Consider the following 144,179-nt stretch of genomic DNA (forward strand, 5'->3'; position numbering starts at 1 on the left):
CTTTTTAAAGGAAGAAGAATTAGTTCCCTTGGCACGTTGAATAAATAGTTTGGTTGCTGATTTACAGAGGCCAGCCAATACTGAAGGTCACACAGGTAGATGTGAGAGAATCGTTGCCCTTTATTCTACGTGAACTGTAACTTCTCCAGGAGATGTAATACTTCAAATAAAAGTAGTTTTATAATTGTACTCTTTTTTTTTAAAAAAACAGTGTTACAAATTATAAAAGGTTTTGTTTCTGTTTCATGGTGGCACAATAAAAAATCCATTACTCAAATTGCTTAACAAGTGATGGTTGTTTGAGAGCAGATTTTGCTGATACTCTGAAAGGAGCAATGTCCATATTTGAATCTTATTTCCTTACTGCACCCTGCATAGAGTTATAGCTTGCCTGGTTGCCGTCACATGACTTGCTCAGTGACAAAGAAATAGCAATTGCGGTATGTGTGGATGTTTTGTTGGCGGTGAACCTGATCCGAGAGAATTTCCTTTTGGGAACATATCTGGGAAACCACACCCAAAGTTACACCCCCCCCCCCCCCCCCCCCACACACTGTGCACCCGTATATTGATGTTTATTTACACCCTAACATCCTGCAATTTTCATTAGTGTATGTCAGAATGTGCAAATAGCTGGGGCCTGAGGAAGGTGCTGAACTCGCTCCCAGTAATCTTTTAAGCGTAAAGATTAAAGTTTCAAACCATTTATTGGCTGCGATTCTCTGGCCTTGTTAGGCTCTCCGTAACAAGATCCGCATCAGGCGATGCAACCGGCCCACTTCCGTGGATCCAATGTGGATCTCACCGCCGTAGCGTGGCGGGAAACCAATTATCACCGCTTAAGCCCCATTTCCATACAATTAACGAAAGCAACCTATATCCAACGGCCTCCTTTCATTCAGTAGCCTCTCCAGCAAGTGCTCACGCTGGCGCCGATTAGTACTCCTTTTGAAAAGCGAGAACCTGGTGCAATAGCTTCTGTGAGGAGGTGAGTAGCCATTATTGCTCACAGGCAACGAGCCCGGAGGTGTTGGGATTGCCACCCCAGTGCTCAGTGGGAGGTGAGGAACCCTCCGCAGGGATGTGACACCTTGGGAGGGTAGTGGGGGAGGCACTGGGGGGGCAACTGCTCGTGGCACCACCATGCCACCCCTGGATCGTTTACCCATTCTGGGGGCAAACCTTGTCCCTGCCTGTCTGCCCCAATGACCATCCGTAATCCCCACCAACTGTTGATGCCTCTGGCTGCGTAGCTGAAGGCTATTGCTAATAGGGAATTGCCAGTCGTGGTTAAGTGAGCACTTCACAGATGTCAAGTGGATTCCATGTAGCATGTGGGAGTCATTGCCTAGCATCCCAATCACACCCTGATGCCTGGACACTGTGCTTGAACAGTGCAGGAGACAACACCGCCCAGGCAACATTGGAAAAACCCAGGGGTTGGGACACAGCTCCGGTGACATATCCACAGCCGGAGGGTGGGTGAGCGCCACGGGGGGGAATGTCTGGAGAGATGGGCAAAAGGGTCCAGAGGTCAGCCCAAATTGTGGAAGGAAGTGACGGAGGCATCATAATAGTTGTGCAAAAAGATGTTTAATGTGCTGTACAATACCCCACTCCCAATGGTGCCCACCCCCAACCTACACCCCCTCACCCCTTTCTCCGTGCCTCAGTGATCCTTAACGTGCTTGGCCCTCCTAAATCTACCACTACGTATAGGTGTTTCCCCAGGATGCACATTTGAGGTGACGCTGCCAGCTGCCCATCTCATTCCATGGCCTTGGATGCCCTTGGTAGGCGTCCTCTGCTGGCCCGACCTGTCTCGTGTGCTGACCTCGAAATGCAGCCTCATCAGAGGGGTGGAACTCGGGAGTGCTAATGACCACCGTCACCACTCCATGGGACAGGTCCAGATTGGCATTCAGCGCCCCCTCCACCCGGTCAGTGCCCATAGGGCCCTGCGTTTCACCTTGGGATGGAGGGGCAGCTGGTTTGAGGCCCGGCTGCCCCTACATCATCTGGCTCTGCCAGCCCTGGCTCTTCCCCATGGTCCGCCCCATTGTTTCAAAGTCCTCAGCGATGCTCCTCAGTGACTGGGCCATGCTCTGTAGCGCCTCAGCCATGCTACCTGCGACTGGGATAAGCTCCTCAGCACCTCGGTCATGACCATCTGAGAGTGGGGCTTGTCCTGCAGAACCACATCAAGGTCAGCCTGGTACGGGGTGACATCCCCCAGTGAGTCGGACATTCTGCCGACATTCTCAGCCACAGCCATCGACGACTGCACGATGCCTTGGACACCTTCACTTATGCCGTAGAGACCTCGGACGTCCCGTCATTTTCACAACTGCACCCGTCTTGAACCCGAACCATCCCAGTACTTCCCACAGATATTCCCATTCTACCCAATCAAAGGCCTTCTCCGCGCCCATAGCGACCCCAACTCCACCTCCAATTCCTCCAGGGGCATTATTACCACATTCAAAAGGCGCCTAATGTTAGTTGACAAATGCCTCCCCTTTACAAACCCCTTCTGGTCTTCCCCTATCACCCACGGCACACAGTCCTCAATCTGCGAGGCCAAGATCTTTGCCAACAACTTGGCATCCGCATTTAGCAGTGCTATCGGGCAGTGAGACCCGCATTGTTCTGGGTCCCTGTCCTTCCTCAAAACTAAGGACATCGAAGCCTGCGACAATGTAGGGGAAGCTCCTCCTTCTCCCTCGCCTCACCGTGTGCCCTTACCAGCAGGGGCCCCAGATCCCCCAAAAACTTTTTAGAAAATTCTACCAGGAGCCCATCTGGGCCTGGGGCCTTCCCTGCCTGCATTGACTCCATACCCTCCATCATCTCCATCAGTCCAATGGGTGCCCCCAGCCGCTCTACCAGGCACTCCTCCACTTTGGAGAACTCCAACCCGTCCAGAAATCAGCACATTCACTCTTCCCGGCCGAGGGCTCTGATTCATAAAGCCTCTTCCAGAATCCCACAAATGCCCCATTCATCCCCACCAGGTCCAGGACCACTCTTCCCCTCTCTCTTTTTAAAATAATTTTTATTGAGATTTTCACAAAATATCAAAAACAGAAAATATCAACAAGAAAACAGTATTAACGACAAAAAGAAAAAAACCAAAAAAGAAAAACCCCCAAAACCCAAACCCACCATCCCCCCCCGTAATTACAAAAAGAAGAATTAGGTTAGCACCTGGCATATTCAAACACACGTACACATTCGTCCCCTCCACCGATCCACGATCGGGATAGGGTGGGTGTCTTGGCTTGGGTAGGGTGCTCTTTCCAAGAGCTGGTGCAGACTTGATGGGCCGAATGGCCTCCTTCTGCGCTGTAAATTCTATGAAGTTTCTATGAAAGGCTGCCATCGTCCAAAAAACCCTGTACTGATCCCCTCAGGCCAAATTTCACCCTCTCCAATTTAATGAACCCCGCCATATCATTGATCCAAGCCTCCATGCTTGGGGGCCTCGCATCCTTCCACTGAAGCAAAATCCTCCGCCGGGCTACTAGGGACGCAAAGGCCAGAACACCGGCCTCTTTCGCCTCCTGCACTCCCGACTCCACTGCTGCCCCAAATATCGCGAGCCCTCAGCCTGGCTCGACCCTGGATCCTACCACCCTCGACACCGTGCTTGCTACCCCCTTCCAAAATCACCCCAGCGCTGGGCATCCTCAGAACATATGGGCGTGGTTCGCTGGGCTCCCCGAGCACCTAGCACACCTGTCTTCGCCCCCGAAGAACCTGCTCATCCTCATCCCGGTCATCTGAGCCCTATGTGGCACCTTAAACTGTATGAGGCTAAGCCTCGCACAAGAAGAGGAGGAATTCACCCTTTCCAGGGCATCCGCCCACATCCCCTCCTCAATCTCCTCACCCAGCTCCTCCTCCCATTTACCCTTCATCTCCTCCACCGAGGCCTCGTCTACCTCCTGCATTACGTGGTACACATCCAAAATCCTCCCTCCTCCAAACCACACGCCCGAGAGCACCCTGTTCCGTACCCCACGTGGGGGCAACAGAGGGAACCCCTCCACCTGCCACCTGGCAAACGCCCTAACCTGCATGTACCTAAACATGTTCCCCGGGGGAAGCCCAAACTTCCCCTCTAACTCACCCAAGCTCGCAAAGCTCCCATCTACAAACAGGTCTCCTAACCTCCTAATACCTACCCTGTGCCAGCTAAGAAACCCACCATCAATGCTCCCTGGAACAAACCGGTGGTTCCCCCTTATCGGGGACTCCGTCGAGCCCCCCATCTCCCCCCTATGCCGTCTCCATTGCTCCCAAATTTTGAGGGTAGCCGCCACCACCGGGCTCGTGGTATACCTCGTTGGAGGGAGCGGCAACGGCGCCGTTACCAGCGTCTCCAGGCTCGTGTCCACACAGGACGCCATCTCCATCCTCTTCCATGCTGCCCCTTCCCCATCCATTACCCACTTACGCACCATCGCTGCTTTGGCAGCCCAATAGTACCCACAGAGGTTGGGCAGCGCCAGCCCCCCCCCCCCCCCCCCCATCCCTGCCCCGCTCCAAAAACACCCTTCTCACCCTCGGAGTCCCATGCGCCCATACAAATCCCGTAATACTCCTGTTGACCTTCCTAAAAAGACCTTTGGGATAAGGATGGGGAGGCACTGGAACAGGAACAAAAACCTCGGGAGCACCGTCATCTTGACTGACTGCACCCTTCCCGCCAGCGACAACGGCAACATGTCCCATCTTTTAAACTCCTCCTCCATTTGCTCCACCTGCCTTGTGAGGTTAAGTTTGTGTAGGGAGGGCAGCACGGTGGCACAGTGGTTAGCATTGCTGCCTACGGCGCTGAGGACCCGGGTTCGAATCCCGACCCTGGGTCACTGTCCGTGTGGAGTTTGCATATTCTCCCCGTGCCTGCGTGGGTTTCGCCCCCACAACCCAAAGATGTGCAGGTTAGGTGAATTGGCCACGCTAAATTGCCCACGCTAAATTGCCCCTTAATTGGAAAAAATAATTGGGTACTCTAAATTATAAAAAAAAGTTTGTGTAGGGCCCCCCAGCTCCTAGCTACCTGGACTCCCAGGTACCTAAAGTTCCTCCCCGCCCTTTTCAGTGGGAGCCTACCAATCCCCTCCTCCCGATCCCCCGGGTGCACGACGAACAACTCACACTTACCCAGGTTGAGCTTGTACCCTGAAAAGCCCCCAAATTCCCTGAGAATCTTCATCACCTCCGGCATTCCCCCCACTGGGTCCGCCACATATAGCAACAAGTCATCTGCGTAAAGTGACACTCGGTGCTCCTCCCCACCCCGCACCAGACCCCTCCAATTCCCCGACTCCCTCAACGCCATGGCCAGGGGCTCAATTGCCAATGCAAAGAGCAAGGGGGACAGGGGACACCCCTGTCTCGTCCCCCGGAGCAACCAAAAGTACTCCGATCTCCTCCTATTCGTGGCTACGCTCGCCATCTGGGTCTCATATAGCAACCTCACCCAACTGACAAACCCCTCCCCGAACCCAAACCTTTCCAGCACCTCCCACAAGTATCCCCACTCAACCCTATCAAAGGCCTTCTCCGTGTCTAATGCCACCACTATCTCCGCCTCCCCTTCTACCGCCGGCATCATTATAACATTCAGAAGCCTACGTATATTGGTGTTCAGCTGCCTTCCCTTCACAAACCTGGTCTGGTCCTCATGAATGACCCCCGGCACACAGTCCTCTATCCTTGTGGCCAAGATCTTCGCCAACAGCTTGGCATCCACATTTAACAGCGAGATCGGCCTATACATTCCACACTGCAGGGGGTCCTTGTCCCGCCTAAGGATCAAGGAAATCAGCACCCGTGACATAGTCGGGGGCGAAGCCCCCCCCTCCCTTGCCTCGTTAAAGGTCCTAACCAGCAGGGGGCCCAGCAGGTCTGCGTACATTTTATAAAATTCGACCAGAAACCCATCCGGCCCCGGCGCCTTCCCCGACTGCATGCTGCCTATCCCAGTGACCAGGTCCTCCAACGCTCTTCCCCTCTCATCCTTCACCTTTCCGATCTCCCTCGCCGGCTCCTGTTTCCTAAGTTTGTGGGCCAGCATCCTGCTTACTTTCTCCCTATATTCATACACTACCCCCTTGGCCCTCCATAACCCCTCTGTCTCCCTGTAAACTGAACAACCCTGACTCTGGGCCCTCCGAGTACCTCCTATTTACCTGCAGGATCTCCTCCATCATCTTTGCTCGCTTCGTCCTATCCCTATGTGCCCGGTTCGATATAAATTCCTCCCTGACCACTGCCTTAAGCACCTCCCATAGCATGGCAGCTGAAACCCGTATCATTCAGCTCCACAAAGCCCCGAATGGCAACCCTCGCCCGCTCTCACATCTCCTCATCTGCTAGCAACCCCATGTCCAATCTCCAATGTGGGCGTTGGGCACCACGCACCCCAGTCCACATGCAAGTGCACATAGAGACCACAATCGCCAAATGTCCCTGCCAGCAGAGTCTTATCCACCACAAAGTAATCGATCCGCGAGTACACACTGTGCACATGGGAGAAGTATGAAAATTCCTTCGCCCTCAGCCTCTCAAACCTCCACGAGGCCACCCCCCATGTGCTCCATGAACCCCTTTAACTCCTTCACCACCGGCCTCCCTGATTGCGGACTCGACTGGTCCAATCTCTGCTCGATAACCATATTATACTTTGCCCTTTCCTCCGTTCCAACATCTTCCCCACATAAGAGGCTGTATCTGCTGCCTCGATGCCCTCGGCATCCCCATTATTCTCAGCTTCTGCCTCCGGGATCGGTTTTCCAGATCCTCCACTTTCTCCTTGAGCTGCTTCTGTGTCTCTGTCCACATCCAATTTCGGCAGCCAACAAGGTAAGCCAGGAGCGGCTTCCCCACCGCCTCCTCCATTTTCTGGATCGCCTGGCTCTGGGTCTCCAGCCTCAGCTCCACTCGGTCGATCCCCGCTTTCAGCTGGTCCACCACCTTCGCCAGGCCCTCCTGAGCCTCCCTCCTCTGTTGGCTGAACTTTTTGTTCAGAAAGTCCACCAACTGCTCCATCGACCATTGGGTAGGTAGGGCCAACCCTTTACCCTCCGCCATCTTTCCCTGTGCCGAATGAAGACTTTCTTGTTCCTGTAGCTCCTTCCTTCTCGACCCACTTCTGGCCCTTGGATACATCCGCCGATCTCACCAGTGGAGTACAGATTTCTTCCACCACCACTGAACCATTTTCCTCCAAAACATCCACCCGGCAACCGGGGAAAAGAACAAAAAGAAATTGCCTCGAGCTGGGAGCTGCCAAATGTGCAACCACTCACACCATGGCTGCCACCGGAAGTATATACCCCACTCTCAATGGTGCTGCCCCACTCCCCCCCCCCCCCACCCGCCTACTCACCCCCCGCCCTCTCCCCATCCCCCAGTGACTTAGTGATCCTCAACGTGCATAACCTTCCTTCCTCTAACGCTACACCTAGATGTGTCCCCAGGATGCACATCTGAGATGGAGGCAGCCAGCTGCTTACCACGTCCTGTGGCCTTCAATACCCCTGGCGGGCGTCCTCTGGAGGGCCCTGGTGCACTTGTCGGCGGCATATGCGCAACCCTGCTACCCTTTCCCGTGTGCTGACTTTGAGATGAGGCCTCATCAGAGGTTTGGAACTCGAGGGAGTTGGTGGCCACCGTCGCCACTCCATGGGGCAGGTCCAGGTTGGCACCCATCGCCTTCTGCTGCCGCTCGGTGTCCGTAGGGCCGTGAGGTTCACCTCGGGATGGAGGGGCTGATTTAGCACAGGGCTAAATCACCGGCTTTGAGAGCTGACCAAGGCAGGCCAGCAGCACGGTTCAATTCCCGTATCAGCCTCCCCGAACAGGCGCCGGAATGTGGCGACTAAGGGCTTTTCACAGTAACTTCATTTGAAGCCTACTTGTGACAATAAGCGATTTTCATTTCATTTTTCATTTCAAGCCCTGGCTGCCCCTGCATCATCTGGCTCTGCCACCCCTGCGGCTCCCCAATGTCCGCACCAAGGTGTCGACGCCCTCGGTGATGCTCCTCAGTGATTGGGCTATGCTCTGCAGTGGCTCGCAATGCCCACCTGCGACTGGACAAGGTCCACAGCACTTCGGACATTCCCATCTGAGAGCAGGACACGTCCCGCAGCACCTCATCAAGGTCAGCCTGGTACTGGGTCACATCACTCAATGAGTTGGAAATCTGCTGAGACCCTCAGCCATGGCCTTCACCGGCTGCACTACACCTTGGACATCTTCACTCATGCTGCCGACATTGGGCACCAGGTTTTCCACTGCAGTCGCCACCCACGCAGTATTGGTCTCGGTGCCATGCATAGCCAGCACAGCTCATGCACCCGGAGCCTCTGAGACTCCTCCAATCAGCTATGCACCTGTTGGAGTGTTGCTGACATCTCCCCCTGAATATCAAGGCATACCCTGACGTCTCCATCAGCTCCAGGTAACCCTGTACCAGAGGCTCTGCATCAGGCTGGGTCCCAGCTGGGGCCTGGGATCCAGTAGACCTCCGAGTGCTGTCTCGCTTGGGCATTCCTGCCTCCACCGGATGTACATCAGCAGCTGTGTGGTGCTCACCAGATTGTGCCCAGAAGCCTGTCCAATAACGTTTCCCACCGAAGTGTGTGTATCAGTGCTGGTGCAAGATGGGGATGACAGCTGTGAAGTGTTGATCATGGCATCCTCAGAGCTCTCCTCGGAGGTGTTCTCCTGGGAGGTAGGAGAGGGGGCCGCCGGGATAGGCCGGTGCCATCGGCTGGAGGACCTGCGGGAGAATGGACATGTGTTCAGTGGGAGGGATGGTTCAGCCAGTATTGCAAGAACAACTCACGTATGACAGGTCCTCTGGGTGGGAGCGGTCCCAGCAAATCGACAGGGAAGCCCTCATTTGTGATGAGAAGCCCGTGGGGCCTCATTAGGTGGACCAATTAACGTTGAATAGCATTGCCGGCCTTGCTGGGCCAAGCGCTGGGAAGCTCACGGCAGTACCCACTCTCTCCCACACTTTCCGGAGAATTGTGCCCATATTTATGCTGACTATAATAACTCATAAAGAAGCTGTAGTTAACAAAGGTGAATTTATTAACATATTTACAATTACATACTTAGCACACCATCTCACTTCCAGTGCAGACCTCACTGGGAGATAGGTCTGACCAGGCCCTGAGTTGGGCCTGCTTTTGTCCCTCTGTCACCTACCCAGGGAGCTCGTAAGTCCCACAAGGAGATCAATGATTGTTTCCCCATAGTCCTCATAGAATCATACAATTTACAGTGCAGAGTACATGGGGGCTATAACACTGACAATGCCCAGCTCTACCTCACTATCACCTCTCGCAGCCCTTTAGTTTCTAAACAGCTTGTCTGCCATTCAGAGCCCGATCAGCAGCTTATTAATATTGGGAAAATCACAACTATTGTCTTCAGCTCCCACCACAAACCCCCTTCCCTAGGTGCAAACCTCATCCCTCTTCCTTGCAAATGTTGTAGGCTGAATCAGAATATTACAACTTTGAATCCAAGATGATCCTTCTGTCACACACCAATGCAATTGTTAAGAAAGCCTATTTTCACTTCCGTAGCATCGCCCACCTCCCTCCAACTCAGCTCACCTGCTGAAATCTTCACTCATGCTTTTATTAGCTCTAGACTTGACTATTCCAACATTTTCCTAGCTGGTCTCCCACATTCTATCCTCCCTAAATTTGAGGTCAGCCAAAAACTCTGCTGCTGTGGATCCTATTCACCCATCACTCCTCTGCTCACTGACTTAGGTTAAACCCTGGATGTTAAAATTCTCATCCTGCTTTTCAAACCCTCCAATGGCCTCACCACTCTGTGTCAGTAATCTATTATAGCCCCACAACCCTCCAAGGCAACACTCCTTCAATTCTGGTCTCTTTGTGCATTCCTGGGGTGAAGTTCTCCCCTACCCGGCGGGGTGGGGGGTCCCGGCGTAGCGGAGTGGCGGCAACCACTCCGGCGTCGGGCCTCCCCGAAAGTGTGGACCACACCTTTAGGGGCCAGGTCCGCGCCGGAGTGGCTCCCGCTCCGCCGACTGGTGCCAAAATTGGCGCCAACGGCCTTTGGCGCTACGCCGATCGGCGTCGGGGCTGGCCAAAAGGCCTTCGCCGGTCGGCGTGAGTCCGCGCATGCACCGGAGCGTCAGCGTTAGCGGCCGCTGATGTCACCACCGGAGCATGCCCGGTTGAGGGGGTCTCTTCTGCCTCCGCCATGGTGGAGGCCATGGCGGCGGCGGAAGAAAAAGAGTGCCCCCACGGCACAGGCCCGCCCGCCGATTGGTGGGCCCCGATCGCGGGCCAGGCCACCGTGGGGGCACCCCCCGGGCTACGATCATCCCGCGCCCCCCCCCCCCCCCAGGACCCCGGGGGCCTGCTCGCACCGCCAACCCAGAGGTGGTTTAAACCACGTCGGCAGGAGAGACCTGACAGCGGCAGGACTTCGGCCCATCGCGGGCCTGAGAATCGCCGCAGGGGGCACGCCGATCGGCGGGGCGCGATTCCCGCTCCCGCTGATTCCCGGGTGGCGGAGAATTCCGGCCACGGCGGGGGCGGGATTTATGCCGGCGCCGGGTGATTCCCCGACCCTGCGGAGGGTCGGAGAATTCCTCCCCTGATTTTAATTGGTGCACCATTGCTGGCTGTGCCTTCAACTACCACAGGCCTAAACTTTCGGGGCAGGATTCTCCGTTATCCAACGCCAAAATCGGGAACGGCGTTTGGATGGAGAATGGCTTTCGACGCCAGAATCAGGGGCAGGTGCCAGTTTGACGCCAGTTTGCTATGCTCCGCCCTCTCCAAATCGTCGTTGCCGCGTCATCAGCCGGCCCACCCACGATGCTCTGCTTCTAACGGGTCGAGTTCCCAACGGCACGGGCCACATGTGGTCCAGGCCGCCGTGAGCCTGGCTTGCTGGCTGCAGACAGTGTCTAGCGCCGCCACACTCGGCCGAGATCCCTGTCGCTGCCCGGGGGTGTTCTGCTTGGGTTGGGGGGAGTGGTGGGGGTAGCCAGGGGGTGGGCTGTGGGGTCAGGGTGGGTGAGTATGCGGTCCAGCACGGCCGGCGCCAAGTTTCCCGGTGCGACCAGTGGGGGTGTAGGCATGAGCGGATGCAGCTTGTCAGCCCTGCGCATGCATGGCCCGGGACCCGGTGATTCTCCGGCTGTTTTCTGCATGATCAATGGGTGCTCCACGTGGCACCAGTGCTAGCCCCTCACCGGTACCAGATTCGGTGAGGGATTTGTGCCGATTTTCCCGTCGTGAAACACAACGGATTCTCCTTTGGTGCCGGCACGTAGCCTCAGAAACGAAGAATACTTGGCAGCAGGGTGGCACCGTGGTTAGCACTGCTGCCTCACAGCGCCGAGGTCCCAGGTTCGATCCCAGTTTGGGGTCACTCTCCGTGTGGTTTGCACATTCTCCCCGTGTCTGCGTGGGTTTCACTCCCACAACCCAAAGATGTGCAGGTTAGGTGGAGTGGCCACGCTAAACTGCCCCTTAATTGGAAAAAATGAATTAAGTATTCTAAATTTATTTAAAAAAAGAAATGGAGAATCCAGCCCTCCGTTTTCATAGAACATAGAACATACAGTGCAGAAGGAGGCCATTCGGCCCATCGAGTCCCACCGCCTGCCCTCACTTCCACCCTATCCCCATAACCCAATATAAGCCTTCCTTTTTTAAAAAATAATTTTATTGAGATTGTCACAAAATATCAAAAACAGAAAATATCAACAAGAAAACAGTATTTTTTAAAAATAATTTTTATTGGAATTTTTTACAGAAAATATAAAAATATAACAACAAGTATAGCAACAAGCAGTAATATGCAACTAACAGCCCCATAACACCCACAATTCCCCCCATACCGTAACATCACATGTATCACACTCCCCCCACCCCCCCCAACAAGAGAACTTAACCATAAATTAAAATTAAATAAATCAAATTTAAATAAAATAAGCAAACATAATCAACGTCCCCCCCCCCCCCCCCCCACCCCCACCCCCCGGGTTGCTGCTGCTACTGTCCCAGTACCCTATCGTTGAGCCAGAAAGTCGAGGAAAGGTTGCCACCGTTTAAAGAACCCTTGCACCGATCCTCTCAGGGCGAATTTAACCTTCTCAAGCTTAATGAAGCCCGCCATGTCATTGATCCAGGTCTCCACGCTTGGGGGCCTCGCGTCCTTCCACTGTAGCAAAATCCTTCGCCGGGCTACTAGAGACGCAAAGGCCAGCACACCGGCCTCTTTCGCCTCCTGCACTCCCGGCTCTACCCCAACCCCAAAGATCGCGAGTCCCCATCCTGGCTTGACCCTGGATCCCACCACCCTTGACACCGTCCTCGCCACCCCCTTCCAGAACTCCTCCAATGCCGGGCATGCCCAGAACATATGGGCATGGTTCGCTGGACTCCCCGAGCACCTGACACACCTATCTTCACCCCCAAAGAACCTACTCATCCTCGTCCCAGTCATGTGGGCCCTATGCAGCACCTTGAATTGGATGAGGCTAAGCCGCGCACACGAGGAGGAAGAATTTACCCTCTCCAGGGCATCAGCCCATGTCCCGTCTTCGATCTGTTCCCCCAGTTCCCCCTCCCACTTCGTTTTCAGCTCCTCTACTGACGCCTCTTCCCCCTTCTGCATAAGCTTGTAGATATCGGATATCTTCCCCTCCCCGACCCAGACCCCCGAGAGCACCCTGTCACTCACCCCCCTCGCGGGGAGCGCAGGGAATCCCTCCACCTGCCGTCTAGCAAATGCCTTTACCTGCAGATATCTAAACATGTTTCCCGGCGGGAGCCCAAATTTCTCCTCCAACTCCCCCAGGCTTGCAAACCTTCCGTCGATAAACAGGTCCCTCAGCTGTCTAATGCCCGCTCTATACCATCCCCGAAATCCCCCATCCATGTTCCCCGGGACGAACCTATGGTTCCCCCTTAACGGAGCCTCCATCGAGCCCCCCACTTCTCCCCTATGTCGTCTCCACTGCCCCCAAATCTTGAGGGTAGCCGCCACCACCGGACTCGTGGTATACCTCGTGGGAGGGATGGGCCACGGCGCTGTTACCAGGGCCCCCAGGCTTGTATCCCCACAGGACGCTCTCTCCATCCGTTTCCATGCTGCCCCATCCCCCTCCATCACCCACTTACGCACCATCGACACATTGGCCGCCCAGTAGTACCCCGAGAGGTTGGGCAACGCCAGCCCCCCCCCCCATCTCTACTCCGCTCCAAGAAGACCCTCTTCACCCTCGGGGTGCCATGCGCCCAAACAAATCCCATGATGCTGCTGGTCACCCTTTTTAAAAAGGCCCTAGGGATAAAGATGGGCAAGCACTGGAAGAGGAACAAGAACCTCGGGAGAACCGTCATTTTAACGGATTGCACTCTGCCTGCCAGCGATAGCGGCACCATGTCCCACCTTTTAAATTCCTCCTCCATCTGTTCCACTAGTCTGGTGAAGTTAAGCTTATGAAGAGCCCCCCAACTCCTGGCCACCTGCACCCCCAGGTACCTGAAACTCTTCACTGCCCTCCTGAAGGGCAGCCTCCCAATTCCCTACTCCTGATCTCCCGGGTGCACTACAAATACCTCGCTCTTTCCTAAGTTCAGTTTATAGCCCGAGAAGCCCCCAAATTCCGCTAACAGCTCCATCACCCCCGGCATTCCCCCCTCTGAGTCCGCCACATATAACAGCAGGTCGTCCGCATACAGCGATACCCAAGAAAACAGTATTAACAACAAAAACAAAAAAGAAAAAAAAAAGAAAAACCCCCAAACCCCCCCGCCCCAGTAAATACAAAAAGAGGAAATAGGTTAGCACCCGGCATATTCAACAAACACGCGTACACATTCCTCCCCTCCACCGAACCAACCCCTCCTCCCTCCCCCCTCTCCCTCCCTCTCTCCCTTCCTCTCTCCCTCTCTCCCTCCTTCCCTCCCTCCCTCTCTCCCTCCCTCCCTCCTCCCTCCCTCTCTCTCCCTCCCTCCCTCTCTCCCTCTCTCTCCCTCTCCCCCTCCCTCCCTCCCCCCTCCCTCCCTCCCTCCCCCCTCCCTCCCTCTCCCCCTCCCTCTCCCCCCTCCCCCTCCCCCCCTTCCCCACTCCCCCTCCCCCTCCCCTCCCCCCTCCCCCCTTCCCCTTTCCCTCCCCCTTCCCCTCCCCCCCTCCCCCCTCTCCCCTCCCCCCTCCCCCCTCCCCCTTCCCCCCCTCCCCCATCCCCCCTTCCCCTCCCCCCTTCCCCTTCCCCTCCCCCCTTCCCCTTCCCCTCCCCCCTCTCCCCTCCCCCCTCCCCCTTCCCCCTCTCCCCTCCCCCTTCCCCCTCTCCCCCTCCCCTCCCCCCCTCCCCTCCCCCCTCCCCTCCCCCCTCCCCTCCCCCCTCTCCCCTCCCCCGTCCCCCGCTCCCCCCCCTCCCCCCCTCCCCCCTCCCCCGTCCCCCGCTCCCCCCCCTCCCCCCCTCCCCCCTCCCCCCTCTCCCCCTCCCCCTTTCCCCCTCCTTCCCCCCTCTCCCCCTCCTTCCCCCTCTCCCCCTCCTTCCCCCCTCTCCCCCTCCCTCCCCCCTCTCCCCCCCCTCCCCCCCCTCCCCCCTCCCCCCTCCCCCCCTCCCCCCCTCTCCCCCTCCCCCCTCCCCCTCCCCCTCCCCCCCCTCCCCCTCTCCCTCCCCCCCTCCCCCTCTCCCTCCCCCTCCCCCTCCCCCTCCCCCTCTCCCCCTCCCCCTCCCTCCCCCCTCCCTCCCCCTCCCACTCCCCCTCCCCCTTCCTCCCTCCCCCTCCCCCTCCCCCTCCCTCCCCCTCCCCCTCCCTCCCTCCCCCTCCCCCTCCCCCTCCCTCTCCCTCCCTCCCCTCCCCTCCCTCCCCCTCCCCCTCCCCCCTCCCCTCCCTCCCTCCCCCTCCCCCTCCCCCTCCCTCCCCTCCCTCCCCCTTCCCCGGGTTGCTACTGCTGCCGGTCGATTTTCCTACCGTTCTGCCAGGAAGTCAAGGAAAGGCTGCCACTGTCTAAAAACCCCTGTACTTATCCCCTCAGGGCAATTTTCACCCTCTCCAATTTAATGAACCCCGCCATATCATTGATCCAAGCCTTCACGCTTGGGAGCCTCGCATCCTTCAACTGAAGAAGAATCCTCCGCCGGGCTACTAGGGACGCAAAGGCCAATACACCAGCCTCTTTCGCCTCCTGCATTCCCGGCTCCACTGCTACCCCAAACATTGCGAGCCCCCAGCCTGGCTCGACATGGATCCTACCACCCTCGACACCGTGTTTGCTACCCCCTTCCAAAATCCCCCCCAGCGCTGGGCATGCCCAGAACATATGGGCATAGTTCGCTGGGCTCCCCGAGCACCTAGCACACCTGTCTTCGCCCCCGAAGAACCTGCTCATCCTCATCCCGGTCATATGAGCCCTATGTAGCACCTTGAACTGTATGAGGCTAAGCCTCGCACAAGAAGAGGAGGAATTCACCCTTTCCAGGGCATCCGCCCACGCCCCCCCCTCAATCTCCTCACAAAGCTCCTCTTCCCATTTACCCTTCAGCTCCTCCACCGAGGCCTCGTCTACCTCCTGCATTACGTGGTACACGTCCGAAATCCTCCCTCCTCCAACCCACACCCCCGAGAGCACCCTGTCCCGTACCCCACGTGGGGGCAACAGAGGGAACCCCTCCACTTGCCACCTGGCAAATGCCCTAACCTGCATGTACCTAAACATGTTCCCCGGGGGTAGCCCAAACTTCCCCTCTAATTCACCCAAGCTCGCGAACCTCCCATCTATAAACAGGTCCCCTAACCTCCTAATACCTGCCATGTGCCAGCTAAGAAACCCGCCATCAATGCTCCCTGGAACAAACCGGTGGTTCCCCCTTATCGGGAACTCCGTCGAGCCCCCCCACCTCCCCCCTATGCCGTCTCCAATAGCCCTTCCTAACCTTTTTGGTAACTAAGGGCAATTTATCATGGCCAATCCACCTAACCTGCACATCTTTGGACTGTGGGAGGAAACCGGAGCACCCAGAGGAAACCCACGCAGACACGGGGAGAACATGCAGACTCCACAGAGACAGTGACCCAGTGGGGAATCGAACCTGGGACCCTGGCACAACACCACCGATCCGTCTGCAAACAGGACCCAGACCCTCCTGTCGCTTACCATTTCAACTCACTGCCCTGCTCTTACGTCCCCATGTCCATCCTTGGCCTGCTGTAATGTTCCAGTGAAGCCCAGCGCAAACTGGAGGAACAGCACCTCGGGGTTCTGGGGCTCTGTCCCCAAGCCGGCGTGGGAACAGTGGCATTTTACAGCACAAACACTGGCGGAAAATGGCCACCAATTCCCCGTTTTGCTGGAGGCTAGCATGACGGCAGTGTGGAGCACCCGGCTCCAGCTGCCGATACGCCCTGGAGAATTGCCGGGTCCGTGGTCGCGCGTGCGTACGGCGGCGGCCGCTCGCGGACCCAGCCCGTGAAATAGTCCCCCCCTTCCGCCGGCTCCCGCACCCAGGACCACCCCCCCCCACAGTGCCCCCAGCCTCGAATAATGTCCCCCCCACCTGCAGAGTAACACTCCCCCGACTATGGCGCCGCTGAATTGCGTCCGCAGCTGCCACGACGCGTTCCCGACGGGTGAGACCATGAGAGACCCACGCCGTCGGGAACTTGACCGGCCGGGGGAGGAGCAGTGGGGGGGGGGGGGGGGGGGTGGCGGCCTCAGGCAATGTCCTGAGGCCGTCGATACGTGGAGCGCCGTACTCTGTGAGTACGCCACTTTGAAAGGGGCGGAGCATCGCGAACACGTTGCCGCCCCTGAAGCCACCGGAAACATGGATTCTCCAGCCGGTCGCAGAATCTTTTGATGACAGAGTTAAACTTTTTATTCCAGAGGTGCTCTGCTAGAAAACCTCTAACACCTGCTTCAAGGTCTGGTTTTATCCTGCAATTTTGGGCCTAATTACTATAACTGCAGATTTCGCATTCAAGTGCTCATTGAAAGCAATTTTTCTGGAGCAATATCTGTGGGCTTCACTTTGTGGCGTGGCCAACATACAATAGCAGACTTCAGGATGCTGAGGGACTGAGCTGGAATGCATAAGGTTCTCAGAGGAGGCATTTTCAATTTAGACAAGGAGACTAAGAAGGCAAGGTGTCTGTACTTGCAAGGGAACAAGGATGAGATCCTCCACTGTACATGCCCACGGGATCTTCTGGTCCCGCTGCTGGCGCACTCCTGCCACTGGTTTCCTGGCGGTGTAGGATAGTTTCAATGGGAAATCCCATTGACAGCAGTGGGACCAGAAGATGCCATGGCCGGTCAATGGCGGGCGACCTCCCACCACCGAAAAACATACCGTGCGGAGGCCAGGAAATCTGGCCCCAAGTCTATCTTCTTCAACTATCCCACTCTCCTGCAGCAGCTAGTGCTGATCTGTCTCACCTAACGTCCTCCTCCCATTCCTCATCCAAATCCAATTACACATGCCCAAAACTAAGTGCTCCCTTAATCCTGGGCCTGAACTTTACACGCCCACCCTCATCCCAGCAGATTCCGAGGCAGAAAGTCCAGATGTTGGTCTGGTGTTGGTGAAGTCTTGACAAACTGTTTCAGAATGTTTCCTGATGCATTTCCAAAGATTTCATCAAACATGCAACAGCAATGCAACATTGCCAGATGAGTAGGCCTTTAAGTTGCATCCAAAATCCACAGCAAAGATTTGTGTTCCTCCTGCTAGGAAAAGAGAGTGTTAGACCAAGCCTTTGGCATCAAAGGAGCCTTATTAATGAGCACTAACAGGCAATTAAAGTGCCAATTAGTCCCTTAATAATCATCATCTGGCAATTCCTGGCATGTACTTCAACCCTTTTATCAAGATGGTATCTTGTGTTAATCGTCAGCTGTTTATGCTCAGGAATAAATCTTGGTCACCTCAAAGGTTCTTTAATGCCTAAGGGAGATAGCAAAAGAATGCCCCCAAAGGCTCTTTGAGCTGAAATGGAATTGAAGACAATTACTTGAAGGTTTTTCATTAAAGGCGAAAAGGCGGGGAGTGAATTTACTTCCGTCAAAGAAAGATGTTACAGCTAGGATTTCTTTCTGCAGAGCATTAAGCAATTAAGTTTAAGATCATTATCACCAGGAGGACATTTTTTTTGATAAAGCAAAAAGTTCCCTGGTGGAGAATTTAATAATCAGCACACTTCATTGGGTTTAGGTTGAAGACTTTTCTGCTCTTTCCTGTTTTCAACCTCATCTGTAACCTACCTGACTGGGATTGGGGGAAGGCAAAGCAAATTCCACTTTAATCGAAATTAATTCAGTGTTCTTCACATAAATTAAAAGTTGGCAACTCCTCATTCCAGTCAGACCTGTCGGGTAAGTAGGCAAATGTAAAACCATGTAAAACAATGATTCTCCGCTGCCCACGACGGGTCGGAGAATAGCGGGAGGGCCTTCCCGACATTTTTCCCGACCTCCCGCTATTCTCCCCCCCCCCCCCCCCCCCCCCCCCCCCCCCACGGCCGCCCCACGACACGAATTGCTGCTCGCCGTTTTTTTACGGCGAACAGCGATTCTCCCCTAGCCGATGGGCCGAGTTCCCAGGCCTTTACGGCCATTTTCACGAACGCAAACACACCTGCTCTCACCGTTCGTGAAAACGGCCCGCAAAGTGCCGTTCCCGACAACCATGGCACCAATTGGCACGACCGCACCACGGCAGTGCCAAGGGTGGCATGGGCCCGCGATCGGTGGGCACCGATCACGGGCAGCGGGTCCGAAACCCGCGCACTCTTTGTTCCTCCGCCGCCCCGCAGGATCAGTCCGCGGGCCGGCTGAGGGGCATGACGGCCCGTGCATGCGCGGGTTTGACGCATATGCGTGATGACGTCATCTGCGCATGCGTGGGTTGGAGCTGTCCAATCCGCGCATGCGCGGCTGACGTCATCATGCGCGTCAGCCGGCGTGACCCTGGGCACACGGGCTTAGTGACGGTCGCTAAGCCTGCGATGCCGTGCTTCGCGGGGCCGCGGCAGCCTTTACGACTCTCCGCATTTGCGGAGAATCGCGCCCAGGGGACTATGCAGCTGCAACCATGCAAAACCAACTGTTAGCACCTAAACTGGGGAGGTAGAAGTGTAAATGAATGTTACTTGGTAGCTTTCTGTCAAGGGTTTCAAATTTTGTCAGTCAAATTTGTCAGAAGAACTTGTATTACATTTTTGAATGCATTATTTTGTTGAAGGGCAACTCTCAGCAATTACCTGCAAGAGGTTGGTTAAGAAGGGGAAAATAGAGTGTGAGAATAAGTTTGTGGGAACATAAGAACAGACAGTAAAAGTTTCAATGGGTATGTGAAGAGAAAAAGATTGGTGAACACAAATGTAGGTCTCTTCCAATTAGAAACAGGGGAATTTATAATGAGGAACAAAGAAATGGCTGACCAGCTAAGTACATACTTTGGTTCTGTCTTCACAAAGCAGGAGACAAATAACATATCAGAAATGTTGGGGAACTTGGGAGTTTAGTAAGAGGGAGGAAGTGAAGGAGATCAGTATTAGAAGAGAAATTACATTGAGGAAATTGATGGGATTGAAGGTCAATAAATCCCCACGGCCTGATAGTCTACATCTCAGAGTACTTAAGGAAGTGGGCCTAAAAATAGAGGATGTATTAGTGGTCATCTCCCTGTATTCTATGGACTCTGGAACAGTTCCTACAGATTGGAGGGTAGCTAATGGAACCCCATTATTTAAAAAGGGAGGTAGAGAGAAAACAGAATTCTAGACCAGTCAGCCTGATGTTGGTAGTGGGGAAAATGCTAGAATCCATTAAATAGAAACCTATAAAATTCCAACAGGACTTGACAGGGTAGATGCAAGAAGGATGTCCCTGGTGTTGTTGGTGTCCAGAACCAGGGGTCACAGTCTGAGGATATGAGGTAGACTATTTAGGACTGAGATGAGGAGAAATCTCTTCACTTAGAGAGTGGTGGGCCTGTGGAATTCACTACCACAGAAAGTAGGTGAGCCCAACATGTTATGTTTTCAAGAAGCAGTCAGATATCGCACTTGGGTTGAAGGGGATTAGAGGATATGGAGGAAAGCGGGATTAGGGTATGAGTTGGATGATCAGCCATGATCATAATGAATGGCAGAGCAGGCTCAAAGGGCCGAATGGCCTCCTTCTGCTCCTATTTTCTATGTGTCAAGTTTAAATTACACTAATCAACATAATCCCAGCCTCATAATAGAATCTCTTTGCCTTTTTGAATTGGAAAGTAAGGAAAGAGGCAACAAAATGGAATTCCAGCTCAGTCAACATCCCTCAGCTGAGAGGCATTGCAGATCCAGTTGTGATTGGGGGCAGCCAAGACAAGAGGAAGGGTAAGCTCATGATAAAGATATAGCAGGCAACTTCATACTCCAGACATCTTAACCTTGAACAATTGGGCATCACGTTAAATGGAATGAAGAAACACCATCTGCTATTTCACTGGATCCTGGCGTACTTACAGGTTACTTGTTGGATTATTTCATCTGGCTGCAACTGTACACCTTTTTGGAGGTTTCTTCAACTCAGTTGAAGTTTGAATACTCTAAAGGAGTGGTCAGGCTGGTTTTTCATCTGAAATATTGCAGTGAAACAAGTTGCCTTCAGACATGTGAGGCCCAGTAGGGCTTCCATTGGGATTTGAGCATGACCGGGAGAAAAAAAGCCACACAATTTGGATGCATAGTGGCCATATTTTCAGCTTTTTGGTCCAAGGCAGTTGATCTGTACACACACATTTCTGATGCAGGCTGTGGTGAATGTAATGTAGATATATATATGTTAATTCACACTGTCTTTGTAAGCGCAGTAGCGCTATCCTACCACTAGGGGGAGTAGCGCTGGGAACACTCAGGAACTTAGAACATAGAACATAGACCAGTACAGCACAGAACAGGCCCTTCAGCCCTCGATGTTGTGCCGAGCAATCATCACCCTACTCAAACCCACGTATCCACCCTATACCCGTAACCCAACAACCCCCCCCCCCCCCCCCCCCCCCCCCCCCCCCCAACCTTACTTTTTTAGGACACTACGGGCAATTTAGCATGGCCAATCCACCTAACCCGCACATCTTTGGACTGTGGGAGGAAACCGGAGCACCCGGAGGAAACCCACGCACACACGGGGAGGACGTGCAGACTCCGCACAGACAGTGACCCAGCCGGGAACCAAACCTGGGACCCTGGAGCTGTGAAGCATTTATGCTAACCACCATGCTACCGTGCTGCCCCTTTTAAAAAAATAAATTTAGATTACCCAATTATTTTTTCCAATTAAGGGGCGATTTAGCGTGGCCAATCCACCTACTCTGCACATTTTTGGGTTGTGGGGGCGAAACCCACGCAGACACGGGGAGAATGTGCAAACTCCACACGGACAGTGACCCAGAGCCGGGATCGAACCTGGGACCTCGGCGCCGTGAGGCGGTTGTGCTAACCACTAGGCCACCGTGCTGCCCCGGACTTGTACTGGGCTCCACCCTTGGCTCCGCCCACGACTCCTCCCCCTAGTGCAGCTGTATAAATACCCTTGTCCAGAGTCAGCCTGTGTTCACTACGAGTTCATCGACAGGTAACAGGCTGGCTCTGAAGTTAGTCGATTAAAGCCTAGATTCACATCGGAAACACGTGTCTGGTGGATTGATGGTTCCATCACAGGCCATGTCGGATACCATTTGGTGAGGTTGGTAATGCAGGCACTGTAGATTATGCTGGAAGTGTACAGAGTAAAAGTAAAGTTGCCATAGTTTCGGATGACCAGAGGCTGCTTTCCTCTTTGAGGGGGAGAGCTGACTGGTGGTGACTGTAGCTGAGGATCACCACACCTCAAGTGAAGGACAAGGTTGAGAAGGCAGGGCCTTTCATGAATAACCTCGGCCAGTACGGGAACTGAACCTGCGCTGTTAGCTTCACTCTGTATCACGAACTAGCTGTCCAGCCAACTGAGCTCAACCAGGTGAGCATATAAGCCTTTGGTTGTGCCTATACATCTAATTGAGGTTTTGCAACTCCCGCTTTGAGTTGCCAACTGTAGAATTGTGGGTCATTCTTTCCTCCTGGTCCCTTTGTGTTGCCCTCAGATTTGTTTGGTCAAATCCCACACAGCTTGGTTCATTGAAGACTACAGTTTATTGTGTGTTTTCAAATGTATAAACTCATCTGGAACTTTGCTTTTCAACTCTTCCAGTTTAGCTCAGATGTAAACCTTTTCCCATAGAACATTTACCTTCAGCTGGTGCATTTGATTGCATTGAGGTGGTTAGAACCATCTTGTAGTTTACTTGAATATTCTTTCTCTGGGGTCTCCTGGCTCCCATATTCAGGGTTTCCAGGGTTTCTCCAGTTGAGATGAATGGCTATTGTATCCCATTTATGTTTTCCCTTCTTGCCATTGCATTGAGCTGTCAAACTAACTAATCTTCTTGATATGAATATCGTGTCATCATAGCACCTCAATCTTACTTTCGAGGGCTTCATTTTCAGATTGTTATGTTAAGCCACTTCACACAGGTCGGTGAGACGTCATTCTCTTCGAGGCATTTAAAAATTCCCTACCTTCTACAGTAAGAAAACATGTTGAAGACCAGAGGGTGAAGACTACTAGATAAGCAGCAAATATGGCTGACAATTGAGCTAATCCATAAATTCAAACTTTTGTTCCAACATTCCATACTTTTGAAAAGGACATTAGAGAGTGAAAGGAAGGCAGGTAGCCAAGGTAACGAATGGATGGCTGCATAGGCTCTGAGATCACCTCCTTAGACCAGGAAGGAAGGTACTGAGGGTGGATGTGAGAGTCGGAAGCCTATGTGTTACTGTTGTAACAAGGTGGGACAAGTTCGTTCAGCATGTTGGAAGTTTCAAGGAAGGTCCATGGGACTTGTGGAATTCATAAGGATGATTCTGAAATGAGGTCAAAAGTGGAGAATACTACAGGGCAGAGTGTAGCATTAACTTAGGAGTCCTGAGGTAAACACTGCTATGGGAGCAGGTATGAAGCTGAGATAGATGAGAGATATGCCACTTTTTTGTCTCCGAGGAAGATCACTACGTTTTCTTCAACTGCGATAGCAAAACACAACTATTTTAAGAGACACAGGGGTTACATAAACTCTCATACTGGAGAAGGATTTGATTTTTCCTCCAGAGTGCTCATTGCAAGCTGAGGTATTAGTGAAGGGGATAGGTGAAAATTCCATTATATAAAGTACAATTGGAATGTGATTTAGTGTCAGGTCCAGTAGTTGTCAGAGTGGTTAAGGAATTCCCAGCAGAAGAAGCAGACTTACTTTTGGGGAATGATTTCACAGGAGTGAAGGCTGTAGTTTTACCTATGATTACAGAGAGTCTGAGGGAAGCACATGGGATGCCAATGGTAGGGCATGTAGGAGTTGGAAAAATTCATGGGGCAGTAAATGACTAAAGGAAAGAAATGTTGAAAGACATTCATCACATATCAAGTGACAATGGTGGTGAATCTGATTTGGCTGACACTGATGAAGTTACCTCAACGAGAATGATTCCTCAAAGAGATTTGGCGAAGATAAAATCTAGTAACAAACCAGATTCTGAGAACTCCAAGACTGAGGAGACCAAAGAAAGAGGAATCCAAATGTAATGGTAGTGTTGAAAAGTCAGATGAGAGTTTTGAATTTGATCTTGGTTCTGATTATGAAGTAGTGATAAACAGCTGTTACCAAATAGACCCTTCACTAACTCATTTTGAACAAATGGCAAGTAATTCTTCCAAAGTTATTAATGATGAAAGTAAATTGGAAGAAGGAAGTGACTGGGAGTTTTCTCAAAGTAATTTGTTACAGCCTCTTACAATAGACACATTGTCATTCACTTTAGGTGCAAATATTTCCCAGAGCATGCTTGCTTTACCAGAAGAGACATGGCAGCATGACATCATTGCCATTCACTTTAAGTGCAAATATTCCCCAGAACATGCCTGCTTTACCGGAACATATACCTGGTAGCATGACATCAGTTAGGACAGTAAGGACTCTGAAGTGATACCAAGCAAACAGTTGGTTAATCCACGTCCTTTTAACGGTCCATAGTGCCACTTCAAGTTGAAAGAAGCCAATATCAAAGGAGATGAGCTGGTCAGTAATCAATTCATTTTAAAAATTAAGAGGAAGATAGATGGAGAACCATGTAGTGGTTCTGCCACCACATCAGTTAGTAACAACCAGAAAGTTCACGACGCCACTAACATGCCATCCTCTGATTCTGAAAGTAAAGAAGAACAACTGAAACCTGGAAGGCACAAATTGTTTCAGTCCGTATTACCGAATGGGGATAAGGGCTGTGATTATGAAAACTCCGATGAGGAGGTAAAAGTTGTCGCCAAAGAATGGTGCAAATAAAGCCAACTAACTGAGAGGATTGAACCCTCAGCAGCACTTGTTGATGAAGGTAGCTCAATACACTACCCCTAATTCCATGCACTTTAATTTGACACACTAATCTCTTATGTGGAACTTTATCAAAAGCCTTCAAAAAGTCCAAATAAACCAAATCCATTGGCTCTGCACTACTACTTACACACTCAAAGAATTCCAGCAGATTTTTCAAGCACGATTTCCCCTTCATAAATCCATTCTGACTCGGTCTGATCCAGCCACTGTTTTCCAAGTGCTCTGCTATAAAATCTTTGATAATGGATTCTAGAATTTTCACCATACCGATGTCAGGCTTACTGGTCTATAATTCCCTATTTTCTCTCTACCCCCTTTTAAATAGTGGGCTTACATTAGCTACCCTCCAATCTGTATGAATTGTTCCAGAGTCTATAGAACCTTGGAACATGACCACCAATCCATTATTTCTAGAGCCATTTCTTGAAGTACTCTGGAATGGAGATTATCAGGCCCTGGGGCCTTCAAGGCCTTCAATCCCATCAATTTCCCAAATACCATGGGCGCGATTCTCCCAAACCGGGAGAAATCGTAAGGCTGGCGTCAAAAACGGGCGGGTTTGACGCCAGCCTCCGCCCCCCCCGACCGGAACCGATTCTGGTCCCCGGTCGGGGCTAGCATGCCGCGGCCGTGAACTCCGGCATTTCGTTAAGCCCGCTTGCCAGAGTTTGCGACGGCTGACGCGTCACATGACGTCAGCCGCGCATGCGCGGATTGGAAGACTCCAACCCGCGCATGCGCGGATGACGTCATCGCGCATTTGCGCGAAACCATGCCCCTCAGCCGCCCCGCAAATGGATACAGCGGGGCGGCGTAAGGACAAAGAGTGCGCGGGAATTGGACCCGCTGCCCGCGATCGGTGCCTACCGATCGCGGGCCCATGGCACCCTTGGCACGGCTGTGGTACTGCTGTGCCAATCGGTGCCATGGTTGCCAAGATCCGAACTTTACGGCCGTTTTTACGAACGGTCAGACCAGGTGTGTTTGACGTTCCTAAAAATGGTCGTAAAGGGCTTGGACTTCGGCCCATCGGCCAGCTGAGAATCGCTGCTCGCCGTAAAAAAACAGCGGCAGCGATTCGTGTCGGGAGTCGGGCGTGGGGGGGGGAGAATAGCGGGAGGGCGTCAGACTAGCGTGGCCGTAAAAATTTACGACCCCCGCTATTCTCCGCACCGTCGTGAGTGCGGAGAATTGCGCCCCATTTCTCTACTAATACTGATCTCCTTCACGTCCTCCACCTCACTAACCCTGCGTTTCCGAACATATTTGTGTCCTGCTTTGTGAAGACAGAACCAAACTATGTATTTACTTGGTCAACCATTTCTTTGTTCCCCATTATAAATTCCCTGGGCTGGATTGTCCGGTCGCCGCGCCAAAATCACGTTCGGCAAACGGCCGGAGAATCCGAATTCCCGACCAAATCGGGGTCGGCGCTGCTTTCACGATGCTCCGCCCCCTCCAAAGCAGAGTACTCTGTGGGTACACCATGCATCAATGGGCTCAGGACATTGTTTGAGGTCCGCCCCCCAATGCTCCACCACCGACCAGTCGAGTTACCGGCGGCGTGGATCGCGTGTGGTCTCATCTGTCGGGAACTCGGCGTGGCGGATGCTGTCTCAGTTGCCACAATTGGGGGATTGGTAAACTGCGGGCGGAGGGGGGGGACATTATTCAGGGCTGGGAGCACTGTGGGGGGTGGTCCGGGGCGTGCAAGCTGGCCGAATGGGGGGTACTATTTTGTGGGCCGAGTCCGCAAGCAGTCGCTGCCATGTTGCACGGCGCAGCCGCTGCAGGCCGTCACCATGCGCATGCGCGGCCACAGAACCAACAATTCTCTGAGGTGTATCGGCAGCTACAGCCGGGTGTTCTACACTGCTGCTCTGCTAGCTCCCAGCAAAACGGGGAATCGGCCATTTTGCGCCAGTTTTCTGGCGTAAAGCGCCACCGTTCCCATGCCAGCATGAGGACATAGCCCCAGAATCGGAGAATCCAGCCCCCTGTTTCTGACTGTAAGGGACCTACATTTGTCTTCACCAATCTTTTTCTCTTCATGTGCCTAGAGACGCTTTTACAGTCAGCTTTTATGTTCCGTGGAATCTTAGTTCCATCCTCTATTTTCCCCTTCTTAATCAGTCCCTTTGTCCTCCTTTGCTGAATTGTAAAGTGTACCCAATACTCAGGTCTGCTGTTTTTTTCTGGCCAATTTATATGCCTCTTCCTTGGATCTAATACTACCTCTAATTTCCTTTGTCAGGCATGGTTTGGCTACCTTTCTCATTTTATCTTTGGGCTAGACAGGAATGAACATCTGTTGCAGTTCACCCATGCGTGCTTTGAATGTTTGCTCTTGCCTATGCACTGTCATCCCTTTAAGTAGCGTTTCCCAATCTATCATTGCCAACTCGTGCCTCATGACATTGTTGTTTCCTCCGACAAGTCCTGAAAGACGTGCTTGTTAGGTGAATTGAACATTCTGAATTCTCCCTCAGTGTGGCAACTGGGGGATTTTCACAGTAACTTCATTGCAGTGTTAATGTAAGCCTACTCGTGACACTAATAAAGATGATTATTATTATAATTTAGATTCTGAACCCTAGTCTCAGAATCAACTACATTACTCTCCATCTTGATGAAGAATCCTATCATATTATGGTCACTCATCCTCATGGGGCCTTGCAAAACTAGATTGTCAATTATCCCTTTCCTATAAGGGTGGCATGATAGTACAGTGGTTAGCACTGTTGCTTCACAGCGCCAGGGACCCTGGTTCAATTCCGGCTTGGGTCACTGTCAGCGCGGAGTCTGCACGTTCTCCCCGTGTCTGCGTGGGTTTCCTCCGGGTGCTCCGGTTTCCTCCCAAGGGGCTGGTTTAGCACACTGGGCTAAATCGCTGGCTTTTAAAGCAGAACCAGGCAGGCCAGCAGTATGATTCAATTCACGTACCAGCCTCCCCGTTCAGGCACTGGAATGTGGTGACTAGGGGCTTTTCACATTAACTTCATTTGAAGCCTACTTGTGACAATAATTTCATTTTCATTTCACTGTCCAAAGATGAGCAGATTAGGTGGATTGATCATGCTAAATTGTCCCATAGTGTCCAAAGGTAGGTAGGGTTGCTGGGTTATGGGAAAGGGTGAAGGTGCTCTTTCAGGGGCCGGTTTAGATTTGATGGGCCGAATGGCCTCCTTCTGCACTATAAATTCTATGATTCTATAATTACCAAACCCAGGATGGCCTGTTCTCTCGGTCGTTCCTTAACGTCTTAGGCCAGAAAACCATCCTGTACACTTTCAGGAACTCCTCCTCGACAGTATTGCTACTAATTTGATTTGCCCAATCTATATGCAGATTAAAGTCACCCATAGTTGCAGATGTTCCTTCACCATATGCGTCTCTAATTTTCTGTTTAATACCATTCCCAATATCTCCACTACAGTTTGGGGATCTATATACAACCCCCACTAACATTTTTTGCCCCTTGGTGTTTGTCAGTCCTACCCATACAGATTTCACATTGTTGGAGCTAACTATTGTGGTAATTTCCTCTTTAATCAGCAGTGCAACCCTTTTTTTGTCTGTCTTTCCTAAATAATGAATAGCCTGGATGTTCAGTTCTCATCTCTGGTCACCCTGCAGCTATGTGTCCATACTCTCAACTATATCATACCCATTTACATCTATTTGCGTGATTAATTCATCCACTTTAGTACGAATACTCCACGCATTAAGACACAAAGCCTGAAGGCTTTTCTTTTTAACATCCCTTGTCCCGTTCCCATTATTCTTCACAGTTGGCCCTCTTTGATTCTGGCCCTTAATTTCTCTGCCTATCACTTTTATTATTCCCCTTTATGTCTTTTGTTCTAGTCCTTGTTTGCTCTCCTCTTACTCCTTGCATAAATTACCATCCCCCTCCTATTTTAGTTTGAATCCTCACCAACCACTCTCGCAAATACCATCCCTCGACATAAGTTCCGGTCCTGTCCAGATGCAAATCATCCAGTTTTTACTGGTCCCAATTCACCCAGAACCGGTCCCAATGTTCCAGGAATGTGAATCCCTCCCCTTTACACCATCTCTTCAGCCACTTATTAATTTGATATACCTTGCTACTTCTGCTCTGACTAGCACGTGGTATTGGTAGTAATCCTGAGATCACTACCTTTTGAGGTCCTAATTTTTAACTTACTTCTCTTTTTTTAAATAAATTTAGATTACCCAATTATTTTTTCCAATTAAGGGGCAATTTAGCATGGCCAATCCACCTACTCTGCACATTTTTGGGTTGTGGGGGCGAAACCCACGCAGACACGGGGAGAATGTGCAAACTCCACACAGACAGTGACCCAGAGCCGGGATCGAACCTGGGACCTCAGCGCCGTGAGGCGGTTGTGCTAACCACTAGGCCACCGTGCTGCCCTTTAACTTACTTCTCAACGCCCTATATTCTGTTTTTAGGACCTCATCCATTCTTTTTACCTGTGTCGTTTGAACCAATGTGTACTACCACCACTAGCTATTCACTCTCCTCCTTCAGAATTTGCTGTAGCCGCTTTGAGATATCCTTGACCCTAGCACTATGGAGGCAATATCCCATCCTGAAGACTTGTTTTTAGCCACAGAAATGCCTATCTATTCCCCTTACAATTAAATCCTCAATAACTACTGCGTTTCCAAATTTTGTAACCCTCTCCTGTGCCACGGAGCCAACTGTAGTGCAAAGGATTTAGCTGTTGCTGCTTTCCCCTGAGAGATCACCCCCCCCCCCCCAAAAAAAGTATCCAAAGCCGTACATCTGCTCTGCAGGGAATGGCCACAGGAGACTCCACTGTATGCCTAGTCCTCTGACTCTGCCCGATCACCCATTCCCTTCCTGCTTGTGGATACTCCACAATGTCCCCAGCTGCCCGTCGAGCCCCAAAACCTGGGCTTCCAGGTGCTGCAGCTGGAGACATTTCCTGCACACATGCAGACCCTGGGCACTGAAAATGTTCCTGACTTCCTACATCGCGCAGGAGGAGCACACCACAGCTTCTTACCTGAGAAAGGACATACTGGTGCTGGAGGGTGTGCAGAGGAGATTCACTAGGTTAATCCCATAGCTGAAGGGGTTGGATTATGAGGAGAGGTTGAGTAGACTGGGACTGTACTCGTTGGAATTTAGAAGGATGAGGGGGAATCTTATAGAAACATATAAAATTATGAAGGCAATAGATAGGATAGATGCGGGCAGGTTGTTTCCACTGGCGGGTGAAAGCAGAACTCGGGGGCATAGCCTCAAAATAAGGCGAAGTACATTTAGGACTGAGTTTAGGAGGAACTTCTTCACCCAAAGTGTTGTGAATCTATGGAATTCCTTGCCCAGTGAAGCAGTTGAGGCTCCTTCATTAAATGTTTTTAAGATAAAGATAGAGTTTTTTGAAGAATAAAGGGATTAAGGGTTATGGTGTTCAGGCCAGAAAGTGGATCTGAGTCCACAAAAGATCAGCCATGATCTCATTGAATGGCGGAGCAGGCTCGAGGGGCCATATGGCCTTCTCCTGCTCCTAGTTCTTATGTTCTTTGAGCTCCCTACTCAATGAGTCCCCCCTTTAAATTGAACCTTGTTGGAAGATACTTAATATCAAATAATATCAATTATTCCGGGGCCCTTCTTACTACAGAATATAGCTCAGACAAACATAGACCACCAAATAAAGAGGGTCAGGTGATGTGAGCGTTGGAGTGGCTACATTTCCGCAAGCTCCGGCTCTGCTGAGCTTTCAATCCATCTTTTCATCCTAGTGCATACTTTGTATTGTCTTTTCTTGGGGTACTTGGCTTGTGCTGTGTCCTGAGCAGTGTTTGGCATATGTCTCTACGTGAAAGAGGTGAGTCCCAGAACAAAGGAAAAGACAACAACATTGCCCACCTCAGGGATAAATCATTCCTCATAGTACAGACCCCATCATAAAAATCCCCCATCTACCCCACAAACAGAAAAATAAATTTTATCAACAAATATCAACAACTATATACAAGGGGCTGGATTCAGCGATTCTATGACTTGAGTGCTGACGCTGGCCTGGAAATTGTGGGGTTTTGCGACCGAGAAAATTATGTAAAATGGCCACCGATCCTCCATTTGATGGGAGGGCTAGCAGGCACGCAGTGTAGAGCACCCGGCTCTACCTGGGGATAAGGCTGGAGAATTGCCGTGCAACATGGTGCTGGCTGCGCGCGGACCCGGCTTGCCAAGTAGTGACCCCCTTTGGTAAGGCTCGCCACCTCTGGACCACACCCCACCAGTGCCCCCAGCCCCCCCTGTCCACAGATCGGCTCCCCCCCCCCCCCCCCCCACACCCCCACTCGACTGTGGAGGTGATGTTCTCAGTCCGCAGCCACCACGCTTGGACTCCCGAAAAAAAATACCACACGTGACCGACAAGCAGACCGGTGTGAAAAACTATGATGTGGAGATGGCGGCATTGGACTGGGGTGAGCACAGTAAGAAGTCTTAGAAATGTGGTGAATGTATAGTACTAGTAATTCACCAGTGTATTAGTATCACGCCCTGCCATTGTGTTACAGCTATGTTATGTTGACCTTGTTGGGTCCACCTATGGGCCATTGTGTGGCTTGACCCACAGGGGGATAGATTGGGGCATGTACGGGCTCCGCCCATGGTCCCGCCCCTTGAAAGGAAGTATAAAGAGCAGTTGACCTGTAGGAGGTTCACAGTATTGCACCAGTCGCAGGCAGGCACTGTTCTAAGCTGATTAAAACCTTGGTTTGCTTCTACTTGTGTCTTTGAGTGAATTGATGGTCGCATCAAGAAGGAGCAGTGCTCTGAAAGCTAGTGATTTTAAACAAACCTGTTGGATTTTAACCTGGTGTTGTAAGACTTCTTACTGTGAAAAACTATGTAATACAATGCCACGTCTTTCAGATTTCCAGAAACCGCAGCATTTTGCTTTTATTTTTTTCTTTAACATCTTTTCACTCCTGTGAAGGGTATGGTTGGCTTCCTATGCAGTTTTTGCTTGCCCCTTCATCAGTAGAAAGCAGTATTTGAAGAGTAATCAATGTCATTTATTTTGACGGTATGCATATCCCTGTAACAGCAAGAACAATCCAACACGTCTTCATAAAGTCGGTTAACAAAGCATCAAACGTCTGCTGAAAGCGTAAACTGCTGATCTATAAATAGAAGCCAAGACTGATGTACTTTAATATTTAAATTCATCCGAATGAAGATCATTCCTACACTAACTTTCCTAAGATGGTGACTACAACTTTGCAAGGTCTACATTGGCTGTAAAATACACATAAGAGGAGCTGAGTTGTGAAAGATGCTAGTGAAATGTACAGTCCCTGTTGTCTTTTGGAGTGAATATAAGTAAACATGAACCTTTAAATTAATTATCAATGAAATTCCAGCCAATTCCCACATTGCCTCTTGTGCCCTTTAGTTTTTGACAATAAGGTGCAGCCCAAAGAGGTTGCACTCTCCTCAACCACCAATGCTAACCATTTCACTGAGCCCTGTTGTCTTTTACAATATTTTACTGCACATCACCACTCTACAAACACACATTGTCCCTACCCATTCGCGCATTTCATTCAAATGTTTAATGCTTCGTCAGGGAGAAGAGACTCTACCCCGGACTCTGATTATAAATCAAAAAAAAGTCCTCACGGTCATGGTGTTGATTCATTTATACACATTCAGGGGCGGGGAAATTTCCAGCCTCTATGGCTTCGTGGCGATTCCGGTGCCCGCAACCCTGAATACATCCAGTCGCCAGCGTCCGTGCAGTACTCGCGGCATTTGCGAAATACTGTTTCGGGGCGAGGGGGCGGCCCGGGACTCTGAATGTGGCCTCGCAGCGCCGCGGGCAACGGTCCCTTCACGCGCGTGTGTGATATTGGGGGGGGGGGAGGGGCGCGCACCCCGGACGCTGAATCCTCAGGCACCGCGGCACTGGCGTGGCGCGCTTGACATTCGCCGATGCCTGTTCGGGGGCGGAGATTCCCGCCACAGCCCTGGTGCATGGCGGTCGCACGGAGGAATTGTTGGAAAAAAAGGTTAGTGAAAGATTTTTCCCAGTCGGCGTTGCAGCAGCTGCCGGCCCGGAGAGGCGCCGGAGTCAGAGGCAGGGGGACGTGCGGCGGGGACGACAGCGATAGCAGCGCGGCCAAGGGCGGGGAGAGCGGCGGCCTTCTCTCCCTCTCTCACCTCCCCCATCTTCTCACCCTCCCGATTGCGGAGAGCGGGCTGCTCCTGGCCTAGCGCAGGCTTTTAGTCAGCCAGTCCCGCCCCGTGCTCCTGCGCGGATGGATGAAGCCGTCCAAGATGTCTCTCGCTCGCTCGCCCCCTCCCTCCTTCGGCTTCCTCTGCCGCAAACTGGGGCCTGGCAGCCATAATCAGACTGAGTCAGTCTTGCAAGTGTACCGGGGGAGAGAGGGAGGAGGTTGCCTGCGATGCACCTAGACGTTGTTGCCCATGCAGTGTTTGGATGGTGCAGCCTGCACCTTCATTTCAGAGCGAGGGAGGGGGTGGTCTCCAAACGTTAACCGTTTCCTTGCATCAGACTTGGGGGTGGTGAGCCTGAATGTGTATTTTTCACACTCCTCCTGGCCTTTAATCCCACCTAAGTAACCAGTGGAATCGAGGAGGTTGCATTATATCATCACCCAGAGTGATCTGATGGTGATGAGACTGAGGTCCCCATCTCTAACATTCAAAATACACATTCGTTTACTGGTCATCTCTTTGAGGTGGTTGTTTATTGGGACTAAACGAATTGTTCTTTTTATGATGTTGGTCCACCTTTTGAATCTGATTATAAAATATTGCAAGTTGGACCTATTTCACTCCCAACATAGACTTTTCAAGTTTATTTTTCCATCCCTCTGCTTCAATGTTTTGGTATCTTGCTGAGATTTGGCTGCAAGTTTCTTGTCCTGCTGTTAGAAGCCAGAATTCGAAAATGTAAAAAAAAATCAATGAATGAGTCTCTGTCTGCAGAGTAAAACTTTATTTGCAGTAATTAAAGTTGTAAAATCTACACTTTTCTGCAGAGATTATTAAAGATCTGAACTAATTAAAGGTAACTTTATATGCTATGAGTAAAATCACATTTCATTCTGTGGTTCTGACAGCACATTTTAATGTGTGTCTGGCTACTAATTATGCATTGATCTTCACACGTGGGAATTATTAATCACTAAATGAGGTGGATTGCAAATCATATTTACAAATGCAACTGTTTGTTTTAAGAGTAAGTGGTTTTTCATTTATTTTTGAGATGTCGTTGCTGGCTAGGCCAGCATGTATTGCCCAATCCTAATTGCTGTTGAAAAGGTGGTGGTGAGGTGCATTCTTGAACTGATGCAGTCCATTTGGTGTTGGTGCAGTACTGTTAGGGAGGGAGTTCCAGGATTTTAACCTAGTGATGGTGAAGCAAATTATATATCTCTAAGTCAGGATGGTGAGTAACTTGGAGGGGAACTTCCAGGTGGTGATGTTTCCACGTGTTTGCCACTCTTGTCCAAGATGGTAATGGTCCTGGGTTTGGGAGTTGCAGTTGAAGAAGTGTTGATAGAATTTAAGTGTGTCATTTTTCTAAGGCAAGTTGCCACTTAATTAGTGAGACTGGGCAAGGTACTTGTTATATTTAACCTTTGATTTGAAACTGGGGATTTTGGCCAGGGGTGCAAGTACAAATACATTAGCTGCAAAAACAAAATATCAAAAGTTATTTCAGAACAATTATATTAGAATCTGTTGAATGGGGAGGAGAATGATTAAAAACACCATTAGCTGAGTATCTGGTTTCCTCCAGCTTTAGGAAAATATACAAAACTAAGTTTATGTTTAAATTGACAAAAAAGTGCTCCCTTCATGTATTTAGCAAGTCCAAACCAGCCATGTTTATCTGTCCCGTTTTATGCTTGATATTTTCTTCGGTTCACCAGAGACCAATATGTGCAGATTAGCACCGACCAATTACATTATCCTAATTACAGTACTCCACAAAATTGCTGAAAAAACTTTTGTATGTGACAGATTTCATTGAGAGGTGGATTAAAAAAGATACAAATTTTAAAAATTCCTTCTGATTATCAAAGGCTGTATTGTGACAGTTGGCCACTTGTACATTGTATTTGTATATTGGCTTTAATGTAAAGAAATGTCTGGGAGCATTTTTTGAATAGGTGTAAATGCTGGACGATTAGCAAGCGTGACAAAGTTTGAATGAAGAGATATGATCTTAGTATGAAACCGTAAAGCTGTTAATCTTAGCCCTGTATGACCTGCGTTAATGCTGTCCACAAACACTTCCTAATAAATTAAAAATTAAGCAAAATAAATTAATAATGCAGAGATAAAGTTTTTGTTCATAGTGTTTTACAAGTGGCGATTGAAATCAGACTGACAGAGGTGAGTGAAGATTATAAGACTTCTGGAGTTCAGAGATCTAGAAAAGTTTGGGAAGTTGATGTCAAGAGTGCAAGGGCATGGTGAGGGGCATGACCGAAGTCAAGGGCATCAAGATGGTACAGTGGTTAGTATTGTTGCCTCATAGCTCCAGGAACCCAGGTTCAATTCCAGCCTTGGGTGACTGTGGAGTTTGCACTTGCTTCCCTTGTCTGCGTGGGTTTCCTCAGGGTGTTCTGGTTTACTCCCACAGTCCAAAGATGTGCAGGTTTGGTGGATTGACCATGCTAAATTGCCGGCTAGTGTCCAAAAGGTTAGGTGGAGTTACTAGGTTAATGGATAGGGCGGAGGCTTAGGCTTAAGTAGGGGGCTCTTTCCAAGGGCTCGTGCAGACTCGATGGGTTGAATGGCCTCCTTCTGCACTGTAAATTCTATGAAGAATGGAAGATCTTGTAGAAGCATGGTGTAGAAAGGCCAGAGAGGGAGGTAGGTGTAAAGAGGTAGGATTTGTAATTAATTGACATGGGCTGAGAACCAGTGGAGATTGAGGAGGGCATGGTATTGGTTAAGTAGATGTTAGTGTACAAAGAGGGGATTGAATTTCTTTGTGTAGGATTGCACCTGATCGAATGGCCGGGAGCAGAGAGAAATAAAAGTTGCAGGTGATACAAGTGTGAAGGAGAGTTGTAGTCACACTAGGTCCAAAGGCAATTTGGATCAAGGCAGCCTTCATACTGTATTGGGCTGCATATCGGGTTTGAAGCTAAACATTAGGTCAAACTGGGCATCAAGCTTTTACATTGTCTGAGCAGCTAGGCTGGAGTTAAACTAAAATGTCAATCAACCGATAAAATATTTAAAATTAAAATAAAAAGCTCAGAAAACTTAAGTAAATTTAAAGTCCAGTGAGCTGCAAGGCTGAGTATATTTTGCTCAAATTATTGCAAGGTTACGCAAAGATCTGCTAAACTAAGTGTGGAGCAGTCAATATAGAACAATATGTTTGTGCTGGGAAGCTGTGGAAGCACATGTTTGCACTTGCAACTTTTCAACACAATCAAGTTTCAATCTTGAACAGACTGCCAAGAGGCAGGAAACTGACTTCAGTGGGGAAGCACTTTTCTTTTGAAAGATACTTTTATTCAAATTTTCAGCATTTTCACATTTTTTACAACACCCCCCTCCCCTTCCCCTTGACAGCAATGAGGTCCCCAAAATGTAAAATAAACAAGCCCTATCTCTTGTGGAACCCCTCATCTGCACCTCAGAGCAAATTTCACCTTCTCCAAATACAGGAGCTCCATTAAATTCCCCAGAGGCACGGGGGAGAAGCTGACCTCCACCCCGACAGAAATTGCCTGCTAGCAATCAACGAGGCGAAGGCTAAAACATATGCCCCTTCTCGCATCAGCAGCTCAGGAAGGTCGGATACCCTGAATGTGGGCCCTGGCTCCAAATCCACATGCAGAACCTCCAACATGGTGCTGAAAAATGACCCCTAATATTTCTCCAATTTCGGGCAGGACCAGAACATATGGACATGATTGGCTGGGCCACTCCCACACCGTTCATAACTGTCCCCGACCCCTCACAACAGCCGGCTCATCCTAGACTTTATTAAGTGCTCCTTATGCACCACTTTTAGCTGAATCAACTCCAGCCTTGCTCACACAATCGAGGCATTGGCCCTTTGCAGCACTTTGCACCACAGTCCTTCCAGTTCCATCCCCAACTCTTCCTCCCACTTGACCATAATCCCTTTCATGAACTCCTTGTCCTCAATAATCCTGCTGTAAATCGCTGAAATGGCGGCACTCTCCAGCCCCCCCCCCCCCCCCCCCCCACTGATAGCACCTTCTTGAACACCGAGGAGGATGGTGCCACCGGGAAGCTCGGGCAAACCTTTCTTGCAAAATTCTGCTCCAGCATATACCTGAGGCCGCCCTCCCGCTGAAGCCCATATGTCAAACTCAGCTACTCCAAACTTGCAAATTGCCACTCCAGAAACAGATCCTTCATCTCTTTTTACTCCTTTCTCCTCCCATCGTCAAAACCGTGCGTCTATCCTCCCTGGCTCAAACCCATGATTCTCTCATATTGGCATCACCCTCAACCCTGCCCTCAACTTGAAGTGCTGTCAAAATTGCCCCCAGATTTTCAGCGTGGCTACCACTACTGGATTACCCAAATACTTCCCTGGGGAGAACGGTAGTGGTGCCATTGCCGGTGCCTGCAACCCCAACCCTTGGGGAAGCACTTCGAAGTGGCTATTTACAGAATGAGTTTGCCATGGGCCTGGGAGCTGGTTGTTTGCCCTCGCGTGTGGGGAAAGATGGGGAGCAAAATACAGGGAGGAAATAAGTAAATGGAGAAATATGCTTATCATTGTCTAAGTGAGTAAGTATCATCTGCATCCTTCCATCTACATTGGATGATGGACATGTGACAGATCAAAACTGTTGGGAATAGTGTAGCTTTATGTGGAGCACCGATGGCAGGTTCTACCACAAGTATTCCGGTGTCGTGAGTTTAGCCACTCATTGTCATGGTAACACACATGACCCATCGTTGATGCCATTCTCCTTTGCTATTGGCTAGTGACTCAATATTTGGGGTCTTCATGTCATGCTTGCAAACATCCTTGAAGTGGAGCTTTGGGCATCGTGCCGCTCTGATTCTGGCTACTTCGTCATATAAAATACCCTTGGATATATAACTCTGTCTTCATTTTGTGGACATACCCAATCCAATGATGTTGCCTCTGCTTTATGGTTATCAACAGACTTGGAAGATTTGTCATTGAGAGGGCTGCCACATTCTGTCTTTCACGAAATGCCCAGAATGCACCACAGATAGCAAGGCTGAAGGTTTATTGAGCTTTCTTTTTTGATAGCTGCAAATCGTTCATGTTTCACCAGCATTTAAACAAGATGCTGAGAACACAGACCTCTAATCCAGCAACTTGGCCGTTAGAGTCAGCTTGATACTGCATGTTTTATGAGTGGGCCAACGATGGTAGCTGCTTTCCCAATACATGTATGAAGTGACGGATTGTCACTGTGGACCCCAAGGTTGCTGAACTTGTTTACACTTCCAGCAGGGTGTTATTTGGAGTGATCAAGGACAGAGATATAACACCCTGCCCCGTAACCACAGTTTTCTTGATGCTTATAATGGAGAACAGTTAAAAGAATGGGAGAGACAATTCATGAGTCTTCTGAATCTGAGATTCTGTCTGAATGACGAGCCTAGTTGTATCATCAGCATAGGGGAATTCTCTAATCAAGATAAGTGCTGTATTTTTGTCTTTTCAGTCTGGACAGATTTTAGAGCTTGCTCTCTGACCAAATTTGCAGGTAAACTTACATATTTGCAGGAAAGGCAAAGGTGTCAACCGCATAGAGAAGAATATGCCAGGTACATTCCTTTTATTACCTGTCACTTGGAAATAATGCTGTGAAAAAGTGTCTTCCAGTGTCTGTGTGGAAATAGGGAACGGGCTGGTTTAGCACACTAGGCTAAATCGCTGGCTTTTAAAGCAGACCAAGGCAGGCCAGCAGCACGGTTCAATTCCCGTACCAGCCTCCCCGAACAGGCGCCGGAATGTGGCGACTAGGGGCTTTTCACAGTAACTTCATTGAAGCCTACTCGTGACAATAAGCGATTTTAATTTCATTTCAAATACATATAGAATTCTGGCTTGTCACTGTCAAGCTTTTCTCTACAAGTTTGTATCACATTAGCACTGTTGGTTTTTATTACTCTTAGCAGCCACTGAGTTTTATTTTTGGCTGCTTGCCAGCAACAGGACTTTTTAAACAAGAAAATAAATAGGTAATCTTGGCAGGACGAACAGCTTTACTGAAAAGGCATAGAATGTTTTGCTTAGGCACTGCAATCTTTTCTATAATGTATGTGGAGAATGAATGCTAAATATATTGCAAGGCTATAACATTCAAAAGTTTGAATCACAATCAAGCATCAAAATTTCAGCAACTTATAAAGTAATCACAACTTTGAGAGTGATATTCCAGTTATCTATGTTTTCATATACTCAGTTTTGTAGCTTTTGGTTCTCTAAATGAATTTCCATTGACATTTTATATTGTACTTTGTCACAATTACTATAATTTGCTCAATTTTTGGCATACTGTTCTAGCATATTTTCCATTTAAATATGATGAATTGTGGGTAAAAGAAATGCTGATTTTTTTTTTTACATTCCTTGGTTCTATCTATTCCTTTTCCCCCACACTGCACCACACAATGATTGATTTGATTTTATTGTCACATATACCGAAGTACAGTGAAAATGCTTTTCTGCAGCCAAGGAAACATACACTGTAGACAAAAAAAAGTGAATGCGAAAAAGTACACAATACATCAACAAATAAGTAATTGGTTATAGCACGGAACAAAGCAAATAAGACATGAGCAAGAGCAGCATAGGGCGTCGTGAATAGTGTCTTACAGGGAACAGATCAGTCTGAGGGAGAGTCGTTGAGAAGTCGAGTAGCTGTGTGGAAGAAGCTGTTCCTAAGTCTGGATGTATGGGTCTTAAGACTTTTGGATCTTCTGCCTGATGGGAGGATATGGAAAAGGGCAAAGCTTGGCTACTGAGGGGTGTCTCACAATGCTGTCTGCCTTTCTGAGGCAGCGGGAGGTGTAGACAGAATCAATGGCAGGGTGACAAACTTGTGTGATGCGTTGGACTGAGTTTACCACACTGCAGTTTCTTGCGATCTTGGTCCGAGCAGTTGCCATACCAAGCTATAATGGAGCCGGATGGTCAGTCTGCCTCTACTCACTTGTTGCCCTGGTTTTGCTTTCCAAGTATTTAATTCTAAATTATTTTTCAATGTTGGCTTTGTACCATCATAATTCCAGTTGCTCAGAGTTGACTGTGTGAGTATTTGTTGAGTACAATAATGTTTCAATACTACCAAATTCAATGTCAAGACAGCTGGTCATTTTTGTTTGTGATGTAACTGATTAAACATTCAATGCCAGACAGTTAAGTGCCAGATCCTGAATGTAGTTCTTCCACTGAAGCTTTCCACTCTTTCAAAACAAAAAAGTTGTACTCTTCATTAAGAAAGCTGAATAAGCTTGGTATAATACTGCGACCGGGGGTGGGGGGGGGGCTGCCATTCTGTAGGGCGACGACCCCACTTTAGATATCTGGAGGTGCAAGTGGCACGGGTTGGGGGTGCTCTGTAGGTATAATATTACTAGTTTGGTGGGGAGGGTAAAAGCGGATTTGGCAAGGTGGGATGGTCTTTCCTTGTGATGGGCGTGCCGTGTGCATGCAATTAAGATGAATGTGTTGCCACGGTTTTTGTTTATTTTTCAGTGCCTGCTGATCTCTTTGCCAAAAGTGTTTTTTAACGAAGTGGAGAGGATGATTACCTTGTTTAGTTGGGGGGAGGTGGCTACGATTAGGAAGGCGCTGTTGCAAAAGGATGGCAGTCAGGGGGGTTGGGTCTCCCAAATTTATATTATTACTGGGCGGAGAAATGCTGAAAAGGTGAGAAGCTGGGTCAGAGAGGGGGACTCCCAATGGGTGAGAATGGAGGAGAGTGTGTAGGGGGTCGGGGTTGAGGGTGTTGACAACAGCGTCGCTCCCAATGGCCCCGGGCAGATATTCAGGGAGTTCAGTAGTGGTGGCGACATTGAAGATCTGGAGGCAGTTGCGCCAGCATTTTTAGTTGTGGGTGAGATCAAGGGAAATGCCGATTCGCGGGGAACCATAAGTTTGAGCCAGGGAAGTGGGATGGGAGTTTTCAGAGGTGGGATGAGAGGAGAGTTAGGGTATTAAAGGATCTGTTTCTGGGGCGGCAGTTTGCGAGGAGCTGGGGGAGAAATATGAGTTGCGGCAGCTGGTGATGTTTAGATATATGCAGGTTCGAGATTTCTGCAGGAAGGAGGTACAGAGCTTTCTGGTGGCATCGGCTCCCACATTGTTGGAAGAGGTACTGACGACAGGGGGAATGGAGAAGGGGTTGGTGTCGGCAATTTATGGGGTGATTTTGGGGGAGGACAAGGTATCGTTGGGGGGGATTAAGGCAAAGTGGGAGGAAGAGTTGGGGGAGGGTATGGAGGAGGGGTTGTGGTGTGTGGTGCACCGGAGGGTGAATGCCTCAACTTGGTGCGCGAGCTTCTCGGCCTTTTGGCTAAGATCAAGTGTAGTATCTGTTCTTAGTGTAGATTGAGCCTTTTGACTCAGATCTAGTATGTCTCCTTTATGGGGACCATGAATTGGATTCAATTTGAATTGGTTTTTGGAGCAGGCAAGGAGCTGGATTAGGGGTTCGCCTCTGTCCACACGCTGAGCCCTGGCTTTGTAACTAAGTTAAAGTAATAAAAAAAAACTTGGTGCGCGAGGTTGGGGCTGATACAGTTGAAGGTGATTGAGAGCGCACCTCATGAGGACGAGGATGTGCCGACTCCTTGAGGGGATAGAGGATATTTGTGAATGATTGGGGGGGGGGGGGGGGTGGGGGGGTGGGGGGGGGGGGCGCGCAAATCACATTCATATATGTTGGTCCTGTCCAAAACTGGAGGAGTATTGGAGGGAGGTCTTCAGGGTAATCTCAAAGGTGGTGCACGTGAGGCCCGAACTGGACCCCTGAGAAGCCATATTCGGGCTGTCGGATCAGCCGGGGTTGGAGGTGCGTGTGGAGGCAGATGTCTTGGTCTTTGCCTCATTGATTGCCTGAAGGCAGATCCTGTTGGGTGGAGGTCAGCTTCTCCGTCCTGCGCCTCGGCATGGCCGGGAGACATACTGGAGTTTTTAACGTTCGAGAAAGTGAAGTTCAAGTTGAGGGGAAGGATGGAAGGACTCTACAACTAATGGGCATTCATTGTTTATCATGCATTTTCAAGATTTGGATGACACCGAACATTTTTTTGGCATGCAAGTAGTCCTGTGTTGTAGCTTCGCCAAGTTGACACCTCACCTAACGGGTGGGGGATATGCCAGGCCATGATGTTACAGTTTGTAGCTGAGTACAGTACTGCTGCTGCTGATGGCCCACAGCGCATCATGGATGTCCAGTTTTTAGTTGCTAGATCTGTTTGAAATCTATCCCATTTGCACGGTCCTCGTTTCAGACAACATGATGGAGGGTATCCTCTGTGTGAAGGTGGGATCTCATCTCCACAAGGACTGCAGTGGTCATTCATTCCAATACTGTCATGGATGGATACATCTGCGACAGGTAGATTGGTGAGAATGGAGTCAAGTAGGCTTTTTCCTTTTGTTCGTTCCCTCACCACGTGCCACAGGCCCAGTCTACCATCGATGTCCTAGACTCTGCCAGCTCGGTCTGTGGTGGTGCTACCGAGTCACACTTGGTGATGGACATTCCAGTCCCCCACCTTGAGTACATTCTGTCAACTTGCCACCCTTGGAGCTTCCTCTGAATGGTGTTCAACATGGATTCATCGGGGGAGGACGTGGGGTGCAATTAAGTGGTAATCAAAAGGAGATTACCATTCCATGTTTGACCTGATTCCATGAGACCTCATGGAGTTAATGTTGAGAACTCCCAGACCAACTCCTTCCCAACTGTATACCACTGTGCCACCCTATCTGGTGGGTATTTGGGTGATCGGGTGTCTGAGACATTGTAAATTATGATTCCAGGAGGATGTTGTGCTTGACTAGTCTGTGAGACAGCTACCCCAATTTTGGTGCAAGCCCCAGATGTTAGTAAGGAGAACATTGTAGGGTTGACAGGACTTATTTTTCCCTTGTATCGTGCCTAGGTTGAAGCTGGGTAGTCTCTCCATAGAACATACAGTGCAGAAGGAGGCCTTCTTAAGCCCTCACTTCCACCCTATCCCCGTAACCCAATAACCCCTCCTAAACTTTTTTGGTCACTAAGGGCAATTTAGCATGGCCAATCCCTCTAACCTGCACATCTTTGGTCTGTGGGAGGAAACCGGTTCACCCGGAGGAAACCCACGCAGACACGGGGAGAACGTGCAGACTCTGCACAGACAGTGACCCAGCGGGGAATCGAACCTGGGACCCTAGCACTGTGAAGCCACAGTGCTATCTACTTGTGCTTCCCATTTTTATTCCTTTTCAACTGAGTGGCTTGATTGCTGTAGGTCTGGAGTCATGTGGCCAGCCCAGAAAGGGGTGGCAGATTTCCTCCCCTAAAGGAACCAGATTGGTTTTCATGACGTCGACAATGGTTTCGTAGTCACCATTATTGAGACGTGCATTTGATTCCAAATTTTTTGAGAATTGAATTTAAATTCCACCACTGTGTGGGATTTGAACCCATTCCCCCAGACATTACCCCTTATTCGTGCTCGATGGTTTCCCCATTGATGCAGCTTTGAACTATAAATCACCATCTGACAGCAGCCCGAGTGAGAGTGTTAATTGAGGCCGAGACTCTTCTCCCTATGTCACAAGCAGATAGTCTGAAAATGTATTTATACATGCCTTTCAAATTACACAAATAATATATTATTAACATTCTGAAAGTTGGTGCTGCACAATTATTTGTTGGTTTGAACATTTTAAGTTCTTTCTACAAGAAAGTAATGAGGGAGGGAGCCATTCTGTTCATTTTGGAAATTTGCAGATGGGAAACATTATTGAAAACAACTTTTCGGGGGGAAAGATCAGCTTGTTGGTCAGAGGGTATGGTCACTGGTTTATCCTCGCATTGCTCAATTTTAAATCAATTTTGATTAAAAGGTAAGTAATTATCCTTAGTTGAGTTTTGCACATGTATTCATATTTAAATGGCCACCTGCTGATGCACTGAAGTTGAAACCTCCCTGTAAAAAATATAAAGCTGCATGTTTGGTAAAACTTGGGCAGATGAGGAAACGTGGCCTGTGTGAGTCAGAGGTAGTATCGAAAACCATTCTTGTCCAAACATGAACAGACAGGAAGCTTTTATTGAAATTTAGTTTAAATTTCAGTAAAATCAAATGAAGCTGGATATATGTAATCGTGCCTTGAATTACATTGAAATTGTAGGAAAGAAAGTGACCTTTTCACCCAGCTGGTCTGTCTGGTCAGTTTATGCTGGATGTGAGCCTCCTCAAACCTCCTTCTTCAACTTCCATCTCCATATCTTTCTATCTCATGCTTATCTCACTTCCCTGAAACTATATATGTAAATGCCACTTTGCGAGTAAAGTTTCTATTGAATTCCTTATTGCATTTATTAGTGACCACTTTATAGTTGCGGCATCTAATTTTGAACTCTGTTGTAATTGGAATTGTTCCCCTCATCCAGCTTAATGGTTGTAACCTGTTAAGAACCCAAACCATGCTGATACTTGCAAGAGTGTTTCAAAACCCCGAAGGATAACTTGAAATGCTGGTTCTCAGTGGTGTATTTCTGTTTGGAATAATCTGTACAATCCACTGAGGAACTAGTCCAGTCGTTATGTAACAATTAATAATAAATATTTATTAAGGTAAAAGAAAATAAAAAAAACACTGCACTAGACTAATGTATGCCATTAAGTATATTAATAACGAAACACATAATTTTTTCTGAAGTTACCTCTTGTTCCCAAAATGTATCCATGATACCTGAACTCACTAAGCCACCCCTTTTCCCAAGCAACATTGATTTTTTGTAACTGAGTAGGTTAAATCCAGCTGATACTTACCACACAATACAGTACCACTTTGGTGACCAAATCTAGGAAAACCTCGCTTTCTGGTTATGCGCAGGCATAAAGCTGCGTCTTTTAGAAGACAATATCTGAAATCTGTTGTGGCTCTAAATGTTAGCTGGAACAGGTTTCTGGAGCTGGAGTCATTGATGGAGCTGGCCTGTCGGTTGGATGGAGAACTAGTTTCCTTCCCCGATAAGTGTGCTCACAGTTGTATGGATCAATCTCTGATACCCTGTCGATTTGGCTATCTACATCTCTCAAATTCCTTGCTATCATTTGTATAACCCCACTGATCTCTTGCAAGCAATGTTCCTGATATGGTAATTTGCATCTCAATGTCTTATCATAGAATTTACAGTGCAGAAGAAGGCCATTCGGCCCATCGAGTCTGCACCGGCTCTTGGAAAGAGCACACTACCCAAGGTCAACACCTCCCCCTATCCCAATAACCCAGTAACCCCATCCAACACTAAGGGTAATTTTGGACACTAAGGGCAATTTATCATGGCCAACCCACCTAACCTGCACATCTTTGGACTGTGGGAGGAAAACGGAGCACCCGGAGGAAACCCACGCACACACGGGGAGGATGTGCAGACTCCGCACAGACAGTGACCAAAGCCGGAATCGAACCTGGGACCCTGGAGCTGTGAAGCCATTGTGCTATCCACAATGCTACCGTACTGCTGTCTCCAGACGTCTGCTAGTCTTGCTACTTGTCTGGTATTTTAATTTCACCTCAGGTTTACTGTTGACCACGTTAATTTCCCAAATTCCTAACAAACCTCTCGCTTCTAGTATTATTGTAGATTTATTTTCATCTTCATCAATGCCTCCATATCATTTTTATAATATGAGGGCCAGAACTGTTCACAATACTCCCAATTGTGATCGAGCTAAGTTTTAACATTACTTCCTTGTTTCTCAATTCTAACCTTCCAGAAATGAATCTCAGATATTCATGCATTTCTCATGGTCTTGTTAACTGGCATTGCTACTTTTAATGATTTGTGTATTTTTAGTCCCATGTCCCTAATTTTCTGAGTAATACGTGACTTCCTTATTTTTCGTATCAGAATGTACCATTAACTATGTTGAAATTATTTTGCCAATTATATACCCATTCCTCAAGTTTATTAATGTGTTCTTGTCATTTGTTGCATTCCTCCTCCGTGTTGACTATCCCTCCCAATTAGGTGTTATCCACAAATTTAGAACAACAGTGGCCCAGCACTGATCTTTCTGCCGTTCTGAGTAGCCACCCTTTACCCTTACCCTGTGCTTTCTGTCGTCAAACAGCCAGTTATTCATTCTGCTACTTGTTCCCTGACATCACATGATCTGACTTTATGCATTAACCTGTTATGTAGCACCTCATTGAAGGCCTTTCGGGAATCTAGATATGTTGCTGCATTACCCTTGTCTATTCGTTCGGTTAACCTCATCAAATAATTAAATTAAGTTGATCAAGCATAGGGCGGCACGGTGGTGCTGTGGGTTGGCACTGCTGCTTCACAGCGCTGAGGACCCTTGTTTGATCACGGCCCCGGGTCACTGTCCATGTGGAGTTTACACATTCTCCCCGCATTTGCATGGGTCTCACCCCCACAACCCAAAAGATGTGCAGGCTTGGTGGATTGGCCATGCTAAATTGCCCCTTAATTGGGAAAAAAATAGTTGGTACTCAATTGATCAAGCAAGACTTTGGAGTCCATGTGGATTTATTTATTGTAATGTTTTTGCTTTCAAGGTGTTATTTCTATTTTCTCCTCCAGTTGAAGTTTCATTATTTTTCATATTACAGATGATAAGTTAGTTGTTAAGTCTATAGATCATTGGACATACTCTACCTCCCTTCTTGAATATTGGTGTCACATTAGCTGGTGGACCAGTCTTCTTGAACTACATATTTTTTCTAATGAATTATTCAGTATGGGTGATAGTACCGGTGTTAAATCTTGCCTAGATTCTTTTAAAATGCACAGTGCTTTTCTTAGAAACCATGAGTTTTATCCACTTTTTTGATTAGTCTCCTCTTTATGTCTTAAACACGATTCTCTCACTTCTAATTTAATCTTTCAATCTCGTGTACTCTTGATTCACCTCTCTGGTTAATATTGAAGCAAAATAATTATTTAATATTCTTTCCATTTCACCTGCCTGTGATGTTACCCTGACCTTTCCTGAATGACCCCATTCTTGTCTTGACTTTCCTTTTTATGTGCTTGCAGAATATTTTACTACTTTGTTTTATATTCTTGATAATTTAGTTTCAAGCGTTCCGTGTACTTGCCCTCAAATTTTCACTTCCGTCTTTATTCATGGCTGGAGTGCCATTGACGTTTCGCTCGTTCTTGATTTTTGGCATAACATATTTTTCTTGGGCTCTACTGAACACCATATTTAAATGTTTCCTCTTGCTGTCCTATATCATTGTTTGCTTATACTGTCCATTTAATTTTCCCAAATTCTATTTTCAATCCCTGAAAAATTAGCTTTTCTCTTGGTCTGTTATTCTGCTCTTTTCCATGCTTGGGTCCTTCTCAATTATTATCTTAAACCATTATGTTATGGTCACTATTGATTAGATGTTCTCTACCTTCTCTTATCTACTCTGGTTCTGGCCTCATCGCCAAATTCACTCCAGAATTTCCTCTCGCTAGGTGGCTTTCATGTACACACAGCAGAAACTACATTTCCTTACAGCTTTGTCTATCTCTTCGAGCCAATTATTTTTGGGGTAGTTCCCGTTTCTATTTTCTTCTCTCCAAAAGGTGTTAACGCATCATTGCTGATCTATGGTTGCACGAGCATTGAAAGTCTTCCAGTAGTTTGCCTTAATGGCTGGCTTTCTTGTGATACGATGACAGGTGAGGTGGGGTTTGCTGACACCAATCTTCACCTGGCATCTCCACATACACGCACTTTCTCCACTCACAGGGATAGCCAGATTTTACTCAACAATGGCAACCTTGGCCTCTCTGTTATTTGGTCAGTTCTTTGTCAGGACAGTGTGGAATAAACCAGGAGTGATCTTGGGTTGTGAGACTGAGTGATATGTTCACGGGTGCATTTATTCACAAAGTCTTTGTGATTGCTGACCAGGACAGGGGAAATTCCTATCTTCCCAGGGCAGGCCTTTTCAAAACAAAATGTACCAACCCACAAACTAGCAAGTGCTCATGAATATATAACTTTTACAGCTGCAATAACGTGCAACTAAACTTTTGTTAAATATTTTTATTTGCCATATTTTCATCATTTTCACCATACAAAAGAGAAACAAAAACAACTCCCAGCGATATAGAAAAAGAGACAATCTCCCATACCCAAAACCCCCCCACCAGATTTCCCTCTTCCCCCTCAACTGTCAACTGGAACCAACTCCCAAGAGTGCATGATGAATAAACCCCAAGAATTGTAGAGCCCCTCCTTCATTCCTCTCAGCTCAAACGTCACCTTCTTCAGGGTCAAAAACTCCAGCAGGTACCCCTGCCACACTGAGACACAGGGTGGAGAGACTTGACATCCACCCCAACAGGACCCGCCTACGAGCGATCAGCGAAGCAAAGGTTAAAACATCTGTCCCTGCTCCCGTCTGAAACCCCGAATATGGCTTCTAGGGGACTGGGCTCCACATCCATATCCAAAACCCCTGAGATTGTGCTGAATCTCGTCCTCCAAAACCTTTCCAGTTTCATGCAGGACCAAACGTCTTAAGTGCTGACGCCAACAGAGGATCCGTGGAGTTCCACGATGGAAAAATCGGCGCCACACCCGCACCAATTCCATTACCAGTGACGGGCTAGCACCGGCACTGTGAAACACCTGCGGAACACTCGTAAAATAGTGGGGGAATCGGCAGGTCCAAGATGGACACGCACAGGGCTGACAAGCTGCAGTTGCGTGTACACTTACAACCCCCACACATGCACCGATTGTGCCAGATTATTGTTGATACTCTGTTGATTATTCTTTTTGTCTACTATGTACATACTGTATACGTTGCCTCTGCCGCAGAAAAATACTGTTCAATGTACTTCGCTACATGTGACAATAAATCAAATCAGAAAAGATGGTGCCGGTTGTATTGGATCATGTGCCCGTCCACCCCGACCCCACAGCCCACCTCCCGGCCAACCTCCACTATCGCGACCCAGTGTCAACCTGATGCCTGCCGTGATTACAACGCCTGGTGCTATTCTCCTCCCGATCACCATTCCTGATTTTGGCGTCAGGCAATGGAGCATTCTGGGCATTAACATGGTTTGCGGGGCCCCTCCCACATCACTCACAGACATCTTCCATCCCCTCGAACAGCCGGCTCATCCTTGATTTTGTGAGGTGCGGCTATGTACAAGTCTCAGCTGTATCAGCCCCAGCTTCGCTCACGAGTTCTAGGCATTCACCTTCTGCAGCACCTCACACCACAATCCATTACCCCCACCCTCCCCCAGCTCCTCCTCCCACTTTGGCTTCATACCATAGAACACCCTATTGCATTGTTTTTCATACTTTTTTCTGGGGACCCATTTTTACCAACCAGCCAACCTTCAGGATCCATGCCGACCAACCTTTGCGACCGACACCAGCCAACCTTCAGGACCCACGCTGGCCGACATTCGCGACCACAATTTTCTCTGACTATTAATGCGAGAGGTGAGCATGCTTCCTCACAATCTCACTCCAATTAGGTTCACAGGAGGAGAGGGCTATGCACATATCCGGTTCAAGATTCAACCGGTTCCTTAGTGTCGTCTTAATCTTTGTGAGGATGGAAAATACAACCTCGCGCATGTAGGTTGTTGTGAAGGACAAAAGCAACAAAATGCTTGTTTTACTCAGCTCTGCGTACTGTTCGGAGAAGCTATTCCAGAATGCTGGCAGTTTCATTGACTTGGCCATGTTTTTAATGTGCTTTCACAGCTGAGGTGCAGAAGATCAGTCAGCTTCATTTGGAATCAGGCTTGCCAGTCCATTTACAGTTTCCTTATTAATGCTGTTCTTCGATGTGTTGTGGCAGTGTGGGGAACATGTAGTATATTTGGCTTTGCATTCACAATTGCCAAACTTTCAATGAGTTTTGGAAAGCTGTAATTGCTTCACAGTGCCGAAAGCAATCATCATCCTTCCCTTGCAATTCGAGGTTCAGTTCATTTAGAATTGAAAAGATGTCTGCAAGGTAAGACTTAGTTAGCATCCAAGTTTCATCAGGAAACAAATCAGCCAGAGAGGACAATTTCTCGATGAGGAAAGTGTGGATTTCGTACCTCAGTTCATAAAGTCTGAGTAGCTCCCCTGTTGACTGATCATTACAGTAACTCTTCAAGCAAATTAAGTCCACCATCATAGGGATTGATTGGTCACTGTTTCGATTCAATGCTTTAATGAAGTCTATAAGGTCAGTAAAAAACTTGTAGCCACCCTTCAGTACAGAGGGGGCGATGATGTGATGATTTCTCACGGCTTTCTCTATATCCCTTGCTAAACGTTCAGTTCTGTCCATAATTAAACCATGAGGAATATATATTCTCTCCAGATCATTTGAGTAATGTTTAGGGATGCAAAACAGATCGAGATCATAGCCTTGTTCATCATTGGTGATCACCACGCAGTCAGCCACCGCCATGCCGCGATCGCACTTTTACCCTGGGTTCAGGTCCCAACACTTCCGGTCCGCACGCGCATTGATGAGCAGGCACACATGTGCGGTGCGCCTGCATTTTTTAGCTGGTCATGGCCGCCATTTTTAAAGCTGATCGCAGCCGGAATTGTTAAAAGCCGACTGCTACGGCTGTTGCCCATTAATTCCAGCGATCGGGAACGCCGCGATGGCTCCCTCCACGGCCCCACTTTGAAAGTGGCTGCCCTATCCTTCTTTAGGATACTCCCATAGATAGGCGAAACAACTCCCCCCCCCCCCCCCCCCCTCCACCCCGTGTTGATAGCACCGCCCCCAAGCAACTAAGGGGCTGGTGCTATTGGATAGGTCAGGAAAGCCTTTCTTGCGTAATCTTGAACCTGCAGATATTGAACCCTTCCCCTGCATAACCCATACTTCTCCTCCAAGTCCTCCAGCCTCGCAAATCACGTGCAGAAACAAATCCCTCATTTCCTTGATACCCCTCTCATCCCATCTCCTAAACCCCGCATCCGTCCTCACCGGCTCAAACCCATGATTCCCCCTAATCGGCATCCACCCGACCCGTCCCCCAGCTTAAAATGTTGCCTGAACTGCCTCCAGATCTTCACTATGGCCCCCACCGCCGGCTGATCGAGTACTTTCCTGGGGCCATCGGAAGCCGCACCGTTGCCAGCGCCCACAACCCCAACCCCCTACAAGAGCCCGCCCCCACCTTAACCCATCGGGCCTCTCCCTCCTTGTTCCAGCCCTTTACCTTCACTGCATTCGCTGCCCAATAATAGTACAGCAAGTTTGGGAGGCCTAGCCTTCCCACCTGTTGTCTTCTCTGCAGGACCATCCTCTTTATCCAGCCCCACCCTCCTTATCCAGCCCCACCCCCTCCCTGATAAACAAGGAGATCAACTTGCCCACCCTCCTGAAGAAAGACTTGGATTAAAAAGACCAGCAGGCACTGGAATAATGACAGGAATCGTGTCAACACAAACATTTTAACCCGGTCGCCAACGACAGAGGAAGGTTGTCCCACCTTTATAGATCGACCTTTACCCTTCCCACCAAACTGGTAAAATTATATTCCCGGGCTACCTGCACCCCCCAATACCAAAAGTGGGTTGCCGTCAAACAGAACGGCAGCTCCCCCCACTCCCGCCCCTGCTTCCAGCTGTGAGACCATGAAATACTCCCTCTTGCTTTATTTCAATTTGTACCCAGAGAATGTCCCGAATCTTCGGAGCACCTCCATTATACTCCCCACTGACTTGTTCGGTTCCGAGATATACTAGCAAATCATCGGCGTATAAGGGCACCCTGTGCCCCCCTTCCCCACCCCCACCCCCAAATCCATCACTACCTCTTCCACAGGTCCGTGCTCCTTAGAACGATGGCCAAGAACTCTACAGCCAATGCAAACAACAGGCGGGGACATAGGGCACCCCTGCATCGTACCCCGATGAAGTGCAAAGTAGCCCGAGTTCCTGCTGTCAGTTCGAACACTGGCTCCATGTACAACAGCCGCACCACGCCACAATTCTAGGCCCAATTCCAAATGCCTCCATCAAGTAACCCCACTCTACACGGTCAAACACCTTCTCTGCGTCCCGTGCCACCACCACCTCCATCTCCTTTACCTCTGCTGGCCAGAGGATCACATTCAGCAACCTACTACATTCAAAAACATCTACGTTCCCTCACAAACCCGGTCTTATCCTCCCCAATCATCGTCGGAAGACATCCCTCCACCTTGATGCCAGCACCTTTGCCAATTTCTTGGCATCTACATTCAGTAGGGATTTGAGCCTATATGACCCACACTCTAGTGGTCCTTATCCTTTTTTAGCAACAATGAAATTGAAGCCTGCTCCGTCATCTGTGGCTAGACACCCTGACACAACTGGTCGACCCTCACCTGCAGCTCCTTGCTTTTGGCTAAGAGGACCGGGTCCGGGCCCCAACGTACCTTGCATCCACTTCCTAGATCTCCTCAACCTATTTTGGATGCTCTTCCTTGTCCACCTTAGCTTTGAATGTAATCAGCTCCCCGCTCACAACATCAGAGCTTCCCAAACCACCGACTACGAAACCTCTTCCGCGCATTTAGACTCCACATATTCCCCGATCACATTCCCGACCGTATCACAAAAGCTCTGGTCCGCGAGCAACCCGACATCCATTCTCCACCCTGGCCTCTGGGCCGTGCCCTCCCTCCCTTCAAAACCACATCTACCCAATGTGGAGCATGGTCCGAAATCACTATTGCTGCGTACTCCGATCTCCTAATCCAGCCAATAGCGCCCTCCCCACCATGAAAAAGTCTATCCTCGAATACACATTGTGTATAAGGGAGAAATAAATAAATTAATCATCTTTATTGTCACAAGTAGGCTTACATTTACACTACAATGAAGTTATTGTGAAAACCCCTGAGTCGCCACATTCAGGCGCCTGTTCAGGTACACGGAGAATTCAGAATGTCCAAATTGCCTAACAGCATGTCTTTCAGGACTTGTGGGAGGAAACCGGAGCACCCGTAGGAAACCCACGCAGGCACGTGGGGAATGTACAGCCTCCACACAGACAGTGACCCAAGCTGGGAATCAAACCTGGAACCCTGGAGCTGTGAAGCAATAGTGCTACCGTGCTGCTTCAAAATGTACAGCACCGAATTCATTCGTTTTTTTTTCCAATTGAGGGGCAATTTAGCATGATCAATTCACCTACCCTGCACATCTTTAGGTTGTGGGGCGAAACCCACACAAACACGGGGACAATGTGCAAACTCCACACGGACAGTGACCCAGGGCTGGGATCGAACCTGGGACCTCAGCGCTGTGAGGCAAAAATGCTAACCATTACGCCACCATGCTGGCCCCTTGATAAATGAACACTCCAGTTCCCTCGGGTGTAAGAACCTTCACGGGTCCACTCTTCCAATCTCCATCATGAGCCCAGCCAGCGTCTTCGCTCCCCCCTCCCCCTCACCCCTCCCCCTCACCCCGGACTTGGCCAGCCAGCGCGGCTGAGACCTATCTATCTTTGGTTCCTACACAATATTTCAATTCTCCCCACACACTATTAACTAGTGGGTATCCAAATCCGCAATGGCACCCTGCACCCTCTTCACAAACCCCGCATCATCCCAGTTGGGGCTATATATGCTCGTCAGTGCCACCAATCTCCCTTCTAGCGCCCTCGACACCTCACCCTCTTGCCCACCACGACCACTAACCCACACGGACAGTGACCCCAAACTTGGATCGAAGCTGGGACCTCGGCGCCGTGAGGCAGCAGTGCTAACCACTGCGCCACCGTGCTGCCCTCACCCAACCCTTTAAAAAAAAAATTTTATTCTCCTTTTTCACATTTTCTCCCATATTTACACCCACCAACAATAAACAATAATCAGTAACAAATATGTCAATGCCCATTTCAATAACAATGATCCCATCCTCCCACCAAACCCCAAACATTAGCCCGCATGTTCACACAAACAAATGACAAAAAAGAATTAGGGATCACCGATAGTCGCTATTAACACACACTGCCTTCCTCCCCCCAATCCTTCCACCCACCCGCCCCAATTAATGTTCAATGTTATCCAGTTCTTGAAAGTGCATAATGAATAATGCCCATGAATTGTAGAACCTCTCCATCCTTCCTCCCAGTTCAAACTTAACCGTCTCAAGAGTCAAGAATTCCAACATGGTCCGCCCACCACGGCACAGGGTGGAGAGGCTGCTCTCCAACCTATCAGGGTCCGCCTTCGGGTGATCAACGAGGCAAAGGCTACAACATCTGCCTCCGCACCCGTTTCCAACCCCGGCTGGTCCGACACCCCGAATGTGGCCTCCTGGGGGCCCGGGTCCAGTTTCACGTGCACCGCTTTAGAAATTACCCTAAAAACCTCCTTCCAGTAATCCTCTAGCTTTGGACAGGGCCAAAACATATGAACGTGATTAGCGGTCCTGCCCCGGCAACGTTCACATATATCTTCTGCTCCTTCAAAGAATCAGCTCCTCCAGCAATGTGGAGGCTGGCTCCACCGGGAAGCTCTGGCAAAATCCCGAACCTGCATGTATCTAAACATTTCCCCCTGCTCCAGCCCATACTTTGCTTCCAGCTCCCTCAATCCTGCAAACCGACCCCTAAGAAACAAATCTTTTAGTGTCTTAATCCCATTCCTGAAAATTTCCATCCCACCTCCCTGGCTCAAATCTGTGGTTCCCCCGAATCGGCATCTCCCTTGACCCTGCCCCCAACCCGAAGTGTTGGTGAAACTGCCTCCAAATTCTCAATGAAACTATTATTGCCCGACTCCCTGAATATTTCCCCGGGGCTATCGGGAGCGGTGCTGTTGCTCGTGCTTTCAATCCCGACCACCTGCACAAACTCTCCCCCATTCTGACCCACTGGGAATCAACCCCTCTGACCCAGCTCCGCACCTTCTCCACATTCGCCGCCACCTGCGCCCCCAGGTACCTACAGCGAGTCCCTGCCCTACGGAATAGCAGCCCACCCCCGGCCGCACCACAAAATACTCAACTCTTGTCCAGATTTAGTTTGTACCCCGAGGAAGCAGCTCAAAGAAACCGTTTGACCGGGTAGAATGGGGGTACTTGATGGCAGTGCTGGAGCGGTTTGGGATTGGACCAAGATTTGTAAACTGGGTAAAGCTACACAACCTCTCATAAAGTTCCTCAAAAACCTTGTTAATCAGATCCGGAGCCACCACCAACTTCCCTGCCCTATCCCTCACCTGAACAATTTCTCTCACAGCTGCTTCCCTCCCAAGCTGACCTGCTAACATACCTGCCTTATCTCCATGTTCGTAAACTGCACCCCTTGCTCGTCTCAGTTGGTGCACCGCCTTCCTGGTGGATAGTCGGTCGAAGCTCACCTGTAGTTCCTTCCTCTTTAGTTTGTACCCTGAGGAAGTACCCAAACACTCAAAGCAGCTCCAATATTCCCCCTATCAACACACTCGGTTATGACACATATAACAGCAAGTCATCGGCATACAAGGACACCCTATGCTCTATCCGTCCCCTCCCCCGCACTATTCCTTTCCATACCCCCGAACTTCTTAATGCGATGGTCAACGGCTCAATCGCGAGTGCAAACAGCAGGGGGGACATACGACATCCCTGCCTAGTCCCATGGTGGAGAGAAAAGTATCTCGAGCTGATGTTGTTCATGCAGACACTCGCCCTCGGCTCCTTATATAATAGCTTTTCCCAGTTTACAAATCTTTGTCCAATCCCAAACCGCTCCAGCACTGCCATCAAGTACCCCCATTCTACCCGGTCAAACGTCTTCTCAGCATCCAGTGCCACAACTACCTCCCTTTCCCTCCCCCTATGCCGCTGCCATAACGATGTTCAATACCCTTCTAACGTTTGAAAAGAGCTGCCTCCCTCTGACGAACCCAGTCTGATCTTCATCTATCACCTTCGGGAGGCACTTCTCCAGCCTACCCGCCAGTACCTTCGTCAATACTTTTGCGACCATATTCAGAAATGATATGGGCCTATACGATCAACACTCCGTCGGATCCTTACCTTTTTTTAGCAACAGGCAAATAGATGCCTGCCCCAAGGTTTGTGGCAGCACTCCCTTCCCTATCGCCTCTTCAAACATCCCCACCATCAGGAGTGCCAGCTTAGGGCGGCACGGTGGCACAGTGGTTAGCATTGCTGCCTACGGCGCTGAGGACCCGGGTTCGAATCCCGGCCCTGGGTCACTGTCCGTGAGGAGTTTGCACATTCTCCCTGTGTCTGCGTGGGTTTCACCCCCACAACCCAAAGATGTGCAGGATAGGTGGATTGGCTATGCTAAATTGCCCCTTAATTGGAAAAAAATAATTGGGTACTCTAAATTTATTTTTAAAAAAAGGAGTGCTAGCTTATCCTTGAATTTTTTATAATATTCCACCAGAAACCCATCCGGCCCTGCCATCTTCCCTGACTGCATCCTCCCAATCGCATCCTTTGCTCCTTCTAATATAGCCCTGTCCCCCTACCCTAACCGTGGATACTCCAGCCCATCTAGAAATTCCTGCATCTCTCAGTCTCCCCCAGGTGGCTCTGACCTGCACAACCTCTCATAAAATTCCTCAAAACCTTGTTAATCAGCTCACTTTAATCACCAACTTTCCTGCCCTATCCCTCACCTGAACAATTTCCCTTACCGCTGCTTCCCTCCGGAGCTGACCTGCAAACATACCTGCCTTATCTCCATGTTCATAAACTGCATCCCTTGCTCATCTCAGTTGGCGTACTGCCTTCCTGGTAGATAGTCGGTCGAAGCTCGCCTGTCGTTCCTTCCTCTTTTCCAGCTTCACTGGGTCCCCATCCTCTGCATAACTCCTATCTATCTCCAACATCTCATTTATTACTCTCTGCCGCTTTAAACCTCTCTTTGTCCACCCTTGCCTTGAACTAAATCACCTCACCCCTCACCACCGCCTTTAGAGCCCCCCAGCCAAATGCCTTCGACACCTCACCCGTACAGTTGAAACCTACGAATTCCTTAATTACCTTTTCAATTTTCTCACAGAACACTTGGTCCCCCAAAAGTCCCACATCTAATTTCCACCCTGGCCTCTGCGCTACCCCCTTCTCCCCCCTTCTCCAGTACCCAATGTGGAGGATGATCTGACACTGCAATTGTTGAGTATTCCGACCCCTTAACCTCAGCCAGCAAAGCCTTCCCCACCACGAAAAGGTCGATATGCGAGTATACCTTATGGACTGCTGAGAAAAATGAGAACTCCCGTTCCCTTGGGTGCAGAAACATCCAAGGGTCCACCCATCCCATTTCCACCATTAGCCCAGCCAATGCCTCTTCCCCCCACCCCCCTTGATGGGACCAGCGAACGCGGCCGTGACCTGTCCAACCGTGGCTCCTGCACCAAGTTCCAGTTCCCCCCTCCCCAACTATCAGTTTGTGTGTGTCCAAATTGGGGATGGCCCCAAACTCCTTCTTTGCGAATCCCACATCGCCCCAATTGGGATACACTTAATAGTGCCTCTAAAAGCACGGTGGCCTAGTGGTTAGCACAACCGCCTCACGGCACTGAGGTCCCAGGTTCGATCCCGGCTCTGGGTCACTGTCCGTGTGGAGTTTGCACGTTCTCCCCGTGTCTGCGTGGGTTTCGCCCCCACAACCCAAAAATGTGCAGAGTAGGTGGATTGGCCACGCTAAATTGCCCCTTAATTGGAAAAAATAATTGGCTAATCTAAATTTTTAAAAAGAATAGTGCCTCTAACCTCCCCTCCAGCGCCCCAGTCACAATCACATCTACCCCCCCTGATCTGCCACCACCTTCTCCATCTGGGTACTCTTTTGCTGACCATTACCGTTACCCCTTGAGCCCTTCCGTCAAATCCAGAGTGAAACACCTGACTCACCCAGCCCTTTTTAAGTCTTACCTGGTCCTTTACCCTCAAGTGAGTTTCCTGCAGCATTGCTACATCGGCTTTCAAACTTTTAAGATGTGCAAGCACCCTTGAACTCTTGACCGGACCTCCTAACCCCCTCACGTTCCACGTGACTATCCTAACTGGGGTCCCGTCCCCACCCTTCTTATCCTCCATCATCATACCACCGGGCCCTGCCCCATGAGCTTGACCTGCCTTTATCCATTAGTAACATCAAACCCCCCGCCGCTCGCTCGCTTCGTAGGCCCATCAAAACCTGCTAACCAGGCTCCAATGTCCGCAGCCCTCCTCTCACCTCACCTCCGTTCGATATCTGACTTTAGTTAGCTAGCGCGGGTAGCTCCCCCCGCTACACTAAACCGCCCCTCCCTCCCAGAGAAAGAAAAAACGGAAACAACAATCCAACCCACACAATTCACTAAAATAAGATATAACCGTCGCAACACAGAATGCCAATTAACCCAACCAATAACTTGAACTCTGTAACAATGTGAAGAGAAGTAAATTGCAATACACGTCAGTAAAAAGAAAGTTATAGCATTTATACATTTTCCAGCTCCCCAATCACAGTTCACAGTCTCTCTTCCAGCTTCGCTCCTCATGTCTGTCCCAAGCCTTCTGCCCTCACGAACACCTCAGCCGCCTCCGCTGTCTCAAAATAAGTCTTTGGCATCATACATCACCCTCAGCTTCGCCGGGTATACCATACCAAATCGCACCCCCATTTTATACAGTGCCACCTTCACTCGCCCAAACGCCACTCGTCTTTTTGCCAAATCCACCGTCAAGTCCTGTTAGATCCGAACTCCAGCACCATCCCACTGCACCTTGCGCTTCTGCTTCGCCCAGCTTAACACCGTCTCCTTCATGCAGTACTTATGGAAGCAGATAATTACCGATCTTGGCGGCTCATTTACTTCGAGCTTCGGCCTTAATGACCGATGAGCTCGGTCCAGCTCATACCGGGAGGGGGTCTCACCCTCCCCCATCAACTCCGCCAACTTCTTAGCGAAGTACTCTGTTGGCCTTGGGCCCTCTGTCCCTTCGGGCAAGCCCACAATTCTCAGATTGTGCCGCCTCGAGCGGTTCTCCAAGTCCTCGAGCTTTGCTCGGAGTCCTCTGTTGACCTCCACCACCCTCCGCATCGAGGTGAACTGGTCATTGTGCTGCGACACAGCTTCCTCCACTTCCTTCATCTTCTCGCCTTGCTCTCCCTTCAGCCGATGTCTTTGGCACAGCTACCCTCACTGGGGCGATTGCCTCCTCCATCTATGACTTCAATGCGACCTCCATCTCATTCCTCAAAACCTCCATGTGCCTCGCAAACTGCTTTTCCAGCTCCACCGCCATCACCTCGGTCATCTTCTCCACCATAGGTAGTGCGGCCCCACCATGCGGTCCGGCATCTGCCATCTTGTCAGCACTCTTGCAGGTCTTCTCATTCAACGGCGAGCCCGCGTTTCCTCCCTCGACGCTGCTTTTCGCATCCTTTAACGACTTTTTTTTTCACCCTTCTTTCCTTCTTCAATCTTTTTTTTATTATAGAAAACCAGAAAATTCTTCCTTCAAAAATAAAACTTTCACCAAGTTTCTTTAAAACTTCTTTCTCTTCTTTTTTGTATTCCTCCAGAATTTCCCTGTGACTGTACTACAGTCTTACCACATTCTAGGTGGGAGCCACCCGATGTGGGACATCACGCCTACATCGCGCCCTGGCTTCGGGCCTGCCACCTCGACCTCCTGTTTGGTTCCGCCCCCGCTGCTCCAACCACAGCACACGCTGGGCCCGACGCCTCAGCACCAGCCGCCCGACACTCAGGTTTCCTCAACGGTTTTCAAACCGGCCCCGTTTGATGCTCGGGATGGCCCCCCAAAGGCCGACAATAGTCGGGGGGGGGGGGGGGGGGGGGGGGGAAGAATTGGGGAAACCCCTGAAAGCGCTGCAAATAGTGGCCACTGGCGGGAGCTCCACTCGATGCGGCCGATCTGCTCACAAACACCATCGGACACCCAACCCTTCCTAAGCCTCATCTGATCCTTCACCCTCAGATGGGTCCCTGGAACATCACTATGTCGGCCTTCAAGCAAGTGTGCAAAAACACTTGATCTCTTCACCAGCCCCCCTAAACCCCTCACATTTCACGTCACTATTCTGACCAGGGGTGTCTCCATCCTATCTGCCAGCATCATAACCCCGGGCCCTGCCCTTCAGGCCTGGCATGGCCCGTCCCTTTGTTTTTGTGCAACTAAATGAACCACTTTTTAAAATTAAAATTGTTTACATCAGCTTATTATAACTTTTCTACATTTGTTATATTTTCCTCCTTTGTACTTAAGAGAAACAGTTGACACATTCTTAATTAGTATTAAAAGTATTGATTAATATTGCTACAATAATTTTTTCTTAAGAAAACAAGAGGTGAGGCCACAAACAAGAGGTGAGGCCACATTGGATTTGGTTTTGGGTAATGAACAAGGCCAGGTGTTAGATCTGGAGGTAGGTGAACACTTTGGAGACAGTGACCACAATTCGGTGACCTTTACATTAGTGATGGAAAGGGATGAGTATACCCCGCAGGGCAAGAGTTATAGCTGGGGGAAGGGCAATTATAATGCCAATAGACATGACTTAGGATGTGTAGGTTGGAGAAGTAGGCTGCAAGGGTTGGGCACACTGGATATGTGGAGCTTGTTCAAGGAACAGCTATTGCGTGTTCTTGATCAGTACGTACCAGTCAGGCAGGGAGGACGGGGTCGAGCGAGGGAACCGTGGTTTACCAAAGAAGTGGAATCTCTTGTTAAGAGGAAAAAGGAGGCCTATGTGAAGATGAAGCGCAAAGTTTCAGTTGGGGCGCTTGATAGTTACAGGGAAGCGAGGAAGGATCTAAAGAGAGAGCTAAGACGAGCAAGGAGGGGACATGAGAAGTCTTTGGCAGGTAGGATCAAGAAAAACCCAAAAGCTTTCTATAGGTATGTCAGAAATAAAAGAATAACTAGGGTAAGAGTAGGACCAGTCAAGGACAGTGGTGGGAAGTTGTGTGTGGAGGCGGAGGAGATAAGCAAGATACTAAATGAATACTTTTCGTCAGTATTCACTCAGGAAAAAGATAATGTTGTGGAGGAGATTGCTGAGACCCAGGCTACTAGAATAGATGGCATTGAGGTGCGTAGGGAAGAAGTGTTGGCAATTCTGGACAAGGTGAAAATAGATAAGTCCCCGGGGCCTGATGGGATTTATCCTAGGATTCTCTGGGAAGCCAGGGAAGAGATTGCAGAGTCTTTGGCTTTGATTTTTATGTCATCATTGGCTACAGGATTAGTGCCAGAGGACTGGAGGATAGCATATGTGGTCCCTTTGTTCAAGAAGTGGAGTAGAGATAACCCCGGTAACTATAGGCCGGTGAGCCTAACGTCTGTTGTGGGTAAAGTCTTGGAGAGGATTATAAAAGATACGATTTATAATCATCTAGATAGGAATAATATGATTAGGGATAGTCAGCATGGTTTTGTGAAGGGTAGGTCATGCCTCACAAACCTTATCGAGTTCTTTGAGAAGGTGACTGAACAGGTAGACGAGGGTAGAGCAGTTGATGTGGTGTGTATATGGATTTCAGTAAAGCGTTTGATAAGGTTCCCCATGGTCGGCTATTGTAGAAAATACAGAGGCTGGGGATTGAGGGTGATTTAGAGATGTGGATCAGAAATTGGCTAGTTGAAAGAAGACAGAGAGTGGTGGTTGATGGGAAATGTTCAGAATGGAGTTCAGTTACGAGTGGCGTACCACAAGGATCTGTTCTGGGGCCTTTGCTGTTTGTCATTTTTATAAATGACCTAGAGGAGGGCGCAGAAGGATGGGTGAGTAAATTTGCAGACGACACTAAAGTCGGTGGAGTTGTAGACAGTGTGGAAGGATGTTGCAGGTTACAGAGGGACATAGATAAGCTGCAGAGCTGGGCTGAGAGGTGGCAAATGGAGTTTAATGTGGAGAAGTGTGAGGTGATTCACTTTGGAAAGAATAACAGGAATGCGGAATATTTGGCTAATGGTAAAATTCTTGGTAGTGTGGATGAGCAGAGGGATCTCGGTGTCCATGTACATAGATCCCTGAAAGTTGCCACCCAGGTTGAAAGGATTGTGAAAAAGGCCTATGGTGTGTTGGCCTTTATTGGTAGAGGGATTGAGTTCCGGAGCCATGAGGTCATGTTGCAGTTGTACAAAACTCTTGTACGGCCGCATTTGGAGTATTGCGTACAGTTCTGGTCGCCTCATTATAGGAGGGACGTGGAAGCTTTGGAGCGGGTGCAGAGGAGATTTACCAGGATGTTGCCTGGTATGGAGGGAAAATCTTATGAGGGAAGGCTGATGGACGTGAGGTTGTTTTCGTTAGAGAGAAGAAGGTTAAGAGGTGACTTAATAGAGGCATACAAAATGATCAGAGGGTTAGATAGGGTGGACAGTGAGAACCTTCTCCCGCGGATGGAGGTGGCTAGCATGAGGGGACATAGCCTTAAATTGAGGGGTAATAGATATAGGACAGAGGTCAGAGGTGGTTTTTTTACGCAAAGAGTGGTGAGGCCGTGGAATGCCCTACCTGCAACAGTAGTGAACTCGCCAACATTGAGGGCATTTAAAAGTTTATTGGATAAGCATATGAATGATAATGGGATAGTGTAGGTTAGATGGCCTTTAGTTTTTGGACTTCCCATGTCGGTGCAACATCGAGGGCCGAAGGGCCTGTACTGCGCTGTTTCGTTCTATTTTCAATGTTCTATGTTCTAAAACGGAGCAACATATGTGAAGAACGTTTAATGAGAGAATTTACAACTCCAGTTGTGTTTTGTTCAGACACTTTACTGGCACAGGGAAGGCAGTGGCGTAGTGGTATTGTCGCTGGACTAGTCATCCACAGACCCAGGATAATGATCTGAGGACCCGAGTTCAAATCCCACCACGGCATAAAAATCTGGAATTAAAAGTCTAGTGATGTTGTTAAAAACCCATCTGGTTTATTAATGTCCTTTCAGAAAGGAAATTTGCCATCCTTACCTACTCCAACAATGTGGGTGACTCTTAAATGCGCTCTGAAATGGCCCAGCAACCACTGCGAAAACACATAGGAATGAAACAGGATGGTCAACCAGCATGGAGCAGTGATCGGAAACGGCAACCCCTCTCTGTCAACCCTGCATCATCCTCCTTACTAACATTTGGGGGCTTGTGCTAAAATTGGAAAGCAACAGCCTGACATTACCATACTCACAGAATCATACCTTCCAGACAATGTCCCAGACACCCGTCTTAGCAGAAGTGGCTGTACAGTGGTATATAGTCAGGAGGGGGTTGCCCCAGGAGTCCTCAACATCAACTCTGGACCCCATGTCAGGTTAAGCAAGGATTACCAGCCACCACTAGCTGATTAATCAGTACTCTTCCATGCTGAACACCACTTGGAGGAAGCAGGGAGGGTGGCAAGAGCCCAGAATATACTGTGGGTGGTGGTCTTCAATATGTCCATCACCAAGAGTGACTCGGTAGTGCCACCACATACCCAGCTGGCCGTCCTAAAGGACATAGCTGCTCGACTGGGACTGCAGCAGGTGGTGAGGGAACCTCACCAATCTGCCTGCTGCAGATGCATCTGTCCATGACAGTATTGGTAGAAGTGACCACCACACAGTCATTGTGGAAACAAAGTCCCAACTTCATATTGAGGATACCCTCCATTGTGTTGTGTGGCACTGCCACCGTGCTAAATGGGATATACTTCAAAACAGATCTTGCAACTCGTGACTGGGCATCCATGAGTTGCTGTGGGTCATCAGCAGCAGAATTGTACTCAACCACAATCTGCAACTTCATGGCCCAACATGTACCCCACTCTACCACCAAGCCAGGGGATCAACCCTGGGTCAATAAAGACTGCAGGAGAGGATGCTAGGAACAACACCAGACATAAGGTGTCAACCTGGTGAAGCCTCAACACAGGACTACTTGTGTGTCAAACAGCATAAGCAGCAAGCAATAGACAGAGCAAAGCGATTCCACAGCGAATGCAGCAGGACTAAGGTCTACAGTTCTGCCGCATTCAGCCGTGAATAGTGGTGGACAATTAAACAACTCATTGGAGTAGGAGGCTCCACAAATATCCCCATCCTCAATGATGGAGGAGGGCAGCACATATGTGCAAAAGACAAGGCTGAGGCTCGCAACAACCTTCAGCCAGAAGTGCCGGGTGGATGATCCATCTCGGTCTCCTCCGGAGGTCCCCAGCATCACAGGTATCAGTCTTAAGCCAATACAATTCAGTCCACGTGATAACCAGAAACTGCTGAAGGCACTGGATACTGCAAAGGCTATAGGCCTGACAATATCCCAGCAATTGTACTGAAGACCTGTGCTTCAGAACCTGCTGCACTCCTAGCCAAGTTGATCCGGTACAGCTACAACACTGGCATCTACCCAGCAATGTAGAAAATTGCCCAGCTGTGTCCTGTATATAAGAAACAGGACAAATCCAACCCAGCCAATTACTACCCTATCAGTCTACTCTCCATCATCAGCAAAGTGATGGGAAGAGTCATCAACAGTGCTATCAAGCGGCACTTACTCAACAATAACCTGCTCATGGACGCTCAATTTGGGTTCTGCCAGGGTCACTCAGCTCCTGATCTCATTACAGCCTTGATTCAAACATGGACAAAAGAGCTGAATGCCAGAGGTGAGGTAAGAGCAACTGCCCTTGAAATCAAGGTAGAATTTGACCGAGTATGGCATCAAGACGCCCTAGTTAAACTGGAGTCAATGGGAATCAGTGGAATAACTCTCTACTGGTTGGAGTCATACTGGCACAAAGGAAGATAGGTGGTTGGAGGCCAATCATCTCAGCTCCAGGCCATCACTGCAGGAGTTCCTTAGGGTAGTGTCCGAGACCCAACCATCTTCAGCTGCTTTATCAATGACCTCCCTTCCATCATAAGATCAGAATAATAATCTTTTTGTCACAAATAGGCTTACATTAACATTGCAACAAAGTTACTGTGAAAAGCCCCAATTCGCCACATTCCGGCGCCTGTTCGGGTACACAGAGGGGGAATTTAGAATGTCCAATTTACCTAACAGTGCGTCTTTCGGGATTTGTGGGAGGAAACCGGAGCACCCGGAGGAAACCCACGGAGAGAAAGTGCAGGCTCCGCACAACCTAAGTCGGGAATCGAACCTGGGACCCTGGCACTCTGAAGTAACACTGTGCTACCGTGCTGCCCTAAAAAGTGCTTTGCAGGGGTCATCCGGGATTTGAACCCAGGACCTCTCGCGTTTTAAAGGAATGGAAACCTCTAAGCGAGAATCATACCCCTAGACGAACGTGCCAATCACTGGGGATATTCGAAGGTGACTGCACAATGTTCAGCACTATATGCAACTCCTCAGATAATGAAGCAGTCCATGTTCAAATGCAGCAACACCTGGACAATATCCAGGCTTGCGTTGACAAATGGCAAGTTACATTTGCGCCACACAAGTGCCAAGCAATGACCATTTCCTACAAGAGAGGATCTAACCATCGCCCCTTGACATTCAGTGGCATTACCATAATTGAACCCCCACAATCAACTTCCTGGAATTTCCATAGATCAGAAACTGAACTGGACTAGCCATATTAATACTGACCAGTGCAGGTCAAAGGCTAAGAATCCTACGGTTAGTAACTTGCCTCCTGACATCATCTTCTTCCCCCCCCCCCCCCCCCCCCCCCCCCAAGCATGTCCACCATCTACAAGGCACAAGTCAGGAGTGTGCTGGAATACTCTCCACTTTCCTGGAGAACAACACTCGCGCAAGGGGCAGCACATTGGTGCAGTGGTTAGCACTGCTGCCTCACGAAGCTGAGGACCTGGGTTCGATCCCGGCTCCGGGTTGCTGTCCGTGTGGCGTTTGTACAGTCTCCCCGTATCTACGTGGGTCTCACCCCCACAACCCAAAGATGTGCAGGGTATGTGGATTGTCCACGCTAAATTGCCCTTTAATTGGAAAAAATAATTAGATACTCTAAATTGAATTTAAAAAAAGAAAAGCTCGAAGCCATCCAGGACAAAGGCCACTTGATTGTTTCCCCTTCCATAAACATCAAACCCTCCACCATCAATGAAAAGTGGCAGCCATGTGTACCATCTACAAGATGCACTGCTGTACCTCGCCAAGGTTCCTGAGACAGCACATTCCAAACCCATGACCATAAGACCATAAGACATAGGAGCGGAAGTAAGGCCATTCGGCCCATCGAGTCCACTCCACCATTCAATCATGGTTGATTTCAACTCCATTTACCCGCTCTCGCCCCTTAATTCCTCGAGAAATCAAGAATTTATCAATTTCTGTCTTAAAGACAATGACCATCTAGATCCCCCCCCCCCCCCCCCCCCCCCCCCCCGGGCTACCTTCCCCCGATTCCCGTCCATTTTCCCTTGATTCTTGGCCACCCGACTATTCTTCCTCTTGTTCGTTGGCCACAAACAGGTCCCGGAACAATTGCATGAATGGCTCCCACGTTCTGTGGAAGCCGTCGTCTGACCCTCGGATGACGAATTTGTTTTTCTCCATTTGGAGATATTCCGAGAGGTCGGACAGCCAGTCTGCAGCTCTGGGCGGTGTTGCTGACCGCCAGCCAAACAGGATTCAATGGCGGCCGATCAGGGAGGCAAAGGCAAGGGCGTCCGCCCTCCTCCCCAGGAATAGATCTGGCTGGTCTGAAACCCCGAAGACCTTCACTATCGGGCATGGCTCCACCCTCACCCCCACCACTTTGGACATAGCCTCGAAGAAGGCTGTCCAGTACTCCACAAGTCTGGGGAAAGACCAGAACACGTGGGCGTGGTTGGCCGGGCCTCTTTGGCACCGTTCACATCTGTCCTCCACCTCCAGGAAGAGCCTACTCATACGGTTTCTTGTTAAGTGGGCTCTATGTACCACTTTTAGTTGCGTCAGGCTGAGCCTTACGCACGTGGAGGTGGAGTTGACCCTATGCAGTGCTTCGCTCCAGAGTCCCCACCCTATCTGAGCAGCAGATACTTGGGAGCCCTACCACTTGGAGGTTCCCCTCCAAGTCACTCACTACCCTGACTTGGAAATATATCGCCGTTCTGTCACTGCTGGGGCAAAATCTGGAACTCCCTCCCCAACAGCACTGTGGGTGTACCTACACCTCGGGGACTGCAGCGGTTCAAGAAGACAACTCAACACGACCTTCAGAAGAGCAACTAGGGATGGGCAATAAATGCTGGCCTAAGCAACGAAGCCCACATTCCATAAATGAATAAAAAAAGAAAATCTGCATTTAACATTCTTATGCACCATATAATTTATTTATGATGTATCTTCCAACCAAGTATAATGTATTACGAATCATTATGAACAATGTGACAAAGACACAAAATTGACCTGGTTTAAATAGTCTAGGACTCTATTTTACCAGTTCCTTGAAGAATTTGTTTCCGTTTTGCATGTTACTAGACGTTCATCCACTGAGAATTGAATAGTCGAGAAGTGATAGTTATATCAGTGTATGAATGCCCCTGCTGGAGCGACTGTGATGTGGAAGGGGAGGGAAGAATTGCGGATATATAATATATATATTAAATATATATATATATACACACACAAGGGCTGGGCGAGCAGAGAGGCGAGCGGGTGGGGAAGATCAAAGAGAAATGGGTAGGGGAGTTGGGAGGGGAGATCAATTGGGGAGCATGGAGTGAAGCACTACGCAGGGTAAACGGGACCACCTCATGTGCAAGGATGAGCCTGATGCAGTTTAAATGGTGCACAGGGTGCATATGACTCCGATGAGAATGTGTGGCCTCTTTCAGGGGGTAGCAGATGAGTGCAAGAGGTGTGGGCGGGGGCCAGTGAATCACACATACATGTTTTGGGGTTGCGAAAAATTGGGAAGATTCTGGGCGGGAGTCTAAGATTCTGAGTGTTAGCCAGGATAGTGGAGGAGGAGGTGGATCCGGACCCTTTGGTGGCGGTGTTTGGGGTCTCTGAGGAGCCGGAGCTTGTGGAGAGAAGGAAGTCTGATGTCTTGGCCTGCGCCTCTCTGATTGCACGGTGGCGAATTTTGCGGAGCGGCGGTCAGCATCGCCCCCGGGGGTAGCGGCTTGGTTGGGTGACCTGTACGATTTCCAGCAATTAGAGAAGATAAAGTATGAGTTAAGGGGCTCTTCAGGGGGGGGGGGGGTTAGAGGAAAGATGGGGATTGTATGTGACCGTGTTTGAGGGGCTGTTCATCGTGGGGGAGGGGAGGGGTGAAGAAGAGGAAAAATATGTACAGACTGTAGAGTTGATTGTAGGGAAGCATGTTTCCCGGGGTGTTTGTTCGCTGTAACCTGTTTTGATACATGTTTGTAATAAAATACATTGTTTTAAAAATCAGTGTATGAATGCATAACACATTCAAATAAATGACACCACTTTCCTGCCACCAAGTGATAAAATAAATGGGTTAATATCCACAGTACAGAGACTGAGGAGTGTTATATTAAGTAAAAATCACAGTGATTTCTAGGCTGATATATGTTAAGGTTTGAAAGATTTAGTTAATATCTTTTTACATACTGATAACATCAGTGCTGTTATTGCTAGTTGCCTTCTGTTTTTACATTTGTAATTTAGGTTAGTATTTCTTAATTTTCACTCAGACTACTGTCACAGCAATCTTACTGATAGCAATATTTAAATAACCATGAGTACTTATACACCCTGCAATTACATAATCTATTTCAAAATCGAACAAAACATTAGAAGATGTTTATGTACAGAATATTAATTGTTTGTTACTGAAGGTCATAGAGCTCTATTACAATACTGGTCTTGTCTACGGAGAGGGAGGACCTGAGTCACCTCCTGCATAATTCTATGAGTGGCAAACTGCAGCACATTGCTAGTTCTCCAGCTCCTTCCTGGAAGGAAGGACTTGTGAAGGAGAGGGGGACGGTGATTTTCAATGGCACTGGGAGGATTGTCCTTGCCCTGGTTTGAGACTCTTGGTCACCATGAAGTGGCCAACACAACTCCATTACGTTTCCAATAAGTCATATCGGACTCGAAATTCTGAACTCTCCACAGATGCTGCCAAACAGTGCAGAAGGAGGCCATTCAGCCCATCGAGTTTGCACCGGCTCTTGGAAAGAGCACCCTATGCAAGCCCACATTTCCACCGTAACCCAGTAACCCCACCCAACCTTTTTGAGCACTAAGGGCAATTTATCATGGCCAATCCACCTAACCTGCACATCTTTGGATTGTGGGAGGAAACCCACGCACACACGGGGAGAACGTGCAGACTCCGCACAGATTTGTCAGACACTTACCAAAAATTGAAAGTGGTGGCACTTGTTTTTGTATTGCTTTGAAGATTCATATGAGGATTGAGATTTTTTTTGGACCTTCCGCCTACTTCTGGCTAGGTTTTCCCTTCACATCTCCTCCAATCATTCTATGGTTTCAAACTTCACATCCAGCACTGATTCTCTTGCATCTTAAGTATCGTTGCCTCGGGTCAAAAGTCTCCTGGTTCTATTATTCCCCATCTGTGGAGTTTGCATCTAAAACTCTCTATTTTTCTCTGAGGCTTGATTATTGCAGACGTTCAATTCGCTGTTAGGAGTTCTTTGGTTAACAAAAGTTTAAAAACTCTTGAGGCCACACACTATTTCAATATAACTCTTTTTGAGAGGAAGATTTTCTCGTCTGCATCCAGCTTGTTCTAAAAAGTACTAAACTGCTTAAGTACAGATTCATACCCCTGTAACTAACGTGTTGATTTTTTTCTCTGTTGTTTAATCTCCCAAGCAACTTGGTCACATGATCATCTACTGGAGGCTAGGTGGTTTACCAGAAATAATATTCTCACGGAACCTAGTTCTTAAAGGGTCCATCACCTCAACACAAAATATAGGCTTTTGTTCCCCCAGCAGCAGAAGGGCCATCACAGGGCCTTCAATGAAAACCATGGGACTACAGAACACCGTAGAGCAAGCCTGCTGCAAATTCATGCCAAGATTACTTAGTGGGGTGGACATCTCCGTTGTATATGTCCGGGAGGGTCGCCATATGTGTTGTTGTGCCTCCACCACCTCCCTATTATGAGGACCCAACCACTAACCCCTGGTATCTTGGGTTGGTGGGGGGGGGGGGGGGGGGGGGAGAGAGAAGGCAAAGACTACATGCAGCAGCTGGAACGGGTCAGAGTGTGAGTAAGCACAGTGAAGCTTAATTTCTGTTGAACATAACTTTCCCACCTGCAACATGGACAATCCCTCATAAGATGCATTTCAGATTTCCCATCACAAAGTCCTTGTGGTCAATATCGTTTGATAAAGGCCAACTGAAATAATTTGAACACAACAACTTCACCCTGCAGTACAAAAGCAGCACAGAAAGATTACTCTTGTGCAAGGTCTTTGTGCTTGTCTTCTGCATGCCTTCCCCTGGCCTAGTGTGCCTAGACAGTGCTTGACCAGTGACTGTAACATGGCTGGTGGAAGGCTGCTTATTTTCACTGCGGGTGACTCTTACAGAGCAACATCAAATAGACCAGCCTTGAGGGCTAACCGTTGCACTATACCACCTAGCCATGGGTAGAAGCAGCGTGGGTTAGCTGGTTGAGAGGACCCAGCAAAGTTAGTGGCAGGGTTGGGAGCTCCACGGAGCCACTGCCTCAGCCTTCAGATGGCGTTTCAACAATACTTGTAATCTCCTGGAACACAGTTTGCTGGACTGCTGTGAGAACCTGCATGTCCTGTCGAGCTATGATGGCAATAGACACAAACTCAGCCTCTATTCCAGCTGCCAGGGATAGCATGACTTCTGTCCGAGTTTCTACTGAAGCACAGATTTATCTGAGCGATGGTAGTGTGGTGCATCAACAGTGTGTGAGAGGTGTGGTGGTTGTGAGATATGGGACTGGGTTTTTGTGTTGGGCTCGGGAGACACAAATGGTTCGGGTTTACCAATTCCCAAGCAGCGTCAAAATATGTGGGTGCCCAGGCAGGCCTCTTCAGTTTACTTAGACAGTGGCTCAGCTATTCTGTTCTTATGCCCCTGAACTCTCACCACTCACCCCCCCCCCCCCCCCCCCCCCACCATCCACCCTCTATGTCCCTTCATATTATTTATATCCCTACATATTCCCCATTCTCTTCTGCAGCCACCCCCCACATCCACATGTATCCTTCTTAGCCGTGCACCCAGTATCCTCTACGTACAGTCAGCAGGAGCCTTGTACTGTCATAGTAATGGGGAGTATTTGCAATGAAGATGAAAAACATAGACCTCTAACAATCTACTAGAGATGTCATTCAAAAACACAACCATATGGGGAAAAACAAACTCGAGCCCCAATGAAACATCCCCTCAACTGGTCATTCAGTTGTAAAAACAAAAATCTATTCAGTTATCGCATCAAAGACTAATAATCCTTTAATAATCTCCTACAACAGCCCCCTGGTGAGATCCGTGCTTCAGCTGCCCTTGAAATTCAGCCAAACATTCATAATGAGCTCAACTACCAAGCAACTCCAAATAATGGAACCTATTGAAACTGGAAAGAGATTACTAGGTTTTTTCAGCGACACTAGATGACCTGTACACCAGATTGCCTGGTGGTTGTTTTATTCCTAAGTGAAAGCTGCACATCAACTTCTTTTTCAATTTCGGGCAGCACGGTGGCGCAGTGGGTTAACACTGCAGCCTCACGGCGCCGAGGTCCCAGGTTCGATCCTGGCTCTGGGTCACTGTCCGTGTGGAGTTTGTACATTCTCCCCGTGTTTGCGTGGGTTTCACCCCCACAACCCAAAGATGTGCAGGGTAGGTGGATTGGCCACGCTAAATTGCCCCTTAATTGGAAAAAAAAATGAATTGGGTACTCTAAATTTAAAAAAAAATAAAAAACTTCTTTTTCAATTTCAAAGCATTGGATATTTAAATCGCTTCATATCGAGGCATTAGAATTTCCAAGTCAGTTTTGGATGTAAAATAGCACTCTTCCCAATTGGATTCCACATTTGCACAATACTGATCAGTGTAATGGCCAACTTACCTTTGTAGGCCAGAGACCCGTGCCAAGTCACTGCTCTAAAAATACATCTAACTTGAAATACTATTCCTAATAATATCTGACGTCATTAAAACTTTTAACACTTAAAAGTCAGGATGTTCCTTGACTCCTTAGCAGGCTTTCCCCAAGATTCCTGAAATTTCAAACCAGGCAGGTTTTCAGAAGTCTTCCAAAACCCACTCGACCCAATGAAAATACTGGGGACAGGAAAAATAAATTTCCACTAGGCTGATGATAGCAACACCGATGTCAGAGGACGTGCATGTGTGGTCACAATCCAGCCCTAATATGTACTTCTTGTAGGAAGATTGTATGGGCCCATTTTTATGCAGGAGATTTAAATTGCTGTGCAAAAAAACTAGTTTTGGTGGTTCCCAGCCTCATTCCCGACTGCAGGAAGGCGTGAAATGTAGGTCTGTGATGTTCAAATCCATTCAATCACTTTGACTTGCTTGAGTGAGGGTATTAAAAGTCTTTTGAATTGCAGCAAGTCCATGGTACTCTGGACGCTGTCCTTGCCACATGGCGTCTTGCCTATGCTGGAAACCTAGCTTCTCTCCTGTCTTTAACCTCCCAGCAAAGTGCGTACAGTACAGCGTCACTGAATGTGGGAGCCCTCTCTTTTCTTTGGTGCGATCTGACTTGCCTGTGAGTGGCCTAATACAGTAATCCAGCAGCCTGCAGTGCATTGCTGCAACTTCCCTTTCAAATGGACAGTGCCAGGAGAGCCTGGGAGGTTGTCTGGAAGTCATGCTTTCAACAGAACACTGCTCAGCCCCCTGGACTGTGCAGGACCACCTGCAATGAAATGGAGACCAGGGCTATCCGGGGGCTGCAGCTTTCCATGCCACAATCCCGATAATGATGTGGATGAACCAAATTTCTTTCTTGCCCACTCCGTTTAAAAAGGGTTGCAGGGACGGTCCCTCTGTCCAAAAATCAGGATGATTGAATGTCGTACTCTAACTGTCCACCGTATTATCATTCCGTTTCCAAATCTTGCACATTCTGTTCATATGTATTGTTTTATATAGTTTAAGAATTGTCCCTTTGTACTTTCTCGTGATAATGTAGTGTGAAATTATGCTGAAGACATTGCATGCATGTAAGGTGTTCGCATTCAGTAATAATAAATACTTTGCCATTGTTTTAGATTACACTAGATGATGGAGAGCCTGAGCCTACAGGCAGTGACTCTTACAGATGGATCTACAGCCTACATTCAACATACACTGAAAGGTGAGCACCCAGTGATGAATTGGAATTTATAAAGCAATGGGCAAACATGCAGCACCATGGGAGTGTTAGGGTATCTCACTCCCCTAAATTGTTAGTATCATTCCTTCTTGGGTGGCACTGAGCAGAGGCTAGGCATCTCTCCAGAGCAGGGTGAATCTGCCGGCAAGTCATCTTGACTAAAGAGTATCATAAATGGAGATCTGGAGTGTCCAGGAGATGCACATGGCCAAGATCACCAAATGAAAGTGGAGCTGGGATAGAGGTGTGAATAATATAAATAGGACAATCCTTTAAAACAGATGAGGAGGAATGTCTTCAGCCAGAAGGTGGTGAATCTGTGGAACTCTTTGCCGCAGAAGGCTGTGGCGGCCAAATCACGGAGTGTCTTTAATACAGAGATAGATAGGTTCTTGATTAATAAGGGGATCAGGAGTTATGAGGAAAAGCAGAATGGAGATGAGACAAAGATTAAGTACAAGGGCCCTGAAGTTTGGGAGAAGAGGAGGTGATCGAATTAAAACATAAAGAATTCTAGGAGGGTTTAACAAGGTAGATGCAGAGAGAAGCTTTTTACCCTGACGATGCATTAATTTCTGAATATATTTAACAGATGCAAAGTTGATTGAGGGGCAAACAATTCAGCTGGAAGATGGTACGACAGCCTACATCCAACAAGTTACAGTACATAAAGGTAACAATGGCAATTACAGTCAGAACATTCATAAACACTAAACCTATGTCCAAAGTATGAATGGGAGTTGGTCCGATTCGGTAGAAGTGCGGTTGCATTTTATACACAGTAATGTCTACGTTACTGGGCACGCTAACATTTGTGATTTCAGTCAGATTGTAACTTTGTCGCTGCGTGAAGTAATTGCTGATATGTCTGTGTTCATTTTACTGACAAATGTATTGGGATCAGGTTTGCGTTCTGGAATTAACAAAATTTGACACAACAGAAGCAGTTCAACCAAGATTATCGCCACAAAGTAATGCCACTTATTTATAAGAGGTGCAATGATGACATTAATGTAAAAGCAAATGACTAAGGATGCTGGAATCTGAAACAAAAACAGAAAATATTGGACAATCTCAGCAGGTCTGACGGCATCTGGAGAGAGAGGGGAGTCAACGTTTCGAGTCTGGATGACTCTTTGTACATCTTCCAAAATTTCAGTTGAGCAAAATTCGCACACAGGTCAAATGTCTCTTATTAATAAAGTTAACACTTAGTGGCTTACAGGTTTATTCACAAAGTCCTTGGAGAGAAGTTTTCAGAAGTCACTCTGAGAAACTCCACTCCCTTCCTCAGAACCCAGAGCAGAACTCTGACAATCTAAACTAAAAACAGACCCAGACCCAGTGACATTGCAGCCTGCCTAACTCTTAACTCCTTAATCACAGCTTTAGCAGACATATAATCTGGATATCTTAACCCAAGTTCTTTTAATAACATTACTGCAACAGACACATCATACAATATATATAAAAAATTCCTACATACATCACAATCTGCACTGCAACAGGACATTAGTCTGATCTTCAACAGGAGAAAGAATGCTCAACAGATAAATGTGTGTGACTGCTTTTGTGCTTGACTTAGTCATTATAGAAAATCAAATGGAAAAACTAGAGGGAAGGTCTTAGTTGCCCAATCTTTCTGTGGTGTCTAGCAGGAGAATGTGAACCTCAAAAGGGAAGAAAATCATTTTAACGAGGTTAGAAAAAAGTACAAGTGATTAGTGTAAGCTTGAAATTGTAAACTTGAACTTGTTTTGCTCCTCCATGTCAAACCTCTTAACATATTAACATCTGCAGGTGACTCTCTGCCTTTTGAAGATGGCCAGGCTGTACAGCTTGAAGATGGCAGCACTGCATACATCCATCACACCCCTAAAGGTAGCCATCATTCTCATAATGTACTTTGAAATCTTACTTCTATGCAGGACAGAATGAAGCTGGAACTGATCCAGAAAACCTACTGTCAATTACAATGTATCTGCTTGTGTCTCCTCCAGATGCTCCAGTTTCACAGAATCATATAGAATTTAAAGTGCAGTCCAAAGATGTGCAGACTGGGTGGATTGGCTATGCTAAATTGCCCTTTGGAAGGGACGGCAAGGTGGTGCAGTGATTAGCACTGCTGCCTCATGGCGCTGAGGACCCGGGTTCAATCCAGGCCCTGGGTCACTGCCTGTGTGGAGTTTGCACATTCTCCCCGTGTCTACGTGGGTGTCCACCCCACAACCCGAAAAGATGTGCAGGGTAGGTGAATTGGCCACTCTAAATGACCCCTTAATTGGAAAAAATTGGGTAATCTAAATTTATTTTTAAAAAGGCGAAAAAGAAAATTGCCTCATGGTGCCCAAAAGTTTGGGAGGTGTTATTGGGTTAAGGGGGTGGGCTGAAGTGTGAGACTAGGTAGTGTGCAATATTTTACCAATAAGGCTGTTTGTATGGGCTTGTACGTGCAAACTGGCCCTGAATGTATTTGCTTAGAATCATTGAATCATCGAATCCCTACAGTGCAAGAAGGAGGCCATTCGGCCCATTGAGTCTGCACCGATCCTCTGAAAGAGTACTCTACCTATGCCCAACCCTCAGCAATCCCATAACCCCACCTAACCTTTCCACAATAAGGGACAATTTAACATGGTCAATCAACCTAACCTGCACATCTTTGGACTGTGGGAGGAAACCGGAGTGCCTGGAGGAAACCCAGGCAAACTCCACACAGGCAGTGACCCGAGCCGAAATTGAAAATGGGTAGCTGGCACTGTGAGGCACCAGTGCTTGCTTCCACTAGTCCCAGATCATCTATACTTACAACAATGACATTTCCATTGCATCCTGTCTCTCAATTTTTGACTTGCATGACTTATGTGAACATTTATGACAGGAAAATCTTGCGTTTTCCTAGGGCTACGTCAACATTTGACTGTCTTCCTGCCGTTCCAGGCCTCCTACCACTAGATGGTACTATTGCATGGCTTAATAAGAACATAAGAACTAGGAGCAGGAGTAGGCCAACTGGCCCCTCGAGCCTGCTCCGCCATTCAATGAGATCATGGCTGATCTTTTGTGGACTGAGCTCCACTTTCCGGCCCGAACACCATAACCCTTAATCCCTTTATTCTTCAAAAAACTATCTATCTTTACCTTAAAAACATTTAATGAAGGAGCCTCCACTGCTTCACTGGGCAAGGAATTCCATAGATTCACAACCCTCTGGGTGAAGACGTTTCTCCTAAACTCAGTCCTAAATCTACTTCCTCTTATTTTGAGGCTATGTCCCCTAGTTCTGCTTCCACCCGCCAGTGGAAACAACCTGCCGGCATCTATCCTATCTATTCACTTCATAATTTTAAATGTTTCTATAAGATCCCCCCCTCATCCTTCTAAATTCCAACGAGTACAGTCCCAGTCTACTCAGCCTCTCCTTGTAATCCAACCCCTTCAGCTCTGGGATTAACCTAATGAATCTCCTCTGCACACCCTCCAGTGCCAGTACATCCTTTCTCAAGTAAGGAGACCAAAACTGAACACAATATTCCAGGTGTGGCCTCACTAACACCTTATGCAATTGCAACATAACCTCCCTAGTCTTAAACTCCATCCCTCTGGCAATGAAGGACAAAATTCCATTTGCCTTCTTAATCACCTGTTGCACCTGTAAACCAACTTTCTGTGACTCATGCACTAGCACACCCAGGTGTCTCTGCACAGCGGCATGCTTTAATATTTTATCGTTTAAATAATAATCCCGTTTGCTGTTATTCCTACCAAAATGGATAACCTCACATTTGTCAACGTTATATTCCATCTGCCAGACCCTAGCCCATTCACTTAACCTATCCAAATCCCTCTGCAGACTTCCAGTATCCTCTGCACTTTTCACTTTACCACTGATCTTAGTGTCATCTGCAAACTTGGACACATTGCCCTTGGTCCCCAACTCCAAATCATCTATGTAAATTGTGAACAATTGTGGGCCCAACACGGATCCCTGAGGGACACCACTAGCTACTGATTGTCAACCAGAGAAACACCCATTAATCCCCACTCTTTGCTTTCTATTAATTAACCAACCCTCTATCCATGCTACTACTTTACCCTTAATGCCATGCATTTTTATCTTATGCAGCAACCTTTTGTGTGGCACCTTGTCAAAGGCTTTCTGGCTTGATCAAAGACTTGATCTCTGCTAGCCCCCATTTTTCTTTAGCACAATTTTGGGGATACCTTCTCTTCCCCCAAAATATTCCAGGTAACCAGAGCTCACATTCCTACCCGTAGCTACTCAATTCTGATTTCAGGCTGCAATTACGAACTCAGTTCTTTTTTATTAGTGAGTGGTTCTTAGGCTGACTTGCCCCGAAATGATTCTAGCATTAAGATTGGATTTTGAGAGGGCGGCATGTGGCGCAGTGGATAGCACTGGGACTGCGGCGCTGAGGACCCGGGTTCGAATCCCGGCTCTGGGTCACTGTCCGTGTGGAGTTTGCACATTCTCCCCATGTCTACGTGGATTTCATCCCACAACCCAAAGATGTGCAGGTTAGGTGGATTGGCCACGCTAAATTGCCCCCTAATTGGAAAATATATATATAATTGGGTACTCTAAATTTATTTTTTTAAAGTTTGGAATTTGGGCTCTTTCCCCCGCATCTTGGGCTGGAATTTTCCTACCCCGCCACAGCCAACTCCCCCGCAGCGGATGCGGCGAGCCATTCAAATGTAAGATCCCGTTGATGGGAGAGGCTGGAAAATTCCGGCTTTGGTTTCATATTCATGTTAGTTGTACAGGCTCAAGCCTTAACCTTGGATTATACAAACATATTTATTAACTCACTGAGGGTGTCAACAAAAACTTAACTTGAGTAATCCTAAACACACTGCCATTGTTTTTAAGTTACCTTTCACGTAATCGCAGATGGCATCAAATTCTCCAACAGAGGAAACTACGGTTAAAGTGATTATGTTATGATCATTAAGAACGAAGGATAACCGCTGGAAACCGGTTGACCAGTAGACTTGTTTATTAGTTGTTTCTCTACAATTCTAGAGAGCTTAGTTAATTGCTTTGAAGATGTCCTGAGGAATAAATGCGCAAGCATCCATCTTTCTTTCCATTTGAACCAGTGTCAGTCATTTAAAGATGATTTTTTATGATTTGCTTTTTTAACCAATAGGAATGCATCTCAATTTGACCCCTTCATGTGATGGTCTCATTCCTGTGTGCGTGAGATGCAAGAACTTCAATCAGACAGATTCTAATTCGTGTTGGTAGCAGTGAATCTCTAGCCTGGACTTTTACTTAACTGTCCTGCCAGAGGTGGGTGGGGGTCAGAAAGGTGTGGGGAAGCTGGAAGTCAGGATTCCCCAGCCACAGGACCTGACAGATCCCCGCTGCAGCACATCACAAGGCAGTGAACACTGTGTGGACACTGAACAGGAAGGAGAGTATGGTCAGGAGGGGGCCCAAGTACAATGGGAAGGGGGGTGGGGAGGAGCTTGAGTAAAGTTTTGAAAACAGGAAAGAGGGTGATTATGGTGGTAATAGCAAGGGAACAGGTCGCATTTAGTGGCTGATGGAATAGCTACTGATAGTGGAGTTGAGGCGATGCAGAACCAGAAATAAGCTGATGTGGTTGGTGAACCCAGAGACGTGCCATCTTGCAGGTAACATCTTATGCTGTCAATTCCAAGCTTGTTGGTACTCGGGCTAGGAAATGATCCAATGATTTGACTGTGATTGTTACATTGTTCATTAATTTGTGACTCTAAACATAAGAAAACCATCCATAATGGACCTTGCTGGAAATTGTTTAGATTGCAGTGCTGGTACTCTTGTTGTATAAAAATGATCCTGCAAAGCTGGCTGTTATTTTACCTTGACGGATGTTGTCCTTTTTCCCAGATGATTTTGACCCAGAAGCAGTACAAGCCGTACAATTGGAGGATGGTACAACAGCTTATATTCATCACCCAGTCTCCCTGCAGGGTTCCAATACGATCCTGGCTGTACAGACAGAAGCAGGATTGGAAACACTGCATGCTCAGACAGATGGCACTGTTGATCAGGAGACCATTAGTGCTCTTGAGCATTATGCCAACAAGGTAAGCTGTCATCCGTGATCTAGAACAACCTTTGTCTCATTGTTAGGAATGTGAGGTTTTATAGGATACTTATATCTTGGAATTGTCTCTCTAATTCCAGGTAAAACAGTGGAATGAAAGGGGTAATATGACCGCAAATTCTGCTTGACACCAAGCCTAGGTGGCTTGGTTGTTATGGAGCTGGGGACCCTGGTTGATTATATGGAGAGAAAGGGGAGGATGTTCATACTTGTAAGCTGTGGCAAAAGCAGCTGTGCTGACTGTAGATGGACTTTCAGTCTCCAAGACTTGGGTTAAAAAAAGAGAGAAAAAGGGAAGTCTCACAGAGAAAGGACTGCCGCTAGTGTGGTCAGCAGAGAGAAGAAGTTACAAGTTCTCTAAAAGCTACCAATGCAGGAAGGAGGGTGGGCTTGGGTTAATGAAACTAATCTTGTGACAATCTAAGGATTCCAGAAGATTTGTCCTGGCAAAGGGAAGAGAAGCGCCTTTAGAATAGTTGTTCAATGTTACTTTCAAGACAAAACAGGGAGAAGTAAACTTGAAATGAAATGAAAATCGCTTATTGTCACGAGTAGGCTTCAATGAAGTTACTGTGAAAAGCCCCTAGTCGCCACATTCCGGCGCCTGTCCGGGAATCGAACCGTGCTGCTGGCCTGCTTTAAAAGCCAGCGATTTAGCTGAGTGAGCTAAACCAGCCCCTTGTTGGAAACATGGAATGTTGGACTAGTTCTTGTGAAATCTGTTATTTTGTGAAGAGTGGGATGTGAAATCCACGGCATGGGTTTTCTGTTGTCTTAATAGTTAAAGAGAGAATATCTATTCTGTAGTTCAGTGTATTAGTTGTTGACAAAATAGTGTTTAGTCAACGTTGCTTTTCGTTCATTTGTTGCAGTAAAAGTCTTAAAACTTACAAACTTAACCTGGTGTTGTGAGACTTCTTACTGTGCTCACCTCAGTTCAATGCCAGCATCTCCACATCATTCATTATGATCATGGCTGATCATTCAATGCAGTAGCCTAATCCCGCTTCCCCGCCCCCCTCCATATCATTTGATCCCCTTTGCCCCAAGCGCTATATCTAACTGCTTCATGAAAACATACAATGTTTTGGCCTCAATTACTTCCTGTGGTAACAAATTCCACATCCAATCACTCTCTGGGTGAAGAAATCTCTCCTCGTCTCTCGTCTTAAATGGTCTATCCCCTAACCTCAGACCGTGACCCCTGGTTCTGGACAAACCCAACAACAGGAACATCCTTCCTGCATCTACCCTGTCTAGTCCTGTTAGAATTTTATTGGTTTCTATGAGATCCCCCCTCATTCATTTGAACTCCAGCTAATACAATCCTAACCAATTCAATCTCCTCGTATGTCAATCCCACCATCACAGGAATCCATCTGGAAAAATCTTCGTTGCACTCCCTCTTGAGCAAGAACATCCGATAAGGAGACCACATTGTACACAATATTCCATGTGTGGCCTTGCCAAGGCCCTGTATACTGCCGCAAGACATCCATTTTTTTTATTTTTTTTTTTTATAAATTTAGATTACCCAATTATTTTTTCCAATTAAGGGGCAATTTAGCGTGGCCAATCCACCTACTCTGCACATTTTTTGGGTTGTGGGGGCGAAACCCACGCAGACACGGGGAGAATGTGCAAACTCCACACAGACAGTGACCCAGAGCTGGGATCGAACCTGGGACCTCAGCGCCGTGAGGCGGTTGTGCTAACCACTAGGCCACCGTGCTGCCCGCAGCAAGACATCCATGATCCTGTACTCGAATCCTCTTGCTACGAAGGCCAGCATACCATTTGCCTTCTTTACGAACTGCTGGAAATGCAGGTTTAATTTCAGTGACTGGTGTACGAGGACACCCAGGTCTCATTGCACATTCCCCTTTCCTAATTTATGTCCATTCAGATAATAGTCCGCTGCTTGTTTTTTGCTACCAAGTGGATAACCTCGCATTTCTCCAAATTATACTGCATTTGTCATTTGTTTGCCCACTCACTCAACTTGTCCAAATCACACTGAAGGATCTCTGCATCCTCTTTACAGCACATCCTCCCAGCCAACTTGGTGTCGTCTGCAAATTTGGAGATTTAGTCAGCTACTAAGAGTCAGCTACCATGGCAACATAGTGGTTAGCACTGCTGCTTCGCAGCACCAGGATCCTGGGTTCAATTCCAGCCTTGGGCAATTGTTGGTGTGGAGTTTGCATGTTTTCCCTGTGTCTGTGTGGGCTTCCTCCCCCTGCCCAAAGATATGCACTGGGCTGCACGGTAGCATGGTGGTTAGCATAAATGCTTTACAGCTCCAGGGTCCCAGGTTCGATTCCCGGCTGGGTCACTGTCTGTGCGGAGTCTGCACGTCCTCCCCGTGTGTGCGTGGGTTTCCTCCGGGTGCTCCGGTTTCCTCCCACAGTCCAAAGATGTGCGGGTTAGGTGGATTGGCCATGCTAAATTGCCCGTAGTGTCCTAAAAAGTAAGGTTAAGGGGGGGGGGGGTTGTTGGGTTAGGGGTATAGGGTGGATACGTGGGTTTGGGTAGGGTGATCATTGCTCGGCACAACATCGAGGGCCGAAGGGCCTGTTCTGTTCTATGTTCTATATGCATGTTAGGTGGATTGGTCATGCTGAATTTCCCCTCGTGTTCCAAGATTAGTTTGTGTTATGGCAATAGGGCGGGAGAGCGGGTCAACATAAGGTCCTCTTTCAGAAGTTCGGTGCAGACTCAATAGGCCGAATGGGCGCTTCCTGTACTGTAGAGATTCTGAGACCCTTAGCCCTGGAAATCCCTCTCGAAACCTCTCCACCCCTCTTTAAATTGCCCCTTAAAATCTCACTCGTGACTCAAACAGTTGGCCATCTGTCCTACTATCACTATATGATTTGATGTCAAATTTTGTTTGGCAATGCTTCTGTGAAGCTATTTGGGATTTTTCGTTGTGTTAAAACACTGTACAAGTTGTTGAGAAAGTATCGTTCTCATCATAATTAGAGTTATTTTATATCAAGAAAAACAAGTTAAACGCCAGTATCAAATTACCTTAAATGATCACTTGTATAAATTATCACATTTCTTGAGGTGCTAATTAGAAAATGTGAACATTAGATTACTGATGCCTGTGAGGCAGGGAGAGAATCAGAGACACGCATGAGAGACAGTTTATGTTCTTGATGTAATCTGAATTTAGAAAAACATGTGTTGAATTTTGGATGTGAATAGAAAGCTGCTATTTATTTCTGAATATCACCTGTGCTTTGCTGATAATTAGAAAAATGTCAGCATTCTGGTAGTTGACATTGCTGTGAGATATCGAGAGAAAGGTGACCATGAAGAAAGAAACTAGATAGACCCGTGCCTTTTTAAAAGGTAATCATGGATGCCAAATGTAATTTTTGCAGCGATCTCTTGGTAAGTTCCATGCCATTCCTGCCATAACTAGGATGCCCTCCCATCACTGTTGATGAACATCATGGGGGAGTTCTAACCTAAAACAATTCATAGCTTTAGGCTGGATGGAGCATTCAAGTCTTAAAAATCTGATTTCCAACTGGAACCGACCTTGAACCTGTTCACCTCCAGCTTTAACTGACTGACAGGTTCCCAGGTAGCCAACCTGCTCCAGGGAAGAAGTTGGCATTTTCTAATAATACAACTACAGTTCACACGGTCTTTCAACTTTCTAACTTTAACCTCTGGTCACCTGAGTTTTCCTCTCCATGGGGAACCTTGGCAGCTACAATCAGGTGTGTATCCAGGAAGTGAGTGCCTTGACACCCACCTACTGGATCCAGCATACCTACCTGAGGAGCCAGTGCAAACAGGCACTCAACTTCCCTCACCACCTTCCTCCCCGACTCCTCTTTTTTTCCCCACCCAGCCTCCAACACCACTGCCTCCTGCACCACCTCCAAAGCCACCTCTCTGACCATATCAAATCTGTGACCCCCCCCCCTCCCCCGGGCCTACACAAGGTCTTGGATTCCCCTTACCTCCAGGCCCATGACTACCCGGCAGGCCACCAAACCCCATGATTGAATCCAGTTAACTAAAGCTCAGTTAGACACCCTGTGCTGCTGCGGATGTTCATTTCCACAAGATACAGCTTATTCTCAACCTTCAAAGTAGCGTATGATGAAAGTTGAGTACATAACTAAGGATGTGACTAAATAGACTATTTATGGTCTCCACAGAACAAGAAAAAGAATTGTGAAATTCAATCCAAAGCATCAGTAAAAATCCCAGAATTTGATTTAATAAAAATATAATCTGTCTAATGCACAGTTGTGGTGATGTTATCTCCTGGACGGCATAAAACAACCTACCATTGAACAAAGCCTGAGGAGAGCAATAAAGTATTTTTCAAACATGTGAAGTTTGCGATAAAAATTATATTTGTAGTATTTGAACCTTTACTTTAATCGGGGAATGTTCGGGTGAAATGGTAGTCGTTATGTGCATTTTGTTTTTTCAGGCATCTGAGGAAGATGAAGGGGTCAGCAGTACTACTGGACTGCCTTCCGATATGAACAAGGACAAGCCTGTGCAGGTATCACTTTATTCTGTTAATTTTATACCAACAAGGATCAGTGTGACATACATCAGGGTACACAAATAAATCTCTGCGAAGCGATGGATATGCCACATCTTTCCTGATTCATTTATAACAAAGGTAACATTTTGGCATTCACGTTATAACTGAATTCGCATCAGTCGAACAATTCCTGCTTTAACTCGCAGTTTGGAAGATGTTGGTGCCTGGTTTTGACTGGGAGCAACCTAACTGCTATTTTGAAACAAGTTCAGCCTCCCTCTGAGGCTACTAGTTTCCCCTGTGGGTCACCTTCCTTTTCTTAACTATCAACTAACACACTGTGCATATGTGTGTGTTGCTTTATATTTCTTATAAACTTATTCAACTGAATTCACTGTACTATACTCTATATTGCACATCTCTCTCAGTATTCTAAAAACTGGAATTAAAGTGTCCTATCTAAAATAATTAATTTATCAAGATTAAAGGGTCACTTCCGTTCTTTTGATTCATTAATCACCTTCATTAAAAATGAGAATTTCATTGAAACCTTACAGGAATGCATTTGCAAATTGTCCTGGTTGAAATATTTAAAGACTTAGGTGCTCCCGTTCACTTCATCGAAAGTGCAAAATGAATAATGCCCATGAATTGTAGAACCCCCCCCCATCCTTCCCCTCAGTTCAAATTTGACCTACTCGGGAATCAAGAATTCCAGCAGGTCCCCCCGAGGGTAGAGAGATTGATCTCCACCCTAACAGGATCTGCCTTCAGGCGATCAACGAGGCGAAGGCTATCGCGTCTGCCTCCGCACACCTGTTTCCAGCCCCAGCTGGTCTGACACACCGAATATGGCCTCTCGAGGGCCCTGGTCCAGTTTCACATGCACCACGTTCACACACATCTTCGACCCCCTCAAAGAGCCAGCTCATCCTGGCCCTTGTAAGGTGTGCTCTATATACCACCTTCAGCTGTATTAGCCCCAGCTTCACACAAGAGGTGGAGGCGTTCACCCTCCTGAGCACCTCACACCAGAACCCCTCCTCCATACCCTCTCCCAACTCTTCCTCCCACTTTGATCCCTCCAGCGGCGCCTTTTCCTCTTCCAAAATAGCCCCGTAAACCGCCGATACTACCCTCTTCTCCAGTCCCCCAGTCGTCAGCACCTCCTCCAGCAATGTGGAGGCTGGCTCCACTGGGAAGCTGTGAATCTCCTTTCTGGCAAAGTCTCGAACCTGCATGTATCTAAATATTTCCCCCTGCTCCAGCCCATACTTCGCTCCCAGCTCCTTCAATCCTGCAAACCGACCCCCAAGAAACAAATCTTTTAGTGTTCTGATTCCTTTCTCCTCCCATCTCCGAAAATTTTGATTTTTCTTTTAATTGTGCAGATAAACAGTCAGTTTGCTTTTTGATCATGTAGAAATTAACTATTTCATGTCAGATTTTCTAATTTTACCTGAACTACCTTTGCTTAGCTGTCAGGCTGAATGCTTCAATTATAGGTGGCAGATTGCCATTTCACATTGCTTTCCACTGGTGAGTTACCTGATCTGAGTGCCATCGTGAGATTACAAGTTTGCCGTCTGGCTGAAGCTGAGGAGTAAGTGCTATCTGAGGCAGGAAGGTTATCTGACAAAAACCTGATGTACACTGACGTGCCATGCTACACAATTCACTTTAATTAACAGCAAAATATTTTTATCCCCTCTTGTTTTTATACAGCTGGTGATTGACGGTGAAGTGCGAGTAAGTGCTAAGGGACAGCAGATAGGGGAAAAAGCATTCCGCTGTGGTTTTGAGGGCTGTGGCCGACTGTATACAACTGCACATCATTTAAAGGTAAATAACTGCGTTTACATCGTTTGTGTCTCGTTTTGGTGCTTTGGGCACTTGAGCCTTCAGCTAATTAATTTCAAAACTAAAGTGTAAAAGCCCCGTACATTGCCCTTTGACCTCTGGGACCGGAATGATTCCAGCATAGACTGATGCAATCCAATATGAAATGACTCAGTCCTGCTGGACACTTGTCCATGGAACTGTCCGTAACCTGACACTAATTCGCCGAACAGTGGCTGATGTGAGAATTAGAAGTATCACACTTCTGCAGTAGAGAGCGATATTCTGTGTTTGTTGTTGAGGCTTATTTTTGAGCAAAGTAAAGGGAACATTGTTATTTCTGCCACGTGCACTAGGCATCCCATTCCCCAATGAGAGCGCACACTTCAGTGAGCATTAAAAAACTGTTTAAAATAAAACCTATCCGCCAATACTTCTCATTAAATCTGCAAAATAATAAAGGCTGAATTCTCCACCGTCAGGGTGCTCCGTTTTGCCGGCAGCCCGGGGAGGTTTGCCGATGGCGTGGGGCTACCCCACAATGGGAAACCCTATTGACCAGCCGGTGAAACAGAGAATCCCGACGGCGTGCTGAACCAGAAATCTGGCGCAGCGGTACTTAGAAACCCGCCCACATGTTCATGGAATGAAACATCACTATAGTCACCTAGCACACCCTGCTGCCTTTCTGCAATTTGAAGTAGTTTGTACAAAAGTTCCCTTGTGTAGGACTTAACCTCTTCAAATGTTGTTTGGTCGAACTATGCAGCAATATGAAAGTCTGATTGCAAGATCATCTGTTGTCTTGATCCTCTCTTCCTTTTCCGATACTGTGGTCTGACCTAGCTTGTTCTGTGATTCACTAGTTTGCTCAATAATTCAACAACAACTTGTATTTATGTAGCACCTTCAACATAATAAAATGCTCCAAAGCCTTACACCAAGCCGCTTAGGAAGTATAAAAAAATTATTTCTTGGGATCTGGTAAAGCCACCATTTATTGCACATTCCCAATTGCCCTTGAACTGAGTGACGTATTTCAGAGGGCCGTTGAGGGCCAGCCACATTGTTGTGGGTCTGGCATCACGTTTAGGCCAGACCAGGTAAGGACGACAGATTTCTTTCCCTAAAGGATATGAATGAACCAGGTGGGCAGTTATGACAATCGATTGGGCGCCATTGGGGGCGGGCTGCCATATCACCAGAGAGTGGGGGAGATGACATGAGGGCCGTACAAAGAGGGAGAACGCGAGGTCCCCAAAAGTGTAAGTCCGCCTCTGGCAGGATGATAGGTAAAAAGAGTTGAGGTACAATAGAGTTTTGGCTAACCTCAGGTTTATGGAGCATTTTTGAAAAATCCTCCTCAGGTGCTCATAAATCTGTCAAATCGACCAAACTCTTTCGATGCCCCCCCCCCCCCCCCCCAACCCCCTTTCCCGGCTCTGACAGCCCTATGAATAAGATATTTGGTACAGAATCCATTGGAGCCTTTCAAGGATATACATATGACAAAGCTGCCAAATGGATGGTTGAGCTATTTTGCAAAGAATGAATGACATCAGTGGGAGAGTTTAAACAGTTAGCTCTGGATAACTCACTGGACGAGCCTTTCAACACTGTGCAATGCAGAATATCACTTTTTCCAAACGTTAATTTATTCTTTTTTTTTAATAAACAATTTTATTGAGGTAGTTTTTGGCTTTATAAACAATTACAGACATCATCAGAAAGAAAGCAAAAAAGGCAAAAATGTGCAAACATCCATGTACTTTCAATACTTCAGTCATAACATATTGCACAAGCCCGCTCCTCCCACCGGCAATGTTAATTTATTCTAATGGATCTGACAACTTTTCCACCTATACAATGCTATTGACAGTTTGCCAGTTGTCAGAAGTAACAACCTGGCAACCTGGATGAGGGTGAGAACAAAAGGGCAGGTCTTCGACAGGGTGTTGGACAGGAGTGATTAAATGGGTTGATGGGATAGGAGTGGTGGACAGGCAGGTAATCCTGGTGAAAGGGCCAAGTAGAGACAGTAATGGACCGGTTGTACCCTTGAAAGGGTGAAATCAAAACTTTGGGTTCTTTTATAGAATAATAGAATACCTACAGTGCATCAGGAGGCCATTCGGCCTATTCAGTCTGCACTGACCCTCCAGCCAAACTCACTCTTCCGCCCTATCCCAATAACCCCTTAACCTAACCTACACATTTTCTTTTTATTTTAAATTTAGAGTACGCAATTATTCTTTTCTTCCAATTAAGGGGCAATTTACTGTGGCCAATCCACCTGCACGTTTTCGGGTTGTGCCACGTGCCACCCACTATCCTACACATTTTCTTTGGACACTAAGGGACAAATTAACATGACCAATCCACCTAACCTTCACATATTTGGATTGTGGGAGGAAACCGGAACACCCGAAGGAAACCCACGCAGACACGGAGCGAACCTGCAAACTCCACACAGACAGTTGCCCAAGGCTGGAATTGAACCTGGGTCCCTGGCGCCGTGAGGCAGCAGTGGTAACCACTATTCCAACGTGCTATCACGTTTCTCTAAGAGAACCTTTAAAGAAGAGCTGGTTCGGCAACTCAAAGTGTACGTGTTCAGGCAAGCTGAATTAACAAGGTGCAAGACCCCAATTTAAGCATTTAAATAAAATTCCTGCTTATTTCAGTTCAGATAGACCTTAGGAAGCCAATGGCTTGGACTTTGTCAAATTTTAATTTTGCCATTGCCCTATTCCCCAATGTAAGCAGAATGGCAAGAATATGAAAATAAGCGCAAATCGGCTTGAATAACTGTGTATATTTCTGGATCAAATATTCATAAATCTGCCTGAATTCTGCCATGAGTTCATTGAAGCATATAATAGGTAATTGTCACCATCCAGTGGAAGCAGCAAGTACTGCAGTGTGTACCCACATAAAAATGTCGTTCCTTTGTTGCCTAAAATTATTACGGATTGACCATTTTTCTTTAAAGATTTATACCACTGCAGTAACAATATAAAGATAGCGTTTAATGTGGGACAGTTTTACCTGACTTCTTCTCACAAAGGATGATGAAACTCTGCAACTCTTCTTTCCTCTCCTCCCCTGTCCCCTCCCGAAAAGCTGTTGAGACAGGGGTCAGTTGAAAATGTCAAAATTGAGATCGATATATTTTTGTATCGGTCAAAATATCAAGTGATATGGAACAAAGACAGTTAGTTGGAGTTAATCAGCCATGATCTCTTGGAATGGTGGAACCAGTTCAACGGGCTGAATGGCCTATTCACGTTCCGACATTTCTGTTATATACACTTCTCCCTCCTCCCCTCTTATTAAAATTTTTTTTTGGAGCGGGAAAAGCTTTAGTGTTTTTTATATATCGCAGACGCCAGCCTAGAAATTGGCCTCTGAAGCCTCAAAATCCCTCCATAAAATGGGGGTCAACTTAATAATAATCTTTATTAGCGTCACAAGTAGGCTTACATTAACACTGCAATAAAGTTACTGTGAAAATCCCCTAGTCACCACACTCTGGCGCCTGTTCGGGTACACAGAGGGAGAATTTAGAATGTCCAATTCACCTAACAAGCACGTCTTTCGGGACTTGTGGGAGGAAACCGGGGCACCCGGAGGAAACCCACGCAGACACAGCGAGAATGTGCAGACTCTGCACAGACTGTGACCCAAGCCGGGAATCAAACCTGGGTCCCTGATGCTGTGAAGCAACAGTGCTAACCACAGTGCTACCGTGCCGCCCTTATGCTGAGTATGAATGTGAACCACTGACAGTGTTTAAACTCCTGTGGATTGCCTGCTTGATCCCTTGTGCTCAAGTCATACGTGCTGGTAAGTAAGTTATGCATTTGTGGGGTGAAGAATTGAGGCTATTGACTAATGCGGTGTGTCATGGCTGAAAAGCAGGATTGACCAGAGTGACCGTGCAAACCACACCCACTCAAGACTTGGTCAGATTTTGCCCATTGTCGGTGATAATACCCTTAAATTGCCCACCATCGTCATCGCCAAAAGGTGAAATCAGCTCCAGGGTGCTAGCCTGTGCAGTTTGATCAGAATTTTATTAAAGGCCATCCGCACTCGGGCTGTTGATGTGTTCAGATGACACCTGGTTCAAAGCAAATGGATTTATGGCTGTTTCTGATGGTACTCATGACGATTGTTTCAAATCAAATCTTGGCATATTAAGAATACCTTGTTCCCACGAGTGTTTCTGGAGCCACCTTTTCTCTGTGATCAATCAGATGGCTTTTAAATGATAACGATAACCATCCTGAATGTGGTTTGACTATTTCATATTCAGAAAGCTGGCAGAGAAAGATCGATGGACAAAATATTTTTATCACACCCTTAATGGGGATTTGTTATAAGTACATCCTCCATTTTCTGCTTTGAACTCTGCTTAACTTGATATTTAGATTGGAATGTGAGGAGCAGTAGCATGACAGGGCAGCACAATGGCTATCACAGTTGCTTCACAGCTCCAGGGTCCCACGTTCGGTTCCCGGCTTGGGTCACTGTCTGTGCGGAGTTTGCACGTTCTCCCCGTGTCTGCGTAGGTTTCCTCCGGGTGCTCTGGTTTCTTCCCACAGTCCAAAGATGTGCAGGATAGGTGGATTGGCCGTGCTAAATTGCCCTTAGTGTCCATAAAGGTTGGGTTGGGTTGGATGGGGATAGGGTGGAGGTGTGGATTTGTGTAGGGTGCTCTTTCCAAGAGCCGGTGCAGACTTAATGGGCCGAAAGACCTCCTTCTGCACTGTAAATTCTATGATTCTATGATTAATATTACGCAAATCTTTCAAATGAAGTACTGAAACACCCGAGGAAGGGATCGTACTGTAATAATTTATACCTAATACACAATGACTCAATCTAATATCTCCATTGGTTTAAGTGAGTAAATCTTGCTCCATCTTGTTGTTTCTCTGTTCTCGGCAAATGGGATAAGTAGGGCGCCACAGTCTGTCTCTGAGTAGCTGGATCGGAGAGAAAGAAAACATCAGCCGAGATTTCCACTGCAGCTATCTGCCTGCTCAGCTGCAATGGGAATTTGTACATGTGAATGTTGGGAGAGAATATAATTGGGATCTGCTGAGACTGCCCTCTGCAATTCTTCAGCCAACCAACATCCACTGTGAAGCTCTGCACGCGAGCGTTGGTCACTCCAGCCAGATACAGGAGAGCGATGAGCATGGGAGAGTGATCAGCATCTTTTCAGCTATAGCTGGGGAAAGAGAAAACCCCTCTGCAAGAAGAGACAGGAAAATGAGCTGTCTAAATACAGTCACTTAGTTTTGGTTTCCCGCAGAGATCATGGTGTCCCTACAGTGCAGAGGGAGGCCATTCAGCCCATCGATTCTGCACCGACATCCGAAAGAGCACCCTACCTAGACACACTCCCCCACCCTCACCCTATCTCCGTAACCCCATCTAATCTTTGGACACTAAGGGGCAATTTAAAGTGCCAGTCCACCTAATCTACACATCTTTGAACATTAAAGGGTAATTTAGCATGGCCAGTCCACCTCACCTGCACATCTTTTTGGACTTTGATGTAAATTGGGGGTTCAGAGAATGACCATAAATGGTGACTGGTATGCTGTAACCTGATTGGATCCTGTATCGTATAGAACGGGTTTGTAACAAAAATACAATTGGATAAGAAAAGCTCTTGATATTGGTTTAGAGCAGCACTGCTAGTCTGTAAAACTAACCAATGGTCTTTCTTTGGCATATTGACAAATGTGTCCGAAGTTTTAATTACTGTTTCTTGTGCCACATTGCAGGTTCATGAACGGGCTCATACAGGGGATCGGCCATACCGATGTGAACAACCAGGTTGTGGAAAGGCATTTGCCACAGGTGATGACATAAACATTTACTATACAGAAAGCTGGGTTCATATTCCATAACATGTAGAACAAATACACTGGGGAAATTGTCGGGTTAGCTGAGTTGTAAATTGTATTTTAGAATAATGATTTTTTTTTTAATGTGTTCATGGGATGTGGGTACCACTGGCTCGACCAGCATTGTTTTCCCTTTCCCAAATGCTCTTGAGAAGGTGGTGGGTGGTGAGATGTCTTCTTGAGCTGCTGCAGCCTCTGTGGTGTAGGTACATCCATAGCTCTGTCAGGAAGTGATAGTGAGGGAATGACAATATAGTTTCAAGCCAGGATGATGGGTGGCTCTGCGGGAATTTGCAGATGGTGGCGTTCCCATGTATTCACTGTCCTTGTATATCTAGATGGCAATGGTTGAGGGTTTGAAGGGTGCTGTCGAAGGTGCCTTGGTGAGTTGCTGCAGTGCATCTTGTAGATGGTACACCCAGCTGCCTCTGTGCATTGGTAGTGGAGGGAATAAATGTTGAAGGTAGTAGATGGGATGCTAATCAACCAAGCTGCTTTGTCCTTGATAGTGTTGAACTTCTTGAGTGTGATTTGAGCTGCACTCGTCAGGCAAGTGAGAGTATTCCATCACATTCCTGACTTGTGCTTTGTAGATGGTGGACAGGCTTTGGTGAGTCAGGGGGTGACTTACTCACTGCAGAATTCCCAGCCTCTGACCTGCCCTTGTAGCCACAGTATTTATATGTCTGGGCAGCATGGTAGCACAAGTGATTAGCACTGTGGCTTCACAGTGCCAGGGTCCCAGGTTCGATTCCCTGCTGGGTCACTGTCTGTGCGGAGTCTGCACGTTCTCTCCGTGTCTGCGTGGGTTTCCTCCGGGTGCTCCGGTTTCCTCCCACAGTCCAAAGACGTGCAGGTTAGGTGGATTGGCCATGATCAATTGCCCTTAGTGACCAAGAAAGGTCAGATGGGGTTATTGGGCTACGGGATCGGGTGGAAGTGAGGACTTAAGTGGGTCGGTGCAGACTCAATGGGCCGAATGGCCTCCTTCTGCACTGTATGTTCTATATTCTCTATGTTCAGTTTTTGGTTAGTGACAAGCCTCCAGGATGTTGATAGAGACTTGATGTGACATTACATGCTGTGAATCTTAATCTCCAGTTATAATAGTTTTGACTGTCCTTGCGCTGCAATGGGTTTACCCAGCGAGCAGCTAAGTCATCAGATGAAGAAGATCGCAGGTTTGATCACTGGATTGTGTTTAGTTACCTAATCTCAGCAGGATGGTAGCCTGTGCACTGCAAGTGGTCACAATGCCATTAAGCTGTCCAGATTCTTTCCCATCTATAGCGTAAGTTATTTAACGTTCCAAAACTTATTTAAAGGTCTCCTTCACCAGTGACCAAGAATGCTCAAGAAAAGCCTTTACTTGTCCCTTTTGTCTCTCTTCCCGATCAGTAAGTATCTTGTCTCCCTTTATCATCTAATATCTTGACCTAAACAGATCAGTTGTAATGAATTTTGGACAGAAGTGTAAGCGTGGTAGGTCACTGTACAACCTGAAAGGCTATTTTGAAAATTAATTGTTGCTTTGCATGAACATATGACCCTGAACGTCCTGGAGCTTTAGAAGACTAAAATAACCTCCTTGCTTTCCTTTGTATTCCACATTGCCGCATTTCTCTTTCAGGCGTATTCTCACATTTGTGTTCCTTTCTCCTCTTCTTTCCTCTGTCTTACCTCCATGAATCCACCTGCAGTGCCACTCAATTGATGACTTTGTGTGAGACCTTCTACATCTCCTGCTGATATTTAAATTTACTTTAGATGAGAGAAGTATTTCAATTGAATTTAAGCTCCGTGTGTTTTATTTTGTTTGTTCAATTCCAGGTTATGGATTGAAAAGCCACACCAGAACGCACACGGGAGAAAAACCATACAAATGTCCTGAAGACACGTGTAACAAAGCATTCAAAACATCAGGAGATTTACAAAAACATATCAGAACACACACAGGTCAGATATTAGCTCTATAGTACCCACGTGGATTATTACACCTTCATGTAATTATAAAGTGAACCACTTGTATTTGTAGCCTGGACGTGATTAGAATCAATTATTTGTCACAATTTGCCTTACTGTGCCTAGGCTGGGCGTGGCTCACTCTGATCATTTCCTTCAGTGATTTTCATGATGAAAGGCCTTTAAGTGTGGATACCAGGTGAGATCAGGCTCTGGTTTGATGAAAGGCCCCTACAACTAAACATCTGACAACGCTCATTATGTAAAACAAATAACTAAAGTAGTGAATTATACCGCCCTGTCAAGAATCACCTTCTGGTGAGGGAAAATGGGATATGATTTTTGTGGGAAATGAATTCACTTTTGGTAAGGAAGAAATTATGATTTTGATGCTACACCGGAGTTTTTGTTGTTGGTTTAAGCACCGATCTGCGCACAGCTTGCTCTAGCAAACGATATTGAAATGTTGGCCAAGTGCCCAAAGTTCATAATGTCTACATTTCTTACTGGTATCAATTAAGATACGGTGCTGAAAGATGGGGCAAATTATTTGTTTGACATTATTTTGGTTTGCCAAGGGATGTTGTATATTTGTATAAGCATCAGATAAAATGCAACCAATTCGTGTAAGTGCTTGTACTGGAGCTCCTTTAATTATTTATTCACCAATTCCATGTAAACCAGAAAAACACACACAACTAACAAGAGTAGAACACTCTACTCAAAAGCAATTGCACTCCTAAAATGTGCTGTAAATTTATTGAAATTGTTATGGGCCAGGGTTTAGAGAACCCCAAAGTGTATCATGGAGTTCACTTGACACACAACTTTTAATAGATTGTGGTATGGGGAGCACAAGGCCCACTCCACAGGTGTGGTACAGCAGAAATGGAAACGTATTTTTTAAAGCAAAACAATGTTTATTCTATAAAGTCAAGTTAACCTTTTTAAAACATACAGTGAACATCTTAGTAACCATTAATTCAAATACAACCCCCAAAGACTACAACACTAAGTAATCCTTTAAGCTTTCCTTTTAACATCCATACGACTTAAAAACAAAACCTTTATCAGAAGTACATCAGGTTTACATTCACTACTGGAAACATTTATAATTCTGAATTCACCAATTGATCAAGAGATAGTCTTTTGATGGCCGAGAGAACAGCAGTACACCTGCTTGGTCTGGCTTCAGCTCCAACACTGAAAGCGAAACTAAAACACCCTGCAGCCTGCTCAAAATCAAAAGCAAAAAGCTGACAGAGAGCCCAGCTCCACCCACTCTCTGACATCACTGCAGTAGTAAACACCCATTTCTTAAAGGTACTCTCACTACAGATATTTATATACACCCCCATTTATAAAGACCCATTTCTTAAAGGTACTCTCACATGACAAAATCAACTAATACTTCGTGCTGACCATTGAAAATAGAAATACTTGAGTGTTATTTACCTGGATAGGGATTCATCTTGAATTAGGAATTCTGCAGATACATTTGCCCACTTTTTTATTCTGCAGGCATTACAACAGTGGCTGCACTTCAAAAGTACATTAATGGTTGCAAATCACTTGGAACAACTTGCACTGAAAGTTGTTCTATAAATAGGGGGTCCTCACTATAGGGGATGCAAGTAACACCCCAGAAACAGCTGTAAATCAGGAAATGGAAGAGAGGGAGGAACTCAAGAAAATTACAATAACCAGGGAAGTGATGCTGAGCAAATTGTTGGAGCTGTAGCCTGACGAGCCCCGATGTCCTGATGGACTTCATCCAAGGGCCTTCAAATAAGTAACTCGTGAGATGGTTGATACATTGGTTTTAATTTTCCAAAATTCCCCAGGTTCATGGTAACTTTTCCTTAAAAAGGGAGGCAGACACAAAGCAGGAAACTACCGGCCAGTTATTAACATCTGCCATAGGGAAAATGTTAGAGGCTATTACTAAAGACTTTTATGGCAGGGCATTTAGATAAATTCAAGGCAGTCGGACAGAGTCAACGTGGCTTTGTGAGAGGGAAATCGTGTTTAACCGATTTATTGTTTTTTTTTAGAAAATATTTTATTGAAGCATAACACTTTAACATTCCTTAAACCACCGCACGGGCCGACGCACGCAAAAAACTAAAAACGACGTCCCCCTACTACCACGCCCTACTTCCTAATTACCCGTGTACTAAGTTCCCTGTCCTTGTCTTATACTGCCATGCCTCCCATTTTCCTCCCCCCCGCTCACCCCCCTCCACCACTTACTGCTGACATTCAATTTTCCTTGAAGAAGTCGATGAACGGCTGCCACCTCTGGGCGAACCCCTGAATTGACCTTCTGAAGGCGAACTTAATCTTTTCCAGCCTGAGAAACCCTGCCATGTCGTATTGTTTTTTTTGAAGAAGCAAGTGGGGTGCTGTGAATAAAGGGGAACCAGTGGATGTACTGTACTTCTAAATCCAGAAGGTATTTGATAAGATGCCACATCAAAGGTTATTGCCGAAAATAAAAGCTCAAGGTGTAGGGGGTAATATATTGCCGTAGATAGAAGAATGGCTAGCCAACAGGGAACAGAGAGTAGGCATAAATGGCTCATTTTCTGGTTGGCAAGACATAATGAGTGGTATGCCGTGGGGTTCAGTCTGGGGACTCAACTTTTTACAGTTTATAAAAATGACTTGGATGAAAGGATCGTAGGTATGGTTGTAAATTTGCTGATGATACAAAGATGGGCAGGAAAGCAAGTTGTGAAGAGGACATCAGGCAGCTACAAAGGGATAATGATAGGTTAAGTGAGTGGGCAAAGATATAGCCAAATGAGGATAATGTGGGAAAATGTGCAACTGTCCACTTTGGCCGGGAAAATGAAAATAAGTTATTATCTTAATGATGAGAGATTGCAGAACTCTTGAGGTGCAGAGGGATCTGGGTGTCCTACTGCATGAATCACAAAGGTTTGATATGCAGGTACAGCAAGTAATTAGGAAGACTGATCAAATGTTATCATTTATCACAAGGGAAATTGAATGCAGAAGTCAAGAAGTTATGTGTCAATGGTGAGACCACATCTGGAGGACTGTGTACAGTATTAATCTCCTTATTTAAGGAAGGATGTAAATGTGTTGGGAGCAGTTCAGAGAAGGGTTAACAGACTAATACCTGGAATGGGCGGATTGTTTTATGAGGAAAGATTAGACAGACTGGGCTTATTATACCCATTAGAGTTCAGAAGAGTAAGAGGTGACTTGATTGCAACTTATAAGATCCTCAGGGATCACAGGATGGATGCAGAGAGGATGTTTTCTCTGCAGAATCTAGAACTACAGAGAATCTAGAACTAGGGGTCCCTCTTTAAAAAATAGTGGGTTGCCCCTTTAAGACAGACAAGGAGATTTTTTTTCTCTGAGAGTTATAAGTCTTTAGAACTCTCTTCCTCAAAACACAGGGGAAGCAGAGTCTTGAATATTTTAAGGGAGATTCTTGATGAGCAAAAGGGTGAAAGGTTATCAGGGGTAGGCAGGAATGTAGGGCTGAGGTAATAATCAGTTCAGCCATGATTTTATTGAATGGCGGGCGGAACAGGATTGAGGGACCTCCTGCTCCAAATTCAGATATTTGTTTTTTGAGTTGTCCCTATTAGTTTATAAACTGGGATTAAGCATTGAGGACGGCAGTATGTGGTTATGTCATTTGGATATTTATAAAAACAATGAATAGTGACTTGTCCTTTCTTCATCCTATTCTCAAGGGGAAGAACCCTGGTGTGCCCTGCATCTCCTTAGTGACCATAAATGAACCCATTATGTAGGAAATCATTTGTGTTATAATTACACATTCTACAATTCTGTACCCTGCTGGGTCAGGAATTATAAGCTGTTGGGAAAGACTGAAGCCTTGAGGAGAAGAAGCCATTTATCTCATCATAATTAACAATAATACAATTTAGTTAGGAATTAACTTCATCTGTTTTTAATTTAGCTTCACCCCCTCCTTTCCTATCTGACCCATAGTAGGCTTCAGTAGCTTTAATATCACATCTTGTTGTGAATCTGGAGATTTGGCCATTGGCTGTGGTGGAAGGAGGTGGGGATCACAGCCAATCACAGTCATTCATTCGCCTAATTGTACAAATGTGCACCCACTAGCAAAGGTCGCACCTACTAATAATAATAATCTTTATTAGTATCACAAGTAGACTTACATTAACACTGTAATGAAGTTACCGTGAAAATCCCCTAGTCGCAACATTCCGTCGCCTGTTCGAGTACACAGAGGGAGAATTCAGAATATCCAATTCACCTAACAAGCACTCCTTTTGGGACTTCTGGGAGGAAACCGGAGCACCTGGAGGCAACCCACGCAGTCAGTGCAGACTCCGCACAGACAGTGACACAAGCCGGGAATCGAACCCGGGTCCATGGCGCGGTGAAGCAGCAGTGCTAACCGCTGTGCTACTGTGCCGCCCTTTGCTTGCTGTTCTGCATTCCTACTCGGAAGCCATTGAGGCCAACTGCAGGTACCCCCTGCTAAGATCAACTAACTCAGAAATCAAACATGGGCGAGTGACTGGTTCTGTACCATAGCATACTGTACATTTAATCACTGAGACTTGGGACATCCTGAGTAAATCACTGAAAGGGCTTCGACAAACATAATTTGGCAGTAACTTAAAAAAACCTTTGTTTAAGTTGTTCCCTCAAGTAGCATTGTGTCTGCTTTTCTACAGGTGAGAGACCATTCAAGTGTCCGTTTGAAGGCTGCGGCCGATCTTTTACCACTTCCAATATCCGTAAAGTTCACATCAGAACGCATACAGGAGAGAGACCGTATATCTGCTGTGAACCTGGATGTGGCCGAGGGTTTGCTAGTGCTACTAACTACAAGAACCACATGAGAATTCATACAGGTAAATTGCATCATTGAACACAAAGCATTAAAGTTAAAGTAATTTATAGAACCATGCTAATGGAGCATACAACAAATTTGGTTGAGTGAATAGATGTATAGTTCCCCATGGGATTATATTTATGATTAAACTAGTACAGAATGAAGTGTAATTGCAATGTGCAACAGGGCACAGATGTGTTAATGGATTTTTATATGAAATTTCTTTGCTATTTAATGGATCACCATCTTAGCTAGAACAAGACGCAGGGGAATTTAATTACCATACCAACATATGCTGCACAATACAATTCCATTGCAATGAGTAAGCTTTTGTGGCATGTTTGTCTCCATGCTTGTTCAAAATGAAAAGGATGAACATTTTGATTCAGACTCGACATAGCTTTGAAAACCTGATGGTTAACAAAGAATTTAAGGAATGCAGTATCTACACATTATTCCTATCATTCTAATGACTCTGCTCTCAGCTATGTTGATGTAACAACTAGGAGCATTAGTGAACAGCTTTTTGGCTGTGTAATTTAACTTCAGTGTGCAATGTCTGGAAAATGTGGGTTACCATCTAGGGATTTGGATGTCAGTTGATTTGATTTTTTAAACAAAATATGGTAAATTGGTGTATTCAATGCAGTTGAAGGGCTTTGAGCCATCCAAAGTTCCTTTAACACACCATTCCAGGTTGGAGCAAATGCAAATAGCTATTTGAAATAAGTACTATACTGTTGGGACTCTACCATTTGAGACTAGTCTGACCTCTCCATTCTGATTCTGCTTCAAAATACTTGCATTTTTCAGTTGATAAAGGCACTCATTGCACAAAGCATTGGAAGTTGAGTTTAACGAAGGCACCACTTGGTGGAGCACCATGTTGTACAGCGCAGAGGGGCAGCACGGCGCAGTAGATAGCACTGCTGCCTCATGGCACCGAGGTCCCAGTTTTGATCCCGGCTCTGGGTCACTGTCCGTGTGGAGTTTGCACATTCTCCCCGTGTTTGCGTGGGTTTCACCCCCACAACCCAAAGATGTGCAGGTTAGGTGGATTGGCCACACTAAATTGCCCCTTAATTCGGAAAAAAATAATTGGGTACTCTAAATTTATAAATAAATAAAAAATATTTTGTTCTTCAACTTCAGTGAGCCCAAGTGATTTATGAGTAATTTAACATGGTACAATCTGTAACAAATAGAATATATCAATTGCAGAAATGCAAGAAATAAGGGTTCTTGTGTTTTGATTCTGGTTGGAAAGGTCAGATCTTACCTGATTGATTTTACCACCTTCAGGAGAGAAGCCCTATGTTTGTACAGTACCAGGCTGCGGGAAACGTTTCACAGAATACTCAAGCCTGTATAAGCACCATGTGGTCCATACACATTCCAAGCCATATAACTGCAACCACTGTGGAAAGACATATCGACAGACTTCCACATTAGCTACACACAAACGCACCGCGCACGGTGACATGGAAGCAACAGAGGAAAGTGAACAGGCTTTGTTCGAACAGCAACAGCACCAGCAAGGTAATTACACTAAGTATAGTCAATGTGCTTTAGCGATTGAAGAAATCTTCCCATGAAGAGCGATAACTACAACTGACGTGATCCAATAACTGAAATAATGGAGCATTTAAACACTTTGAAAATCACTGACTAGACCTTGGCCTTGCTCTTCTAGATAATAAAAGTATTCATAGTTTTGGTGGCTTTTGGAGGCTCCTATAGTTGGCTCAGTGAAAGGATTTTAATGTTATAAGTGCTGCACTTTGCCTGACATATAAAACCCACTGTTCTCAAATGAAATATTGAAGGACCTAGACCGTATCCGTTTGGGCAGTTTGTTTGAACTAGACATGATAGGGAAAACAAATGGTCAGGCACAAAATGTATGCAGGCAGATAAATCAGTTTGATGTGGGTGGCATGGTGGCACAGTGGTTAGCACTGCTGCCTCATAGCACCAGGGATCCGGGCTCAATTCCGACCTTGGGTGACTGTGTGGTGTTTGCACGTTCTCCCTGTGTCTGTGTGGGTTTCCCCCAGGTGCTGCGATTCCCTCTCACATTCCAAAGATGTGCAGGTTAGGTGGATTGGCCATGATGTATTACGCCTTGGGGTCTAAACGTTAGGTGGGTTGCGAGGGAGTGGGCGTAGATAGAATACTCTTTTGGAGGGTCGGTGCAGACTCGATGGGCTGAATGTCCCCCTTCTGTCCTGTAGGTATTCTATGTCCGTAGGTTTTTCTTTCTGCAGAGAGTTGTTTTTGACACTGCTGATTTGTATGCTGAGGGTGGATTTCCTGCAATGCTTCAAAAAGCAGCTGGTCAATTTGCCTTCTGGGGCCGGTATCACTAAATAACATGGAAAGGTGGCCTATTGGGTATACTCCTCATGGTCAATGAGGTCCCTGAACTCACTCCGATCATCTTCTGGAGTTAGAGGGATTTCCCGGATTTGCTTTTTTTAAATTTGGCTTTGGGTTTTGAATTTTTTTTTTGCCACTCCTGAAGATTTCTTGACGGCTGATGGAAGGGAGTTCTGAGGGTCCTGGCGTTTCACAACATTCACTGTTTGGGGCCGGTTCGACATTCAGTTTGTATGCATGTTGCCATGATCAGAAGAGTCAGTGAGTGAGTTCTGGTCATCAGGGAGATTGTGCGGGAATTAGATATATAGGGCATATATGGAAAGGAAAAAAAGAGACAGTTATGACAAGGAGAGGTTTCATTGAAAGCAATGGAAGAGGATGTTAAATGGATCCAAGCCAGGTGGTGAAGCATGAAACCAGAGACAGAAAGTCGGCTTACACATAGAATGCAACATTATAGATTCTACCTCCTACCTGCTGCATCACCCAATATCCCGGCAGTCCCTTGAATAAAACCAAAAATGAGTAAATTAAACCAGGGGTAATAGTCCCTGGTGGGGCACTGTAACTGAAACAAAAATGGCAAAAGAAACATAACTAACTCAGCCAAGTCTCATTACCGGGGAGTGATGAAGCATCCCAGCACCCATTGGCTGCGGAAGATTTGAAGCATGCCATTGGACACTGTGCTCCCTCTCCAAGGTTACCCCGGCCGCAAATGCAGCCGCTGGACCCTATGTGTTCCAAGATGATTAATTGGTCATTACTCTATCCCTGTTTATCCTTAACGGTAGCAATATAATTGACATGACATTAATACCAGCATGTGTGTTTATTATGTTTATTGGATGCAGTTGTACACTTAAAATGGTGAGTGGTCTCAAGGTCCTGCAAGAAATGCACCAGTAAGTGGCTCTAAAGATATTGTTACATAACCTATGAATTACAACCTAACCCCTACTGAGAGCCGCTAATTAAAGACTAAAGAATCTCAACCATTACCCTTAAATTTTAATAACTACCCCTAACTGTATTCTGGCTGCTGCATAGTAGATTTCACACCTCCTGCCCCACAAGCTGTGCCTGCCACAGTCTCGGCTCCCATGCAGTCACCCCACTCGATGGATGTGTTATAAACTGAGGTTGACATGTACACCCACTTGGGTTCAACTCTATCTAATTGTTTTGAATGGAAAGTGCACTGGGAGTCTTATGAAAACAATCAAAATTGGCATCTTATAGTCGCCAACTTTAACCGCAGCTTTACATTTTCTGAATATATGTGATTTTGTCTTTAATCCCATATATTTCATTCATTCTTCGCAACAGTTATTGAGCCTGCATTGAAGAGGCCGCGCATTACATACCTCTCTGGGGTTGATGGTGATGGTGGAATTCCAACTCAGGTTACTATGGTAACCCAAGATGGGCTGGGATCTCAGGTAGCCCTGATATCACAAGATGGTACTCAGCAGGTATGAACGGACCTTGAGTGGTTCAACTATAATGTGACTTATTCTCTTACACTTAATATCAATTCAGTGTGATTAAATTCTGTGTGAAATGTGAATACAAGAACTCAAACAGTCTTTTAAATATTTTTACAAACTCTTCTTCCTCACCTTTCCTTAAAGTTTTCCCATTTATGCAGGGGAGGGGGTGGCATGTTTCCAGTATTGCTACCTGCCCTCTGGTATCTTTCTCAAATAACGATCCATCATCTGTGAGCTCCAGTAGTTAGCGCTAACAGGCTATTTGATCGTTGAGCGTAGGACAGCCAAATCTGAGTGCTCTTTGACGCCATCATACTTGCATTTTCCAGCAGGTGTCATGTAGTAGCAATCAAAAGCAAGAAACCTGGTGAACATAGTAGTCCTTATTCCAGCTGACCTGAGACCAATTGCATCCCCAGCATCACCTCCAACTGTTAGCACCAACTCAACAGACTCGGAGACCTGCTCTGTGTAGCTCAGTCACACACTTAACCTACTACAGAGGAAAAAGGTGTTCATTCTTTTACAAATTTGGGAGTTGTGACTCAGTTGGCAGCACTCTCCCCTCTTGAGTGAGAAGGTTGTGGGTTCAAGTCCCACTCCGCGACATGAACAGAACATAAAATCAAGTTGACATGCCAGTGCACTACAGGTGGAGTGCTGCAGTGTCAGAGGTGCCATCCTAAGGGTGAGATGTTAAACTGAGGCCCCTTCTATTTCCGATGACGTAAAAGTCCTTTGGCACTGTTTTGAAGAAGAGCAGGGAAAGTTCTCCCTGTTGTCCCGGCCAATATTCACCCTCGATCAACATCACAAAATTAGATTTTCTGACCATTGTCACATTGCTGTTGTGGGAGTTTGCTGTGTGCAAATTGGCTGCCACATTTTCTACATTACAACACTGCAAAGGTACATTTGATGCTTGTGAAAGGTGATATATAAATGCAAGTCTTTGAGTAATTTTTCTTTCTTCCCCCCCAAAAAGATGCTCAATACTATTAATAGCAAATTATGCTTAGTGAAGTAGGGTTATAATATCCATTATTGAAATGCTGGGTGAATGGATTTTAAAACATCTTTTTTGGTGAGGTGAGAAACAGGCTGTTGTATTGTGCCACTGAAGTTGCATTTTGTAAGTTTGAAATGTTTATCATTACTTGACATTTCTAGATTTTCCTATAAGAATAATTTTTATTAATCACAGGTTAGCCTATCGCATGAAGATTTGCAGGCCCTCGGAACAGCCATTACCATGGTAACTCAGGATGGTACTACGATTGCTGTACCCACACATGAAGGTGACCTCACAGGGTCACCAGGTGCTCATACGGTTACCATGGTGACAGCGGATGGGACAGAAGCACAGCAGGTATGTCATGACTTGTATCATCACAGTCATTAATTGAGAATGCACATAATCAAAAATATTGAAAAGATGCATTGCAGTAACTGTTCAAACTGCTGATCAGTTTTATCTTTAAAGGAACACAAAAGTTTTTATGGAAAGCAATATGCAGAGAATGAATGTCATGAACATAAATCTTAGCAGGAGTTTAACATTCTAGTATCAAAATGCTGAACATTTACAAAAAATTGGGATTGACTAATTTGACATTTAATATGTTGTATGACGCCTAACATTTCCAAAGAATTAAGGAATTGGTGGGTTGGTTGCCCATTCACCTTCGTAAATAGGGTTTGAAACCACCTCAAGCTGTTGAGATGAAAGACCACACACTGTCAATTAAAAGGATCTTCCCTGTCAGGCTGGGATACCTCAGCCCCAGTCTTTGGTTCACAGCAGAAAAGTAACCCCAATGGTTAGCTTGCTGCTTCACAGCACCAGGGATCCGGTCTTGGGTGACTGTGTGGCGTTTGCACATTCTCTCCGTGTCTGCGTGGGTTTCCTGAGGGTGCTCCGGTTCCCTCCCACAGTCCAAAGATGTGCAGGTTAGGTGGATTGGCCATGATAAGTTTCCCCTTAGTGAACAAAGATGTGCCCTGTAGGTGGGGTTACAGGTATACGACGGGTTTTGGGCCGAGGAAGGGTGCTCTTTCAGAGGTCGGTGCAGACCTGATGGGCCGAATTACTTCACTTACCTTCTGCACTGTCGTAAATCTATGGTTCAGTGACAAATTGGCAGATTTACTCCGAGATTATAGGATGCCTGGAATCAAATAGCAAATGAAAGGGCCACAATGTTAAAACAGCGCATTAGGAGCTTTATTTGCATCTAACGAAGAACAGCTGTGGGTCATTCTGATGGTGTACACTTGATTTTCCCTTTAACATGTGGGTCTTAAGACCACCTCCAAAAATTGAGAAATGATAGCTGAATTGAAGTGGTGCCTTTTGTGCACTGCTCAAGTACATCTCCTGTTGGGGTAGCACCTAACGGTCTTCATAGAGATGCTCAAAGCCTGGAAAACCCCAATCAATCAAATGTCATTAGCCAAAAGAATATGTTCTTTTTGCATGTGTGAGCAGCATATTTATAACACCCTTTTCAATTCTATATTCTTGTGCAAACTGTTTTGTTAAAATAGAATTAAACAAAAGGATTGTTAAAGTTTATAAATTGGACAGGCTTTACTTGCCTTCATTTGTGAACCTTATTTTGCCAGGTTGCTATAGTGACATCAGACGGGATGGTAACTGGGGACTCTGCTTTAGCAGCTCTCCATGCAGCTGAAGTGGTACAGCACCATCAGCAAGTTGCATTAGTCGCAACTGCTAATGGTACACAGATAGCAGTACAGGTGAGTGAGAGTGATGATGCTTCAAACTGAATATGTTTCTATATGTAATGCTGCAATACTGTGTAAAATCCAATGAATACACTATTTGGAGGCCGTGTGTGAATCGTACTGCCGTAGTGTCTAACTAACTTTCCTTTATCTCCTTTTGGATATGAATAAAAAATTGACTCGAGTCAGCAGGATTCATTCGCGTGCTTAACCCAGCTTTTCACGTCTTGGGGAAAAGATTCTTCCTTGAACCCCAAGGAGATTTGAACCACAAAAGAAATTAACCTCAATTTAACATATCACAGAGGCCATCTTCTTGGTTACAGCAGGATTGGGATCATAATCTTCTACAGAGTTAACAGAATAAATCAAACCATTACATGGAGTGCAGTTTATGGTAATATTAACATGCTTCGTGAGAATTTGTTTACCGTAAGCTGTTGGACAACATTTGATAAATGCCTAATCTTTTTGCTGCAGCGGCACATTTACACAAAAAGTTTTAGGAAAAAAACTAGTTCTCACCTTTCTCAACTATTATATTTGTTAGCGTACCAAGTGCCTGACTTAAGATTAAGGCGTGGGAGTCTGACCCCGTTCATGATGATGATAACTAAGCCAGATTTTGGGGCCATCTCATTAATAGCATTGCATCATTAATTTCCTGTGCCAGTGATTCATTCCTCTGTACCTATCGGAGGCAAGTGGTGTACATAAATCAGAGAAAAGAGAGAGAACTAATGTTAGCAGAGATGCACCGATAAAATAGTATTGTCACTCAAAAGTGAGACCTAACTAATAGTCACTGCTTAAATTGGGCAGATGCTTTCTGCCAAGTTGCGTTTAGGCTGCATGCTGCCTTGGCATCTAATCTCCGACTAGTTGCTGCAATATCTACTGGAGCAGTGCTACCTATTGCAAACCTGACTCTTCCACATGCAAAGCTGTGCTCCCAGATGGTAGACTTTAATTGTACTGACTATTTGAGAACATCAACACACCCAACACATTTAAATTGAATTAGATTTGTTTATGAAGCGCTCTGTAGGCCTTTCCTAAGCACTCTGGTTACCATTGCACTGGAGGTACACGCCAAGCCACTCTGGGGTTTTCCACAGTGAATATTGGCTTGGAACAGTGCAACACCACATGCTTGAGGTGATTTTGTTTCTGTTGCTTTTGTGCACTTCCAAGGTTAAGCCATCAGCCTAACTCCTGATATCCCGCCACTTCGGCATCAGTGCCCACAACAACCTGCTTCTTAATGTTCGCAAGTAACTGCACAACTGGTCCTGAAGAGGCTGACAAGATCTAAAGTTAAAAATAGTATGTGGGCGATGAACTAAATCCCAATATTATTTGATCCTAGAACTGAGTACTACGTACTCCTACAAAAGATATTTATTTTGCAATAAGAGCTCACATTGTCCCTGTAGGCTAAGTCTTTGATTCTGGAGTTTGCTGCTTAATTTTTAAAAAGCATTTTTCAATCTATGTTAAAAAATAAATATACGGCAGCTTGTTGTGATCATGTGCTATTACATTAATATGTTAAAACAATGGTTTCCGGTGTGCACCATGGAGTAAGTGGTCACACACAAGGCAGCTCCTGTCCAAGGTTACAGAAAAGAGCTCTTTTTTAATCAATGCGGGGTGGGATTTTGATGAAAAGGCGTAGGTGAATGTTGGAGGAGTACTTTCCCCCAGGAATGGTATGTTTCTTGGTTACCAGACCCACAGAAACAGTGAAAGATTTGGCTGAAGCTACAGCAGAGACAAAAGCCTCTTTCAGCATGCAGGCGGGGGAAGGGCGAGCTTAAAGGCCTCAAGCTGACTTGAGGGCCTTTATGAAAGCTGAATTATAGCAGCAGAGGGAACAACTGTGAAAAGATCTCACAAAGGCCATTGAAGAAGCAGTGACGGCTGACTTCCGGTGACGGCGGGCGGGAGGCAGCCGCGCGTTGGAGGGCTCCCGTTCGGGAACGGCATTGTCGGGGATTGACGCCCGGTCCTAGGGGCGGTGAAGGCCAGGAGAAAGTACAGGGAAGGGATATGTCGAGGTCCAGTAAGAAAACGGCTGTGAAAACAGCTGAAAGTTCGTTGGGGAGTAGAAAGGTCACCGGGGGGTCACCAAGGAAAATGGAGGCTGGAGCATCAGGGGAGACTGCATTGCTTACGGCTGAAGAAATAACTACGGTGATGGCTGCGGAATTCGAAAGGCAGTTTACAAAATACATGGAGACAATGAGGAAGGTGGTGAGGGAGGTTTTGAGTGTTGGTGGAGGAGGCGATTTCCCCGGTGACGACGGCGGTGGCGAGTGCAGTGGTGGAGGTGCGGGAGCAAGAGGAGGCGCTGAAGGAAGTGGAGGAGACATTGCAGCATGGTGATCAACTTACCTCGATGGAGAAGGAGATGCGGAAGGTGATGGAGGTGAAGAAGGATCTGCGAGGGAAAACGGAAGACCTGGAAAACAGGTCCAGGCGACAGAATTTGAGGATTGTGGGGCTGCCCGAAGGAGTTGAAGGGCCGAGACCGACTGAGTATTTTGCTGCGATGCTGGTGGAACTATTGGGGGAGGGGGAGGATCCTCCTGATATGAATTGGATCAGGCTCGTCGGTCGTGGAGGCCTGTACCAAAGGCGAGTGAGCCGCCAAGGGTAGTGACTCTGCTTCCGTATGTACAGTGTGAAGGAGAAGGTCCTGCGCTGGGCCAAGCAGAAGCGGGTGGTGCAGTGGGCTAGAGCTGGTATACGTGTACACCAGGACTTTACGGTGGAGCTGGCGAGGAGGTGGGCTGCTTTCAACCGGGTGAAGAGGGCACTGTACGTTAACAAGGTGCAGTGCGGCATTGTATATCCAGCGAAGCTGAGGGTGACTTACAAGCTCAAGGCCTTTTATTTTGGAACGGCGGAGGCAGCGGAGGAGTTTGCGAAGGCAGAAGGACTGTGGCAGAAGTGAGAAATTGAGAAATGGCCATGTGCCGATGTAACCTCATGACTGTATTTTCTTTTTTTTTTTGTTTGTTTGTTTCACTGTGTGCGGGTGTATGGGCTAAAGGAGTCGGTGTTGTGATGGGAAGTGATGGGACTTTCACTCGAAGTGAGGGCTCTTTGGGGAGTAGGTGGATATGCGGGGTTTGTGCGATAAAAGGGGGATTTTTGGGCTTTCCTAGGGTCGGGCAAGGGGAAAGGGACCCGGACGGGGGCCTCCACGCTGGCCGGTCTAAGCCGGCCAGTGAGGTGGGGGGAGGGGCTGCGGCCATCGGAGCCTGGCAGAACAGGTTCCGAGTGGTCTAGCCGGGTGGAAAGCTGGAGGGGAAGGAACCGAGGTTGGGGGAAGGAGTTTTACAAGAGGTAGTGGACGGAAGGAGTTTGGTGAGGGGGGGGGGGGGGGGGGGGTTTACAACTCTTGGGTATCATGTACGGCACTCTTTCAGAGGTTGGATGGCGTTGAGTGTGGGGGCTGAGGGGGGATGGGGAGTGGACTCTATGGTGACCATGGGCGATCCCGGACTCCTTTTTTCTTTTTCCCCTTTGCTTTTTGTTTCCACCGTGGGAGGGTTTGTTTTATTGGATGCATGTATTGACAGGTGGGCCGTTGTTTGGGGTGGTGGGAGGATGGGATCGTTGTTATTGTTAAGGGGATTGATTCTGTATTTGTTACTGTTTACTGTTTGTGGGTGGGGTGTAAATTTTGGAGGAAAATGTGAAAATGGAGAATAAAAACATTTATAAAAAAACAAATGTTAAAACAATGAAAATGGAAATATTTGAGCAGTAACATGTTTGTTAGCGACAAAGTATTTCTTCCAACTAGGGAGCTGCAGTGCCGCAATGATTAGCACTGTTGCCTCACAGCGCCGAGGACCCGGGTTCGAGTTCGAACCCAGGTCACTGTCCGTGTGGAGTTTGCACATTCTCCCCGTGTCTGCATAAGTTTCACCTCTACAACCCAAAGATGTGCAGGTAAGTGGATTGACCATGCTAAATTGCCCCTTTATTGGATACAAATAATTGGGTATTCTAAATTTTTTTTTTTAAGTATTATTTCCAACGAGGGTAAATGGGGGAGTTAATACCCCTTGGTAGAGAGTTATAGAGTATCTGTGATAAGTGTAATAACTCTGCCAAGGCCAGTCTTCTATCAAGAACTCAATTTATTAAAGTACAAAATGAACTGCTACCGCAGCGTACAGCACTTGTGTCCCAGCCAGGAGACCTAGGGAAGCCCGGCCTGGTTCGGAATGCAGGTTTTAAATTCCTGCCCTGCACCTTCTATTGGCTGAACCTCCGCCCACTTAATAGGGGAATTCATATTCCATGAAGCCCAGGGGGAGATCTATTGCCGATCTCCTTCAACACTCCCCCTCAGCACTCCCGCGATGAAGAGGTTTCCTCCGCCTCTTCACAGTTGGCCTGAGGTCGAATGAGGGCGGAACGGGATCTGGAGGTATGAACCGGATTGGTGACCTTCGTTTCCTGAGGGAGCGCCGAAGAGTTACCAGTGCAGATTCCTCCTCTGTGCCTACTACCGAACACCTTATTCCTCTGCTTCCATCTCGGGACCGGACTCCTTGTCATCAGGGGAGATGGACACAGGTTTCTCTATGGCCCTGCACTGGTGGTAGCAACCTCTGTGGCCAGAGAGGAGGCTTGCGAGGAACAGACTTTCTACTTCTAATGTGGTCCAGGTGTTTCCTCAAGACCGTATCCTGGACCTTTGTAGGATCCGGGTCCCGTTTTCTCCACTATGACTCCGGGGATCCAACTGGAACCATCTCTGAAATTCCTCGCATAAACTGGATCATCTGTCTTGAATATTCTTTCAGATCTCGCAGAACCCTAATTATTTTCTGATTCCCTTGATGGGACTCCACCCTCCTTGCCAGGTTTGGGAATAGTAGGCTGAATCTTGTGTGAAGCTGTTGTCCCATTAACCGTTCTGCTGGGACAATTCCTGTTGTAATGTGAGGAGTGATCATATAATCAAATAAAACCATGCCAATTTGGTCTTAATTGGTGCTGCTGGCTGCTTTTTCAAGCCAATTTTGAAGATCTGCACCGTCCATTGGATGACCGATGATATGTTGCTATTCTAATATGCCTGATGCCATTTGATTTCATGAAGGCCTGGAACTCCTCATTGGCGAAAGCTGTGCCATTGTCGGAAACCAGGACTTTTGATGTGTCATGTGCAAAAACTCTGTCGTAGTTTCTCGATCGTAGTGTGGGAGGGTCATGGAGCCCATGCAATGTATCTCCAGCCATTTGGAGTGTGCATCTACTGGGATCTAAAATATGCAACCCATAGAAGGCCTAGCCAAGTCCATGTGCACCCACACCCATGGCCTGCCTGGCTTCTCCCATAGATGACAACGGGTCATCTGGACTCGAAACGTTAGCTCTTTTCTCTCCCTACAGATGCTGCCAGACCTGCTGAGATTTTCCAGCACTTTCTTTTTGGTTTCAGATTCCAGCATCCGCAGTAATTTGCATTTATCCTGCCTTCCATTGACATATTGGTGATTGTTTTTTATATACCAAACACAACTGCCAAGCCCTCCTTCATGCTTTGAGAGTACCTCTGCTTGGCATCCAAGGGAGTCCTGGAGACCTAGGTGATATGTTTTTCTGTTCCGTCTTTTAGCGCTGTAAGATTACTGCCCCAACCCCATGAAGAGAAGCATTGCACATCAGGATGAGTTCCTTTCTGGAGTTGATATGGGAGAATAGATTGGATGGCAGTAACTGCCATATTTCCCATAATTCCCCATGATAATTGAATCATCCCAGGAAGGATTTCAATTCCATATTGTTTCTGGAGTTGGCACTCTTTGATGGCCCGCTGTCCTCCACTGGGTGTAGCCTTTTTTTGCCATCCGATAGGCAAAATAGGTCACTTAGTGCTCTTGTATTCTTTCCTTTTGAGATGTACCCCTGCTTTAGAAGATCGCCACAAAACCTCATCTACATTTTCCAGGTGCTCTTGTTCTGATGTCCCTGTGATCAGAATCAGAACGTTATCCAAGTACACCACCACTTTGGGTAACCCTTGGAGTGTGTTCTCGATAACACATTGGAATATGGCGCACGCTGACGAGACCCCGAAGGACAAGCGAGTGTACTCCTATCGGCACTTGTGTGTGTTGATCGTGATGTATTTGCGGGAAGGCTCGTCTAATTAGAGTTGACGATGGCTTGCATCTAACTTGGTCAATGTCTGGCCACCTGCTGGTTTAGCATATAGGTCTTCTATTGCGGAGTGGGGTACCTATCCAATTTGGAATCCCGATTGACCGTAACCTTATAATCCCCACAAAGATGGATTGATTTGCCCGGCTTTAAGAGTGGGGACGACAGGTACTGTCCACTTTCCAGGTGCCCAAGCTTGGTCTCTACCTTCTCCAACAAGGAATACGGAACCAGTCTTGCCCTGAAGTATTTAGGCTTATCATCAGAGTCAACATAGATTTTGGCTCTCCCTCTTATTTTCCCAAGGCCCTCATGGAAGACTTCAAGGTATTTGCTGATAACTTTGTACAGTACTGCAACAGACAGTCTGAAAATCTCTAGCCAATCCAGCTGAAGCCAATCTCTCTCCATAAGACTTGGTCCCTGAGAGGCAGCTGGGCTGACTACTGCCTGTAGGTCACTGGGGTCGTTGTGGTACCCTTAATCCGTAAAGGTTCCCCCGTAGGTGACTAATCTGGCTCTAGTGTCTTACAAACTCAAGGATTGGTTACCATTTTTGGAGGCGATCAAATGTCTGTTCCCCAAGGATGGAGACAGCATCCTTTGTGTCCACCTCGATCTCTAATGGATGACTACTTACTAGTAACTTTATCATTATCAGGGCGACCTTGGTCGTGATGATACTGTTCAATTGCATTGTCCCTTTGTCTGGGAGAGGACATACCTGCATGGTATGAGTCTGTGCTGGCCTCAACATTTTCCCCGAGTAGCATGTGTATTGCTGATTCCTATAGCCTTGCCTTGGTTGTGCCCTTTTACAGTGCTTACAATAGCCCATCGTCTGGTATCTCCATTCCTCTGGTTCCCGAGTATCCTAGGATTGTCATGAAATTACCTTGACTGCCAGGGGACACCATCTGAGTACTGATTTGATCACGGGCGATTCACACAGGCTCCTTCAACTGAGGAATGGGCGCCTTTGCACGAGGCTCTTCCCCCCCCCCCCTCCCCCCCCCCCCCCCCAAACCGGAGGACACTCCTGCCAGGTGCCCCCGTACCTCTTGAGACCCTTTTTTCGTGTTCTCCAGGGACAGCACTATCATAGAGTCATAGGTGTTTACAGCATGGAAACCAGCCCATCGGCCCAGCTGGTCCATGCCGCCCAGTTTCAATCATTAAGCTAGTCCCAATTGCCTGCATTTGGCCCGTATCTCTCTATACCCACCCTGCCCATGTAACTGTCTAACTGCTTTTAAAGGACAAAATTGTACCAGCCTCGACCACTGCTTCTGGCAGCTCGTTCCAGATGCTCACCACCCTCTGTCTGAATAAATTTCCCCTCTGGTCTCTTTTGTATCTCTCCCCTCTCACCTTAAACATATGCCCTCTAGACTCCTCTACCTTTGGGAAAATATGTCGGCTATCTACCTTATCGATGCTCCTCATTATTTTATAGACCTTTATAAGATCACCCCTAAGCCTCCTACACTCCAGGGAAAAATGTCCCAGCCTATCCAACCTCTCCTTATAACTCAAACCATCAAGTCCTGGTAGCATCCTCATCAATCTCTTCTGCACTCTTTCCAGTTTAACAATATCCTTCCTATAAAAGGGCTTTTTTTTACATCCAAATTAGGCTCTGCCAGTTACTTTTTCTGAGTTGTATCATTGTTTATTCTGCACACCAATCTGTCTCACAACATCTCGGTCAGGGCCAGGCCAAATTCCTAGTGCTCTGCCAGTTTTCACAACCTGGTTAAAAATTCAGTGATTGGCACCCCCGGGGTTCTTCCTGCCATGTTAAAGCGATATTTCTGGAGAATGATAGAGGGCTTTGAGTCATCGCGATTTCACTCTGTCTACGAGCTCGTCAAACGTTTTCGAGTCAGAGGCATCTGAGTAGGTTAGGCTTTTTATTGCGCTGAATTTGGGGACCGCATGCTGTCAGCGGAATCACTTTCTGCTTCTCATCTCCCAAAATGCTATCAGCGCGGAAGAAGTAACGCCTGCTCTCTGCATATTGGCCCCAGTCTTCTCAGTTAATGTCATACGGTTCAAGTTTACTGAAGAGAGGTAATTTGTTTCTTATTGGATAAGTTGCTTGTATTCAACCCAAGGCTGCTCAGCAAAACTTGTTTTTACACCTCGTCGCCAATGTAGTAATGTTGTCGAGGTCAATCTTCTGTCAATAACGCACTTTACTAATATAACAAAAAGGGCCGCTACCGCAGTTTATAACACTTGCACCCCAGCCCAAGGACCTGTGGAGATGCCTGCCCGGGTTGGAACTGCAGACTTTAAACTCCGCCACATACCTCCTATTGGGCAAGCCTCCAGCCGCTCATTAGGGGAAATCATATTCCACAAAGCCCATGGGGGAGATCTAGTGCTGATCCCCCGTGGCCACCATAACAGTACCTATCTCTCAATTCATGTGAAGGAGCCACTGATTGGGATCAATATGTTCCTTGACCCTGCGAAAGATGTCCTTATATGTGGTGACAGTTAATTAGAAACATGCTCATTACCTTTCTAAATTATCTCCAAGAACAAAGAAAAGTACAGCACAGGAACAGGCCATTCGGCCCTCCAAGCCTGTGCCGACCATGCTGCCCGTCTAAACTAAAATCTTCTGCACTTCCGGGGTCCGTATCCCTCAATTGTAATCCATTGCTAATGATTAAATTAGAGGGAACCATGGCCGCCCCTGTTGAACTATCTTCTGATTGTTGATAGCCGTACAGACTTTTATTGATCGCTGGAATGAGGCGACTAGGGGATTTTCACAGTAACTTCATTGCAATATTAATATAAGCCTACTTGTGACACTAATTAAGATTATTATAAAAAATGGATATTACTCGTATGGTAAATAAATTTCAGGGTCGGTGTGATGCCATGTGTGTAGGCCATGAATACTAAAGACTGGGGTAGATCGTATCAAATAATACATTCCTTTGGTTGACTGTACTTAACCAACCAACTTAAGGGCAGCACGGTAGCACAGTAGTTAGCAAAGTTGCTTCACAGCTCCAGGCTCCCAGGTTTGATCACTTGGGTCACTGTCTGTGTGGAGTTTGCACGCTCTCCCATGTCTGCGTGGGTTTCCTCCAGGTGCTCTGGTTTCCTCCCACAGTCCAAAGATGCGCAAGTTAGGTGCATTGGCCTTGATAAATTACCCTTAGTGGGGCGGGGTTACTGGGTTACGGGGATAGGGTGGAGGTGTGGTCCTAGGTACGGTGATCTTTCCATGGACCGGTGCAGACTCGATGGGCCGCATGGCCTCCTTCTGCACTAAATTCTGTGATCTCTATGAACCCGCGCTTGCAAAACTCAGAACACACTGTCCAATATTCAGTTTGACTCCATGATTGGACAACACTTGCTAATCAGTCAGGATCGCAGCCTGGCTCATTTGCGCATGCTAGAAGCTGTATATATGCATACACAAGGCCATGTTCTTTGCAGAATGAAGGAACTGTTCAATCATTGCACCTTTTTGCTTAGGGGACAGCTATTTCCTATCTCATTCCCCATGGCAATCCCTTGACCAATCAGTCGACCGGCTTGGTTTGAATTTAAACAAAAGCTTGACAACGAATTGTTGCACTCTCCATGGCAACACTTCTACTAATCAGAATCCTCTTGACAAAAAAATCAGCCCCTCTTCTCATGCAGTATAAATTATTGTTCCAGTTAGATTTGGGATTCTTGCGAATCTGTCCTGATGAGTACAAGATGTAAAATTTTGACAGCATGTCGCCTTTAAACAATACTCAAGTTCTGTAATTCCAAATGACCGTATGTGAGATTTGTGACTTGTACCTTTTCATCCAGTTTGTGTCAAACTTTATGAAGAACTTAACACTTGTGTGTTGCTTAATCATATCCGCAGGATGTCACAAAGTGCGTCAAAACTGATGAATCCCGTTTTAAGCGCAGTCATTGTCGTTTGTGCAAAATAGGGTAATGGCTGCCTGAGAGAAGAACATTTGACCAGGACAGATTGTCACAGTAGTGGCAATCAAACTTCTCTTAATAAAGACCGTGTACCATTTATAAAGATTAACCAGCAATGTAATGTTAAAATGACCAAGAAAACAATGTCTTACCACACCTGCTGATTTTGTAAGCCCCTGTCAATGTTTGTCTCTTTAGCTGGAGGACCAGCAGACATTGGAGGAAGCTATTGGCATGGCAACAGCAGCAATTCAACACGAAGGATTGACACAGGATATAGTCATGGTGGATAATGACCCATGAAAATGGAGGCCAGGAAACAAGTGACATTCGGGAGAGAATGAGCTGTGGTTTGCGACCTAGTACTGTCCAATGAAATCCTGGGAACCAAACGTAAACTACTCACAGACATTTTAGACGAGTCTATTCTCAGGACTAATTACTGTGTGTATGTTGATCTCAACTCAGGTGATTTTACACAATATGGTAAGGGTTTTATGATGAAAAGGAGTTTTAGTGCTGCTGTACTGATCAATAGACTTGTGGATTTACTTGTACAGTATAAGATATAGTTTTATTGAAAATTTCCATAGTTTTGCTTTTTATTAAAGATGAAATGTTTGCTGAAACTGGTGTAGGGTTGGCTTCCGTGCAGAGCTGGAATAAGCATCAGGCTGGTCATTTTAATGGCAATCAGTGACAAGGTTTCAGAATGTGTATGCTACATTTTGAGGTCCAGTACTTGATGCTATATGAACCTGTATATGTATATATGAAAATAAAATTTGAAAACTGTGCTTGGCCTTTGTGATTTTAAGAATCCATTCATCGGGACTTGGGCATCACTGGCTAGGCCAGCATTTACTGCCCATCGCTAATTGCCTCTGAAAAGGATGATGGTGAACTGCTTTCTTGAACTGCTGCAGTCCAAGGTGTAGGTACACCTACATTGTTGTTCAGGAGTTTGAGAATTTTGATCCAGTGACAGTGAAGGTCCAGCGATATGTTTCAAAGTCAGGATGGGGAGTAGCTTGGTGGGGTGCTTCTAAGTGCAGCACGGTAGCATAGTGGTTAGCATAATTGCTTCACAGCTCCATGATCTCAGATTCGATTCACTGCTGGGTCACTGTCTATGCGGAGTCTGCAAGTTCTCCCCGTGTCGGCATGGGTTTCCTCCAGGTTCTTCGGTTTCCTCCCACAGTTCAAAGATGTGCAGGTTAGGTGAATTGGCCATGATAAATTGCCCCTAGTGTCCAAAATTGCCCATAGTGATGGGTGGGGTTGTGGGGATGGGGTGGAGGTGTGGGCTTGGATGACGTACTCTTTCCAAGAGGCGGTGCAGACTCGATGGGCCGAATGGCCTCCTTCTGCACTGTAAATTCTATGAAGTGATGGTGTTCCCATGTGTCTCCTGCACGTGACCTTCTACATGGTGGCAGTCGTCAGTTTGGGAGCTGCTGTCTAAGGAGCCTTGGTGAGCTCCTGCAGTGCAACTTGTAGATTATGCACATGCTGCCACTTGGGTTGCTGCTGGAGGGAGTAAATGTTTGTGGAAGGGGTGCCAATCAAGCAGGCTGCTTTGTCCCGGATTGTGTCAGGTTCCTGAGTGTTATTGGAGCTGCACACATCCAGGCAAGTGGGGAGTATTTCATCACACTCCTGACTTGTGCCTTGTAGATGAGCAACAGGCTATTGAGAGAAAGGAGGTGAGTTAATCTCCGCAGAATTCCCAGCCTCTGATCTGCCCTTGCAGTCGCCGTATTTATAAGGCTCGTCCTGTTCAGTTTCTGATCAATGGTAACCCCCAGGACGTTGATGGTGTTTGCTGGGATTCAGCTGTCGGGACTTGTATTGACACTTTAGTCATAGATAGTCATTATTCAGTATTTCTGTGGTGCGAATGTCAGCCCAAGCCTGGGTATTGTCCAGGTCTTGCTGCATTTGGACACTGACTGATTCAGCACCCGAGGAGTCGCGAATGGTGCAGAACATCAGCGAGAATCCCCACTTCTGAACTTTTGATGGAAAGGTCATTGAAGAAGCAGCTGAAGGTGGTTGGGTCTATGACACTACCCTGATAAACTCCTTCAGTGATGTCCTGGAACTGAGATGATTCACCTTCAACAACGATAGTCATCTTTGTCCTAAGTATGACTTTAACTAGTGGAGTGTTTTCCTTCTGATTCCCAGTGACTCCAGTTTTATTAGGGCTCCTTGACGCCACACTGTCGCATGCTGCCTTGATGCCAAGGAAAGTCCCTCATCTCACCACCTGTAGTTTGGCTCTTTTGCCCATGTTTAAACCAAGGTCAGGAGCTGAGTGGCCCTGGTGGAACCTGAACTGAGCATCTGTGAGCGGGTTTTTAAGCAAATTCTGCTTGATAGCACTGTTGATTATGCCTTTTATCACTTTACTGATGATCAAGTGCAGACTGATGGGGTGGTATTTGACTGGTTGAATTGAGGGGATATTGTCAGCACCCCTTGGCCTTACCAATGTCCAGTGCTTTCAACCAATCCATGAGGAGTGAATTGGCTGAAGATTGGCATCTGGGGAGCTCGGGAGGAGACCAAGGTGAATCATCCACTTAGCACTATGGCTGAAGGTTGTTGAAAATGCTTCATCTTATCTTTTTGCACTGGTGGGCTGAATTTTTCCATCATTGAGGATAGGGATATTTGTGATGCCTCCCCCTCCAAAGAGGTGTTTAATATCCACCATGGGAGTATACAAGGTAATACGCATGTTTAACCTGATGCCATAAGACTTCATGGGGCTCAGAGTCTTTGTTGAAGGCTTCAAGGGCAACTCACTCCCGCCTGTATACAACAGTGCTGCCACCTCTGCTGGGTCTGCCCTGCCGGTGGGACAGGACATACCTGGTGGTGATGCTGTCTGGGACATTATCTGAAAGGTATGATTCCATGAATGGGACTATGTCAGACTGTTTTGACTAGGCTGAGAGACAGCTCTCCTAATTTTGACACCAGACCCCTGTTCATGGTAAGGAGGACTTTGCAGGGTCTTTGAGTTTTAATCCAAACTCAAACCAAATTTTTTTACCAAAAGCATCCGCACATGCGATTAATATATAGTTTGTACAAATTTTCTCCCTTTATATCTCTCCCTCCCCCGTGGTGACAAACAGTTCCTTAAACATGGATATCATTGCGCGCAGAACTCTTCCTCAGACCTTCTTTTAAAAATTTAGAGTACCCAATTATTTTTTTTTCAATTAAGGTGCAATTTAGAGTGGCCAATTCACCTAACCTGCGAATCTTTGGGTTGTGTGGGTGAAACCCACGCAGACACTGGGAGAATGTGCAAACTCCACACGGGCAGTGACCCAGGGCCAGGATTCGAATCCCGGTCCTCAGTGCCGCAGTCCCAGTGCTAACCACAGCGCCACATGCCACCCCTCCTCTGGCCTCCTTAGGGCAAATTTAATCTTGGAGAAGGCCACTGCATCGGCCGCCTTTCCCCACCCCCCTCCCCATTTGCAGCTCGGTGTTACCCTGAAAACCAGAATCGGCGACAAATTATTAAATACCACCCCCCCCCCCCCCAAAATCCCACAAGTTTAACGCACCGCCAGAACATATAGGTGTGCTTAGCCGGCCCGGTCCCACACTTCCCACAGGGATCTTTCACCCCTGGGAAGAATTCACTGATGTGCGCCTGTGCACCACCTTAAATTGTATGAGACTCGTCCTCGCGCACAAGGAAGCCACGTTGACCCAGCACAGCTTCTCATTCCATATCTGCCATCCTAGCTTGATCCCCAGCTCCTCTTCCCATTTGCCCTTAATCCTGTCCACCAATGCCTTCTCTTTCTTTCCCAGCTATCCATAAATATCCCCAATCCTCCCCTTTCCCCATTCATCTGGAATCAGCAGTTTTTCCAGGAATGTATATTCTAGTAACGGAAGGGAACCCAGGTAGTTCTTTCCGTACAAAGTCCCGCACCTGTCGGTATCAGAACTCGCTTTCACGAGGCAGGTTTCTCGCGAAGCTCTGCAAACCGCTCTTCTGCAAACCAGTCCCTCACTCATATTAACCCTACCCTTCGCCACGTCTCGTACATCCTATCCATCCTACTGGGTGCAAACCTATGATTCATACATCGAGACCAGCACCGACCCCCATCCCAACTTAAAGTGCTTTCTCAACTGGTTCCAAATCTTTATTGAAGAGACCACCACTGGGTTATTGGAGTACTTCCCCAGGCAAATGGGAGCAGGGCCATTAACATGGCTCTCAGACTTGACCCCTTGCTGGGGTCCTCCTGCTCCTGTACCCACTCCAACTCCCTCTCTGCCACCATTGCCTCACCTTGCAGCAAATTTGGAAACGCTACCCCCCCCCTACTCGTCTTTTCCTCTGCAACGGCACCCTATTAACCCACTGTGTCTTACCAGCCCATACAAACTCAGAGATTAGTCCATCCACCCTCAGCAAAAAGGCTTTCGGAACAAAAATTGGGAGAGATTGAAAAATAAACAGGAACCTGGGCAACACGTTAATCTTTACAATCTGTACTCTCCCTGCCAGCATTAATGGCAGGGCATCCCACCTCTTTCGATACCCCTTGACCCCCTGCACCAGTCCTGTTAGGTTCCATCTGTGCATCATTACCCAGTCATGCTCAACTTAGATCCCCAAATACCTAAACCGAGCATTCACAACATTAAATGGCAGGGCCCCCAGATTCGTGTTTCTTCCTAACTCATTTAGCAGGAAGACCTCACTCTTTCCTACATTCAATTTGTACCTCCCAGCAATGTCATAATTCTTCCCAATCTATCCAACGGATCCGCGACGTTGTATATAACCACACCCTGTGCTCCCTACCCCCTAATAATCCCCTGCCACTCCTCCGAGGCCCAGAGTGCAATTGCCAATGGCTGTATTGCCACTGCCTCATTGCCCTATGGAGCTTAGAAAATCTTGATCCACCCCATTTGTTTGGACATTTGCCTTGGGGAACGCATAGAGCAATTGTATCCATGTCACAAATGTCAGCCCAAACCTAAACTACCTCAAGGTCTCAAACAAATATCGCCACTCAACACAATCGAAGCCCTTCTCTGCATCCATCAATACTATCACCTCTGGCACCCTACTGCCCAATGGGATAATGACCATGTTCAATAGCCTCCTAATGTTGCTAGATAACTGCCGCCCCTTAACAAATCCTGTCTGATCTTCTGCCACTATCTCCAGCACACACACTTCCAATCTCCTGGTCAGTAACTTGGCCAGAATCTTTACATCCTAATTTAATAATGTATAATAATTTAATGGCCTATATGAACCAAATTCCAATGAGTCCTTGTCGTTCTTTGGAATCAAAGAAATAGCAGCCTGAGCCAGTGTGCCTGGCAACCCCCCCCCCCCCCCCCCCCCCCACCCCACCCCGCTCCTCTCCCAACGCCTCATTAAACATATTCAGGAGGTGCAGGGCCAATACCCCCCAAAACTGTAAAAAAAACATGGCCGAGAAGCCTTCCGGCCCAGGTGACTCCCCAACTGCACCTTTACTATCTCCTGTAACCTTAGTGATTGCCCAATACTTGTAACCTGTCCTTCCCCACTTCTGGGAACACTAACCCATCTGATCTGTTACTCATAAATGCATTTCCTGCAGGAAAATCACATCTGCCTTTAAATTCTTTAGGTGCGCAAACACCCTTGATTTCTTGACCGGCCATTCAATCCTCGGGCATGCCAGGTTACAATCTTAACTGAAGGTTTTCACCCTCCTCCTCCTATTAAAATCCGCCATTATCCCCAACTCCCATACACCCCTAATTATCCATTCCCCAACCGACTTGAGCTCACACAAAATGGCTGCCCCCTCCATTTCCCCCCAGATCCAACTTAAAAAAACAACTGCATCACCAACCCACCCCTCCAACTCCCTTCCACCCTTCTGCTCTCCTTCCTCCCCCCCCCCCCCCCCCCCCCTTCCCTGGCTACTCATCACAGCCCCCTCCCCCACTCTGCTTCTGTTTAAAACATGTCACACTAACATGGCTACTCTTACCTGGAGGTCCAAACAATGGACCTCACCTCCATCACCCATCTCACCCATCTCCCATTCTTTTTACTCATCGATCCATCACGCTGCCCCACTGCCTTACAAAGAGTCCCACCATCACACCTTCCCAAAACTCTCCCCTCCCTTTTTGTAACCTGGTGTTACCAGCAGGAAAGCCCGACCACATCATCAACATCACACTTATAAGCAACAATCAATAACATATTAACAATACAATTTTTAACAACCTGAGAATCCAGGTGCTGGTCCTTCCCCTGGACTTTACCCACAGCTTGGTGGGGTAATACACCCCAATCCGAAGTTTGTTTCGAAAGAGTGCTGCCTTGGCCCTGTTATAAGCCACCCACCTCTTGGCCAGTTCAGCCCAATGTCCTGTTATAACTGGATCCAATGCCCCTCCCAGCTACAGTCCCTTGGCCCACCTCAAGATGTGATCTTTATCTTGATTGATGCACCATCAATTGCACGAAAGACTCAGATTGGTACAACTGTGACTTTATTACAGTCAGATGCGTGGCGTCCTACTGCAGCTGGTGAAATGGCTGATCAGGAGGAGGACACACATATTTATACGGCTCCTTGTGGGCGGAGCTAGCCGGCAAGGGCTACCGGCGAACCTGTACTGCAGGTCCTACCGTACATCCCCTAATACAGGTGCACAGTGGTTCACCACATTCACCCCCTGTTAAAAATGAGTCCGGCGGGGGTGGCGTGGAACTATATACAGATTTACAAATAATTTACAGAGGAGAGGGGAAAAAAATATGTCCATTTTCGTAGTCTGGTGCCTGTCAGAGGTTAAGTCGGTCCGGTGGTTTGACGTTTCGCTGGGAGCGACGTAACGGTGTCGGCGTCGACAACATCGGTGCTGGCGGTGTTGGTGCTGGCCAGTAGTCGGATGACTCCGGGAGCGTGCCAAAGTCTTCCTCGTCCTCTAGCGGGGCAGGGGAAGGAGGGATGGACCTGGTGGGGCTAATGTTGGGAGCGCCGGGGGAGGGGAGGGTGGCGCGTGGGTGGGGAAGTGTGTGGGAGTGGAACCTGAGGGAGCCAGGTCCCTGAGTGCGACGGTATCCTGGCGGCCATCGGGGAACTCCACATAGGCATACTGGGGGTTGGCGTGGAGCAAGTGTACCCTGTCCACCAAGGGGTCCGCCTATAATTAGGGCCTTGATGACGGTGGCAGATGTCATATCGGGGCATGGGATGGCGAAGGGGAACCTGGAGAATTTATCGACCACACTGAGGATATATGTGTTGTGTAGATGGACCGGTCCTGGACTGCGAGCCAAGTCGGGAGCGACACCCCGGATGTGGACTTCCTGGGGAAGGTAAAAACACATTCATGGGATGTGTTATTTGTGGCGGTGCACAGTAGAGACCGTATGGAGTGTCGGGCATCAGGGAGGACCTCCTGCCAGCGAGAGACTGGGAGGTTTCTGGACCGTAGGGCCAGCTGGACGGCCCTCCAAACCGTCTCGTTCTCCCTCTCTACCTGCCCGTTTCCCCAGGGGTTGTAGCCGGTTGTCCTGCTGGAGGCGATACCTCTGCTGAGCAGGAACTGACGCAGCTCATCGCTCATGAATGAGGATCCCCTGTCACTGTGGATGTAGGCGGGGAAACCAAACAGAGCGAATATGGAATCATGGGCCTTGATGACGGTGGCAGACGTCATATCGGGGCATGGGATGGCGAAGGGGAACCTGGAGAATTAATTGACCACACTGAGGATATATGTGTTGCGGTCGGTGGAGGAGAGGGGCCCTTTGAAATCCACGCTGAGGCATTCAAAGAGGCGGGACGCTTTCACCAGGCGCGCGCGGTCCAGCCGGTAGAAGTGCGACTTGCACTCCACACAGACCTGGCAGTCTCTGGTGACTGTCCGTACGTCCTTGACGGAGTAGGGCAGATTGCGGGCTTTGACGAGGTGGTACAATCGAGCGACCCCCGGGTGACAAAGGCTGTCGTGCAGGGCCCGGAGTTGGTCTACTTGTGCGCTGGCACATGTACCTCGGGAAAGGGCGTCGGGGGGCTCGTTGAGCTTGCCGGGGTGATACAAAATCTTGTAATTATAGGTGGAGAGCTCGATTCTCCATCGCAAGATTTTGTCATTTTTGATCTTGCCCCACTGCATGTTGTTGAACATGAAAGCTACTGACCGTTGGTCAGTGAGGAGAGTGAATCTCCTGCCGGCCAGGTAATGCCTCCAATGCCGCACAGCTTCAACGATAGCCTGGCCTCTTTTTCAACAGATGAGTGCCGAATTTCAGAGGCATGAAGGGTGCGGGAAAAGAATGCCACGGGTCTGCCTGCCTGGTTTAGAGTGGCAGCGAGGGCGACATCTGAAGCGTCGCTTTCTACTTGAAAGGGGAGTGTCTCATCTACTGCGTGCATCCCGGCCTTGGCTATGTCTGCTCTAATACAGGCGAATGCATGTTGTGCCTCGGCCGTGAGGGGAAATTGAGTGGACTGTATGAGTGGGCAGGCCTTGTCCGCGTAGTTTGGGACCCACTGGACGTAGTAGGAGAAGAACCCAAGGCAGCCTTTGAGGGCCTAGGGGCAGGGAGGGAGCGGGAGCTCCATGAGGGGGCGCATGCGGTCGGGATCGGGCCCCAGGAGTCCGTTTTGGACTACATAGCCAAGATGGCTAGATGGGTCGTGCGGAACACACACTTCTCCTTGTTGTATGTAAAATTGAGGAGAGTGGCGGCGCGGAGAAATTTAGAGAGGTTGGCGTCATGGTCCTGCTGGTCATGGCCGCAGATGGTGACGTTGCCCAGGTACGGAAACGTGGCCCGCAGACCGTACTGGTCGACCATTCGGTCCATCTCCTTTTGGAAGACCGAGACCCCGTTAGTGACGCCGAAGGGAACCCTAAGAAATTGATAGAGCCGACCGTCCACTTTGAAGGCAGTGTATGGACAGTCCGATTTACGGATGGGGAGCTGGTGGTAGGCGGATTTCAGGTCAATTGTTGAGAAGACCCGGTACTGCGCAATCTGATTGACCATATCAGATATGCGTGGGAGGGGGTACGCGTCGGGCTGCGTGTACCGATTCATGGTCTGGCTGTAGTCCACGACCATTCTGTGTTTCTCCCCTGTTTTAACTACTACCACTTGGGCTCTCCAGGGGCTATTGCTGGCCTCGATGATACCCTCCCAAAGCAGCCGCTGGACCTCGGACCTGATGAAGGTCTTGTCCTGGGTGCTGTACCATCTGCTCCTGGAGGCGACGGGCTTGCAATCCGCAGTTAGCTTGGCAAAGATGGAGGGGGGGGTCAACCTTGAGGGTCGTGAGGCCGCAAACGGTGAGTGGAGGTAGGGGCCAGCCGAATTTGAGGGTGAGGCTCTGGAGATTACCCTGAAAATCCAGACCCAGCAATAGTCCAGCACAGAGGTTGGGGAGGACGTAGAGGCGGAAACCACTGAATTCTACGCCCTGGACAGTGAGATTGACCACACAGAACCCTCGGATCGAGACAGATTGAGATCAGAAGGCCAGGGAGCTCCGTTGGTTGACGGGGTGGACCGCGAGGGAGCAGCGCCTTACCGTGTCTGGGTGAATGAAGATTTCGGTGCTCCCGGAGTCCAGCAGGCAAGAGGTCACATGGCCGTTGATTTTCACTGTCGTCGAAGCGGTGGCCAGGTTGTGAGGACGGGACTGGTCCAGCGTCATCGAGGCGAACTGCGGGTGGTCTTCCGAGGATTCAGATGGGGAGCGTCGGCAACCCGGATCCAGCGTTCCAGTCCCGTGGGGGAGATAAAATGGCGGCGTCCGGAGGACCTGTTGGGAACAAGATGGCGGTGTCCATGGAGCGCACGTTTTGGGGGCGGGGCAAGATGGCACACCCATGGTGCACACATTGTGGGGGCGGGGCAAGATGGCGGCACCCATGGGCTGCACGTGGACCCGGGGGAGAAGATGGCGGCGCCCACTGGTCGCACATGGCCCCGGGAGGAGAAGATGGCGGCGCCCATTGTGCGTTCGGCCGGGGGGAGGGGGCGATTGCGGGCGCGATAGCGGCGACTGCGCGGGCCTGGCACACTGCTGCAAAGTGGCCCTTTTTAACCATAGGATTTGCAAGTGGCGGCGCGGGCTGGGCAGCGCTGGCAGGGGTGCTTCTGCTGGCCGCAGAAGTAGCAGCGGGGACCCCCTGGCTGCGCAGATTGGCGGGCGGTGCAGGTGTATTGATTAGGAGGGGCCCCAGCCGGGGGGGGGGGGGGGTCGTTTGCGGGGTCCAGGAGGGACAGGAGGGGTGGGCCGCGCGGCGAGCGGGGTAGGCTTGGACATTTCGAGATGAGACCCTCATGGAGAGCGCTAAAGCTTTCGTCTACGTTAGGTCAAGCGTGGCCCCTTCCAGCAGTCGTTGTCGGATGGGGTCCGATGCAATCCCCGTTACGAATGCATCACGCATGAGGAGATTGGAATGTTCAGTGGCCGTGACGGCCTGACAGTCACAGTCCCGTACGAGTGGGATAAGAGCCCGCCAGAAGTCTTCGATCGACTCACCAGGTAGTTCTATGCGAGTGGCGAGTACGTGCCTTGTGACGAGTGTGTTTGTCTTCTGAGCGTAGTTCTCTTTTAGGAATGTCATTGCTTCCATGTAACTTGGGGCGTCTTGGATCAACGGGAACACGCTGGAGCTCAAACTGGAGTATAAAACCTGAATCTTCTGAGCTTCCGTCGGCGCGCGGGTCGCAACGTTGATGTAAGCCTCAAAACAAGCTAGCCAGTGATTAAAGTCCTTTCTGGCGTTGGGCGAGTGCGGATCCAGCTGCAGGCGATCTGGTTTGATCCTGATGTCCATAATGCAGGGGCTACCGATGAACCTGTAGTGCAGGTCCTACCGTACATCCCCTAATACAGGTGCACAGTGGTTCATCGCATTGATATTTGTGCATTCACAGCCTAGGGCAGCTCCCCCATCCTCACCTTCTGCTTCAAGGACCAGTGGGCCCGAACCACTTTAGAAGACCTTCTCCTCTACCAGCTTCTCAAACATCCTCGACACTTAACTGGTGGCAAGTGTTCCTGCCACTCCCTCCGGCAGCACCAGGTTCTGCCACCTTGACCGACTTTCCTGATCATCAACCCTCGCCCACAGCACCTTGCAGATTTCCCCCATCATCGCCATCTTTGCCTCCAGCAAGACGATTCGGTTACTCTAGTCTGATAACGCCTTCTCCACCTCTTTGATCGTCGGCCCCTTGCACCTCCAGCCGCTTCTCCACTCACTCCAGGGACTTGCAAAGAGGTGTAACACATCCTCAATCGCCTTTGGCCAGTCCCCTTGCATCTCCCTGCACTGTTGTCTGAATTCCTCCTGAATGAAGCTCATAAACTGCTACATCTGCAAAGTGGCTGTCAACAGCGACCCATCCCCCTGCGCCCTCTTTCCCACTAGTGCTGCGCCCCGAGGCTCTTCCAACTCCTGGGCGGGGACTCTCACCGACTTTAATCAGGTCTGGTAGCCCGTCTTCATCCCACACTAGGGCACAATCCACCACCCTCGTCTCCTCACGATTGTCACCAAACATCGCTCTCCAAGTAGGCAGAAATTTCCAAAACCTACACCTTCACACAGGAGCCCACCTGGTCACAGCAGAGCCGCCACTGGAGGTTCTCCCCATAAGTTTCTGTTCCCCATAATTGTTTTACATATTTACAATGTGTAGGGGTGTTAATCTAACCTGTTAGTAGACCAACACTTAGTGCAAAACCCATGTATATCTACATGGACCAGTTGTTTATGGATAGAACTGTAGGAACTTGTGAACATATATAAAAAAGTGTTTTTTTAAACTATGAATTAAAACTGCAACCAAGGATCAATAACCAGTACAGCACAAATAGATACCGCAAATGCATCTATGAAAAACTCTGGCACTAGGCAAGTGATCATTAACATGTATACAGTGAGGAAATCGTTCCCAGGAAATATTGCACTGCTTGTGCATTGGAGCATTTTAGAAAATGGAAGTGCAGAACGCTGGGTTATCTCAGATTTTTTTTACCCTCTCCATATCTCTACAGTGCAGAAGGAGGCCATTCGGCCCATCGAGTCTGCGCCTACCCTCTGAAAGAGCACCCGACCCAGGTCCACTTCCCCCGCCCTATTCCGTAACCTCACCGAACCTGCACACCTTTGGACTGTGGGAGGAGACCCACACAGACACGGGGAGAATGTGCAAACTCCATTTGATTTGAAATCTTAACTAAATATCCTGCACCAAGGGAGTAAAGTTTCTGAACAAGCCTTCGGCAAATAAAGTACTTTACTGACTTGCTTTTAACAGCCATGAAAAGAAATGAAATAAATATTGGTTAAGTGTTTAAATTGATGTATATTGACGAAGAGGAATCACTTGTATAAAGTCAGTTGTATAAAAAACCACAATTTTGTTAAAAAATTACCCAGCCTCCCATCGTCATGGCTATCTTACAATCCGAGTGATTTTTAACTGGTAACAGCAGCCGTGGATCACAAGGAGGAGAATTATTGCTTGTAGATTATGTAGTTTTAAAACTGGCAAAGGGAAGCACCTCTTTATGCACCCGAAACAAGAATGTGGCTTTAAAATGGAGAGTTCCTGGCTTTGAGCCATTCTGATCTCTTAAGCTCGTGCAGAACTTTGTCTCCTGGTGTCGTGAGGTGGGGATTGGGGAGAGATTGAGCGGACTACTGTGGCGAATATAAATCCTCTTAGAATTCATAGAATCCCTACAGCGCAGGACCATTAAGCCCATCAAGTCTGTACTGACCCTCCGAAAGAGAACTCTACCAAGGCCCACTCCCCCACCCTTTCCCTGTAACCCTGCACATTGATCATGGCCATCTGTCTAACCTGCACATCTCTGGACTGTGGGAGGAAACTGGGGCAGACACGGGAAGAATGTGCAAACTCCACACAGAGAGTCGATATATCTGACCATTTGTGGACCAGCACCTGGATTCTCAGATTGTTTAAAAAAAAACACTTGTTCATTAATACAGGGAAAAGAACCGGTTATCTACCTTGCCTACAGATGACTTTAGTCCTACAGTACGTTGTTGACTTTTAATGCCTTTTAATGTGGCTTACCAAGTCATTTGGCTGTACAAATGATTGCTATGAAGCAGAACTCGTAAAAACTTCTCAGAGAAAATAGGAATGGTCAATAAATGCGGCAATTCCGGAATATAATGAAATCTATTATCAGTGATGGCATGTCTTCAGTATTTGAACAAGTATGAGGTGGTCAAGAGAGCATGAATTTGTGATGGGCGTCTCACGTCTGACTAAGCTAATTGAATTTTCTGAGGCGTCCACAAACATAGTGGACAGGGAAGTGTGTACAGATGTCGTCTATATGGAGTTCCAGAGGCATCTGATACATGAGATTTTGACGTGGGTCAGTACTTGAATTGTTTGGGAGGCAGGAGATGGTGGGCATAAAGGGAATTCTGGTGGAAAATGTGCTGTTCTCCTGGGATCTGTGACACTGCCTAGCATTTCACCATATATAGCAATGACTCAAGGAATAGAAGTTGAATGTTTAAGTTTGCAGATGAGATTAAGTTGTGTAGATCTGAGCAGGAAACTACAAAGGGACAGGACAGGTTCAATGAATGGGTGTAACTATGGCAGAATTCCAAGTGGGGAACGGAGGTCATCCGCTAGATTGAAGAAAAGCAACTTGGAAATGATTTTTCCCAATAACAAAAGACAAGGAACTGAAGGTTTTATGCACAATGCCTCAGGAAGAGTATACTGGCTTTTGGAGTGGGTATGGTGATGTTTCACCTGGCTTCAGCAACATCGCAACAGGATATGATATTTAGCCCCTCAAATCCGATCAGCCATTCTATAAGATCATGGCTGATCAAACCCAATTCCATATACCCACCTTTATCATAGAATCTCTACAGTGCACAATGACACTATCCGGCCCATCAAGTCTGCACTGACCCTCGAAAGAGCACCCTACCTCGGCCGTATCCCCCTCCCTATCCCCGTAACCCCACCTAGCCTTTGGACACTAAGGGGCAATTTAGACCAGCCGATTCACCTAACTTGCAGACCTTTGGATTGAGGGAGGAAACCAGAGAACCCGGAGCAAACCCAAGCAGACACTGAGAGAACGTGCAGACTCCACACAGTCACCCGAGGTCGTAATCAAACCCGGGTTACTGGCGCAGTGAGGCAGCAGTGTTAACCATTGTGCCACCATTCCGTCCATATCTGTTAATATCTTTGGTTTGCAAAATCTATCAATTCATTTAAAATTTGCAATTGGCCCAGTATTGCGGCAGCAATGGTAGCATAGTGGTTAGCACTATGGCTTCACAGCGCCAGGGTCCCAGGTTCGATTCCCGCTTGTGTCACTGTCTGTGCGGAGTCTGCACGTTCTCCCCGTGTCTGAGTGGGTTTCCTCCGAGTGCTCCGGTTTCCTCCCACAGTCCAAAGATGCGCAGGTTAGGTGGATTGGCCATGCTAAATTGCCCCATAGGTTAGATGGGGTTGCATTATTAGGGGGATAGGGTGGAGGGTGGGCTAAGTAGGGTGTTCTTTCCAAGAGCCGGTGCAGACTCGATGGGCCGAATGGCCTCCTTCTGCACTGTAAATTCTATGAAGTCAATGAAGCATCAATTGCTATTTGTGGAAGAGAGTTTCAAACTTCTGCTATCCTTTTTGTGTCTTTCCATCCTGAAGGGCCTGGATCAATTTTTTAGGCTGTGTCCCCTAAAGTCCTAGGTTCCGCAACCCCAAGTTGGAGATGACGGTGATCGCAAGCACCGGCTCCCTTACCCTTTTAGTTGTGGGAAGGTTCATTACATTAATGGCTAATTAGAATTGTTGTTGGAGGAGCATGGGGGGGAAACCTTCTTGAATATGTAGTTCCAGAGATAGCCCACCAGGTGGTGCACATGCAGTGGCATTCCCACACCCACATTAGACCATCTGGGGCGGGATTTGCCGTTTCTGAGATTAAGTGTTGACGTTGATGCCGAATTCGTGGAGTTCCACGATAGCTAAACCAGCGGCGCACCTACTCTTAAGGGGCTAGCACCAGCGCCACGTGGAACACAATCGATTCCAATAAGAAGCGGTGCAGAATTTGGCAGTTTCACGGTTGACCCTTAGGAGGTTGAAAAGCTGCAGCCGCAGATACACATTACACTCCCCACACACACCATCTCAACCAACAAGATGGCAGCAAGACGCCCAGCCCCATGTTTCACGGACGCAAATCTTGAGACTCTCCTGGACACTGTGGAGGAGAGGCGGATGACCTTGTACCCCGGCCCGGGAAGGAGGCTGCCAGCCACTGCCATTCGCCGTGCCTGGGTGCAGTTGGCAGAGGCCATGAGCGCCATGGGCAACACCGTCCGGACCCCCCCCCCCCCCCCCACCCACCCCCAGGAGAAGGTTGGCAATAACCGCCGGGAACGGGAGAAGACAGGAGGGGACTGCTGGACCTGTGGCCCCTCAACATGGCAAAGCAGAGGGCCTTGGGTATGGTCGGTTGACCCGGAGAAAAGGGAGGTCGGGCGAGGAATTGAGACTCGGCATAGTTACGGCTCCCCATGACACGTGTGTGAACCTCCCCCAACACCACCCCCACATCGACCCTCACCCCCACACCACCCTCGTTCCCCACCCTCACCCCCACACTACCATCAGCCCCATCCTCACCCCCACACCACTCTCACCCTACACCACCCCCACCATCACCACCCCCCACCCCACCCATCTGTTCACCCCCACCACCCCCCACCCAGGATCTAATTATGCGTCTTGTATTGTGTCTTGCTGGAGATGGGCTGGGCACTTCGGATGTCCCCCTCCCTCAGCCACTGCCACAGCCAGAGCCCCCCCTCCCCGTGATGGGAGCAGTTCGGACACCAGCCCTCCATCCGAGATTCAGGACACCCCGGAGCTCCAGTCGGAGGCTGACACTGACTTTCCATCAGAGCTGTCTCCAACTACCTCTACCATCCCAGAGACACTCACCTCAGTTGGGCACTTTAGGAAAGACGCTCCTGGGATATTCTCTGCTGTGCACCACTCATCGCAATCAGTACAACAGGTGGAGGTAGAAGCAGCTGAGGGGGCGGAAGGTCAAAGGGCAGGCCGACCCCAGGAACTAGCTGCCGTCCAGACGGGTTCCAGGTTTCTGGAACGGACTGTCCCATCGATTGTGGAGATGCAGTCGTAGGGCTGCATGGGGTTGTCGGCGAGCAAGCAGCACCTGCAGGTGCAGGTTTAGGAGTCCAACCAGCAGGAGGAGGTGGTGCCGACCATGCGTGCCACCCAGGTCAACACCGCATGGGTGGCATCTGCAGTGCAGGCATTGGGGGCGCCGGTTTTCGCTATGGATCAGCATGTCCAAGGCCTGGGGCATTCTGTGCAGGTACTGGCCGAGGCCCAGGACAGGGTTGCCGCATCACAGACGACCATGTCCCATAGCCACCTGGAAATTGCAGCGGCACTCCTGAGCATGGCCCAGTCACAGCAGGACATGGCTGGGAACGTCGGCGGCATTGCCCAGGCGCTAGCTGACGTGGCACAGGCACAGAGGGAGGTGACGCAGACCCAGAAAGAGATGCCACAGTCCCTGGCAGATGTGACACAGTCTCAGAAAGTGGTGGCACAGTCAGTGGGTGATTGCTGCAGTCCCAGACGGAGATGGTCAACACCTTGTGCTCCACCGCCACGAGCATGCAGACCCTGGTCGAGACCAGAGCGGGCCTCCAGAACTGGTGGGGCAGCCTCTGGGGTTAGCTGTGCTAACACCTCCGTACCATGGAGTAGCCCAGGGGCCATCAGGCACCCCGAGGGAGGAGGTGATGGGGCCTGTGCCGGTGACTCCCGCAGGGGAGGTGCCGGAACACCGCAACACCTCGGACTCTCCCTCCCATTCCTGTCCCTGGTCCATCTGGTCAGTGGGCAGAACAGGGTGGCACCATGCAACCTGGACACCCGAGCAGCAGTCGGGCCCATCCAGGCTGGGTCGTCCCAGGAGACCTGCACCAATGGGGACAAAGTCACAGGGCGGGAATCGTGTCAGGCTGCCTCCACTCCTGCTGTACCATCTGGGGACCCACCTAGACATAGCATTAGGGCCCGTAAGGCCAGAATGTTAGACAGCAATTATGTTGGCACGGGCGCAGGGCACAGTTTAGTTGTATGGACTGGGGCACAAATCTGTACATACGTTATCACAATAAACACCTGTTACCGCTGTTACAACCTGTCTCGGTTCTCTGTCAGATGGGTGTGAGGGATGGGCTGGTCTGGGCTGACCAGAGAGGAGGTGGGGGGGGGAAATGGGAGGATGTTGCGGGTGGCGGACGGCCCCCCCCCCCCCCCCCCCAACCGTCCCCACCACCGTCACCCCAGGCATCTGATGGGACTGTGTGATGGAATGTCCAGCTCGCATGCCGGGATCACCCAGGTGCACAGTGGAAAGTGCTACCGTGGGCAGGAGTCCGACCTCATCATAAGATGCGGAGCACCAGAGCTCATCACAGAGCGGGTTGGCATCATCCTTTATCCCATGGACCAGACCTGTTGTTACTGGTAACCCAGGGCCCCCACCCCATAGTGCGGGGTGGGGTGTGGGGGTGGGATACAGTGTCTGTACCCCTGGCCAGTCTCTCTCCCCCCTCCCAAGTCGGTGAACCTGGAGGCGATAAGAGCATCCCGTGCATGTTGGCCCTGGCGCACACGTCGTGCGGCCTCCTGTGCTGCCTGGGCCCCATGTCCTGCCATCCTCCCCCTCCCCCGCATCCTCCTTGCGGATGAGGCCTGCCGTTCATCCTCCTCCTCCAGCACCTCGTCCCTCTGCTGCACAATGTCGTGGAGGGTGCAGCAGGCCACCACGATGCAGGCGACCCTCTCCGCATCATACTGCAGGGCCCCTCCAGCGTGGTCCAGGCACCTGCACTGCACCTTCAGGAGGCTGAAGCACCGCTCGATCACGCACCTGGTAGCTGTATGGGCGTTGTAGCCATCTCCGTGTCGGTCTGTGGCTTCCGGATAGGTGCCATCAGCCACGACCGCAGTGAATAACACCTGTCACCCAAGAGCCAACTCCCCCAGCTTGGGGAGGGGTGTCTCCCTGGGGTGGCGGCCACTGGAAGAGGGTGTCCTCCTCCATACCCCTGCGTGCCAGGTGTGCCATGATCTGGCAGCGTTGTCGCACTGTCTCTCTGCTCAGCCCCGGAGTCTTTGATGACATGCCCGGTCCGACAGGTCTTCGAATGACAGGCGCTGCCGGTACACATGGGGCCTCATGCAAGGCCTCCTTGTCACATCCTCCTCCTCTCAGTGGAAGAGAATTCTGTCCATCACTCTCTGGATCTTACATGTTTAGTAAGATCACCTCTTATTGTCTAAGCATCAATGGGTAAAGACCCAACCAGCTCAACCTTTTCTCGTAAGGGAACCACTTCATCGCAGGAATCAGTGTAGTGAATCTTCTCTGAACTGCTGCGATGACAAGTATATCCCCAGTTTAAGTACGGAGACCAAAGCTATATTCAGTACTCCTGATGTGGTCTTGCCAATACCTTGTACTGTTACAGTAAAATTTGGGCAACATGGTGGCACAGTGGTTAGCACTGCTGCCTCACGGCACCAGGGACCTGGGTTTGATTCCGTCCTTGGGTAATTGTCTGTGTGGAGCCAATTCACCTCACCTGCACATCTTTGGACTGTGGGAGGTAACAGGAGAACCTGGAGGAAACCGACGCAGACATGAGAGTCACCCAAGGTTGGAATCAAACCCAGGTCCCTGGCGCCGTGAGGCTAACCACTGTGCCACCATGGCATAGCCATGGACAAAACAGCTGAATTCCAGAGGTGAGGTGAGAGTGACTGCCCTCGTCATCAGGGCAGAATTTGACCAAGTGGGGTATTAGCAAAACTGGAATCAGTGATAATCGGGGAAAAACGCTCTGCTGTTTGGAGTCATATCTAGCACAAAGGAAGATGGTTGGGTTTATTGGAGGTCAATCATCTCAGTTCCAGGACATCACTGCAGCAGGTCTCAGTTCAACCATCTTCAGCGGACCTTCCCTCCATCATAAGGTCAGAAATGGAGATGTTCGCTGATGATTGCTCAGTATTCAGTGGCTCCTCAGATACTCCTTCAGTCCTTTCCCATATAAAGCAAGGTCTGGACAACGTTTAGGCTTGGGCTGATAAGTGGCGAGTAACATTTGCATCACACAAGTGTCGGGCAATGATCATCTCCAACAAGAGAGAATCTAACCATCTTCCCGTGACATTCAATGACATTACCATCGCTGAATTCCCCGCTATCAATACCTGGGGGGTAGATTGGGGGGGGAGGGGTTTTAACCATTGAACAGATGCTGAACTGGACAAGCCATAGAAAAATTGTTGCTGCAAGAGCAAGTCAGAGGTTTGGGAATTCTGGGGCATGTAATTCACTTCCTGACTTACCAAAGCCTGTCCATCATTTAAAGGCACAAGTCAGGAGTGTGATGGAATACTCTCTGCTTGCCTGGATAAGTGCTGCTCCAACAACACCCTAGGAACGCCAATCAATATTATTTAGGCTATAAAAGCCCTCTTGATTGAAGAAAGCACCCCATCCACCAGCTTCAACATCCACTCTTTCTACTACTGATGAACAATAGCAGCAGTGCGTACCATCTACACAGAACATACAGTGCAGAAGGAGGCCATTCAGCCCATCGAGTCTGCACCTGCCCACTTCAGCTCTCACTTCCACCCTATCCCCGTAACCTAATAACCCCTCCTAACCTTTTTTGGTCACTAAGGGCAATTGATCATGGCCAATCCACCTAACCTGCACATCTTCGGACTGTGGGAGGAAACCAGAGCACCTGGAGGAAACCCACACAGACTCCGCACAGTGACCCAGCAGGGAATCGAACCTGGGACCCTGGCGCTGTGAAGCCACAGTGCTAATCACTTGTGCTACCGTGCTGCAGAAACTCATCAAGGCTCTTTCAACATCTTTCAAACCTGTAACCTCTACCACTTAGAAGGATAAAGACAGCAGGCGCATAGCAACACCACCACCTGGAAGATCCCCACAACATCCCCCACTGGTACAATGCAGTCAGTCCCTTCATCTAAGTCATTAATGTAAAGTTTAAATAGTTGAGACCCCAACACTGATCCCTTTGGCACTCCACTAGTTATAGTTTGTCAACCTAAAAATTCCCCATTTATCCAGACAGTTAGTTAGCCAATTCTCTATCCATGCTAATATATCACCCCAACACCATGAGCTCTTTATCTTGTGCTTGCAGCCTTTTATGTGGCACCTTATCAAATACCCTTTGGAAACCCAAATATGCTACATGAACTGGATCTCTTGCCTGTTACACCCTCAAAGAATTAATTTGTCAAACAGTTTTCCCTTCACAAAACCATGTTGGTTCTGCATGGTGATAGTATGATTTTCTAAATATTTTCTGAATATCCTGCTACTATCTCCCTAATAAGGGATTCCAACATTTCCCCAACATCACATGTTAGATTAAACTGGCCTGAGGATCCCTGCATTTTGACTCCCTCTTTTCCTGAATAGCAGTGTTATATTTGCAGTTTTCCTAATCCATTCGGACCTTTCCTCATTCTGGGGGACTGTAGAAGTCTATAACCAATGTATCCTTATCTCTACAAAAACTTCTTTAAAGGCCCTTGGAAGCAGGTTACCAGGTCCAGGGTCAGCCTTTTCATCCCATTTTTTTTTCTCTAACATTTGTTTTCTAAGAGTTCTGATTGTTTTAAGTTCCTCCCTCCCTTTACCCCCTGCTTTTTCTATTACTCTCAGGATGCTTTTTGCATCTACCACTGTGAAGACAGATACAAAATTTATGTTCAAAGTCTCTGCTGTTTCTTTGTTTGCCTTTATTAATTCAAGTCCCACTCTAATAATAATAATAATCTTTATTGTCGCAAGTAGGCTTACGTTAACATTGCAATGAAGTTACTGTGAAAAGCCCCTAGTCACCACATTCAGGCGCCTGTTCGGGTACACAGTGGGAGGATTCAGAATGTCCAAATTACCCAGCAGCATGTCTTTTGGGACTTGTGGGAGGAAACCCACACAGACAAGGGGAGAACGTGCAGACTCCGCACAGACAGTGACCCAAGCTGGGAATCGAACCTGGGACGCTAGAGCTGTGAAGCAACGGTGCTAACCACTGTGCTACCGTGCCATCAGTAAGGGGCCAATTCTATTTTTAGCAACTATTTCTCTTTTTATATACTTGTGGAGGTTTTTTAAAATAAATTTAGAGTACCCAATTCATTTTTTCCAATTAAGGGGCAATTTAGCATGGTTAATCCATCTACCGTGCACATCTTTGGGTTGTGGGGGTGAAACCCGCGCAAACACGGGGAGAATGTGCAAACTCCACACAGACAGTGATTCAGAGCCGGGATTGAACCTGGGACCTTGGTGCTGTGAGGCAGCAGTGCTAACCAGTGGAGGTTTTTACTGTTTTCATATTTCTTTGTCATTTTCCCCTGTGACTCCAATATCATCATAGAATTCCTGCAGTCCAGAAGTAGCCCACTTGACCCTTCGAGTCTGCACCGACCCTCTGAAATTGTACTACCCAGGGCCCCCTACCCCGTAAACCTGGAACCCCAAGACACCAAGGGGCAATCCAGCATGGCCAATCCACCTAACCTGCGCATCTTTGGACTGTGGAAGGAAACTGGAGCACCCGGCGGAAACCCACGCAGACAGGGGGAGAACATACAAACTCCACACCGACAGTCACCCCAGGCGGGAATCGAACCCAGGTCCCTGGTGCTGTGAGGCAGCCATGTAACCACTCTGCCACTGTGCCGTCCATTTCTCCCTGCTTATTAATTTTTCCTTTGTTGGTTTCCAAAATTTTCCCATCCTCTGGGTTACTACTAATTTTTGTAGCATTGACATTTTGCCTTTCACTTTGATACCATCCTTAACTTGCTTAGTTAGCCATGGATGGTAGTGCATCCTTCTCATAGAGTCTTTCTTTCTTATTGGATCATGCCTTTGGTGAGAGTTATGAAACATTGCCTCAAATGTAAGTCACTGCCATCTACCATCTTACCTTCTAACCTATTTTCTCAATTCACTTTAGACAACTCTCTTCATCAGACCCTTGTAATTGCCTTTATTTGAGTTTGCTGTGATCTATGTCTTTTTTTATTACATGGAATTATAGTTTAGAATTTAATTTACTTTTATTTTCTGTTTGCAAATGTAGTTTCCTTTGGATTGAGTTGATGGCAAGATATGTTCCCCAACATGGGCTGTGGGACTGTGACAATTCTCTGCATCAGTGTTATTAACCTAATACATGAACCAGTCATGTTTGTTCAGTAATGGGTTAAGAGACATCCCAATTAGTTGTCTCATTTATGTTAAGTATCCAATAATTGACACTGATATGTAAAGGGGCTTCAGGTGGCCTTTGTGTCAGGTGGTGTGATGTTTTGCGGAGTATCTGTTGAAGTAAATGAAAGGTGTTTGTGGAAAAGGAGCAGAACCTTTGACTCCTTATACAACAGCAGCTAAATGTATAACAAATGGTAGTAGAGGATGGTTGCTGTGCAAATGTGAAGGGTTGAAAGATACAACTTTTCCAGACCAAACCAAGGAGTGAGTGAGAAGCGAGCTATGAATGACAAAATAAACAAATCTATACAAACCAAATACAATTTACAGAAAAAAGACATTAAAACTAACACCAACATACCCCTTCAACCCCCCCCCCCCCCCTAACTGACAGTGATCAGTTCTTTCATATAAACTATGAAAGATTGCCACCACTGGTAGATCCCTTGACCGAACCCCTCACAGTGTATTTGACCTCCTTTAGGTACAAAAGCTCCATCAAGTCTCAAAACCATATTGAAGGGCTGGGTGGAGACGCAGACCTCCACCCCAGTAGATCCCCCCCACCGGGCAATCAACAAGTCGAAGGCAAGAACTTCTGCTCTCGCACCCGTCTGCACCCCAAATATGCCAACTAATAGGCAGGACTCAATATTCAATGTCACCGACATGGTGCTAAAGAAGGAGGCCCAGACGCTCACAAGCTTGGGACAAGACCAGAACATGTGCACGTGGTTGGCTGGACCCCCGGAACAGCGCTCACATCTATCGTCCACTTCCGAGAAGGAACAACTCACACGAGACTTGGTCAGGTGCACCCTAAGCACCACTTTAAGGTGGATCCAGCTGCACACATCAAGATGTGGAGTTCATCCTGCAAAGGGCCTCACTCCATCTATTATGAGCCCCAACTCCTCCTCCCACCTAGCCTTTGCCCCTTCCACTGAAACCAAACCTTCTGCCAAAATCCGCCCATAAATGCCGGGTGTGCTAACCTCCTCCTCCTCCGACCCTCCGAATGAAAGGACTACAGGTTGAGGGACACACAAAGGCTTTGCTCAATGGTGAAAGTATACTGTATAAGATCCACCTCCCATAGTATGGACTTCACAAGTGGCCTAATTAACGTTAGATACCGGTGACGGCCTCGCCTGATCGGACAAATTCCATTAGCTCGCGCCCTATATATAATTGTAAAATAATTTGCACTTCTTTTTATTCCAGAGTTTGAAATAAATAAGAGGGAACAAATCTTTAAACTCAATCAAATGTTAGTTTCTCAGTAGTTAGTTTGAATTCTGAAGAACGATGATAGTTTTTCACAAATATCAGCTACCTGATTGAAGCAAAAATTGTTTTGAAATGAGTCAATTGAATTTCTCACCAGATATTTACTAATCCTGTTTTACCTACTGTATTGTATGGTGCTTGTTGGAAATGTACAGTAAAACCCTTTCCTGCTATATAATGAAAGTATGTTTTTTTAAATAATTTAAAAATTTTTTTTCGAGTACCCAATTATTTTTTCCAATTAAAGGGCAATTTAGTGTGGCCAATCCACCTACTCTGCACATCTTTGGGTTGTGGGGGTGAAACCCACGCAGACACGGGGAGAACGTGCAAACTCCACACGGACAGTGACCCAGAGCCGGGATTCGAACCCGGGTCCTCAGCGCCGTAGGCAGCAATGCTCACCACTGTGCCACCGTGCTGCCCTATGAAAGTATGTTTTGAAGACTATGCATGATTTTCACAGCTCACAGTTGGTAGACGATTATTTTTTACTATTCCACTGTAAGCAGATTCATGTTGTTGACGAAGGCAATATTTGAGACTACAGAACGACTGAAGCAGAAGCTGACGAGCAGGAATTCAACATTTCCTGAGGCCTAATGTATGCATCTGCTTCTGTCCATGATAGCTGACGTCTGTGTAGAAAGAACAGGTTGGCAGGTGAATAAATCTGTCTTGGAAAAGAGGTCCAGTGGCAGGAAAAGTAAGACACAAAACATACCAACATTGATGGCGCTGGATCCGATTCCTGTTGAGTGAGTGGCTCACTGTCTTTGGAATACTTGAGTCTTGAACATTGCCGATTCCTGTGGAATATAATTACCTTAAAGGAAATACTATGGAATTAGCATTTCTCTGGAGATATGTTTTCAGGAAATGCAGCCATTGGTCGTCCATGTTTTATCCCCCCATTTTTATTTTTTTATTTTTTTAAATATAAATTTAGAATACCCAATTCTTTTTTTCCAATTAAGAGGCAATTTAGCGTGGCTAATCTGCACATCTTTGAATTGTGGGGGTGGGACCCACGCAGACATGAGGAGAATGTGCAAACTCCACACGGACAGTGGCCCAAGGCCAGGATCGAACCCCGGTCTTCGGCGCCGTTAGGCAGCAGTGCTAACCACGGCGCCACCGTGCCATCTCTTTGTCCTTCCATTTTAATCTTATTCTTAATTCCTTTGCAGTGTATAGGTATCGCTGATTGCCCTTGAGGTGATGGTGGCAAGTCTCCTTAAACCATGGCAGCCCATCTGGAGAAGGTACATCCACAGTGCAATTAGCTCGCAGATTCCAGGACTTCACCCAGCAACAATAATGGAAGATTGAAATGTTTCTGTGGTAGTCACCACTGATGTATTATACTGTATGTATGGCTTTTACGGTAAGGCCCTTGTACTGCAGGTACAGGGGTAGATCCCTGCCTACTGGCTCCGCCCAGTAGGCGGAGTATAAATATGTGTGCTCTCCGTACTGCAGCCATTTCGTCAGCTGCTATAGGAGGCCACACATCTCTGTGTAATAAATCCTCGATTACATTCTACTCTCGTCTTGTCATAATTGATAGTGCATCAATTTATTACACAGAGATTTTTCAGAGATGGACCTCCGCATCAAGCCGGATCGCCTGCAGCTGCATCCTCAAGCAGACAACGCCAAAAAAGACTTCGAACATTGGCTAGCCTGTTTTGAAGCTTACATCAGGTCTGCGCCAGACCCAATCCCAGAAGCTCCAGATTCTGTACACGTGGCTGAGCTCCAACGTTTTTCCACTCATCCAGGACCTGCCAACCTATGCAGAGGCCATGGCGCTACTGAAGGAGAATTACGCTCAGCGGACCAACAAAATCCACGCCAGGCATCTCCTATCCACGCGGCACCAACTTCCCGGTGAGTCTGTGGATGATTTCTGGCGTGCCCTGCTCGCCCTAGTGAGAGACTGTGACTGCCAGGTCATTTCAGCCACTGAACATTTGAACCTGCTGATGAGAAATGCGTTCGTTACAGGCATAGGGTCTGACTACATTCGCCAGCGCCTCTAAGAAGGGGCCACGCTTGACCTCGCAGCGACCAAAAAACTAGCGCTCTTTCTTACGGTCGCCTCACGCAACGTACATGCCTATGCCCCCGACCGCACGGCCCACCCCCCCCCGTGCATTGTGGACCCCGCCGTTGGCCACCCCATCATGGACCCCATCAGTGACTGCCCCCAGCCAACCCCACGCCTGCGCCGCGCGGCAGCCAACCAGCCCTGGGGGACCCAGATGCTACTTCTGCGGACAGTCAAAACACCCCAAGGGGTGCCCGGCGCGCTCTGCAAGGCCTGTGGCAAGAAGGGACATTTTGCCCGCTCAATCGCCGCTATTGTCCCGGCACCCCCCACATGCGGCCAGTGGGCGCTGCCATCTTCCCATCCTCGGACCACGTGCGGCCCGTGGGCGCCGCTATCTTGCTCTACTCACAACACGTGAGGCCTGTGGGTGCCACCATCTTGCCTGCCTCAGAACCGATGGGTGCCGCCATCTTGCCTGCCCCAGGACACGTGCAGCCCGAGGGCGCCGCCATCTTGCCTGCCCAAGGTCACGTGCGCCCGTGGGCTCCGCCATCTTACTGCCTCAGGACCCCTGCCCATCGGGCACCTCATCAGGCCGCTCATCGCCTGCAACCACCAACGACCAGCCGCGTCTCGCCTCGGTCACGATTCACCAGTCTCGACCGCACAACCTCGCGACCGCTTCAACAAAGGTGAAGGTCGACGGGCACGAGATACCCTGCTTTCTGGACTCCGGGAGCACTGAGCGGTTCATCCACCCCGATACGGTAAGGCGCTGTTCCCTCACAGTACACTCCGCTAACCAGAGAATCTCCCTGGCCTCCGGATCCCACTCCGTGGCGATCCGGGTGTACTGTATATCCACCCTCACCATCCAGGGCGTAGAGTTCAGCGGCTTCCGCCTCAACATCCTCCCAACCTCTGCATTGCCCTGCTACTCGGCCTGTACTTGCAGTGCAACCTCCAGAGCCTGAAATTTGGCAGGCCCCTACCACCCCTTACTGTTTGTGGCTCGCGACCCTTAAGGTCGACCTGCATTCTCTGTTTGCGAACCTCACCCCGGATTGCAAACCCGTCGCCACCAGGAGCAGATGGTACAGCGCCCAGGACAGGACCTTCATCAGGTCTGAGGTCCAGCGGCTGCTGCGGGAAGGCATCATCGAGGCCAACAACAGCCCTGGAGAGCCCAAGTGGTAGTGGTGAAAACTGGGGAGAAAAACAGGATGGTTGTTGACTACAGTCAGACCATCAGCCGGTACACGCAGCTCAACGCGTACCTCCTTCCATGCATATCTGATATGGTCAATCAGATGGCACAATACATCTTCTCGACAGTGGACCTGAAATCTGCCTACCAACAGCTCCTCATCAGTAAGGCGAACCGCCCATACACTGCGTTTGAAGTAGATGGCCGCCTTTACCATTTTCTTAGGGTTCCCTTCGGCGTCACCAACGGGGTCTCGGTCTTCCAACGGGCGATGGACCGAATGGTTGACCGGTACGGACTGCGGGCCACTTTCCCTTACCTGGGCAACGTCACCATCTGCGGCCACGGCCAGCAGGACCACGACGCTAACCTTTCCAAATTTCTCCACACTGACACTCTCCTCAACCTCACTTACAACAAGGAGAAGTGTGTTCAGCACAAACCGATGAGCCATCCTCGGCTATGTGGTTCAGAACGGAGTCCTAGGGCCCGACCCCGATCGCACATGCCACCTCATGGAACTCCCCATTCCCGCACTGCCCCAAGGCCCTCAAATGATGCCTGGGGTTCTTTTCGTATTACGCCCAGTGGGTCCCTAACTATGCGGACAAGGCCCGCCCATTCATTCAATCCACCGTTTTCCCACTGACGGCCGAGGCTCATCAGGCCTTCGACCGTATCAAGGCCGACATCGCCACGGCCGCGATGCACGCGGTAGACGAGATGCTCCCCTTCCAAGTCGAGAGCGATCCATCAGACGTCACTCTGGCCGCCATCCTCAACCAGGCAGGTATGCCCGTGGCATTCTTTTCCCGCATCCTCCATGCCTCAGAAATTTGGCACTCCTCCATCGAAAAGGAGGCCCAAGCGATCGTTGAAGCTGTGCAACATTGGAGGCATTACCTGGCCGGCAGGAGATTCACTCTCCTCACTGACCAACGGTCGGTTGCCTTCATGTTCAACAACACACAGCAGGGCAAGATCAAAAACGATAAAATCTTGAGGTGGAAGATCGAGCTCTCCACCTACAATTACAAGATTTTGAATCGCCCCGGTAAGCTCAACGAGACCTCCGCTGCCCTATCCCGAGGTACATGTGCCAGCGCACAAGTGGACCAACTCCTCACCCTGCACAACAATCTCTGTCACCCAGGAGTCACCCGTTTTTACCACTTCATTAAGGCCCACAATCTGCTCTACTTCATCGAGGAAGTCAGGGCTATCACTAGAGACTGCCAGGTCTGCGCGGAGTGCAAACCGCACTTCTACCGGCCAGACTGTGCGCGCCAGGTGAAGGGCTCCCGCCCCTTTGAACGCCTCAGCGTGGACTTCAAAGAGCCCCTCCCCTCCACCGACCGAAACACGTACTTCCTCAGTGTGGTCGACGAATATTCCCGATTCCCCTTCCCCATCCCATGCCCTGATATGACGTCTGCCACCGTCATCAAAGCCCTCAACACCATCTTCGCTCTGTTCGGTTTCCCCGCCTATGTCCACAGCGACAGGAGATCATCATTTATGAGCGATGAGCTGTGCCAGTTCCTGCTCAACAGGGGCATTCCCTCGAGCAGGACGACCAGCTACAACCCCAGGGGTAACGGGCAGGTGGAGCGGGAGAATGGGACGGTCTGGAGGGCCGTCCAGCTGGCCAGGTAATGCCTCCAATGTCGCACAGCTTCAGAAATCTCCCGGCCTCCTCGCTGGCAGGAGGTCCTCCCCGACGCACTTCACTCCATTCGGTCGCTCCTGTGCACCGCGACTAACAAAACCCCCCATGAACGTCTCTTTGCCTTCCCCAGGAAGTGCACCTCCGGGGTATCACTCCCGACGTGGCTGGCAGCTCTAGGACCCGTTCTCCTCCGTAAACACGTGCGACTCTACAAGGCGGACCCGTTGGTTGAGAGGGTACAGCTACTCCACGCCAACCCACAGTACGCTTACGTAGCGTACCCCGATGGCTGCCAAGACACAGTCTCCCTCAGGGACCTGGCACCAGCTGGTTCCCCACACACCCCCTCCTCTGCCCCTCTGCCACGGCGCTCCCCCCGATGCACCCCACTGCAGCCCCCCACTCCAGGACAATACATTCTCCCCTTGCTCCCACCCGGGGA

At 48.0% G+C, this 144,179-nt stretch overlaps 2 protein-coding genes and 1 non-coding gene across 4 annotated transcripts in view; all 3 read left to right on the top strand.

Moving 5' to 3' along the window:
- Nucleotides 1-277, top strand: part of scube3 (signal peptide, CUB domain, EGF-like 3) — a 413,853-nt gene extending 413,576 nt beyond the window's left edge. For both annotated transcript variants that reach the window (XM_038819916.1, XM_038819917.1), the window contains one exon: nt 1-277. This exon is cut by the window's left edge and continues 4,498 nt beyond it. The gene's annotated coding sequence lies outside the window, so the exon portion shown is untranslated.
- A 32,169-nt stretch (nt 278-32,446) lies between these two features.
- On the top strand, nt 32,447-115,867 carry LOC119978410 (zinc finger protein 76-like). The gene is made up of 15 exons (XM_038820038.1): nt 32,447-32,581; nt 72,944-73,029; nt 73,640-73,720; nt 74,848-74,928; nt 78,950-79,149; nt 83,635-83,709; nt 85,420-85,536; nt 91,335-91,410; nt 93,288-93,413; nt 98,135-98,314; nt 99,598-99,834; nt 102,007-102,152; nt 103,375-103,539; nt 104,796-104,930; nt 115,269-115,867. Exons 2-15 carry the CDS (start codon nt 72,954-72,956, stop codon nt 115,371-115,373), a joined length of 1,800 nt encoding a protein of 599 aa, XP_038675966.1. The 5' UTR covers nt 32,447-32,581; nt 72,944-72,953; the 3' UTR covers nt 115,374-115,867.
- Nucleotides 41,091-41,280, top strand: LOC119979205. The gene has a single exon (XR_005463684.1). It is a non-coding gene; the product is annotated as a U2 spliceosomal RNA (small nuclear RNA).
- Nucleotides 115,868-144,179: the final 28,312 nt, after the last annotated feature.

The sequence above is a fragment of the Scyliorhinus canicula genome, chromosome 15 (genome assembly GCF_902713615.1).
Source record: "Scyliorhinus canicula chromosome 15, sScyCan1.1, whole genome shotgun sequence".
Lineage (NCBI taxonomy): Eukaryota > Metazoa > Chordata > Chondrichthyes > Carcharhiniformes > Scyliorhinidae > Scyliorhinus > Scyliorhinus canicula.

Bases quoted from the DNA above. Each gene is read 5' to 3' on its own strand.
- LOC119978410 (XM_038820038.1), top strand. From the start codon at position 72,954: ATGATGGAGAGCCTGAGCCTACAGGCAGTGACTCTTACAGATGGATCT. The intron at 83,710-85,419 runs GTATCACTTTAT...GTTTTTATACAG, and splicing joins ACAAGGACAAGCCTGTGCAG to CTGGTGATTGACGGTGAAGT. The intron at 99,835-102,006 runs GTAATTACACTA...TCTTCGCAACAG, and splicing joins ACAGCAACAGCACCAGCAAG to TTATTGAGCCTGCATTGAAG.